Source organism: Emydura macquarii, unplaced genomic scaffold (genome assembly GCF_026122565.2).
Source record: "Emydura macquarii macquarii isolate MOO-44397 ecotype Brisbane River unplaced genomic scaffold, CSIRO-AGI_Emac_v2 contig_3287, whole genome shotgun sequence".
Taxonomy (NCBI): domain Eukaryota; kingdom Metazoa; phylum Chordata; order Testudines; family Chelidae; genus Emydura; species Emydura macquarii.
In genome coordinates this window covers 665,366-787,261 of record NW_027133424.1, presented here as the reverse complement: position 1 = coordinate 787,261, position 121,896 = coordinate 665,366, and the positions used below count along the sequence as shown (strand labels likewise).

The 121,896-nt window shown below is 52.4% G+C and overlaps 3 protein-coding genes across 5 annotated transcripts; 1 reads left to right on the top strand and 2 right to left on the bottom strand.

The window, feature by feature from the left end:
- Positions 1–555: 555 nt before the first annotated feature.
- CUNH1orf226 (chromosome unknown C1orf226 homolog) lies at positions 556–22,377 on the bottom strand. Its single transcript, XM_067532579.1, has 3 exons — positions 22,266–22,377; positions 5,973–6,288; positions 556–5,067 (listed from the first exon to the last, which is right to left on the bottom strand). The coding sequence occupies exons 2-3, from the start codon at positions 6,275–6,277 to the stop codon at positions 4,566–4,568; spliced, it is 807 nt and encodes a 268-aa protein (XP_067388680.1). The 5' UTR covers positions 6,278–6,288; positions 22,266–22,377; the 3' UTR covers positions 556–4,565.
- Positions 8,043–9,982, top strand: SPATA46 (spermatogenesis associated 46). The gene is made up of 2 exons (XM_067532520.1): positions 8,043–8,148; positions 9,357–9,982. Exons 1-2 carry the CDS (start codon positions 8,043–8,045, stop codon positions 9,980–9,982), a joined length of 732 nt encoding a protein of 243 aa, XP_067388621.1.
- Positions 18,882–98,882, bottom strand: NOS1AP (nitric oxide synthase 1 adaptor protein). 3 transcript variants are annotated; one of them, XM_067532576.1, is made up of 10 exons: positions 98,691–98,882; positions 63,656–63,727; positions 37,491–37,583; positions 35,610–35,683; positions 33,809–33,917; positions 30,458–30,587; positions 29,246–29,409; positions 25,442–25,609; positions 23,797–23,962; positions 18,882–23,084 (listed from the first exon to the last, which is right to left on the bottom strand). In XM_067532576.1, the coding sequence occupies exons 1-10, from the start codon at positions 98,793–98,795 to the stop codon at positions 22,690–22,692; spliced, it is 1,476 nt and encodes a 491-aa protein (XP_067388677.1). In that variant the 5' UTR covers positions 98,796–98,882; the 3' UTR covers positions 18,882–22,689. The 3 variants fall into 3 exon arrangements, with proteins under 3 accessions (XP_067388677.1, XP_067388678.1, XP_067388679.1); XM_067532577.1 differs by having other exon boundaries at positions 35,610–35,668; XM_067532578.1 differs by lacking the exon at positions 18,882–23,084 and adding an exon at positions 23,141–23,305.
- Between the last annotated feature and the right edge of the window lie 23,014 nt (positions 98,883–121,896).

Below are 121,896 nucleotides of genomic sequence, written 5' to 3'. Positions count from 1 at the left end.
TAAACATTTACATCTTATTTCCCGTCTGAATTTGTCTAGCTTCAACTTCCAGCCACTGGATTGTGTTAGACTTTGTCTGCTAGACTGGAGAGCCCGTTATCAAATCTTTGTCCCCCAGATAGGTACTTACAGCCTGTGATCAAGTCACCCCTTCTTCTTCTCTTTGTTAAGCTAAACAGATAGAGCTCTTTGAGTCCCTCACTCGAAGGCAGGTTTTCTCTCCTTTAATCATTGTTGTGGCTCTTCTCTGAGCCCTCTCCAATTTATCACCATCCTTCTTGAATTGTGGGCACCAGACCGGGACAGAGGATTCCAGCAGTGATTGCAGCAGTGCCAAATACAGAGTAAAATCACCTCTCTGCCCCTACTCGACATTCCCCTGTTCACGCATCCCAGGATCACATAAGCTCTTCTGGCCAGGTCACACGGTGCACTCTGCATAGTGTTGTGTCAAACAGCCATTGGTCAAAGCGCAGGAGGGCCCTGTTAGTGTGCGGCAGGCTAGCATGGGGCAGATGTGCAGCCCGGTTTACTGGGCACTCACTCTCACTATAGACAAGCCCCAAGCGTCCCAGAGCGCCGCAGTGTGCGGAGCTGCCTCTCTCCAGGCCTGCTCTGAGGCAGTTGAGGCAGAGCTGCAGCGGGCTGGCTCCACACTAAGGCAAACCATCTTGTGGTGTAAGATGCCATCTCCGACTACGTTAATGGTCCCTGCCTGGAGTCCAGAGATCCCTGGTGCAAGAGTCCCTTCTAAGGCACGTCTTCACTGCAGAGTTAGTCCAGGCTTTTACCTGGGGGTTGACCCTAACTCCCCCTCCGTCTGCACACAAACCCTCTGACCTGGGTCACGTGGTGCTTTCAACCTAAGCTCGCTGGCCCTGGAACTCAGGTGCCACTTTTCCTTGGGCTGGTCACCTGTCCACTTTGCAGTGAGGGCACAGACTAAACCACCTGAGGCCTAACAGTCCTCCAAAGCCTTCCCACAATTCCTCTGTACGCCCAGAAGCCCAGAGACGTCCTCCCACAATTCACTAGGGCAGAATCATACAGCAGCTCAGCTTAGTGCAGAAGAAAGAACCCAGGGATGTGCCCTCAGAAGCCCAAGTGACTTCAACACAGCCGGGGAAGCGCAGAACTGCTGAGCACAGAGTAACTCGGGCAGGGCTTTGCTGTGTGGCTGCTCACACCTGGGCTAGGCTGATCCGGGGGCTTGAGCTCAGGTCCTGAGCACCCAGGCTAGCTGCAGTGAATACCCACCCTGAACACGGGGCTCAAATCTGGCTGCAAGTTGCCCCTGGATTCAGGGGCTTACAGGTGGGTTGAACTGAAGCGGGGTAGTTTGCCCTGAGCTGTGTGCTGAGAGAGGCAATTGCTGAGCTCTCGCGCTAGGGGAAGGTGACAAAGGTGCAACGTGAAAATCTGGAATTGTCCTGAGATGTTGGTTGTGAGCTCCCTGCCGCAGCAAGTGACATCATGGGCTAGCCGCAGCGACAGAGCCGCCCTGACAGAGCGAGGTCCATGACAAACACTCACTGCACACCTAGAGTGCCTTGCAATGCCCAGTGCTTCATAGGCATTGATGAATTTAGCCACAGCAGGGCTTGTGAGGCCACTGAGGTTAGGAGACATGGCCAAGGTCACACAGGGAACCAAGAGGTTTGAATCCTGACTGCCCACCCCCAGGCTTCCCCTACGAGACCACACACCTTTCCACAGTGCCATTTAACCGGCAATGAGAAGAGCTTCAGTAGTTGATGCTTCACAGTTATTCTGTTCCCTGGCCACAGGTGCAAACCAGCCTCTGGTCCTGCCACCTGCTCTGCTGTTCCTGTCACTGAAATGTGTCAGCCATCCCAGTCAGCTTGGTCAGTCAAATCCAGCTTCCTTCCCGCCGCCTGGACCGAAGCAGCACCCCCAGTCATGCGTCTGGAGAGAACAGCACAGACACATGGTACTAACCGGGGCAAACACGGCGGGCAGCTGAGGCATTTCAGACAGCCACTGCATCCAACTGCTGTCTAATCGACGCTTGCCAACATGCACAGGCTGCGCCCAGATTCCATACAATGCAGCAGCAGCTTCACCTTCAGCATGGAGCTGTTTGTCCCATCATGCGCCGGTTCCACGGATGGCGTGCACCATGCAGGGGCCTGTGATCTCTCAGGTGCGCCTCCATATTAAACAGGAGGGTGGCTGCAGGGTGCATTGTACAAGGCAGGGAGCAGCTGGCCTTTCCTCCAGCTCGCAGCCCAACCTCTGCATTGCTCAATGAGGTATATTCTGTTTCCAGGATTCCTACAGCTCTGTCCATAGCTTTTCCAGACCCATCCAGGCTGAACTGCAGAACCAGTTACTTCGTCGGTGCAAAACCACCAGCACTTCAGCAAAGAGGCAGGGCCGGCAGGTTAATCTGCCAGCCACGGGAACTGTCCTGCCATGGCTCCTGCCCAGCGGAGCCAGACCAATCCCAGAGGCACAGCGTGCAGGGCTGGAGAGGAGACCAACATGACAGCAGTGATCCCTGCCCCACACTGTGCTCAACCCCCAAAAGATGGCTGGGAAACGCAAGGAGAAAACAAAAGGCCAGGGTACTGCTGGATTTGCTGACCCTGGTGATGGCAGCTGGGATGGGGATGAGGTTTGGGTCTTGGGTCTTAGCTGTTCCCTGGCCACATGGACTCTGCAGCCCAAGGCTCTGCTGTATTCCCTTGGACAATCTGGATTCCACCCAAGAAACAAAGCTGGCAACCATCAGCCTGATCTTCCTGGGGGAGGGAAACGCTCTGCTCCTGACGCACATGCAGTCCTGGCACATGCGGGCTGCACCCTGGTGTGTCCTAGCATCGGCAAGAGGGACATAGCGCCAACTGGGCATGGTGGAAATATGAAGACAGATGGTCCCAGGGTGGGGGTGTGCATAAGTGGAGGGAAGCTCCTGTCCCAGGGCTGCAAGCCCCACGCTGCGAGGCCCAGGAAGCAGGAATGGGAGGCAGCTGGGCATCAGAGACCCTCTCCAATCAGCGGGAAGAGCAGGGATCCGGAAGCTGCGCTGCCTACGTTTGTACTGGCTGTGCATCAGCAGGCTGGCTTGGTCTTCTGGGATTGGGAACTCCCCGGAGCAGTGAATGATTGCCTCTGAACCTGCCCAGAGTCTGTTTCCTAGGGATGAAGAGTTCCTTTCCTCGAGGGGCTCATGTTCGCCGCCTGGGATGTGTACCCCCAGTCTCAGACGTACTGGTTTCCACCATTCAGAGCCGGCAGCTTCCTAAAACACAGAGCTCTCAAGCCAGCAATAACTCTGTGTGCTCAGCTCCCAGACTCCAGCATGACCTGCCATCACTGGGGGCTGCCAGGCGCACGTGGGGAACTCACACTCCTCAGCTGGAAAGGACCCAGCCCAGTCAGCTCCCCGGCAACCAGCTTCCAAGATTGCCCCCCCACCCCCCAATGCTCCCCGCTGGTTCCAGCTCCAGGCAGCATGCCAGAGAGGGTACTGGCCACAGCCCCACGTCCCCTCAGAATCAGGGGCGCTGCTGTGAGGGACTAAGGCACTTGAGGACTTTAAGGAAGGGCTGTGGGTGTGTGTGTAGACGGAGCGGGTGGTGGGCCCCTTGGTTTGGCAGAGCAGAGAAAAATGGGAGAGTACAGCCTGCTCGCACCTTCCTGCTTGGCGCTGCACAGGGCAGGGGGCTTCTGGCAGGAAAGCAGGAAGGGAGATCGCACGCGCCAGGCCTGGGATCCACATACAGCACAGGCCAGAGACATCAGATCTTTGACACATGCTGGGACAGGGATGGAGACTCCCCCCTGGCTGCAGTGGGGCTAGTCTGCCCCTGTGGCGGCCAGTGGGGTGAGCTGACACAGGCACCAGGCGTGTTGTGCTGAGTGAGTACAGGCAGCAGGGAGACACCATGTCTGCAGGCTGTGCCTCAGGGCCATGGCCTGCAAGACGCATGAACCAGCAAGTCATTTCCCTTGTGCCAGTCCCCAGCAAAGCCCTGCCTCTGCTCCAGACAGGGGGTGGCCCGGAGGGACTGGAGCAGCACGAGGGAGCACTCTGCAGTAGGCAGCCTGTGTGCAAGGGGTGGCCTGGCACCCCCCCGTCCCCTGAGAGACCAGGTCCAGCATCACATCTGTCAGAGGGCAGCAAGAATGTCAGCCTGCCTGCCCCGTGCCACAAGTCCCAGGGCTGCTTGTGAGACAGGCACAGGGGACAGGAGGGTGGCAGGGCGGGATGGGAGGTGCAGGGCACGGCTGGAGAGAACGGGAGTCCTGAGCTGGCCTGGCCTTGGTGCACGGCCTGCGCTAGGGTCTGGGGTGGAATGCCTTCCTGGGGAGGGCAGTCAGAGCTGTGTGGGGTGCCTCCAGGCTCACCCCCATGCACTGCCACTGCCTGTGGGGCCAAGTGGGAGGGGCCAGGCTTCTCTCGGAGCCCCCTGGACAGGAGTCACTGCTGCCCCCCACAGAGCGCGGTCAGCCTGTCCCCCCCACCTCCAGGCCCGCGGGGCACAGAGCAGCAGAGGGGGAGGGGAGTGACTGACCCCTTGGGCAGGGGCCAGGGCCGGCTACTCAAAGGATAGGAGGTCAGGGTGGGGCCCGCCGTTTTCCAGGCTGGGGGGCTGTGCCGCAGGCTGGCTGTCGCCCTCGGACGGCTGGCCCTCCAGCAGGAAGCTGGCAGGTGCAAGGCTGAGCCGGAGGTTGGGTTTTAGGCAGGGCGGGGAGGTTGCCCGCCTGTCAGCAGCTCTGAGTTTGCCCTCCAGGTTCTCCTCGTGGATGAGATCAGGCGCTGAGAGGGCCCTGCCACAGGCAGGCCCCTGCCCGTTCTGCCCTGCTATGCCAGGGGCACCCAGCTGGGCACGGCCCTCGGGCTGAGACCCGTCCCAAGCCACTTGCCACCGCTCCGCCAGGGCAGCCGGGCAGGGGCACTCGGTGCTGCACTCCGGGCTGCTCACAGCCGGCTGGGAGGAGATCAGCATGTCCAGAGGAGTCTTTAGGGCCCGGGGCGTGCGCTTCTTGGCTGCCGGGGGAGGCGGTTCGAGCCGGGGAAAGGCTTCCAGCAGCACAGGCCTGCAAGCACAAGGGATGCTTGGTGAGCAACAGACAGAGCACCGGACACGGCACTGAGAGCTGCCCCGCGCCGCTCCCTCCAGCCCGGGAGCCCCTGGGCTCTCCTGCTCCCAGGGTGGAGCCAGCGTGATGGGGCTAAGGAATCCCTGTGGTAGAAAGTGCCACGGGGCCCAGGACTTGGCGGTTCACTTCACTGCTCGGCCACAGATTCCTTGTGCGAGCTTGGGAAAGCCACTCTGTGCCTCAGTTTCCCACCTGTCGGATGGGGACAATCAAAGCCCGTGTGGCGCTGCAGTAAAGGCTCTGACAGCAGAGCCTGCCAGTGTGGAAATAATTTGCTACATCTAATCATTTCTAGGGCTGCTTTTACTTGTCGCAGCCACCCACTGCTTCACATCCCTCCCTGCCAGCCATGGGATGCGTCCATCCCCACTGCTGGCCCTAGAGAGGGGCACAGCCCTCCCTTCCTGCTGGAGAGCTGGGGCGTTGATGTGGGGCCAGTCTGGGTTTGTGGGAAAGGGGCTAAAGCAACCCTGGGCTGGGGGCTGCTGCTGGGCTGCAAGGCAGGACTGCGGCGGCTTTCCTCGGCAAGCTCTGCCCACTGCAGCAGTTCCACTCCTGGGACATTTCAAGGTGCCCCCAGGCTGGGCCGAGAGCAGGAAGGACTGTCCTTGCAGGCCAGCTGGGGGATGGCCCTGGGGGAAATTGGAGTGGGAAGGGCAGGGCACGCAAAAGGGGGGAAGAGGTGGCACAGGAGAGGGCTGGGAGAGGTTTCCCAGCAACCCAGGGGACCGCTGCCTTGGCCCCATGTTGGAGCAGCACCCCCTGCATCTTCTCGCCCAGCGGGGGCCGTTCCAGCTGGGGCCCAGCATGCAGCCACCCCCAATGCCCGAGGAGAGACTCACCTGGCGCCGTGGGCCAGGTCCCCCTGGAGGGTGTGCGTCCCGCCTGGTAGCTCAGCCCCCACGCTGGCATTGACCTCTGTCACCCCCACCTCTCCCAGGCCGGCGAGCTCCTTTCTGCGCAGGAAGTCGTTGACCTTGGCTCCGACGGCCTTGCTCAGGTTCTTGAGGTGCTGGCTGCTCCCTGCCCGCAGTCCTGGCTCAGCCGCTGGGGACGGGGCCGCCCGGGAGGTGCCCTGCGAGGCTCTGGAGAGGGGCCGGCTGGGCTGCAGCGTGGGCGTGGGGGCTGTGTTGGAATTCTCAAACATGCTTTGATCAACTGGAAGAGAAGAGAAGAGTGGAGGGGTTGGCGGAGCCGTGGGCGCAGGGGACTGGCACATGCAGGCTTCCCAGCAAAACGGGACTTTTGCCAGACAGAGCAGTGCCTTGCTCTGGGCTCAAACGCATCTGCCCCAGACAGGGCAGGGCAGAGTCTAATATCACTGACAGCCACTGCCCCCTAGCCAGGATTCTGCACCCCTCACTATGGCCCAGGCCTCCCCACTCAGCAGCAAGCCCCAGGTCCAAGCGGCTGGCCCTGCCCAGGTTATCATCCCCAGTGCCACCGGGAGGATTGAACCACCCGACTGGCACGGGCCAGGCAAAGACAAGGGCAGTTGTTCTCCTGGTACCGGCGCAGGCACGATGGGGACGGGTGGCACACGCAGGCGCAGGGAGCTTGGTTCTTCGGCATAGCAGATCCCCAGGCGGGTTACGCGTGGGCCTGGAGAGGCCTGAGACCAATGACACTAGGCAAGAGGGTGGCTGTCCCGTGCCAGGCAGCGCTGGCTGGCGCCATGGGCAGCAGAGAGCTTACAGCGTCCCCTGTGGCAGCGAGAACCCCCCTCGCCCACCACTGCCATGTGCCAGGGCCAGTGTGGTTCTTGGCTCTTCTCCAACTCCCTCAGTCCCTGCCCCAGGGCGCTGCCTTGACAGGCATGGTGGCATCCGGTGAGGTGTCACCCCGTTTTGGCGGCACCGAGAGGTGGATGTTTCCTGAATGCTCTCCCACTCCCTCAGCTGGGCCCTGGCTGCAGGCTAGCTTTCCCACGGAAGGTGCTTGGACTGGGGAAACACAGGGAGGTTGAGGGGCTGATGGCGCATGTCAGCTTGGCCATGTGAGGGGGAAGGACTCCCACCGCTGCGGAACAGCACTTGGGGGCAGGGTGGCCTCTCCTTCACTTGCCAGGCTGAGAGCAGGGCCACTCAGGGGGCTGAGCCAGCCTTTGGCTGCTGCGGCAGCTGCTGGGGGCGCAACCCTTTCGCAAATCTGGCTGTTGGCTCAGATGCCGCCGTCCGGATTCAGCAGCCGGGCTTTGGGCCCTCATTTTTCCAACACTTGGCTGCAGCCTGTAAAGGGAGACCCCGCAGCTCCCTCAGCCGAATAGAGGTAAACCCCAGGGGAGCTGGCAGTGCCCACAAGCAGCTGAGAAAACAAGCAAATCTCTCTTCTCAGGAGGGCATGCAAAGCCAGAGGGAGGGTCCTGGTGACAGAGGATGGCAGGTGGCCTTTGGAAAGAGCTGCCCAATGGACTGCGAGTGCGCGGGGTAATCCAAGCGCTTGACTGCTAACACATGCTCCGAAACGAAAGGAGCTGCAGAAGTCAATGGCAAGGGATGGTATGTGTGCAGGAGTGAGGTGTGCATGGGGCAGAGCGAACGGGAGTCCCGCTTAGGACACAGGCAGGGCGGGCGCCACGAGACAGGAACAGGCCCGTCTCCAGACGCGGGTGCTACAGATACCTCGGGGCAGCAGTTATCCCTCCTGGGCCTTGGTGTGCACCAGCAAAGGCACCAGGACATACAGAGAGCAAAGTCCCAGGAACAGCTGCTACAAATCCTTTTAAAACCCATTCCAGACGCAGGCCGTGACACCCATTCCTCTCCTCCAGTCCCTGGGAGGGGGGGAGAGGAGGAACCTGCTGTTTGTGATGTCAGCGGCTGATGTCACAATGCTAGCCCATGGGCAATCCAGCCACAGGCTTTCCCTAGCCCCACAAACCCCCCAGCTCCTTGCAGCAGTTGCAAGAGGGCATGGAGAACTTCTCCCTGCTGACGATTTCTGGGCCACGGCTGCCCAGCTGCACCATGAAAAGCGTACGTGATTTGCCACCCCCCAGCGGCACACTCAGCCGGCCAGGTAACGGCACCACAGTGAGACCCCGGAGCCAGCCTCGCAGGGCATGGAAGAGAACGACAACGTTCTGCACTTCTCCAGCCCCTTCACCACCGGCTCCAGGGCACTTCACCGGCAGCATCCCAGGACAGTCCCATGAGGTGGAGGAGGGGTACGATCCCTCCTGTCCAAGTGGGGAAACTGAAGCACGCAGACATGGATGATTTCTTCAGATGTTAGAACCCAGGGGCCTGATTTCCCGTGACTCACAGTACGCACAAGACCATGCGAGCTGTGGGCCCCAGCACCTCTGCAATGAGGGGCCAGATGTCCCAAACAGGGCCTGCAAAACCAGAGGCCACTTCTGAAAATTGTGGCCTAAGTGAGGTGGGCAAGGTCTCACAGTGAGTCAGTAGCAGAGGGCAGGAGCTGAGCCAGCTCTGAGCCTGGTCCTGGGGCGCACACGCCTCCTTTCTGAGGCAAAACACGGACAACCAGGCCAGGCGGGAGAAGTCAGGAAACCTGTGTGTGCCTTCCCGCACAGCTAGGCATTGGCTGGGGACCTGGGGCAAGGCATGGCCCTGCTCTGGGCCTCATTTCCCCAGCTGTAAAATAGGGGGACAGCCCAGGGCAGTTGCCGTTCAGCCTGGGAGCCACAGAAACCTCCTTGCCCCGGGGGCTTTTCTGACCCAACTGCAGGTGGTGCCTGAGCCAGGCCTCAGTGCCTGTCACCATCACCCCGCTCGGGATCAGGGCTGCCCTCTGAATGGTCATGGCATGGTGGGAATGGCCAGGACTTGCCGCGTGGGTAGGGAAAGGAAAGGCCTGACCATTCTCTGTGGGGCCTGTACCCTATGGCACCCCCTGCTCCCCAGGGGCCCTGCAGGCAGAGGCACCCCCTGCTCTCCAGAGGCCTGCACCCCATGGCAAGTGGGGCAGAGGGGTCAGGAGCAGAGTGCCAGGCCACTGCCAATAACCTGGCAAGGCCGATGCACACAATGTGCCTCCTGCTGGGTGGGGGAAGGGCACGGGCCCCCCCAATGGAGACCTCTCTTCCCAGTGGTGAACACTGACCCACGCGCTGCTGGAGGGGGATGGAGGCTGCAAGGGGGAGGCAAGGAGGGCCCAGACCTTGGCATCCCTGCCCGTCCCACACCTGGGACGAGGCCCGGGGCCAGGCTCTGGGCTGCAGCAGGGGCCCAGGGGCTCATCCCAGCTTCTTCTCTTGGCAGCTTGTGTCCCCTGCGACGTGCAGAGCGGGGAGCCCCTGAGGCACAGCTGCACCATCTACCGGCCCTGGTTTTCCCCCTACAGCTACTTCGTGTGCACGCACAAGGCCAGCCCGCCAGAGCCCTGCAGCCTCCCAGACACGCTGGCGGCCAGCGCCAGGGACGCCGGACGGCATGACGAGCTCCCAGAGAGCATCTGCTCCTCCTCGTGCTCCCTGGAACAGGCTCGGCCACCCGAGGGCGCCAGGAGAGCCAGCCCCGGCCCGGAGACCAGGGACTGCATCACGTCCCGAGACATCCTCCTGGCGGCCCAGCAGCAGCCAGCGCTGCACAATGGCTACAAGTGCGTGGCCTGCTGCCGCGTCTTCCCCACCCTGCACTCCCTCAAGACCCACATCAAGTGCGGCTCCAAGGAGGGCTTCAGCTGCCAGGTGTATTACTACAAGCTCAAAGCCCTGTGGGCCAAGGAAGGCCCGGTCTGGCCCAGCGACCGGCTGCCTTCACCCACCGCAGAACACCCAAGTGAGCAGAGCCGCCTGGCTGATGAGCAGCCCCCAGCCGTTGCTGCCAGGGGCCAGCGCGGTGCCCCACGCGCCCTATGGCCGAACTCCAATAAAGCAGATAAATAGGGGCAGGCAGTGCGTCTCTGAGGAGCGCCCGCGGCAAGAAGGGGCCCGGGGGCTGCATCCCACATGGAGACAGCAGCTCTGGCCCCCCTCTGGGATGCGACTGGGCGAGTCGCCACCTTTCCCTGCCAGATCACAGCCTCCCCTCCCCAGCAGTGTGACCCCGAAGGAGCCGGCAACCTTCCATGGCCCCTCCGACCCCCCACTACCCCTCCCTGATGCCGTGAGCCTCGCCCTGGCCCCAGCAGGCTGAATCCCTCTCTGGCTTAGCTTCCCTGCCTCCCCGACGGGGCGAGTCCCTTCCCGGCCCTGCAGCCCCCTTCATAGAATCATAGAAGATTAGAACTGGAAGCGACCTCAGGAGGAATCTAGTCCAACCCCCTGCTCAAAGCAGGGCCAACCTCAGCTAAATCATCCCAGCCAGGGCTTTGCCAAACCGCAGCTTAAAAACCTCTACGGATGGAGATTCCACCACCTCCCTAGGTAACACATTCCAGTGCTTCACCACCCTCCCAGTGACAAACTTTTTCCTAATATCCAACCTAGACCTGCCCCACTGCAACTTGAGACCATTGCTCCTTGTTCTGTCATCTACTACCATACTACAGCCTAGTTCCATCTTCCCTGGAACCCCTTTCAGGTAGTTAAAGGCTGCTATCAAATCCCTCCTCATTCTTCTCTTTTGCAGACTGAACCAGTCTAGTTCCCTTAGCCTCTCCTCATAAGTCTTGTGCTCCATCCCCCTAATCATTTTCGTTGCCCTCCGCTGGACTCTCTCCAACTTCTCCACATCCTTTTTGTAGTGTGGGGCCCAAAACTGGACACCATACTCCAAATGCAGCCTCACCAATGACAAACAGAGGGGAATAATCACTTCCCTCTATCCGCCGGCAATGCTCCTACTAATGCAGCCCAATATGCTGTTAGCCTTCTTGGCAACCACTGTTGACTCATATCCTGCTTCTTATCCACTGTAACCCCCAGGTCCTTTTCTGCAGAACTGCTGCCTAGCCCGTCAGTCCCCAGTCTGTAGCTGTGCATGGGATTCTTCCGTCCTAAGTGGAGGACTCTGCACTTTTCTTTGTTGAACCTCATCAGATTTCTTTTGACCCAACCCTCCAGTTTGTCTAGGTCACTCTGTATTCTGTCCCTACCCTCTAGTGTATCTACCACTCCCCCTAGCTTAGTGTTATATGCAAACTTGCTGAGGGTACAATCCATCCCATCCTCCAGATCATTAATGAAGATGTTGAACAAAACCGGCCCCTGGGGCAGGCCGCTTGTGACCAGCTGCCAGCTAGACATCGAGCCATTGATCACTACTCATTGAGCCCGATGATCTAGCCAGTTCTCTATCCATTTTATAGTCCATTCATCCAACCCATACTTCTTTAACTTGCTTTTCCACCGCTTTTCCCACATCCACAGAGCCAGTCATCTCTTCATAGAAGGCAATCAGGTTGGTCAGGCATGACTTTCCCTTGGTAAATCCATGCTGACTGTTCCTGATCACCTTCCTTTCCTTCAAGTGCCTCAAAATGGATTCCCTGAGGACCTGCTTCATGATTTTTCCGGGGACTGAGGTGAGGCTGATTGGTCTGTAGTTCCCTGCATCCTTCTTCCTTTTTTTGAAGATGGGCACTATATTTGCCTTTTTCCAATCATCCGGGGCCTACCCCATTTGCCATGAGCTTTCAAAGATAACGGCCCATTGCTCTGCAATCACATCAGCCAACTCCCTCAGCACCATCGGATGCACTGCATCCGACCCCATGGTCTTGTGCACGTCCAGCCTTTCTAAATAGTCCTAACCCTGTTCCTTCAGCACCGCGGGCTGCTTACCCTCTCCCCATTCTGTGCTGCCCAGTGCAGTAGTCTGGGAGCTGACCTTGCCTGTGAAGACATAGGCAAAAAAACCCTCCTTTACTATCTGCAACTCCAATTGTGCTTTTGCCTTCCTGATTTTACTCCTGCACGTTCGAGCAGTATTTTTATACTCCTCCCTAGTCATGTCAATGCTTCCACTTCTTGTAAGCTTCTTTTTTGTGTTTAAGCTCCCTGAAGATTTCTCTGTGAAGCCAAGCTGGTCGTCTGCCATATTTGCTATTCTTGCTGCACATCGGGATGGTTTGTTCCTGCGCCCTGAATAAGGTTTCTTTAAAATGCAGCCACCTCTCTTGGATTCCTTTCCCCCTCATATTAGCCTCCCAGGAGATTCTGCCCATCAGCTCCCTGAGGGAGTCAAAGTCTGCTTTTCTGAAGTTCAGGGCCCATATCCTGCTGTTCTCCTTTCTTCCTTTTGTCAGGATCCTGAACTCAACCATCTCATGGTCTCTGCTGCCCAGGTTACCACCCACTTCTACTTCCCCTGCCAAATCTTCCTTGTTTGTGAGCAGCAGGTCACGAACAGCATGGCCCATAGTTGGTTGCTCCAGCACTTGCACCAGGAAGTTGTCCCCAGCACTTTCCAAAAACTTCCTGGATTGTCTGTGCTCGGCTGTGTTGCTCTCCCAGCAGATGTCAGGGTGATTGAAGTCCCTCATGAGAACCAGGCCCCGTGATCTGGAAACTTCCGTTAGTTGTCTGAAGAAAGCCTCGTCTGCCTCATCCTCCTGGTTTGGTGTCCATAGCAGATGCCCACCACAACATCACCCTTGTTGCTCTCGCCTCTAACCTTAACCCAGAGACTCTCAACAGGCTTTTCTCCAGTTTCATGCTGGAGCTCAGAGCTGTCATACTGCTCTCTTACATACAGTGCAACTCCTTCACCTTTTCTGCCCTGCCTGTCCTTCCTGACCAGTTTATACCCATCCATGGCAGTGCTCCAGTCCTGTGAGTTACCCAACCAAGTCTCGGTTATTCCAATCACATCATAGTCCCTTGAATGTACCAGGACTTCCAATTCCTCCTGCTTGTTTCCCAGACCTCTTGCGTTCATGGACAGGCACCTAAGCTAACTAGCCGATTGCCCGATCTTCTCAGTGCACATCTGGAGGCCTCCCCTGTTGCACCCTCCTCCTTGTGCTTCCTCCCGGTGTCCCACTTACCTCCAGGTTTAGATCCCCATCCCCCCGGCAAACCTAGTTTAAAGCCCTCCTCGCTAGGTTAGCCAGCCTGTCTGGGAAGATGCTCCTCCCTCTTCATTAGGTGGATCCCGTCTCTTCCTAGCAATTCTTCTTCCTGGAACAACATCCTATGGTTGAAGAAACCAAAGCCCTCTCTCTGACACCACCTACGTAACCATGCATTTACTGCTGCAACGCGACGGTCCCTGCCTGGGCCTTTTCCTTCAACAGGGAGGATGGACGAGAAGACACTTGTGCCTCAGACTCCTTTATCCTTCTTCCCAGAGCCACATAGTCTGCAGGTCATTCTTGGCAGTGTCACTGATGCCCATGTGGAGAGGCAGGAAGTGGTAGTGGTCTGAGGGCTTGATGAGTCTTGGCAAACTCTCCGTCACATCCTGAATCCTAGCTCCAGGCAAGCAGCACACATCTCGAGTTTCCTGGTTGGGACGGCAGATGGATGACTCCGTGCCCCTTAGGAGGGAGTCCCTGATCATCACTACCCATCTCCTCCTCTTGGGAGTGGGGGTCGTGGAACCCCTCAGCCCTAGGACAATGCATCCTGTGCCTTCCGATCAATGGGCCTCCTTCTCATCCGTCCCCTCAGATGACTCTTCCAAGCCATTCTCCACAGTTGTACCTGTGCAATGAGCCTGAAACTGGTCGCTTACCTCTATCTGCTGCCTGACGGAGTGAGCCCTTCCCCGGCCCCGCAGCCCCCCGTCCAACAGGGCGAGTCCCTGCCTGGCCCTGCAGCCCCTCCCCAAGGAGGTGAGTCCCTTCTTGGCCCCGCACCCCCCCCACGCTAGCCCAGTGTCTCCCGCACATCCTGACACAGAGCCAGCCCCTGGGGCCACACTCCAATCACCCGCTCTAAGCGGTCTCTCTGTACCCTTTGTGCTCCCCAGACCCCTGGTGTAGATCCCCACGTATCCCCCCAGCCCATGTCCCATCAGCAGGGGGGCTGAGAAGCAGTGTCTGCCTGCTCCTCGGGGCTGCTGGTTCCAGCCCACCGGACGGGCGAGCGCTCTCCCCAGCCTTCGCTCTTGCCCAGCAGCCAAGGCAGGGGGTCTCTACAGCTGAGCTGCTGTGCGCTGGACTGACCCCACAGGGTATCTTTGGGGAAGGAGTGTGTCCCCAGAACTAGCCCATGGGGGAAGGGATTTCCAAAAACCAAGCTGTGCGTCCAAAGGACCCTTACGTTGACTGCAAGGAACGGAAAGTCTTCAGCCAAAATCTAGGTTGCTTCCCAAACACAAGACCAAATAGCCTCTCCCTACAGGTCACCCAGACGGTGAGGGCAGAAAGGCAGTGCCAGGATAGGCTAGGTGAATGGAAAGGTCAAGACGTCATTCAAGCCACGCTGTGATTCTTTAGCAAGTGGGACGGATGGGTTTAGAGAGGAAAAACCAACATCCTGCAGGTGCTTCCATGCACCATCCCAGCTGCTGCCTGGTCTTAGGCTGGCCGGGCTTCCCAAGGAGCCCCAGGAAGGGCGTGGGTCAGAGACACACTGGGAGCCCTGCTTTCATTCCTCACTTCTGCAAGGGAGATTCACAGTGACTGATGGCTGGGGCGGCTCTGAACATCACAGCCCTCACAGCCATCACGGTCAGCGAGGAGCAGGACGCAGATGGCTTTGTGTCTTTTGCTTTGGAAAGAAAATATTCACTATTTTATAGAAAATTGCTATTTCCCACATCGGTTTACAGGCCAAGAGACGCGTTGCTCTACAGAAGGGGAGTGGCCGCACTGGTGACTCAGGGCCGGGCAGGGTGGCGTGGCTGATGAGCTTGGGCAGGGACAAGCAGCCAGCCGCACATTCCCAGACACCACCGATCCCAGCTATGTGCTACGGGAACAACGGCAGGCTATGGAGCCAGCAACGGGAGCTCCTGGCTGGATCTGCCATTTGGCGGGGTCAGCTCCTTTGGCCATCGGGGGTTTGCTGTCACTCCTGTCCTGTGGCTAGGATGGGGCAGATGCGGCGGCTCCATATCACTCTAGACCCTAGCCAGCGGCTGCACGGACTAGGAGTGAACACCACAACCTGGCTGAACAGTGACAATGAGCACATCTGCAGGGGCCCCAGCACCCCTGGGGAGCCTTGCTAGGCTGATGGTCAGCCCCCCCCCCCCCCGGATTGAACAAGGACTCCAGGGCTAAAAGCACAGATTCAGAGATTCCACAGCCAGAGGAACCTTTGTGACCATCTAGCCTGACCTCCTGTCCCCCAGCTCATTCCCAGAGCAGCTCCTGTACGAAAAAAACCCACATGATTTAAAAATTGCCCGTGATGGAGAATTCACAAGGACCCTCGGTAAGTTGCTCCAATGGTTAACGGCTCTCACTGTACAAAGCTTCGCCTTGCTTCCGAGCTTCCAGCCATTGGATCACGTTGGACCTTCCTCTGCTAGACTGAAGAGCCCATTAACAAACATTTGTTCCCCATTTTGATACTTACAGACTATGATCAAGTCACCCCTTCGCCCCCCCTTTGTAAAACAGATCGAGCTCCTTGAGTCTCTCTCTATCAGGCATGAGTTTTCTATCCTTCAGTCATTCTCGTGGCTCTTCTCTGAACCCTCTCCAATTTAGCAACATCCTTCCTGAATTGCGGGCCCCAGACCAGGAGATGGGATTCCACCAATGCCAAATACAGAGGTCAAATCACCTCTATACTTGTACTCAAGATTCCCTGTTCACACATCCCAGGATCACATTAGCCTTTTTCGCCATGGTGTTGCACTGGGAGCTCACATTCAGCTCATTATCCACCATGACTCCCCAATCTTTTTCAGAATCCCTTCTTCCCAGGATAGAGTGCCCCCTCCTGTAAGCATGGCTGACATTCTTTGTTCCCAGCTGTCCACATTTCCATTTAGCCATATTATAACGCGTATTGACTGCGTGCGCCCAGCCTACCAAGCAATCCAGATCGCTCTGTATCAGTGACCTGCCCTCTTCGTTATTTACCACTCCCCCAATTCTTGTGTCATCTGCGAACTTTATCAGTGATGATTTTATGTTTTCTCCCAGGTCACTAATGAAAATATTAAATAGCATCAGGCCAAGAACTGATCCCTGCAAGACCCCACTAGAAACCTGATCATTGAAGATTCCCCATCTGCAGTTACATTTGAGACTGATCAGTTAGCCAGCTTTTAATCCATTTGATGTGGGCCACATTCATTTTATATCTTCCTAGTTTTTGTAACCAAAATGTTGTGCAGCCCCAAGACCCCTCACGGGAGTCTAAGCACATCACATCAATACTGTTCCCTTCCGCAACCAAACTTGTATGCTCCTCTAAAACAGATCAAGTTCATTTGACAGGATCTATTTCCCCCGCAGCCACGTTGATGGGCATTAATCACATTACCCTCCTTTATTAATCGAGTCTCGGATCAGCCACGCCACTATCTTGACAGGCCTCGATTCGGACTGACAGGCCGGTAATGACCCGGGTTGCCCCGTTTACCCTTTTTAAATATTGGCAGAATATTAGCCTATCATGAGCTGCTCCAGCCCCCCTAGCTGGGGCTCTGGCTGGCTTCCAGCCTCTGTGATTGGCACAGAGGGGGATGTGTGGGTCACCCCATTGAACGGTGAGAGCACCAGTGCCAGCCTGCACCAGGGTCAGTACGGAGCCCCACGTGCTGTGAGACTGTGCCAGGACCTGCAGGGCAGGTTGGTACACACAGCAATGTATGTTCAACCCAGCGTTCTCTCGGCAGAGGAGGGCATCAGGCTGGGACGCTGCCCTGTGGCCCACCCCACCCCAAAGAGGTTAGTGACTGGTCAGTGGAACTGGGCTGAAGGCATGGGGCCAAACCTGCTCTGCCTAAGGTCTGCTGGGAGACTTGCCTGAGGAAGGAGAGCAGAATCAAGCCCAGTTACCTCCCTTCTGTGACCTAGGCCCTGGCACAATGTCCATGGGACCCAGATCTCGCTCAGGGTCCATGCAGCACCCGGCACGATGGGGCCAGATGGCACTCCGTGGGGCTGTACCAGACAGGAGGGGAACCCGGGGCTCTCTCCCACAGCCCAACAGTGGCTGATGTCAGTAGCAAGCAGACGAGTGGACAGAGAGAAACTGCTTCCCTGTGGCACGGAACGGGGATCCTACAAACGTTTCATTATCACTGCTCTTGACTGTGTGTATCCCATATCCTGCAGACACCCAGATGAGACTGGGGCCCAATTGTTCTGGCTGTTCCACCAACCCTGACCGCAATCAGGGCCCCAATTATGCTGGGAGTTGCACGGATCCTAATGGAGATTGGAGCCCTAGTGGGATGGGCGTTGCACAGACCCCGAGCAAGATCTGGGCCCCATCTGTTGTACAAAAACACAGTGAGACACACTACTTGCCCCGAAGAGACTTGATTCATTGCATTCTGACTGAGCGGGGCTGGGAGGCTGCCATCACTCAGTCAGTATGAGAGGGGTCTGCATCTGCAGTGAAGCCTGTACCAAAAGCCACCTCTGTGGCTGGCAGTGTCCCAGGGATTGGCTGATCTCTGGGTGCAGGGGTCACTGCCTCGAAGGGGCTGACCGCTAGTTACAGCCCCTGGGGTATAGCTGGCTCCTGCTTCGGGCCCCAGTCTGGGAGGTGGAAGAAGTGAGACAGACAGAGAGAGCAGAGACGACAGAAAGGCTGGAGAAATAGAAAGATTTATTTAGCAAAGGCAATAGACCAACACCATCATCAAGGGTTAAGTGCACTTACATTGACAGACTGGCTTCCCAGATCCACTGAACACAGGTTAGTAACACAGCAGATGGAGGAAAGGAAAGGACAAAAAAATAGATCGATCCCAATCCTGTGTGAGGCTGGAGAGGAGACTGAGAGGCAGCATGGAGTTGGGAGGAGGGGAAATGACACCTCCAGGGCGCAGCACCTGCCCCAGGTTGCCTGTGAGATGCACACAGGGCCTTCCAGCGCAGCAACACCCCTTCACATTGCATCACACCACTGGCCAGTGGCTACTGGCCCGTCCAAGGTGGCCACCAAGAGGAAGGGCTGCTCTTTGAAACAGCAGCAGCCATCCCATCCCCACCCCAGCCCCCATCCTGAGCGACAGCAGACCCTGGGATGAGGAAGAGGGACAAGGATGAGTTGGAAGCTGGCCAAGGGATCCAGCTGCCTGCCCGCCCACAGGCACTTCATCCTAGCGTGGTGTGTCCCAGTGCCCTGGCTCCAGAGACACGCCCAAGGGCACGTGTCTTTCCCCCCGCGACAGCCGTTCCCACTGCCGCCTGGCTTGGTGCAGAGCAGCTCTGACCCGGGGTACAGGACTGGTCTTGCCACAAGCAACAGGGAGGGTGAGAGCCTCACAATAACGTCCATCCGTCCTGCCTCCCGCTGCAGCTCTCTGCCCCTCCCTCTCTGCGTCAGCCTGGCCAGACCTGACTCCTGCCTATGCATCAAGCCATGCGCCTTACTCCTCTTCTCTGCCCCTCAGAACCCCGACTGCACCCTGCAAAGCTCCCTTTCCAGTCCCTCCGTAGGTCCCAGGGAGCCCCCTCGGCTCCCCCCCATCCTGTCTTCATCCCCCTGTACTGCTCTCTCGGCCGCCCTCCTCTTCCTTTTCCCAGCTGCGTCTGTCCCCACCTTATCTCTACCTGTGCACCAGCCTCAGCCCCAGCCTCCCGGCCCCTTCCTGCCAGTGCCCACCTGCCCCTTCCAGACCTGCATCTCAGTGCGCTCAGCCAGTGCTGACAAGGCAGTTAGGTGGATTGCGGCCCCCCAGCCTCCCCACCTGCCGGGAGCCCATCAGCCCAGTACCCCCCTACACTGACCCCACAGGCCAGTGGCTCCCAGGCCAGCTCTCAGGTGCTGTCCATGCCCCCTGGGCCAGAGACAGCGGCTCTCAGCAGGACGCTGGCTCCACAGCAGGTGCCAGCGGATGCTGCCACTTGCAGGTGGCACTGGGGGCAGGCTCTGACAGAAGGTGCAGGCAAGAAGGAGAGAGATCAGAGGAGGGAGGGGAGCGTAGGGGGAAGAGAGAGGAAGAATCAGTTCCTGACCCCCATGTCCTTAGGGGAGCAGAGGGGAATGGCTGCTCCTGCCCCAGTGCCACCTGGGTTCTTGGTCCCGGGAGGTGCCGGGGACTGCAGCAACGGACCGCAGCGACCCACCCTCTCGGGAACAGGCAGGGAGAAGCCGCTGGACCAACAGGAGCGATGGGGCCCCAGGAGACTCACCCTGCAGCGGGCACTCCGGCGGAGTATCGCTGGGGCAGGCAGTCGGATAGCAGGGTCCCAGCCCTGATCGGTGGAGCCAGCTGGCTGAGGAGATGGTTTTTCACCAGGATGCAGGCGTGGAGTCCAAGGAACAGCCCTTCCCATCACATATAGGGACTGTTTGCTCTTACCAGCCAGGCCACCTCACCCCAGCCTGGCACATCTCTTTATGCTCAGACTCAGTGATTTTAAGGTTGGAAGGGACCAATATGATCATCTAGTCTGACCTCCTCCTGCACAACGTTCCCACTGCCCCGGCCTGTCTAAATGAGGGCACCTGGCCCAATCTGAGCCCTGGCGAGGCCACAGAACCTCACCCACTCAAAAAACCCTCCCTGGTGCATGGGCTTGTTTCCTCGTGCATTAGTTTAACCCAAACGCTGAGCCTCGCTGCAGGTGCCAGTAGGCAATCGGGCAGCTCGCGACTGGAATTTCATGACCATCTGGAGCTTATTTAGAAGCTTTTTTGGGAGATGCCCCCTTGCATCCCCCGACTTTAATTATCTGCACATTCAAGGCATCGTTCAATGTCAAAATAATGCGCAGAAGTTGGGTTAACAAAAGCCAACTAATTATTGTAATCAGGAAACGGGACCTCAAAACAACCCCACCAAAACACTCCTTCCAGTGAGGAAGCACTCCAAAAATCTAAGGACCACATTCCCAAAGGTTATCCCAAACTGTCCTCACAGTAGCTACCAGCACATTGATCTGCATGCACATAATCTCAGTTACTTGCAAATGCATCCCCTCACAAGTGCAAAAATCTGTTTTGCAAGGGCATCTTTTTGCATAAACAAAAATCCATATTTGCAAGCACATTTGTGTGCACAGAGTTGCTAGCTCTCACAATCTGAGTTGTAAAGCCCCAGCTCCTGGAGGCATATGATGGCATGAGAACCTCAACTTTCATTTACCAAAAAAAAAAAAGAAAGCCAATTTCTAGCCCTTGTGGTTGTGGAGAAAAGCCTGAAAACAGGAGCCAAGACTGCAGAAACCTGCATGACTTATCACAGATTTTCTTTGAGCACTTGGAGGCAGAATCCTTTGAGATTTTGGCCCCATCTATCCTGCTGCTGATACAAGTCCAAACGGCCAGTTAGATCCACTCAAATGGACCCAGAACCACTCCAGGAAACCTTACCACAGCCTTACCAGGGCAGCTGGATGACAATGGGTGCCCTTCCTTAGCTCCTGGCTTCCACCCATCCGTGCAGCTCCCATGGCCGGCTGCACTAGGGCGCCATGTGTTGGCCATAGAGACTGGCAGGCCGGCCCTCAGCTAAAGGCCCCTGCACCCAGCCAGTAGCTACTGGGTGAGCTACTCGACAGTAGAATGGTCCAGGGACCCCTCAGGACCTGGGAGTGGAGCCAAGTGTTCCCAGCCACAAGAGAAGCCGGAGCGTCGGGGCCACACGGACCCCAGAACAAGCACAGCTTTGCGCAGAGACTGCTCTGCCTAGCCAGTCCAATGTTAATGCAACCCCATGGGGAGGCAAACCAACACCGCCACGCCAGCAACCCCGAGAGCAAAGCCTTCTCTGCAGCAGGGAGCCTGCCGGGCGGCACATCCTGTGGAGTTTACCAGATGCCTTGAAAACAAACAGGGAGCTAGTAAAGCAGTAGGAAGTGTGGCCCCGCTGTTGGAGAACCAAAACAGCCCATCTGCCCAAAACATGAAGCAAACCCTGGGAACTAGCCTGCCGGGACAGCACGGACTACACGCGATTGAAGCTCCCTGAACTCATGGACTTTCCTGTCTTCATCACTGCGTTAATGTCAGGTTTTGCATTTCATTTCCCTGCTTTTGTTGAAGGAAAAAGCAAATAAAAAGCCGCTCGCCCTGCCGAGCTCCCAGCATCCCTGCTGCCTTGCTCCAGTCGTGCACTCGTAAGGAGCTGGCAACGAGGAAAGCATGAGTGGGCAGCATCTGCAGACGACACAGAGGCACTGAGGTTAGTCTGCGAGCCCTGGCCGAGCTAGGGGAAAGGTGGGGCCACAGCAAGGAAAGCATCTCGACGAACACAAGGTAAAGCACACTGGGAACTGATTCCAGCCCATCGGGGGCTGAGACGCACCAGAACCATTCAGCTTTGACCCGGGCACGACCGTGGGCAGCGAGCGAACAAGCAGCAGAGCTCAGGACAGTTCTCAGACAGTAGGCGGCACGAGACTGGGCTGGAGACTACCACCAAAAACAGGGTGCCAGCGTGAGCAAGGCTTGCCCGGTGAGCAGGGCACCTGCCTGGTTGACTCGGGATCAGTTCTCTGCCCAGACTGCCTGGGTGACCCTGGCCAAGTCACTTGGGCTCTGTGCATCATGCCCATCCGTGCAGTGGGGAACAGCCCTGCCTGGCTCCCAGGGGTGTGTGACAGCTGTGCGATGCACCACTGCCAGCAGCAGGGGGTGCAGTTCAGAGAGCGAGGAACTGTTATACAAATCAGGGGCATTCCTTTCCCTGCAGTACCAAGGTCAGGTCTGGTCCCCAGGAATCGAGGGGGGCACAGAGGCAAGTGCCCCAATGCCAAGAGGCCCCGAAAGGCTCCAGATGAGGAGAGACGGAAAAGAGGAAAGGAGTGGCTGCTCATTGAAATCAACAGCTCGACTCCATGGGGAGCTGTGTGAACCCATGCTGAGCACCTGTGCCCACCCCACCCTGACACGGCTCTGTTTGGAGAGGGGATGTGACTGGGGCATGTCGAAGACTGAATGGCACAAGGTGATGGGTCGGGAGCGCCGTCTTGGCGTCAGAACCAGAGGACGTTCACTGACCATGAAGGGCAATGCAGCTAACACTGACCAAGGGAAATGCTCCATTTGGACACAGAATGGGCAATAAACCTGTGGAACTCCTTGCCATAGGGTGTTACAGGGCCAAGAGCTTAGTGGGACTCAGAAAAGCAATATAGATTGACATGGCTGATGAAAGTACCCCCAGTTCCATTACAGAGGAGAAAGTTTTCCCACGGACCTACAGCCACACATCCCCGTGTCAGGCAGCCTGCAAGCTACCCTCGGTTTGCTGACCAGGCCTATCGACAGCAGGCAGAGCAGAAGCCGTGCCAGTGTGGCAGAGCCGTGGGGCAGCGCGGACGTGCCTGCACATCAAGGGGGGATGTCCGCCCGGCTCCTGTGTGCTCTGCGGCTGTGCAGGGCGGGTGGGGGCACTTGCTCACTCAGTCTCCTCTCTACCACAGCATGGCTGGGGCGCACCCTGGCAGCTCTGAGTGGTGTGGGCAGCAGGGTGCGGAGCCCTGGCTTCGTCCTGTCACAACGATGGAGAGGGAGCTTTTACCGCGTCCCCAAGCCTACAGCGCCGAGCCGAGCCGAGCCTTGGTCTCCAGCAGCAGCTTCCCTCCCTGTCTCGGGCTGGAGACAGCCGCCCTTCCGCCCCCCTACACAGCGATCTCATCTTGCAGGCTGTCGCCCAGGCCCTGTGTGTGCCGCACGTTGAGCAGGAGCGGCGGCTCCTCCTGGGCCCACGAGTCGTGCTCCTCGCTCTCGTCCGTGTTGGACTCGTACTCCGAGGCGATGCCCGACTCGCGGAACTTGATGAGCTCCAGGCTGCCCAGGAGCGGCTCCGCCGGCGGCGCGGCGCCAGATGGGAAGCGGAAGTACTCCAGCTTCACCAGGCAGTCACTCCTACCTATGGGGCTGCCCAGGGTGGGGGCGGGGCCGTGGCCCAGCAGCGGCAAGTGGAGGTCCTCTGGCTTTGGGGTGGTGGGGTCACACAGCACCGGCAGGGCGTTGGAGCGGAAGGTGATCTCCAGCAGACTGTCCTGGGAGCCCACTGGAAGAGAAGAGGGAGGGCTGAGCGGGCACGGCCAAGGCATCACTGACTCCTCACGCAGGCCAACAGATGGCCACCAGGCCTGGCCTAGGTCTGAACCGTGGCCAGGAGCCCAGACAGCCGTGCTGAAGTGATGGGGCGGGGAGGGATGGTGGGGGGTTCCTGCAGCATAGCAATACCCAGGGCAGAGCATCCAAGGAGCTGGATGGGTGGGGATCTAGCTGAACAAACAGCAAGAGGGAAAAGCATGGCCACCCCCGAAAGATACACCCCCAGCCCCCACATGCCCACCACACACAAACAGCCCCGCACCCCCTCCATGTGCCCATGACCCTGCCCAGATAACACTGCTAACCCCACCCCTGAGCGCATACAGAGGAGCTGAGGGGCAGTACATGCAGAAATCCTCTCTCCCTGGGGATCCTTGGGCTGGCACCAGGAAATGTGGGGCAGCCTCTTGCATGCCACTATCCCCTGGAGTGCAAAGGGGCAGGGCTGTCTGCCCACCATGGGTCTCACTCACACATACACCGGGGGATCTTGGCAGCCAAGAGAGATGGGGCATTGGCCCCGGGGAACCGGGCTGAGATGTGCACATGGCATGCCCACCCCGGCCACGGGCATGGCTCTGCGGCAATCCCTTTGGATGGCAGGGCTGGGGGTCAGGGCACGGGCACAGTGCCAGAGGGAGGGCGGTGGAAGGAGCTCTTACTGGTGTTGTCTCCTGACAGCTTCAGCTCCAGCTCCTGCACCTGCCTGACCAGCAGCGAGATGTGCTGGAGCATGTCCTTGTTCTGCAGCAGCAGCTGGTGCACGCGTGCCTGAGCCTCCAGCCGAGCGGCTGCCTCCGCAGCCAGCTGGTCCTTCAGCAAGTGAACCTGAGGGACAGAGACGGAGACACTGCACGTGGGTGCACGCCAGGGAAGGCCCAAGCCTGCTCTCCAGGCAGAAACCACCCACCGAGCGACTGAGCGAGACCACCGCTAGCCCTGCGTACAAGCAGTTGCCAGTGGTCAATTCCACAGTGCTCGCTGGTGGGTACCAGCCCGTGCAGGAGGGCAGGCTGCGGGGTGGGAACAGCCCCTCCTGCTGTCACCTCTTGGATGGTATGGATCAGCCGTCACCCGCACTGACTGTGGCTACGCCAGCAGAAGCCCATCATTAAACAGAGGTGGTCTCTGTGTGCAGGCGGGCGGGGAAGTGAGGAGTTTTTAGGCAGACGGTTCGGTTTTCTTTAACCCCATGGAATTAAGACACTGAAAAGCAATTCTTGTTCCTCTTGACATTCTCCTACTATTTCTATCGCTAAAATCCACTTCCCTTCTCTTGCCATCAGGACAGCTTGCACACAGCTGGCTGAGATCCTGAAGCCCCCAGCTGGCATCGCGCAGGGCGGTGGGCACTGGCGGCAGAACTGGCTATGCCCCGTGACCCCAGCTGGATGCTGCCCTCCGCTGGGGGAATTCTCGGCTGCACAGCTGGGCCCAGATTGCCACTTGGCACCGCCTGCGTGAGGCAGAGTGGCTAGAAGAGGGGAAGCTATGCCCAAGAGGGGAGTGATGCCTGTGATTCACTGGCACCAGCTCCTGCAGCACCTGGGTCCCCTCCCCTGAGCCCAGAATGGCCATGGCAGCAAAGATGCAGTGCACTGCGGAACTGTCAGCCTGGCACGGCCCGTCCTCACCCAGCCCTGAAGCCCCGAAGGGCCGTCTGGCCATGTGCAGAGACAGCTGGGTGTGTCACCGCGCTGTGAAGCACTCAGGGCAGCGGGTCTCCCTGGGGCACTGGCCCCTCCTGCTTGTCTCACACTCTCAAAGTTCATTATCTGCCCCCACCTGGGTCAGCACCACTGCCCACATGTGCCCGCTGCCTTTGCCAGAGTCCCCGCAGGCCTTGCTCCTCAAGGACCCTCCAGAGGGACAGGGCTGGTCACAGACATGCAGGGTGGATGGAGGAAGCTTTGCCAAGCCCACTTGGCCAAGATTCCTCTTCGTAACCCACTGGCCCTTTTCCCAGTGCATGGTAGTCAAAGGAACATGCAGGCAGGGCACAGAGACCAAGACCCGGCTACGGTTGGGAATGCAAATGGAACGGGGGAGGGGCGTTGCCTGACGGCAGGCATGGGCAGAGTGAACTCAGCATGATTGGCAGTCGAAGCAGGGAGCGGAGGGACTATCGGCACGTACTCAGAGCCGAGCTCCGTGGCTTTGCCTCCACAGCAGCCCGGCTGCCTCTCACGCCAACCCCTCCACACCGCCCCAGATGCATGGGCTTAGTGCCCGCCCAGCCCCAGCCTCGGCGCGCCCCTGCACTCCGGGCTCTAACAGCCACCCTGGCAGCAACAAGGAAAGGAGAACCTGGGCCACAGCCACTTGTGTCTGCTGCGTCTGTTGCTGCAGAAGCTGCTGGAGAAGCTGCAGCTGGTGGTGAGCAGAGAGGGGGATCCCCAGGTCAGGAAGCTGGGCGGAGGAGGGGAGCAACAGCTTGGGCGATGCAGTCAGGATATTCTCGGGGTGGAGGGAGTCCTGCAAAGAACAGAGAAAAGCAAAGCCTGACCCACAGCGTGGTGCCCCTCTGCACGCTGACAGATGCTTCAGTATCTCCACAATAGGCCGGGCATGGCTGAGTGAGACCCCTGCGTGCTGGGCTGGCCAGCATCTCGTTTCCCGCCCCTGTCTGTCTGTATCTGTCTCTTGTCCAACACTTGGATTGTCGGCTCTCTGGGGCAGGGACCATAGCCCTGATCCTCGTGGGTATGTAGGCTGTGCGTAACACTGATCAATAAAACCTGCAAGACCAGCGGGACACCTTATCACAACCCTTACACTTAGCGTTCACACGGCAAACCATCGTGCAGATGTAGCCCAATGCTCCTAATCCCGCTGTGCTGCGAACTGAGGATCTAACCCCCGTCACACGACTGGCTGCAGTGCCAGCTAGGCACCGAAGGACCTGTCCCCTCTTGCAGCGCCACGTGTTGGCACACAAAGGCCTGGCCGGGCCAGGAGGAGGCTGGCACCCTGTAACAGATGGTGACACCTAGGTGCCTGCTCTCTCACCCTGCCTGCAAGGCACCGGCCTGGGCCAGGCTCTGCGGCTCAGGCTGACTTTGCTTTGCTCCAGCAGGACCCTGCTGCCCAAAGGAAGCAACGCCCACTGAACAGCCACTCAGCCTGGGGAGCTGCCTGTAGCACCAAGCTCTCAGCCTGGGGCACCTGTGTGCACAGAGCCAGTGGCCTCCAACACATGCTCCAAAACCAGGGCCAGAGGGCGACCCCTGCCCCGACATCTGTGGTGGGTGGGAGTCGGAAGGACTGTGCCGGGAGGGGGTCTCTGCTCCATGGCCTTGCCATAGCTGCTGGCAGGTGCCAGGGGTGGGGGCAGGAAGCCGCTCCCCACGTGAGCCCTGCTCAGCATCCGTTTCTACACCTCCCCGGGCTTCCTGCACAGCCAGGGAGGCCAGACACTGCCTTTTCTGAACAAATGGAAACAGACTGCGACATATTCACGAGCATCCAGGAGATGGGGCTTTACGAAACACACCAAATAACGAGAAACTTGTGATCAAATGGGAAGGGCTGGCACCTAGGAAGACACATCTCAGGGCTATGTATAACACCGCCACATCTTGGTCGTGGGCAGCCGGGATCAAACCAGGGCCCTCTGGCACTTAATGCAGGAGCCTCTTTTGCCTGAGCTAAGACACCACCCACGGAGCCCAGGCTGTAGGGAGCTCAGCAGTCTCTAGCACAGTGGTTCCCCACCAGAAGCACATGCACCCCTGGGGCCACGCTGAGGTCTTCTGGGATACGTCATCTCATACAGATCAGTGTTTCTCAGCTGGGGGTGACGACCCCGGTAGGGGTGCAGGACAGGGCGAGGGCAAGGCCAGCATTAGGGGTGGCAGCCACGCCACGGGGGCCCCATGATGCTAAGTTGTGTGTGTCAGCACCGGGCGGTGGAAGGCGTGAGCTCCAGGGGCCAGTACTGTGGAAAGGCTGAGACCACTGTTCTAGCTGGCCTAGGTGCCCAGAGAGGGGGCAGAGCCCCACACTGCGCGGGCATGGGGCAGCCCCTGGATTCTGCGTACCAGCCCCACACCACACTGCTGGCTCTGCCGGCTGCTCTGGCACTTTGGGCAGCACCCTTGGCCCCCAGGAGCCAGGCAGATCCTACCTCCCTGTGGTGCCAGCAATGGCACAGGGGCCATTGGCTTTGCTCACTCCCTTCATCGGCCCCACTCCGTGCGCCTGAGTCCCGCGGGCTGACTGGGAAAGACATGGGCCCCTGGACTGCAGCAGGGAACTGGGAACCGGGACTTCTGACTTCTATTCCCAGCGCTGCTACCAACTTGTCCCATGAGCCATGGGCCGCTCCATGACTCAGTTTCCCCACACGACAGTGGGTGCTCCCATACCTGGGGTGGGGGTTTGTGCGACTGAATGGGGGCCATGTTGTAAAGTGCTATGTGAGCTCATAGGAGAGGGGCGAGGGAGGGAAATGCGTGTCAGCCCAGGGAGCCCCCTGGGTCTCTGAACCCCACTAGCAAGGCGGTGCTATCGTCAAGGGAGTCTCAGTCCTGATAGACCCTGGCCGAGGCCTGGGCAGAGTGGAGGAGGCAGGACAGACATGCAGTGCCATGGCCCAGGCGGGTTAGCGGCAGAGCTGCCCGGTTGCGGTGGCGGCTCCGTGGCACTTGGAGTCTCTGCGGGGCAAGTGGAAGCCGACCTCCTTCCCAAACAGCTGAGACCCAGGCTGTGCTGTGGGCCCAGCCAAGGGGGAGTCTGGAAATGAATGTGTAGCCCCAGAACATGAACCTGCCAACAGGAGCCAGTCAGACCCATCGCGGAGGCAGGGAGCATCAGGAAGGAGACCGTTGGGGGGAAAGGAGCTGGGGGCCTCGTGTGTGTGTGTGGGGGGGGGGGGGGCAGTTTCAGCACTGGGGATCTGGGTACCAGCCTGCTCCTTCCAGTAACACGTGAAATGAGTTTGTTGGCCTCAGATTAATTAATTCCCATTTGTTCTTAGCAAAAATTCCTCACGATACAGATTCTATCCCTCCCTCCATCCTCACCCACACCCATCAGTTCATCTGTCTTCACATCCCTCCATCCGTCCTCACACACACCCATCTGTCCATCCATCCCCACATGCATCCGTCCGTCCGTCCTCTCACACACTCATCCATCTGGCCATCCTGTGAGTGTTGGAGGCATCGTGCTCAATGTCTGTGTGGCCCTGGAGGATGTGCTGAGCATCACAATCACATAGCTGGTGGGACGGCCCTAGCCAAGGGCCGGGCTGTCTCCCCCTTTCTAGATTCAGCCCCAGCAGATGCCCAGCAGATGCCCCGGCTGCACTGCGAGCTAGTCACCTCTGGCATGGGGCTCCTGCCGCTTCCCTTGGGAATCCAACCTCACTGAGTTGCTAGGACATGCCACGGGCAAAGGGAGCGAGGGGGTGACCCGGTGACGACCTCGTGGCTGGACGGCAGCTGTGCAGGGTCTGGGGAGGGGCTGAGCGCGGGAGGACACGGGGGGAGAATGGGATAAGGGGGAGCCAGTGACTAGGAGCTTCTTTTATTGCCGGGGGGCTAACTGAGGGAGTGGCAGGGTTCCTGCCCCATGGGGAAGTAGAGTCAGTGAAGGGCCATGGCCATGAACTGTGCAGCTCGTCTGCAGGGCAGCTCCTCCGGGAAGGGGCATTCCTTGCTTTGTGGGGTCTGGCCACTCCTCGGCTTCTTTTTGGCAACGCCTGGGCAGAGCAGTGACTCTGCCAGCTGCCGTCACAAAGACACGTCCTGCTGAACCAGATTCGGCCCATGCTGGTGGATCCCATCTCGGCCATCCAAACACCCCACAGGCTGTGCTAGCCCCACAGCAAGACATGAGTCTGTCTCCTCCCCGCCATGGAGGGGCAGCGTGCCAACACATCGGTCCCTGGGACAGTGGCGACACCCATGTGTGTCACGGGAGGAGTGTGGGGAGCTCTGGGGCGGCTGTGTGGGGACGGCAGGGCACCCCTGGGCACAGACCCATGTCTCGCTTGGACATGCTCTCCTGACGCCACCCTGTCTGCGGGGGCTTGGGGCCTGGACTAGGTCTCCCAGGGCTGCCATTGGGGGCACAGTTGCTCTTGGCTGGGGCAAGCGCCTGGTGTACCTTGATGTCCAGATAGGGCCCCGAGTCCTTCCCTATGGCGTCGAGGTCTGTCACCCCCCGGCTGAACTCCAGCACGTTGCTGCCTCGCAGAGGGATCTCCACCGCGTCAATGTCGGTCTCCTCCGTGGGGGCGGCTGCCTTCTCAGCTCGGGGCGGGTGGCAGGCTGGGAAGGGATGGCAATGTAAGATGGGACAACATAACTGCCCCAACACAGCTCGTCAGGGGGAGGTAATGCCGGCGTGGCTAGCAGGTAAGGCCCATTCATCTCTGTGGGGGAAGCACCTGTACATCATCCTGGCAGGGAAAGCCTGACCCCCAGGAGGCTCACTGGGGCCCGGTGGATGTCTGCCCCGGCCTCTCTCACACACACACCATGGCAGTTCCCTGGACTGTGCCCGCTGTCTCCCTGGCCCCTTCTCGGCACAGTGCGTGCTGGGGGGTCTCTCTGCTCGGTGCCCCCCTGGAGCACGTGGTTACCACGTGTCCCATTCAGTTGGCCTCCAGCTGAGAGTGAGACAGTCTCTCTGAGGGGGCCGTTTCCAGGTCCCCGGCTGCCCCCAGGGCGGCATTGACTTACACTGATGTCTAGGGTCACATGCGAACTGTTGCAAAAACTTAAGTGAGCTGTTAATAAATCTGCACAAGCTGCTGGAGCCGGGGGTGCCCAGCTGTGTCGGAGGGACACAGAACATCAACACGCCCCTTGTGGGGAAGGTGCTGCAGAGCAACTGAGCCAAGCTGCGTCCCGAGAGCCTCTCCCTGGAGTAGGAAGGGGTCAGCTCAGTGACTGCAATAGAAAACAGCAGCTCCTTGTGCCCAGGCAGCCTGTCTCTGGCTTCCTGCTGATGGGCAACGTGCCCCCAGGCGTGCGCTGTCAGTCACCGCGGTGCGGCCCAGGCACACAGGGTTAACAGGGGAAGGAATGGGCAGAGACAGGGAAACACTCATATATAGCCTGTATAGCCTCTGTGGAACTCCCCATAGCCAGCCTCTCTCGTCCCCAAGCTGCAGCATCTGGCACAGCTGGTCAATAATGCGGGATCCCCTGACATACCAGGCACCGGCATGCTGTTCCTGGGGGACCATGACATCCCTCCGCAAAGCGCTGTGTCCCCACCCCCAGTCCATGCATAAACGGAGGGGCCCCCGGCACCAGGGTATCTCAGGCATCCCGCGCACAGATCCTTCCCCCAGCTGTGGCTGCTGCGTACCTGGGCCACCCAAGTCGTCGCTGTCGCCGTCCTCTTGCCCGTCTGCATCCTGCTGGGTGTGCTGCAGGCTCAGCTTGTGGCAGACCTCGAAGGCCTGCCCCACGGTGCGGACGATGCGCATGGCCTGGCTCTGGGTGGAGGAAAGTGGAGAGCTATGACGACAGACACAGGGACCCACACACCAAAGAGCTGCCGCACAGGAGGCTTGGCCACACACGGAGCCGGGGGCCAAAACCCCCCAGGAGCTGAGCTGGGCCCGGGGCTCTGCAAGGGACAGTGTCCCAAGCACCTGTCATGTGGGCTGGCTTGGCGGGGGTGGGGGGCGTTTACTGTATTGTGTAACATTAATATGTCAAAATCATAACGATTCATGTAAGATCTTGCCATCTCAGGTGCCGTTAGAAAGGATGTAATGCGCTGAGAAAGATGGCAATATTTATGTTCATGTGTTATATCTGTAATGGAAGTCATGGACATATTGATGTACCGGAGTTTCAAACTATGCTGTATAAGACATACCCCAGACAGAGAGGCGGGCAGGACAATAGTCCGCTTAATAGCCCATCAAAACCTTTACAGAGGCAAAGGGCCCAGGAAGAAACTGAAGGCATACCAGGGCCCCCCAGGGTACAGACCCATGTCTCGCTTGGACATGCTCTCCTGACGCCAGTAAAGAGTATAGAGTTTAAAGAACTGATCTCTTTACTGGACCTAATGGATGATTTGGGAGCCAGGAACTGGAATGCAGTAAAATGGGCTGTGTGCATTTGTATACTGGCTTCTGTGGGGATTCAGAAGTGCAGTCTGTGGCTCGTTGGGAGTGCTGGGAGAATCTGCACTCCGTTTACAGCCTGCCCTGACCATGGCATTATCAGTTGGCTACTCTGGGCACGGGTTTTGGATCAGAACCTCACGCTATTCCAAATTTTGATATTGAGAGTGTTAAAGATTAAAGTCAGTTAAGATGAGCGATTCACAATCAGGTAAAGCAAGCAAGCAGCAAGCCGTGAGAGAGAAACAGCGTCTACAATATGAGGAGGAACTCAAAAGGCTGAGACTAGAATCTGAGGCAAGAATTGTCAGATTCCAAAAAATAGATGAAATGAGAGAAAAAGCTCATCAAGAATGGATGAAAAAAGCCAGAATCCAACTCCAGATCCTGGAAAAGCAGAAACTGTATCCTTCTGGAAGCCCAGCTCCTCTTAACAGAGATTGGGAAAAAATCTTGCCAGTTTACAGCGGTTTTGATATGTTTGATGCTGATATGGTAAATATATATTGTCATGCTAGGTAGATGGGGGGTGGGGGAGAGCATTTGTTATATTGTTTGACATCAGTATGTCAAAATCATAATAATCCATGTGATACACGCCATGTCAGGTATTGTTAGAAAGGTTATAATATGCTAAGTCAGATGATGATACTTATGTTCATGTGTAATATGTGAAATGGAAGCTATAGATATATTTGAGATATCTGTATTTCAAATCGTGCTGCCTGGGCAACACCCCAGATAGGATGGTGGCAGAACAACAGCCTGCTTAATGGCCGATTAAGACACTCATGGATACAAGGGGCCCAGGAAGCAACTGAAGGCATACCTGAAGAGTTACCAGGATTGGCCCATGTGACTCTGGACTCCATTTTAGTTCTTGTAATATTCCACAAGACTGCATGGTCAGGGACAGAGGCTATATAAGGCCAAGCCACAGAAACCATTTTGTCTTTGTTCCTGTTCAGCTTCAGGTAGCAACTTACCTCTGGATCAGCTCATCTACAACTGAACTGAAGCTGTGAAACAAAGGACTGAGACCCACCCAGATATTGGGTGCACACCAGAGGAACTATACAAGCCTGCAACTCCACAATTCTTCTAAAAACCTGATGTATATGGACTTTCAATCATTTGTATGTATTTGATTGCTCTAATCCTTTAACATTTCTCTTATGGTTTATTTCTTTCTTTTTACAATAAACCTTTAGTTTTAGTTACTAAAGGATTGGCTGGCAGCGTGGTATTTTGGGTAAGATCCAAACTTATATTGATCTGGTGCTGTGGCTGACCCCTTGGGGTCAGAGGGAACCTTTTTAGTAAAAAGCATAGAGTTTAAATAACTGGTCTCCTTACTGGACCTACTGGCTGATTTGGGAGCCAGGAACTGGAATGCAGTAAAGGGGGCTGTGTGCATTTGTATACCGGCTTCTGTGGGGATTCAGAAGTGCAGTTTGTGGCTGGTTGGGAAGCCTGACTTCAGTGTCACCCACCAGTGCTGGGAAAATCTGCTCTCCTTTTACAGCCTGCCCTGACCTTGGCATTTTCAATTGGCTGCCCTGGGCACGGGACGGGTCACATCACCTTCCAGTCCGTCTCAAGGGGGGCTCCAATCTATCTTGGGTCGCCTGGGCTCCATGGTCTGTAAGGCCCTGACCCAGCGAGGCTCTTACTTTAAGATGCGAGTGCTGCCGGCAGAGGACCTGCATCGGAGTTAGCAACAGCGGGTGCTTTCCGTCCCAAAGGCCCAGGGCAGACCCAGCCTCTGTGCCCCGCTGCCAGGCTCTGCCCTGCCCCCAGCTCAGCTCCAGTCTCCACCTGCATCGGGCCTACCACGGCATTTGTCCTGCTTTGGCCCCGCGGCGGCGACCTGCCCAGCGCTCAGCCCCTCCATCCGTAACAGCTCCGCGGGGGGAGCACTAGATCTCATATGTCCTGGTGCAGCCCCCCCCAGCACCGTCTCTCCTTTGCTGCCTACCTCTCTGGGCGAGGGGAGATGAGAGGTGGTGGCCCCAGCGCTCTGAGAACAGCAGGCCAGGACAGCATGGTCCTGCCCGAAGGGGTCCCCCAGGCTGGTCAGAGCCGAGCCCTTCGAGGCCTGGGGAATGGCAGCTCCCTGGAGCAGAGCCCGTGCATTGCTGCTCCTGTGCCATGGAGACACTCTCCACCCTGTCAGTCAGCTGGCGTCTGCACCCCTGCTCATTGCACGGGGAGAGAGGCAGTGACGAGTTGGGAGGCAGTGCCAACAACACCCCACTGCTGGGAGAGGACCCAGCGTGGGACCCCCTGGCCATGCCCAGGACAGGGTAGGACAGTGCCTAGCCCGCTCCTGGCCCACCAAGCAGGGGGAAGCGGCTGAGCGTGCGGGCAGGGGGCTGATCCCCACAGGCACAGCACCCACGGCCCCACCTTGCCACAGCCTCCCAGTGCGGGAGGGAGAATCCGGTAGCTCCAGGGTGTCCGAGAAGCAGCCATTCACTGGCACCTACCCTGGGGCAAGGACAGCACTGCCTAGGCAGGGTGCGTTTGAGTCAAACCCCCAGCACCCTCCCAGAGACCAGGCACCCCCCAGCTGATACCTTCTTCTTGGACTTGAAGACGTTGCACCTGAAGACGTTGCTGGAGCCGTCTCTGGCAATGTAGCTGAAAATCTTCAGATCCTGGGAGTCGTGGGACACGTAGAAAATCCTGCAGGGGAATAAGGGAGGGCAGCGTCCGCAATGCAAGCCCCGGCTGTGGTGCTCAGTGGCCCGGTAAGGCCTCACACATGCTGCGTGTCTGGCAGGCACCAGGAGATGCTTGCAGTGACGGATGGTGATGGTGAGCACAGCCCCGCCGCCTCCCACTCCTGGGCTGCCCCACTGCCCCATCAGCACCAGCACCGCGCTGGGACTGGCCGACAGCTCGGCCCATGTCAGCGGCCCTCGGGCCTGCAGCACCCTCCAGCCCAGCCCTGCCACTGCAGCTCCAGCGATGTGGAGCAGTGGGAAGGAAGACCCTGGGCCCATCCCCCATGCTGGTCAGAGGGTGGTTTGGGGCAGGTGACTTTTAGGAGCTCCCCACAGCAGCTGCCTACGAATGCTGGGCAGGCCAGAGGCTAGCGGTGACGTGCAGAGCCCGTGCTGACCCCACAGAGCCCGGAGCTCTGTCCTTCCCCCTGCCATGGGCAGCAGGTGCTGGCATAACAGGAGCCCAGTGTCCCAGCCACAAAGCCCAGCTGGTGTGAGGCCTACGGGGGCCCAGAGCACTCCACTCCCCTGCCCCAGGTGTGGAGAGGCACCGGCGGGCGCCTCTAATCCCTGCTCAGCGAGCGGGGATCCCTCTCCACCAGGCTCATCACAGTGACTCCCGGGCCTGGCTCCGATCTGGCTGCCTGTCCGGGGCAGGCCTTGGGGGGCCTCCTTCCCTAGTGGGGCAGAGCGGTGGGCCAGCCCCAGGGTGCAGACCCGTCTCGGCGCGTGCCCCCACTCGCTCTGCCCTGCAAAGAAACCCCCGCAGCAATGGCTCTCAGAGCCCAGGTCAACTGACTGCAGAGTGCGCTGCAGGGCTCTGGAACCCTGCCCTGGCCGGGCATCTGCACCCGGCTCCAGCCCGAGCCCAGCACCTACGTGGCTGTTGTTAGCCTGGCGGCTGGAGCCAACAGCCGGGCTCCGAGACGCGCGGCCGCGAGTCCTTCGTGGCAGCATAGCTGGACCACCTGGTCTGGCCTGAGACGAGAAGGATCTTGTTGAACATCAGCTGGACCATTTGCGCCCCCCCTCCCCCTTGGCTCTCTGCTGGCCAGCCCCGCTTGAGGGCAGGATCCCATCGAGCCCCAGGGTCAGAGCCCTCCGGACTGGCCACCTGGGAGGGCAGGCATAGCCCAGGAGTGCCTGGCACGGCGCTGTCAGGCTGCGCTGCGGGAGGCACTAGGAGGGTGCAGTGGGAGAGCGGCAACAGAGACCCTCCCTGGGGTTCCCAGGGCATTGCCCCTCATGGCTCCACGCTGACAGTGCTGTGGGCAGAGGATGTGGCCATGTGTCTTTCGCCAGGAGCTGTGCAGTTCAACCAGTGCAAATGGAGAACTGGGCCCTGCCAGCTGGCGAGGCCCGTCTCCTCCTGCAGCACCACAAGGCCCAACACAGCCGTGTGAATGCAGAGCAGTCGGGCACTGCTCACAAAGGCCAGTGCAAACTCCAGGCACCCCGATGGGACAGGGGAGGCTGTGCTGGGAAGGCATCTCTGCTGGAGAAACTGCACCTAAAATCCCAGCACCTGCACTGCAGATCATCCTCCTCCAGGTTCTCTGTACGGGACCCAGGGGGCTGCACGTCAGAGCTTGCACTGGCTGGGCTGCGTCATAGCTCAGGGGAGCTCCAGGCCACCCTGAGGTGCTCTTACCTGTAGATGGGATCCTGCATCACCAGCATTTTGCTCTCGTCCCAGGTCCACTCTTTTTTCTGCAATGAAGGAAGCTGTAGATGAGCAAGTTAGATGCTGTCCCTGGAGCTCGCTCATCAGCACAGACGCAGTACGGGGAGACCCGCCCAGGAAGGGCCCCCAGGGGCATCAGGACAATCACAGCCCTTCCTTCCTCCCTGTCTCCACGGGCTGCCTGTGCGGCTCCATGGCCCACGCTTTCTGCTGGGCTGGGGCCTTCTGGAAGAACCATCTCCTCTCTCCAGCCCCCCATGTGCACACCCAAGTCCCTGCTCTCCGCACACCATCTCTACCCTGGGCACTGCATTCCCCAAGAGACAAGGGTTTCCAGAGACATCACCTCCGCCTCTCCCGCCCTGCCTGAGTGCTCGCAGATAACGCACCCGGGTGCAGAACCCGCTGCTGTCAGCCTGCAAGACAGGCAGCAGGGAGTCAGGCCCAAAGCACACTGGCACCAACAGACCTCAGTCTCAGGCTTGCATCGAAAATCAGTTGATGTCTAGAATTAAATCCCACAGAGCGGCAGGTAGGGACAGAGACACGGGGTCCGTGAGATAACAGCAAGGGAAGAAGACAGGTGCTGGAGCTGTTTTCCCCATGTCCCAGATCGCTGGCGTTACAGGAATGGACGGGTGATTCAGCCACGCGAGGGCAGGGTTGTGGCACTGGGCCAAAGGTGAGTCGGCTTCTCTTCATCCCAAGCACTAACTGTGGCTTGACACAGAGCGGGCAAGGCCGTGGGAATCAGCTACAGCCCAGGTCACCCAATCCTTGTCCCCAGTTGCGGACGGCCCTCTAAATCCTGTCCTCCATCCGCTTCTGATCGTCATGACCCCTTCTGTACAGCGCTTGGCCTGGATCCAGTCCCACCATGCCCTGTGCATCGCTCCGGTCCTCCTCTGCAGTTGCCTTCCCTCCAGGTCTGCCCCTCTGACTTGGCGGGCAGGCGCCCAGTGAGCTGTGGGCCTCCCTTGGGCCGGCCCGTGCGCCGAGGCACTGATAGCTCAGAGAGGCAAATCAAGGCTGGCGAGGGCACTTCTGCGCTTATCGACCCGACCAGCGGATAGCGCGGCAGAGAGCTGGATGCTGTGCTGGCTCCCACAGACAGCTCTGCTGATGCGCCGCGGTCCTGCCCCACCCCCAGCTATTCCAGCCCTGGAATCCACACATACAACTTGGGCCATGCCCCTTAGCTGCCACACCCAGTGCCCCTGCCGGGCCAACCCTGGGCTCCCCACCCGACTGCTGAACCCCTCAATCCCCACCCACAGCAGCTCCTGCAGCCCTGGGCCTTTCCACACGCAGCGCGGCCCCGCAGCTGCCCGCCACACTGCCAGGGGCCTGGACTGTTGTTCTCCGTGGGGCAGACCCCCTGGTGTGCCAGGTGCTTTCCAAATCCGCCTGGACAAGAGACTCCCCGGAGGCCAGGCCGGGCATCTCACGTATCGCCCACAGCTCCTCGTGTCGCCACCCCTGCATTGAAACAGCTGGGGACTGGAGCCAGGCCTGGAGTAGGAGCAAGGAGTTACCCGCACAGATCAGCAGGGGCCCCCGGCCCAACGGCCAGCTCCCTGCTAAGCCTCTGTGAATAGGCCCTTTCCACACACAGGAGCAGCTGCCAGAACTCTGCACCCGGCTGCAGAGGACAACTCCCTCACCCCGCTGCCCCAGCACAAGGCCAGCTGGCAGGGCCTACCCTGGCGCCCGCGACAGCCACAGCCCCATGCGCACTAAGGGGCTGCTGGGGACAGAGGAGCCCAGACGTGCCCCTGCAGCTAGAGGGGATCCTGCCACACAGGCAGTGCCAGCTCAGAAGGGGGCAGGGGGGCCTCAGCTGCTCACCTTCTGCTTCTTCTTCAGCAGGACCTTCACCCCGTCCACTGACACCAGGAGACTCACTTTCTTTTTCTTTATGTTCTTGGCTTTGAACTCATACTGGGAAGCAAAGGAAAAGCCAGTTAAACTCCTGCACTGTCTCTGCGGGCGCCCACCCAGTGGCCTGGTGTCTGCCCACAGCACGCAAGAGCCGGCACTGGGCAGTGGGGTGGAGGGCAAAGGGGCGAAGGAAGGTTCTTGTACGCACGTGTGCACACAGTCCCCTGTGCACATGGAGAACACACACATTCTAGTGCACAAGCAGCAGCAGTCTCACTCTCCTTCTCTCGTTCTCCTCTCACACACACAACACAAATGAGAGGGACACACTGATACACAATATGCCGTAGCAGCTGGGACCCACAATGCCACTCCGCCAGTATCCCATTCCCAGCGCAGCCCGTATGGGAAACTCAAGGAAGGAGAGCCCCGGCTGGCTGCAGTGTGGTGACACGTTTCGTGGGAGATGGGACCTTATATTCATCATCCATTTTTACTGCAAATCTTCAGCGAAACAAGGACCTGAACAAAGATGCCAGCAAGTCACTCAGGAACCGGGGTGCTAACCCACCCCACACACCCCCTCCCAGGGCTAGTCCATATCCAATGCTCCCCTATCCCCCCCCCCCCCCCAACTGCTTTTCAAACTGCTGGCCAGGAATCACTAGCCGCCCCAGGAGCATTTGCTGTCTTCTGCCCCAGGCGCCTGGAGGCAAAGGGAGATACACAAAGCACATCCCCGACTCACATCTTCGCAGGGCAGCTGCTGAGCTGAGTGCGAGGATGGTGTTTGAGCACCAAGGGGGCAGAGGTGGATCTGTGCAACGGCCAATGGGGGGGGCGGGTTCATGGACTGGGGCTCCATGGGATGATCTCTAGGAAGACGTGGTGCATCCTATGGCACGGTGTGGGAACCCTGGTACATTGGCCTCCGCAATGGAAATCACAGCCTGACTCCAACAAACTGACATGCCTTAAACTGAGGGGCAGCAGCCCTGTCCTTCCAGTGCATGCCAGAGGACACGGTGTGCTGCGTGCTGGCTGAGTGCAGAAGAAGGCAGCGAAGTATGGCATAAAGGACAGGGGTTCATTGCTCATGCCCCCTCCCTCCCCACACACACACTCCACGTGAGCTGGGCAGCACAGCCACCCTTACATGCTGTCCCCATTGCAGGGGCACACCGGGGAAATGGAATTTGGTGCACCGTGTGAGTCAGAACCAATCCCCCTGCAAGGAGAAAAGGTCCGGATCAAAGAGTGTTGGTTAGTCACCCATGCAAATCCCAGCCCCGCTTCAAAGACTGTGCCCTTAGCCGTGTGCCCTGGTGCACTGACTTCAGCGGCTTGCACTTGGCTCCTGCTCCAGCCTGTAATGTCATGATAACAGCCCCCAAGCCACTTAACGCCCACTGATGGTGACACGAGATGCAGACGAATCAGAGAGAACAGCAACTGCAGTGCAGTAAGAACCACAGCTCTGAAGCCTTCCCACTGCCTCCCGCCAGCCCCGCTCCATGGGGACAGACAGGGGAGACTGGAGCGAAGGAACAAACGCTGGGCAAGCCCACAGGCTGATCACCACTGACACGCCTCACCCCATTCTGCAGGGGAGGGGTGGTCAGACCCGATCCCTGGCCTCTCTGCTAAGATGGTCAACAAAGGGGCCAGCTGGGGCAGATCTGCAAAAGACACTGAGACCCCGAGCCCCAAAGCCCCCAAAGTCATCTTGTGCTCCGCTGGACGCAAAACTGTCTCTTTGATGTCAGTGAGTTCCAGGGAGCATTTGACGTGAATGGGGAACAGATGAGACCAGATTGTCTCTGCATGGCTGGGGTCTAAGGAGGAGCCCTTGTGATTTGTGCTGGGGAGGTCTAAACAAAGAGCTGAAAGAGGGCAAGGCCAGGAGCCAATCATCGAGATACAGAAACATGAGTAGGCTGTAACACCTGACCTGGGCCACTACGATGGAGAATGTTTTATTGAAGACTCTGGGAGCAGTGACTATCCCAAAGGGGGTGCGCTCTATATTGGAAATGATAGGTGCCCTCCATGAATCTTAGGAAGCATCTGTGTGCAGAGTGACTATCAAAGTGAAAGTAAGTGTCCTTCATATCAAAAGCTGTAAACCACATCCTTTTATCTGAGGACGGAATTATCGCTGCCAGTGTGACTGTAAGACATTTGAGCTTGTGGATGAAATGATTGAGGAGCCGAAGATCGGTTTCCACCCACCATTCTTCTTGGGGATTGGGAGGTAAGTTAAGTAAAATCCTGTTCCCTGATATTCTGGAAGAAAGTGTGTAATGCTCCCTGTTGGGTGAGAATATTGTTGTGAGACTGATCCCCCAAGGGGGATGGGGAGTGGGGTTTTGGAGGAGGTAGCATGACAAACTCAATAGTACAGCCATGGTGGAAGATAATCAATGCCCACCTGTCTGCTGTTATTGCACTCCAACGTGGGAAAAGAATGCTACATGAACTCCAATGGTGGTAGGGGGGTCATGAGGTGGTAGGTCTAGTGGTTAGCAGTTCTTGAGCTTGTCTCAAAAATACCTCTAAACTGGAGGTTGGGTTTGTGAGGTTGAAGCCTGCAAGAGAGGCCCAGGAAGGAGAGACATTTGCATCTTTTGACATTTCCTTGGGGGCTCATAAGGTCTCTGTGGATAAAGCTGAGGAGACCTGTATCGTTGTGTGGATGAATGTCGGTGGAATTTTCTCCATAGGGTGAGTGTGCAGATGCCCAACAAATGAAGAGTGGCCCTGGAGTCTTTTAGTGCATGTAGTGCCTCCTCTGTCTTCTGGTTAAAAAGATGGGATTCATCGAAAGGGAGGGCCCTCAGTGGTGTTTTGGACCTCCTCAGGAAAACCAGAAGAGCAGAGCCAGGACTCTCTATGCATGACTATCACTGTAGCCATGGCTCCAGAGGCGCTTCTACTGCAGATTGAAGGGCGGTTCTGGACACTAACTCCCTGTCTTCAACAAGTGCTTGAAAACGAGCACGATCTTCTTGTGGAAGGTTATCAGCAAACTCCTCGAAATTGTTGTAATTCAGGAAATCATATTTGGCTCCCCATGCCTGCTAGTTTGTGATCCTGCATTGCAGGCTGGAAGATGAGAACACTTTACAATCCACTAGATTGGGGGTGCTGCTGTTTTGATCTTTCTGCAGCAGCCTGAACTACAAGGAGGGTGTAAAAAAAGAAATTCGGAGCCTTTGGCTGGAACATTTTTCTGCTCCTTTGCCGATTAACAAAGCTACCCCCAATGCTATTCTCGCCAGCGCCGAGAGGTGACGGATATCCAGAAGCCTGTGTTGGGAATCTTGGATCTCTTCTAAAATGATCTGGAGTTCCCTCGTGACTCTCCTTAACAGCTCCTGGAATTGCCTGAAGTCATCTGGCAGGGAAGGTGGTGATGCAGCTACCGCCTCATCAGAATATAAGAGGGGAACCTTGACGGTTCTGGCAGAACTGCTGGAACTGGGCTAAAAAGTTCTTCCACCACTGAGTCTGTCTGTCTGTCTGTCTGGTGTAAGGGTCCCTCAAGGAGGAAGCAGGTGACGGTTCCCTTGCAGATTGGGTGTGTTCTGAGGGTACTGTGCCCAGACTCCCCAATAGGTTGGATCTGATGAAGACTGTGGGGGTCCCCAGCCCACGGCATACACTGCCAGAGGCTCCATGGTGGCTAGAGCAAAGTTGCCATCAATAAAGTAGGTTCTGCGGTGTATAAGGGTGGTGAGCTAAAGATGGTTCTTCTCCCTATTCCGAGTGGTAAGAGGAGGAGAAGGCAGTTCCCATTTCTAAAGGCATTATCCTTGGAGTTGGTAGAAGAGCGTAGAATATCAGTGTGGAGTGACCCCTTATTGGGGATGGAGATACAATCTTTCTAGAGGTAGAAGGGCCCAATGGAGGGGGTGACTCCAGAGCCAGGAAGGCAAAGACCTCCTGGGGAGAAGGTACAGCTCCAGATATTTCTGGAGTGAGAGGCACTCTCTCCTGTCTGGCCATGGGAACTGGCACTGGGGTCTTACCCCACAAGGCTCGGGACCCTCCCGCACTGGGAACTGGGTGTGGCGGTACCGGCAGATCGGCGCCCGAACCACTAGGTCCCATTGTTTGTGAGTCTTTTTCTCATGCCTGTGGGACTTAGACCATGCTTCATCCCCTTGCGCCAAGCTGGTGGAAGGAGCATCTATCTTCTTTGATTTGGAGGAAGACTTCATTCTATGCTTCTGAGTGTACTTCTTTGCCTACGGACTAGGCCTCCCGCATAGGGTCCATGGGGGTGGTTCTGCTGACATGGGAGTAATGACACAATAGCAGGAGGCATGTTCCTCGCTGAATCAGGCTGATGTACAGGAGGGGCGGGATTCCCTGAGGGTCTATGGCTAGCTCCATGAGATATTTCCAGAGGCGAAGTGCCCGACTTTTCCGGTGTGGCTGGGGAAGAACTGACAAATATGGCACCGTGCAGTGATGTGAGCTTCTCCAAGGCAATAGAAGGAGCGTTGGTGGTTGCTGCTGACCGAGAAGGACCGTGGACAGGAGGCACAGTTTGAAGCCCGGAGTCCTTGGCACAGTTTGCTACCTGCATGAGGAACAAGGGGTGTGTGTGTGAAGACCCCCAGTCTATCTAAAACAACTGAAGCTAGTAACTCTTAAAATCTTCTAAAAACTAAAAAGGAAATAAAATCCTGTAAAAACGGTTTAAAAACTACGTGCGACCATCATTTCCAGAAGTGCATCAGGGGCGAGGACACAAAGTTCTGACTGCGACCACGTGGTGTTGCGAAGGAACTGAAGTCGCAGTCGGTCCGCCCTGCCCTTATCACCTCGGACAGATGCACCAGGTGAGCTAGGTGCGTGCGCAGACCAACGGACGGTACTTTCAAATTCTCCGACTTGGATGCATACTGTGCATGCATTGCCCTCAGCAGAGTACACTAGGGACTCACTCGAAGAAGAACTTAATTTTAAATAGGTTTATTTTAAAAAACAAACCTGCATTTAATTTACATTTTTAAATTATCAGATATTTTTAAAAGATTTTTTTTTTAAATCAATTTTTATTCCTCCTGTTTTCCCAGCTCCTTGTAGCAATCATGTTTTCCAGTCCCCATGGAGGGGTCTCTTGTACAAGAGCACACTGATCTCTCATCTTTTATTTCTGAGCAACTGTTTCGCCTTGTACCTAGGACTCCCCTGGGCAGAGCACAAGAATCCTCCCCCACCCACACACTCCTTAGGCAGTAAGAGTCCAGCTGGAGTCACATTTAAGACCTTTCACCTTCATGTCCAGCTACCAACCCTTTCAGATCCCCAAATCCTAACGCTGTACTGGAAACTCCATGCAAGAGAAATGTGAGTTAACCCTGAAAAGTGACTGCTCGCATAATTACCTTGGACATTCTCACACCTGTCAGAGCAAGGCCATGAGACACTCCTGCCGAAGCCTTTAAATCACTTTCAAGTCATTGCTGCTGGCTGAGCAAGAGCCATGTAAGTTTATATGTTGGTTGATCTGCAGTGCATTGTACAAGTTAAGGAATTGCATAGTGCTAGGACCTGCCTTTCTGATTCACTGCTTTTAAAGGGCAATGATACAAGTCGAGTTCAGATTCCTACATGGTGGGGCCCTACATCTCCTGCCATGGGCTCTGCAGAGTGCTGATTAATTTGGGCTTCTTCTGCAGGAGAGGTAATATTTATGGTAGGCAAACAGCGGCCAGAGATGTTCTAGGTTCATTTGGTCCTGCTGTGATGCAGGACCTGGACTCGACGACTTCTCGAGGTCCCTTCCAGCCTGACATTTCTATGGTTCTTGGGGTCATTGAGATTTTATTTCGCTTGGGGGCCCAAGTGACCACTAGCTCACAGAAGCGGTGACTCCAGGGCAGTGTTAGTGCCGCACCGGGTGTAGGTTACCAGGAGACAATGGGTATGAAGCTCTCCAAAGAGGCTCAGCAGAGTGCCATAGCCAAGGATGCCCTAATGCTGAAGTGACTCGTACCCAGGGTTCAGCGTTTCCAGGTCACTGTGCTCTGCACTGCTGTCGCAGGGGCCAAAACCTTGGGGCTGTGACAAATCTCCAGCAAAACCTGCTGTGGGTAATGTGGGCCATGTTCTTCAAGGAGTTCACCAGCCCGGGTTGCCAAGCTCCCCCATAAGCCTGGCCCCTCATTTAGTGGCCTAAGTGGGAGCTGAGCTGTCTTGCAAATGTGGGTTGCAATGTTTTGAAAGCCGTCCAGTCCTGCAGCTCATCAGCACAATCCCTCTGCTGGGCGCTAGGGATGCATGTGCAAAGCATGGAAGCAAAGATCTAGCCAAGGCAATACGAATAAGCCCCATGCGCCATGGGACTTGCTAATGAAACACTAACCGTAATTTAATGGCAAATAAACCAGGAAGAGAGTTAAATAAAAAGGCAGTTCAGACTGGCAGGCTGTTCCCTTGTTTGTCATGCCAAGTGCAGCTGGTGTGGAAGCAGAAGGGTTCTCAGACACTAGCTGATGCAGCTGGGGAGATGGCCCCAGCGGGTTTTAGTCTCAGAGATGTTTTGGTTTGATTCCGTTGCACTTGGCATCTAGGAAGGCAGCAAAATGCTGAGAGTCAGTTCCCTCGTACAGTCAGGATTTGCTTCTGCAGAGCAAACAACGGCTCTCTACCTCTCCAGCAGTCTATGGCGGCAGGACACGACCTTCTTTTGAACTGTTCCCGTGTGTAATACCTCGGGGACCCAATGGACACGTCGTACAGGTGATTGCACGTAGGACTGGGGAGCCTCCATAGCTATGTGGATTGGGGCAATAGAAATGAGCGGGAGGGAACCGGGCTGGGTGTGGGTATGTCACCAAGCTAGTAGTTTCCTGCTCCTGCTTTCATTTGAAAATTCATAGCTACAAGGATGAGCTGAGGCCTTGGAAACCTGCCTCCCGGTGAGAGAGTGAAGGAGCTCAGCCTCTTTACCGATCCATTCAAGAAGAGGTTCCGTGATGATTTGATCACAGTCATCCTGCTCGGGGGAAGGAGATGGGGGGGTGGAGATTTCTGAGAGCAGAGGGCTCTTTGATCTAGCAGACAAAGGCAGAACGAGGTGCAACGGCTGGAAGCCAAAAGTCAGACTAATTCAAGCTAGAAATAAGGACACACGTCTCACAGGGAGGGTGATACACCACTGGAATTTATCGTGGTGAATGGGCTGTGCTGTCATCTGGAGTTTTTAAATCAAGGCTGGATGTCTTTCAAAAAGATCTGCTCTAGCTCAGTCAGAAGTGATGGGCTGGATGCAGGAATCGGTGGGGGAAATTCTATGGCCTGCGTGACACAGGAGGTTGGACAAAATGATACAATGATCCCACCTGGCCGTAACATCTCTGCAGGAGGGTGTTGACATTCAAACTGCTAACCAAAGAAGATGCGAGAGAGGAGAGACTGGTATTCTGGAGAGCAGCTAACTGAATGGGACTAGTATCTCAGTTGGGCAGCACACATGAGTGGGACTTGGCACAGGGCATCACTTGCTATTTCCCAATCTAACTCTGGGATGCTGGCACCTGCAGAAGCACATTCCCCTGGGTCAAGCCCCCACTGAGTGATGTGGCCGGGAGGCCCTGGTCCCTGTGCCCAGTTCAAATAGTGGAGTAAAAAACCATCTTCCCCCACTACGAGGAGCTCTCTGTTCTGGGACCAGTTCCTTACTGCAGCAGTGCTGACTGGGGGTCAGTGTTCTGTTGAAAAGGTACCAGTTTGGGTCTTCCCAGCCAGGAACCCAGCCTGTCCTGTCCACCATCCAACACAGCAGCAGTAGGGCAAGGAGTGACACCGCTGCTTTGCAGTAACAAGCTCTGCTCACCCCCTCCCAGGGCAGCACATTGCTTTTCCAGGGCAGCTTGTCCTGGTGGCAGCTGCTAGAGTCTGAGATGTTTCTGTGGTCCACAGGTGCCACAGGAGATCTGGGTGCTAGGAAGAGAAGCTGGGACATGAGTCTGTGACAGCCGATGGCCCAGCAGAGGACAGCAAAACAGAGTGAGGGCCGGGCCAGGCCACACCTGTGCAGAGAGGGCGTCTGAGTCAGTGGCTCATACCAGCCACACCCTGCTGGTGGGCCAGAGAGATGCCAGCCAAGCACTGTCCTGGGCAAAGAGGCAGAGATGCCTCCACTAATGCCGGGCCCATGCCAGTGCCAGCGGAAAGCAAGCCCGGGGCTGGCCACGTGGGACTCTTGCACCCCTGGTTCTGGATGCGTGGGAGCAAACCCAGCAAAATCAGCCTCGGCTAGTCCAGAGATGAGACAACTTTGTTCAGGCTCCATGCAGACAATGCAGATGCAGTTATCATAGCAACTGTTGCTGCCACTCTTCTTCCTCTTTAGCTCCCCAGGGCGGTATTTGCAGGAGAATCCCAAAGGAGGGACACGGAGGGACAGACTCGAGAAAGGAGGACAGTCAGGGGGCGGGGGAGAGAACAGCATGCAGGCACTCGTCTGCCCCCCACTCTTCCTGCTCTGAACAACGCCCAGGGAAGTGCCCGTGACTGTAGGACACCAGCAGTGTCAGAAGGGGGTAATGTGGGCCCAGGGGCAGCTGCCCCCTCCCTCCCCCAGTTGGTGAAGGACAGATCAGAGAACGGCTCAGACAGCAGGAGTGGCGGGGCAAATTCCAGGCAGGACCGAGCCATGGAGCTCAGCGGCCTCGAATTCTGCAGCCACCGCACCTGCCCCATGGTGGCAGAGCTGGGCTCCCAACGCTGACCAGTCCTTAAAAAAGGGCTACCGGCCCTTATTGTTGCAAAGAAAAGATGCCCCAGGCAGGATGGCTGTAAATGGAGGCTGCGCTCTCTCTCCCCGGGCCTGAGGCAGACCGAACCAACAGCTCGCAGAGGTGTGAACTGTTCCGTTCATCTCGACAAGCCCTTAACGCCGACACTGGGGCTTACTTTGTAGTGAAAGCGGGGCCAGGGCTGAAGCCTTTTTTTTTTTTTTTTTTTTTCATCACTTTTCATCACTGACGGGAACATCCAGCTAGCAGCGCAGTCTCTGTGCGATTCTGGAGACCGGAGGGAAGCATCTCCCACAGCCAGCAGCACCACGGCAGATGCCGGAAACTGCAATCTGCCTGCCTTGCCTCCGTGTGAGACCCTGGGCAGCCGCAGTGCCAGAAGGAGTGCCAGAATCACACAGCAGCACACGCCAGTTGCTTTCTGGTCACCGCTAACCAGCTTCTCACCGTGGAGTCAATAAAAATGCAAACTAGGGGTGGGATTGGTCCAGCCACTCCCAGTGGCATTTTGCTCTGGTTGTCAGTGGGAGCAGAGTTTGCTGAGTGCTTTGGGAAACCCCAGCTAACTGGACTGGGCTCCCGTCTGCTCCAGGGTTTGCACCCTGTGGTTTTACAGGTTCGGTTACATTGCAGGCCCAGCCCCCGCACTAACAGTACCACCCACTAGTTTGGGGTCCCCACACTGTGACATGTGTACCCCAGGGAACCTCTGTGGGGGGGGACGCAGGAGAAATTGTGCAATGGTGGATTTTGCTGACTGATTACTTTATTGATTGCACTTTCATAACAGGCCACTCAGGCAAAGCTTGAAAACTCTGTGGGAATCTGCTATATAAACTATGGCAGTTAATTTACTCCAAGTTGTACCACTGAGCAAGCAGAGATGCTGGCATACAGAGCCCTATGGTCACTACACAACGGATGGAGGGGAAGGTAGAATTTCTTCCTGATCCCTATGGCAATCAGCTGATACGGTGAAGCACGATGACTGAGTATGCTGATTTTAGTATGCACTGGAATAACCACATGCTAGTTTGGGACATAAAATGAGGCAGCCTGTTACAGCCTGGGGCAGTGGAGCCGGGTGTGATACTGAAATGCACCCATCTCTCACACCATCTGGTGCTGTTCTTAAAACTCCAACTCCTGGAGTCAGTGGAGATTCTCCTGCAGTCACCTTTCATTTTATGAAAAGTCAGCTTTTAGCCCTCCTGATTGCAGAGGAAAGCTTGAAAATGTACCGTGTGTGACCCTAAAGGCTCCAATCTGAGAAGGTCAAATACACAGAACTGAAAAGGCAAGATTTCTTTTTAAAACTTGTGATTTTTAAACCAATCTCATGACTTTCAGAAGCAGAAAGTCTGAAATTTCTGAATACCTGGTGTTGATGATACCACAGAAAAGCAGGACCGTATCAACTGTGGTCTAAAACTGCACCTTAAATTCAACAGAATATAACTTCACCAAAATATTAGCAAAAAAAAAAAAAGTGTGTGGGGGGGGGGGAGGGGGGAGCGCGGTGGCGCAAAATCAAGGAAGAAAAATCCAATTGATTTGTTCCCAGGGCCACGACCCGATGGATGACATCTTTGCCATCTCGGGGGGGGAAGCTCCCACTAGCCAGGAGAACTAGTTAAAATCTTTGATCGAAGGTTTATATGAAGAATTTAATTATTTCAAACTCAAACTTCTCGGTTTAAAGAAGAGTTAAGGCTGTCTCAGGGCTTGACTATGGAGGCACAGCGCCACTGGAGCATGTCAGCGTAGACACGATGTATGCCGATGGGATGGGTTAGGTCAGATGGATTTTTCACACCCCTGAGCAACATAGCTGGGTCGACCTAACTTTTTAGAGTAGACCAGGCCTCAGTGACAAAAGTATACCTACCTATCTGAGCACTTACAAAATCCAAGCATTTAAAAGCAAGGAAATGATTAGTTAAGGGTACCATATAGCTAACACCACCCATGCAATAAATACATTATTCATACAAAGTAGAAAGAAATGTATATTTAATCAAAACACAAGAGTCTTAACTCTGACTCATGGATTGGTCATGATTATTTTTTAATGTATTATTTGAGTTTAGGGTTTAAATATTTTTCTTTAAAGGGAAACTTATGTGTGAAATATTCTCACTTGATACATATATCAACTGACAGCACAAAATTCTGGTAAGGATAGAGTTACATATGTAGTTTAATAGAGAAAGTGTATATATTTATAGTAAAATTATATCTGCATTTGGGACCAAAAAGTATGTGGCAAAAGTATGCAGAACGGACCAAATCCAGCCTGCAGCTGGAAAAGGAGATTAGGAATGAAAACTCCATCGTTAAGATTCCAATAAAACCTTCTGCCAGCTTACTAGCTTGGGAGATGAACAAACAATATATGAGAAAGGAAATAAAGGGGATAAACTTTTGACTAGGAAACCGTTGTCTCTTTTGCTCTTCACATAACAAAACAGTCTGTAGAAATCACAGGTGCACAACTGCACGCACGCACACACAAATATATCATTGCTCTGACTGGGTTTTGGTAGCTTCTAAACCTTGTAACATGGCAAACACCACTAGAGGGCTCTCCAACTATTTAAAGGGACACTATCTTACTCTCTCACACTACAGAAATTTAAAGCAATGCAACCTGGTTTTATCAACCCCCACATTAGGAAAGCAGAGGTAAATAGTTATCCATTCCAAAGAAGTCGGAGATATTTTTTCAACCTGTTCTAGAAATCAGAATGGATTACCCAGCATTAGTAAAAAAAAATAAAAAAAAAAAATCCCACATTATTTAAATAGAGCGAACCACTCCGTGTTTCCATTAGCCTTAGATATTCTTGCACAATCCCAAATCTGATCAGCCACAGATGGTATGAAAAATAGCAAAGCTCTAGGCCTTGAAAGATTCCTGCTTAAATGTTTAATGCTATTCTAAGAACCTTCCCTCAGTACTCTCCTAGATAGATGTACTAGAGAGAAATACCAGTCGTAGGCTCTGACAATGAATAGTTCTAGACCTGATCATTATAGGATGCTTCTCATGCAAGCCATTCTCTGTATTAATAAGCTCAGGGGTAAGAACCCTTGTCAAGGAATTGGGCCCTGCTTCAGCAAAGCCTTTCAGCACATATTTCAAATTAAGCACAAATGTAAATACTCTCCTGTATCAGGACCTGCATGCACCTGATGTACTCCACACCCAACTCCTCCATCGCTGATAGAGGAAATTGATGGCTTTGGCCAGCTTCTCTAGCTTTCAATGCCAACTATGTTAAATCAGAAACATTAGGGGTCCATCTAACTGTGCCATTTGGACAAGAACTGAGTGAAAATTTCCGAATTTCATGGCCGCAAAATGTAGTAAAGTATTTAGGGGTGCAAATCTCAAATAATCTGGAACAGCTACAGAATTTAAATCCGACACACACACCCCTTTCCCTCACATACACACACATGTACCACACCCCATACATCATATTTAAGAAAACTCGGGAAAATAATACAAAATGTTGGCTGGGAAGCATCTCCCCAAATTTTATTGATATTGAGCTCAATGAAATACAGATTACACTAATGGATTTTATACGGAAAAAGGAACACCATTCGGGAAATGTCTTGATGTTATTTAGACACAAAGACAAGGAGGGTATGATGGTTGTACCAGACAGAGGGGTGTCACTGCGTACATCAATTTCACTGATCACAAAGAAACCCACCTATGCAGAGGAATGAACATCCCAGGTAGAATGTCCCAGACACATCTGGCCATGTGGTGAAGTAAAACCAATGGATGCTAAGATCTATATTGCTTCACCCGCGCCCAGATCAGCACAACTTTAACATTTTTCAATGAATCAATGAATCATCCAGTACATCTAGCTTTTTCCCACTTCCCAGGACACCATACAGGGAAATTCAGACTTTAAGCCAAACCCAAGATGAGGTCATTTTGAGATATAGGAGGACATGGGTCTGAAGAGATTCTCCCAGCTCTGTGAGAAGATGCTGTATCTCTGTGATGAATTAAACTTTGTTATAAAACGAGAGCTGAAGGTGTGTTTAATTTGTATTTGCAGGCCAGGCCCCCGCACAACTCAGGATTTAAAAAAAAAGCAGCTATGCTGGAAGCCACAACCTGGTACTTTCAGTTATGGGAACTGTAGGAGAAAGAAAATAATCTGTGAAAACACAGAGCACAATAACACAACCAATTCTCCATCTCAGGGAACGTCTATGAAAAATTGGCAAGACCCTAAAAGAGAGAGCCCTGGAGGAAAAGCAAGCAATAGGAGCGTCATGGCTTCCACTGGCTGCACAACACAAGGAAACTACTCCAAAATTACACGCTAGTGGTAACTCACAGCAGGGAGAGAGAAATGCCTCCACTGACCGTGAGCAGTCAGGGGCCTTTCTCACTTGGTAGGATGCCCAGTCATTCTGGGACATTGGTTTAAAATCAGGGAGCAGAATCAATGCATGCTACCCGCTGTCACTTCTTTGGGCAAATACAGTCGAGGACAGCTATCAAAATAACCTTCTGGAGACACCCAGAAAGCCAGGAGCAGGAAGAGAAAACACTTCCTACCTCACGATTTAGTATTCTCAGGGTTGGGAGAAGCAATGGCGAGGCTGACCCCTCAGACAGAACCAGACACCTTCCATCATGATAGTGCAAGCAGATTTGCTGGATCTCAAGAGCAAATCTCATGTCAGTGTCTTCAGCTGGAGGCTATGAAGTGAGCATCTCACGGGGAGGACAGGAGAGCGCTGCTGGGGAAGGAAGGTGCAAACGCTCCCTCTGGGGAGAAGAGGCAGTGAACACGTCAGCTAGAGAAAAAAGTCTCCCCTTGCTCTCAGCAGCTTTAACACACCGAAGGGTGCAATGAGAAACCGACAGCCCCGCCCACCCTGGCTCAGGGGCCACGCCGCACGGAGAACACCCTGTGGCAGCGGGTCTGTTGGGCAAAGCTTTGGAAAGCCCCGGAGAGGATAAGCTAGCCCATAAACAAACAGCAGCCTGAGGGCACCCTCTTGGCTGACGCACAGGGGCCATCCAGAGCTAACAGCGAGAGCTAACGAGCCACGGCTCTCAGCAGGGGTGACGCCCCATATCCTCTGGGCATCGGGCACAGATGGGCCTCTCACAGACGCTAATTGGTGGGTTACCTAGGAATTTTACAGCTTCCTGGGCAGGGTGACTTGAAGAATCAGGCCAACCTCAACCATTCAGCCACAACCAAAGGCCACCTAGCCAGCTGCCACGGCGGAGCCTTCCCCTGCCCTGGGGGCGCTCACTTTGCTGGCAATTGGACAGACGCCTTCAGTGCAGACATGCGCACAGAGCAGGCTCCTGGCGATGGAGCTTGGAAGTGGCCGGGGGGGAGGGGGACGCGCAGGGCGCCACCAGGATGCCAGCCTGTGAGCATCTGGTTTCCAAGAGAATACACATCCTGTGCCTGACTTAGCAGGAAGCACCGTGTCTTCTGATCAGCAGCCCCTGCATGCTGGTCCTGATCTGCATCCTCTGGACGGCCTTAGCTGCCCGATTAGCGGAGACAAGACGTCAGGGCTCTGACATGCTGCAGGGGTAGGGGGTCTGCACTGGGCTCCCCTGCTGAGAGCTCAGCTCCTGCTGGCAGATTACTGAAGCGCGGCACGTCAATCACCCTCCCGGCAGACAGCGCTGTGCATTACTGGCTAATGCCGCTGAGCTGACAGACTCACACCAAGCCCTGCCACCCCTTACTGCTCACCCCCTCCCCCGCGCAGGGGGAAGGGAATTCCTTGCCACCACAGGGCCCCTTTCATTTTTATTTATATTTTCCTCCTGCCCCTGAGGCCAATTGGCAGTGAATCCTGGTGTGTCTCCATCCATTCGGACACACTTTGCCGCTTTCTGCGTTGGCGCTGGTTGCATCTCCCAGCACTGCTACTCTCCTAGGTAATCTCTTCTCGGGCACATGTAATCTTCCCTTGCTGGCTGCGCCTCGCTCCCCACCTCTGAGCCATCCAGCTATTTGAGCCAGGGGCTTTTCCACCCCAGCCAGAGCTCCCCACCAAGCACAGGCAGGGACTGGCCCAGGCGACGCTGACTAAGAGGCAGCCAAGGAAACCTGCCTCCCACCTGGCCTCATTAGCCGTGGCAGAGACTTCCCATTACTCTTTTACTGTCCATTGTGCTCCAGAGTACGGCTCCAGGCCATGAATGAGGGAGACAGAGCATCCCAGGACATCAGCAGCACAACGCAGACCAAGCTGGGCAATGGAACTGAGCCACGAACACAGGTCCTAGCAGCACCGTGATGTTGGGAGGCTGCAGATCACAGCCCAGATCTGTCTCTAACTCCCCCTAACTCCCAGAAAACCATCTTTTCTTTCTCCCCAATCCTTATTCTAGAGCTCTGACATTCCCAGGGTTGGCTGGACAGCTGTGTCCCCTCAATTCTCCAGCCTTTTACACTGCTTCGCTGTGAGAGCAAGCACCCCTGGTCAGCCCACACTCAGCCTCCCGCGTGTAAGTCATGCCCAGCTGTGCTGTGTCACTGCTATAGCAGCCACTCATGCATTACAGTGCAGATTCGAGTGGGCACCCAAAACCCCACGTCCAGGAGATGAGGAACTGGATCGTACACAGATCTCAGCCATGCCTGCAGCTTACGAGATGAAGCTGGCATGAAGAAATGAAGCCATATGTCCCAGAAGCCTGAGGCAATTCCTCCCCGTTGTGACAGGAGGAGTCCTTGGGTGGAAAGAAATGGCCAATGTGAGCTGGAACTGGGCCTGAGGGAGGAAAGTGTTAGCTTCTGTCCGGTCCAAGGCGGCTCCCCATCAACACTGTCCCTGGGTACAAGTCATCACTGATGAGCAATCCTAGTGCAGGGAAGGTGGATTGGATCACGGCCACACCAGGCAGCACATGGTCCTTGGGCCAGCATCTCAGCCACTGCTTAAACGCCTGATCTCCCCAGGAAAGCCGCCACCACCACTGCTATGCACTTTGTGAACACGTGACGTTGCCGACAGACCCAAATTCAGGACAGTAAACTGGCAGCAAGAGTGACTGATGAGAATCATAGGACATGAGGGTTGGAAGGGACCTCAGGAGGTCATCCAGTCCAAACCTCTGCTCAAAGCAAGACCAACCCAACTAAATCATCCCAGCCAGGGCTTTGTCAAGCCAGGCCTTAAAACCTCTAAAGATGGAGATTCCACCACTTCCCTAGATAACTCATTCCAGTGCTTCACCACCCTCCTAGCGAAAAAGGTTTTCCTAAGATCCAACCTAGACCTGCCGCACATCAACTTCAGACCGTTGCTCCTTCTTCTGTCATCTGCCATCTCTGAGAACAGTCTAGCTCCATCCTCCCTGGACCCCCCCCCTTCAGATAATTAAAGGCTGCTATCAAATCCCCCCTCATTCTTCTCTTCTGCAGACTAAACAAGCCTAGTTCCCTCAGCCTCTCCTCATAAGTCTTGTGCTCCAGCCCCCTCATCATTTTTGTTGCCCTCCGCTGGACTCTCTCCAACTTGTCCACATCCTTTTTTGTAGATGATTTTTCGAGGGATTGAGGTGAGGCTGACCAGTCTGTAGTTCCCTGGATCCTCCTCCTTCCCTTTTTTGAAGATGGGCACTATATTTGCCTTTGTCCAATCATGAGGGACCTCCCCCAGTTGCCACGAGTTTTCAAAGACAATAGCCAATGGCTCTGAAATCACATCAGCTAACTCCCTCAGCACCCTCGTATGCATTGCATTCGGCCCCATGGACTTGTGTATGTCCAATTTCTAAATGGTCCTGAACCTGTTCCTTCAGCACTGAGGGTTTTCCCCTCCCCCCCAGTTCTGTGCTGCCCAGTGCACTAGTCTGGGAGTTGACCTTGTCTGTGAAGACAGAGGCAAAAAAGGCATTGAGTCCCTCAGCTTTCTCCACATCCTCTGTCACTAGATTGCCTCCCCCATTCTGTAAGGGGCCCACACTTTCCCTAATCTTCCTCTTGTTGGTAACAAACCTGTAGAAACCCTTCTTGTTCCCTTTCACTTCCCTTGCTAGCTGCAACTCCAATTGCGCTTTGGCCTTCCTGATTTCATTCCTGCATGTTCGAGCAATATTTTTACACTCCTCCCTAGTCATCTGACCAAGCTGCCACTTCTTGTAAGCTTTTTGTGTGTGTTTAAGCTCACCAAATACTTCTTTGTGAAGCCAAGCTGGGCGCCTATCATATTTGCTATTCTTTCTGCACATTGGGATGGTTTGTTCCTGCACTCTCCATAAGGTTTCTTTTAAAATGCAGCCAGCTCTCTTGGATGCCTTTCCCCCTCACATTAGCCTCCCAGGGGATCCTGCCCATCAGCTCCCTGAGGGAGCTGCTTTCCTGAAGTCCAGGGCCCATATCCTGCTGTTCTCCTTTCTTCGTTTTGTCAGGATCCTGAACTGAACTCTCTCATAGTCACTGCTGCCTAGGTTGCCTTGCGGCAAGATACCTGCCACTCCCTCCGGTGAGCAAAGGTGCCACGGCTAGCAAGAATGGCAGGACAGGCCCCATACGCTGTGTGTAGCACAGGTGCACTGACAAGGCTGCTACTAACTTTTGAGACCAATGGAACCCCAGAGCCAGGCTCTTAAAATGCCTATGCCTGCCCTACAGCGCCTTATCCACCAAGGCCCCATTCCAGCGCATGCCAACTCAATGCTCCCGGAGTACAAAGGGCCGGAGAGTTTTCCACACAGCCTCCCAGGTACTGGTGCTCTGCAGGGCTAGGATGCAGCAAAACCCATGGCAGCAAGAGTGGCTCCTTCCCGGGGGCCTTGTCTCCACAGGGGCACGCGTCCCTGCTAACATGGGTGCTAGACACCGACAGAGGCTGCAGAGCTCAGCTGCTATGCCAGCCTCGCAGAGCTGATCTCTCCCTGTCTTCTAATTGCAGGAGTCCTCCTTCGCCCCTGCAATGCTCAGCTTGCCCAGCTTCCCACCCAACAGACCCTCGACTGGACACGGTGCTGGAACAGAACGAGGGCCCCTCAGTCCTGAACCGTATAACAGACTCCAAGTCCACTCTTTCTCACATCCATCCAATGATTACATGCTTCTCCCTGTTTAGACATCTGCTGCCCACCTCCCATTTCCCTGGCTGGCCACGTTGCTCCGCTATCCCACAGCCAGGGTACATGGGGCTAGCAGGCAGAGCAGCAGGCAGGAATCCCAGCAATCCCAGCTATGTGGTTTTCTCTTCTCTGCCTGCAGCGGGTCAGGTTCCTGCTGGAATGAAGGTCCTGGGGCATGGGAGCTGGAGATTGCTCATCAGCCCTGCTGGCTAGGACTCTGGATGGACCTTGACCCTGTCAAGCATATACCACACCCTCCCACCCCGGTCTCAGTCCCTCAATCTTGTGCCCTCCCCAGCCCTGCTCATCCCTAATGCCAGATACAAGCAAGGATTAGTCAGGGACTTTGCCGTGATCAGCCACGCACCTGGCAGACGGGGCAGCCCTCAGGCTCCTGTGACCTGGTCACGGGTGTGCAGCTGCTGGACACAGCAGGAGAGGACAGTGCTCCCCTGTGGCCGTGCTGCATCCTGAACTGGGAGCTGGTGTTATGGAAAGCCTTCCCCATTCTCCCCGGGCCATCTGGGGACAGCCGGTCTGCTGGAAGCTCCAAGGCCAGGAGAGGGGCCCTGCTGTGAGCAGGGGGTTGGACTAGATACCTCCTGGGGTCCCTTCCAACCCTCATCTAGGATTCTCTGACTGGCGCCCCTCTTTGATTCACTTCCCAGTGCCTGGAAACCTCCTTATTCCACAGGCCCCAACCTAACCTCTGGCAACTAGAAACCTTCCCCAGGTGCTATGGGGACAAGGGCCCCGCCCCCCAGCCCAGGGGCTCCCCCCACCTCCAGCTGTGCTTGTAACTAGGGCCCCAAGCGCTCACACCGATGGCTGCCCCCGGCAGGCTGCGCTCTCCTCTCCCTCCCCCACCCAAGCAGGGCAGTGAGGCAGACGCAGCAGATGGCTCCAGTACCCCATTCCCCTTGCTCCTCCCAGCCACCCGGCTCTTCTTGCCTGCAGCCAGCATCCTGGGCTGCATTTCCTCTCCTGGGGCCATCGACCTGTGCTCCCATTGGGTGTGATGAGGTCCCCCCTGCCTCCACTCAGGAACCTGCCCCAGTAACGTCACAGCAAAACCTTGGCAGACTGCAGGGCTCTGGTTAAACACAAGGCGAAGATAATCCTGCTACACCAAGACTCAGTGTAAAACAGATGCTGGAAACCAACGCCTCCAACTCAATGGCCTTCACTCTGGGTTCCTGCTTTCTGGGATTTACCTCCTGCCTCGTCTGCAACCCTTGGATGCTCCAGGTGTGACCCTGCCCACTGCTAGAGCCAGCAAGCAGAGCTAGTGAAACCCCTCACACAACCGCACTGGCTCAAGTGTGGACGGCTCCCTGCCTCACTCCAACATGCCCTGCTCACACAGAGCTCCCAGCCGCATTCAGCATGGCAAGGATCATCTCCTGGCTGCTGCCAGAGCAGAGCAGAACAGAGCCTGTTTTCCTGGGCGACCCATGGGCCTGGACCCTGCTGAGGATCATACACTCCTTCCCGGCCTCCTTTGGCATGTTACTCAGGGTCCGGGTGGCTTTGCCCACAGCCCTATTCGGGGCAGTCATCCAGCCTCCCTCTCTGCACCCAGGCTTTGAAGACACAGTGCCCATGTTTCCCAAGAATCCCACTGGAACATTACTCATACTTGTATGAGCACAGCGCAGCACATCTCACCTGTGGGGAGGACCCTACGTGTTCATTTCAGACCAAGTGTCAGAGGGCTGGCCCCAGAGCCCTGATGTTTTATAAATGAAACCACCCATATTGAAGCTCAGCTTACACGTGTGGTCCTCGGGTCCTCTCTGGAGCTCTCTGACTCACTGGTCCCCTTCCTAAAGGCACCACATTACAAGTCCCCCGGACTTCGAGCCCAGGTGCTGTGCTCGGCTATGGGGCATGGTCTCCCCAGAATAGCTACCGGCTCCTCTGGAGCCCATGCACAATAGTACCTGTCCTCACGAGTCTTTGTATTTCAGACCCTCCAGCTGCACCATAATTTTCCATACTGCCTTTGCTCACTGACAGGAGTCTTTGTCATTCTTTAATGCACAGCTCATCACTGCCCTCCTTTTTTAAAGGGACACAGTCAACTTGACATCTAGCCAGCTGCAAGCAGCCTCAGGCGTGACGCTGGCCCATGGAGTCCTCCTGCTAGCTTCTGTGGTTTTTACAATCACATTTTCCTATATTTTAAAATGTCTCTCTCCACTGTTGCTGTGTGCAAGACCCACAAAGAGCAGGGGGAGCTGACTGATCATACAGGGGAATCTGGGAAAAGGGCTATGTGTAATGTGCTGCTAAAGGAACAAACTAAACAAACTGAGAAAACCTAGATCAAATCTTTGCTTTCCCTGACCTCTGTCAGTGATTACTATCTGGAGGCTCACTTGTAGCAACCGAAAGTAAAAGCATCTCAGGTAGAACTGTGGTCTGTAAGCTGCAGATATCCCCTTAACATCTCACTTCTTTTCCTGGGCTGTACTAGAGCATAGGTACATGGCCCTTTCTTGCTTTAATGTCACACCTCTGAACTGAGGTGCCCCGGTTACGGCAGGCTGCACAAAGAACAGCAGATTCCCCCAGAACTGGTGGTTAACACTGTGGTTAGATTCACCAACCAGTCACACACACAGCGCTCCTGATCCACCACACTGGTTATCGAGAAGCTGAAAAAAAGAAATCACACAGCCCCCCTCTTCTCCCCCTTTACTGCATTCAACTCTCTGGCTTCCAATCAGCACACAGGCCCAGTAAAGTGAGAAGTTACTTAAAACTCTGTTCACTTTACAAAATGTCCTTCTGATCTCCACGGGGCCAGCCACATGGCCAAATCAATACTAGTTTGGATCTTACCCAAAATACCATGCTGCCAGCCAACTTTTTAGTATCTAAAACTAAAGATTTATTGTAAAAGAAAAGAACCAGAAGAGTTGTTAGACACATACATGCGACTTCCGAGTCCCTATATTAGATTCTGAGCAGTGCTGGTGAGTTTGCTGGCTTGTAAAGTCCCTCTGGGACACAGCCAAAGCTTGGAAGGGTCTGTCAGTCCTTTGTTCAAAGCTCTGGTTTGCAGAGAAGTTACTCCAGAGGCAAGAAGCAGGACTAAGACAAAATGGAGAAGATGCAGCTGCCTTTTTATATCCTTTGCCACGTGGCTTGTACATCCTTTGTCCCAAACACAAGATCGCAGCACATGAGCGTAGAGAAATATTTGGACTCCCCTGTCCACAGGCATGTCCCTACATGTCCTGCTGACTCACAGGTGCAGTCCCTGTCCATTCTCAATGGGTCCATTGTACAGCTGATTGCCCTTGATGGGCCATCAAGCAGGCTGGGTAGTGCCAATGCTGGGGGTGTCACACAGATGCACAGCACACGTTTGAGATATCAGCATACCACACACATTTATAGCTCACAGTACAGAGATGATAAATACACATAAACCAGCTTATCCTATTTAGCAAACCATAACTTTGCCACTGATCCCTTACATGGCACATCTGCTATAAGATTCATTGCAATTTTGTAACATTGATATCGATAGTATTATATATGGTCGCCCATATCCCACACAGCATCACAGCCCCTTTCAAAGGGGATCACTGTTACTATTTACTATGGTCTCAGTCTCTGGCTGATCTACACTTCAAAACTTCGCTCTTGGATGGCCAAACCTGTGCTCCAGTCCATTTATATTGTTCAAGGAGTATTTAAATTTATTCTTTTATGGTTGAGTCCTTTAAAATCTGTGCCCAAGCTGCCTTAGTGTCGGAGTGTCCTATAGCAGATGCATCAAGGTAATTTTTTCTTTGTTACCACAAACAAAAGTTAAAACGATGCTTGATTTCAGCATCCAAATCTCAGCCGATAATTATATCCTAGGTTATTTACCTGCTTAACTGGGCTTAACTCTGGGGAAAAAACTTTGGTTCTTGAGGGCTGCAATGATCACCAAGCATGTGAGTTTACAAAAATGGAAGAGTGAGATTATGGCCAGACGAGAACAGTGGTATTTGGGACCTGTCCGAGTTAGCAGCCAAAGAAAGACTGGCTTACTGCTGTAGAGAGCAATTCTCTGAATTCTAAGACATTTGGCCACCCCATTTCTAGCCATGTTTGGATTAAAATGTTGAGACTGCTCAAAGAATGCCAGACCTCTGTTCCACTAACCATACTGCTTTCCTGCGCCAGAGCCCTCCTTCCCTTTTCACACGTGTCTCCTCCTCTTTTATTACTGTAACCCTCACCCTAGCTGTAAGTCCTTTATCTTTTGTACTTTTCATTATCTGTTTCTTTAGTTCATTGATTTTCACAATCAAAAACCATCTGTGACCAACCCCACTTAACTATGTAGATTTCACTGTCTGTTTTAGGTTGGTGTGTGTGCTCCTTTCAGAACACTTTTCACGTGCGTATGTATGTGTCTGATTGCTTGGACCATTTACTAACTCTTTTCTCGTTCTTTGTGAGAAGTCATTTAGAAGGAAGGATAAAAGTCTCAGACAAGTACAGATATCTGTCCATGAACACATACCACTGCAGGATCTAAGAAGTTGTAACAGTCAATGCTGCACTAACTTACTAACTTGTAAGTTGTGGCTGGGTCAGGGTGTCAATTGTCAATGGAAACCTTCTTGAAGGAAGTCAGTCCTCCAACACTTTTGGCTCACTGAAGATGGAAACGTCAATGGAAAAGACCAAAGGCACTAAATTCTTCTTCTTTGCCCACACAAGCAGGCATCCTGGTCTTTTAGAGCATAAGAAGATGGCAGAGTCCTGCACTACACAAGGCATTTTTTGCTAGAGAGAGCGGCAGACCATCACCACAGGGTATTTACGCAAGACTGACCTGTGGGGTACAGAGGACTCCCCTGTTGTGCAACATTCTGGAAGGGGCTGTGTTTATCTGTCAGGTTTCCACAAGAAACTTCACTGTCTTGGTCCACAACAGATGGACTTCGGGACACTGAAATAATCGGAAGGAAGGAAGGAAGACAGACTTGAGGACTCATTGCAGGATTAATGCAGACAAATCAGAGGGATGGGCGACATCCAAGGCTAAGATTCTGTCACGGGTATTTTTTAGTAAAAGTCAGGGACAGGTGAGGGACAAAACAAAAATTCACAGAAGCCACAACCTGTCCCCAACTTTTACTAAAAATACCCGGGGGGGGAGGGGGGAGGGAGGGGGAACAGAGCTATCAGGGCTTGCAGCTGCTCCAGCCCCGGGGGGTTGACTCACCTCTGACCACTGCTCTGATGGGCAGGCTGGGGCTGGCAACGGGTCAGCAGTTCAGCGGCAGCTGCTCCAGCCCTATCCCAGAAGTCTCAGGGGTCCCAGAAAATCAGGGAATCTGTGACCTCTGGGCCCCAGTCGTATCCGCAGCGATATCTATTAGCTCTTTAAAAGCACAGCCCCAGCCCCTCTGTCGCTCTTCCAGGGGAGGTGGGCTCTTGTCTGCCTTCTCTTTGCTGATCAGCAGACAGGGGAAGTTTTAAATCTGTCCCCAGTGGGAGTGAATTCCAGTCTTGAATTGTTCTGGCCAGGCACTGCTGGCAACAGACAAAAAACCGGGGTACGAGGTTTAAGCTTTGCTTAGAACCGAACACGCCTGTGGAGTGCAAGGTGCCAACTCTGTTTTAACGAGAAGGGTTCTTGCCATGGGGCAGAGCTCCAGGGCAGTAAGAAGAGCCTGCTTGCTGTCTGTTGACAGAACACGTTCTCGGTAAAAACCACACACACTGAGATGGAAGGAATCGGCACATCCAGGGGAGATCGGGGGGAGGCCTCCTTCCCAGGTGTCTTCCCGGCCTGGGCATCTTGGCGCAGGCTGACAACAAGAGGGGTGGTTACGGCCAGCTGTGATTTTCCAGCATCAACATCTGTGAAGTGGTAAATGGCCTGAACTGCTCCAGCCCAACTCTGAGCACCACGTCCTACACAGGCCACTTGAAGAGATCCAGCCCTCTCTCTAACTAACCTGGCCTCAGTATTTACTACTTCATCAGTCTGTGTCAACTGCAAACATTTTATATTTTCTTTAAGATCCTTGAACTCCTCCAACCCAACTCTGAGCACCACGCACCACACAGGCCACTGGTGCAGGAGGCACCGAGCTTTTAGCTGGATGTGTCAGAATTAAACCAAAACATGCTTCCCCCACTGCCACACCCACACCCACACCCACCGCACTTTCAGATTCCAAGTAAGGCAGCAGAGCCACCATAAGGAAAGCTTCTCTCATGGCCATTCTAACTCAGCCAAAACTGAACATGAGACCTTTGCCCAATTCCCCTGGCCGAAGACGTTCGGGTAACCCAGGAGATGTCTGAACCTGTCCCTTGTCACTACCAACCTTGGGAGAATTGGAACTGCCTCAAAGTCCCAGTCGGGTCCCTAGAGACCCCACTGCTGTGTGTTCAGTGTGGATACAGTAGCTAGCACATTGCCTGTCACAGCTCAGGCATATTTCCACATCCATAGGCACAACTGCAAGCCCATGCCTTTTCTGTAGCTGAAACACTTATCCAGCAGTGCAGAAGCAACCAGCCTTCTCCTGTAAACCGCTCATTTCCCTTTTCTCCCTTGTAATAGGAAATTAGTCAAACGGCACTCAGCATTGCACATACCCAATACCCCGTATACAGCTTCAATAAGCTCACTCTCAGGTGCCCAACTTCTGCCCACATCTCTGTGTGTGCAGTACATACCCTTGTATACCATGAAGCTATGTTAATACACAGGCAGCACTCCATTCCTGTAATAGACCCCTGACTTATGACTGAGTTATCGAAGGCCTCAAATCATGGTTTAAAGACTTCAAGGCACAGAGAAATCCACCAGCAAGTGACCCATGCCCCATGCTGCAGAGGAAGGCGAAAAACCCCCAGGGCCTCTGCCAATCTGACTCGGCGGGAAATTCCTTACTGACCCCAAATCTGGTGATCAGTTAAACCCTGAGCATGTGGGCAAGACTCACTTGCCAGACACCCAAGAAAGAATTCTCTGTAGTAACTCAGAACCCACCCATCAAACATTCCTTCACAGGCCATTGAGCATATTTACCGCTAGTAGTCAAAGGTCAGTCAATAGCCAAACTAGGCTGTCCCATCAGACCATCTCCTCCATAAACTTACCAAGCTCAGTCTTGAAGCCAGCTAGGTTTCTTGCCCCCTACTGCTCCCCTTGAGAAGCTGTTCCAGAACTTCACTCCTCTGATGGTTAGAAACCTTCATCTAATTTCAAGTCTAAACTTCATGATGGCCAGTTTATATCCATTAGTTCTTGTGTCCACATTGGCGCTGAACTTAAATAACTCCTCTCCCTCCCTGATATTTATCCCTCTGATGTGTTTATAGAGAGCAATCATCTCTCCCCTCAGCCTTCTTTTGAGAAGGTTAAACAAGCTAAGCTCTTTGAGTCTCCTCTCATGAGGCATGTTTTCCTTTCCGCGGATCATCTTAGTAGCCCTTCTCTGCACCTGTTCCAGTTTGAATTCATCTTTCTAAAACATGGCAGTGTCATGACTGTAAGAGTCAATAACGCTCAACACCTTACTGCCACTGGCCAGCACGGTTAAAATTGATCCTCAGTGGTGAAGAAACCCCCATGTGCAATAAACTAGACAGGCAGATAGACAGGGATAACAGTAGGTACCCGGAACAGATCCACTGTTATTTTAGTGTCACCACTCCTCCCTGATAACGCAGTGGTGCAATAGCAGAACAACTCTGGAAATGTAAGAGGCTCAGCCATTGATGTTTGTTCCATGGGTATCCTTCTGCACAACACATGCCCTGCTTCATCCAAAAAGTTGCACATGCATCAGTCTGTGCTTCAAGAACCAAGGTAGACACAAGCTCTCCTTCCCTATCAGCCTTTAGCTCTGAGACAGTTGCAGCCACGTAAACCCCACCAAAACCAAGTCAAGACACTGGCACGTGGTAGGCTGTGGGTGCTTCAATACCAGCTACGAACCCACCAAGTAGCTACCGGCAGCAGGGTAAGAAAAAAAAACTATTTTCTGGAAGCCTTCAAACATCCAAGACAACACGGAGAAGGGCACGAAATCCAGAGTGACAACATGGGGAGTCAGAAAGAATGTCAAAAAAGCAGGGTTAAGAGAAACACCATTGATGCTTAGCCAAGAACAGAGGGTCCATCAGGCAGCCATGCCCTCTAGCACTCCGGCTTGGCTTTTAACCACACAGTGCACACATAAACATGACCCCCTTGCAACACTTACCCTGATTCTCCGCATTGCCGTCACAATCTCCACCCTGCTGTTTGGACGAGGCACATCTAGGCTTCCAATGTACTGGAAAAAAAGGGGGGAAAGGATTAGTTCATCTCCCATGTCAGTAAAAGAGCACAGAGGTGAGGGGACTTTTCCACCAATCAGATGGCATCTTCGCAGCTAATCCATCCCCCAGCCAATGCAGGACCATTTCTTTGTCTACATTTCAGCACTCTCTTCGGTCTATTTTAAGTGTCCTAGACACTGGCATGTCTTTCACTGGGAGACTGGTCCACAGTTTAATCCATCTATCAGGACATTTTTCATGAAATTCATCCTAAATTTTCCACGTCTTAATCTCACCCCATTATTTCTAGGCTGTTATCCTAAAAAAAACCATCTATTGGCCTGGTGTCTTCATTCCTCACTTATCTGCAGTTTATACCTTCTCCCTGCCATGCCAGGCATTTAGTCAAGCCACACATACGTTACCTTCCTAAGTCACAGATTTTAAGGCTAGAAGGGACCACTATGACAAATGAGCTTGCCCTCCTGCGTAACACAAGATAGACAATCCACCCAATGATTCCCTGCACCAAACCCATAAGTTCTGGCTGAGCCAGGGCAGATCTTTTGGAAAGACATCTAACCCTGACTTAAAGATTCCCAGTGTGGAGAGTCCCCATGTCCCTAGCTATGTTGCTCCAATGGTTAATTACCCTCGCTGTCACCCCTCCTGCCCTCCCCCCCCCCAAAAAAGAAAAGAAAGTGGTGTCTTATTTTGATTCTAAATGTGCCAAGCGTCAGCTTCCAGTCACAGTTATGCTTTTGCATGCTAGATGCAAGAGCCCTTTGCTCTCAGAAATATCCTCCTCACATAGGTACTTAGAGTAAATGATCAAGCCACCCCTTAAAACCTCCTTTGGATAAACCAGATTGAACTTCTTTAGTCTCTCACTTATTATAAGGCAGGTCTTCCAGACCTCAGATCATTCTTGTAGTTCTTTACTGAGCTCTTTCTAATTTTTCAACACTGTTTTTGAAGTGTGGGCACCAGACTTGGACTCAGTATCTGGTAACGGTATCATCTGTGCTTATACAGCTCAATATTCATCCACGCAGACAGCTAAGCATTGAGTAAGCCCTGTTAACCACAGCATACCACTGGGAGCTCATGTTCAGCTGCTTTCCATCACGACCTCTAGGTCTTTCAGAGTCCCCACTTTCCATGATGCAGTTCTCTCTCCGTAAGTAACCCATTTCTTTTTTGTTTTGTTCCTAGTTATTGTTCCTTGCAGATGGCAGTATTAAAACACATTACTTGATTGCATCCAGCTTATAAAGAGATCCAGCCCTCTCTCTAACTGACCTGGCCTCAGTATTTACTAACTTCATCAGTCTGTGTCACCTGCAAACTTTACCTGCAAACATTTTATATTTCTTTAAGATCATTGATCAAGACAGTGAATAGCATTATGTCAAGAACAGATCACTCCATCACTGCACTGGCTGAGGATTCCCCAGGTACAATTATGGCTTGATGTGATCTATCAGACTGCAGGGTTTTAATCGCTTTACTGTGTGCTAGTATAATGCTCATTTTTAGTCTTCTATTGCTCTTCTATGAACTCCTGTTTGCTGAGGAAAACTGAGGATGATATTCCAGGAATGGTCACACCAGAGGTGTATAAAGAATGAGCAGAAACTGTGCCCTCAGTAGCATGATCCCTATGAAAAGATTCCAGGATTGTCACGCGGAAGCCTAGACCATCAGTTGAGTCAGACCTGCATGTAGCTGAGAGCTCTGTGTGTTCAGAATCGCACCAGGTTCAATCCCCACCAGCCCTGGTGAGAACCAGATGGAACGTTGGAGTCCAAAGGTGCTATAGCAGCTGCAATGTGATCTTTGATCAGACAAGGAAGGAATTAGGGCTCCATGTGGTACCAAAGAGGTGTTTGCGCTTCCAGCCAGAGGCCAGCTCTGTGCACAGGCTTTGGTGAGCACGTGTAATAGCAGTATTGCTCACTGCAGCACAGAGCATGGAAACAAAAGCCTGCATTCTCATGTTCTTTACACACAGGATGTTACGAATTACACCCATGCAACAGAGCGAGCTTCCTGCTCCTAATGTAGCTATATCCAGTCCAAACACACAGCAGCTTCTTCACTGCCCCTGCGCAATGTAATCTTATTTACAGTTAAAGCTGGACAGAAAATTGGGAATTTTCCTAAGAAAAATTTAACAGGAAAAATTTCCTTTTAAAAAAAATTCCAGTTTCTCAAATGGAAAATTTTAAGAAATTAAAATCTCTTCTCCTAAAATGTTTTCATTAAAAAAAAAAAAAAAAAAAAAATTCTCCTGATTCTTTTAAAAATTTCAGAAAAAAATTTCAACTAACAGAAAATTCCGTGAAAAAAAAGTTAATTTTCTGTGAAACCCTATAAGCCCACAGAAAAAAGCTTTTCATGGGAAATTTTCCAACCATCTCTCCTTATAACTTGCTCTCCATAATCAACCAAGGAATTGCTGCTTTCCAGATATCCCTCTCCCATGGAGTTTTAGGTTGTATCCTCCAGTATTAACTAACTTGCATTTCCTGCCCACAGTCCAAGACTAATCTTATTCTCCATCCAGGTCTCTAGGCCCCCTGGTCCTATGTATCTGTCCGCAGTGTTTGCAAGCCCTCCCCTTTTGAGAAGATCTACAGATTTTGTTACCATGCTGTTTGCTCCTTTTACTCACTCCTGAAGATTTTAAGTAAAAGACATGGCACACATCCCTGTGGATATGTTTGCAAAACTCAATATATGCCTCTTCAGCATCACCCTTTGAGTATGGGCTCATATAAAGTTTCCAGTCCTCACAATAGCATCCAATATTTAGAACAGGATTTAATGAGACAATAAAATGCTTTAACACCCCCTAACTCTATTGCATCTACAGCTTTCCCAGTCACCTCCACATTTTGAGCACAGGCAACAAATAAAGCCACCGGTGGTGCTCAGACAGTTATTTTTTAGTAGATCCAATGTCCTACGTAGCTGGCGCCTCCGGCCCTTTCTTTGGACACCAGGCCAAGCTGCTGGACTTTGACTGCGCACACGCTTCACCACCAAAACACAGAAGAATGGGCATTTGCATGGCATGGGAAAACGGTCAGCATGTCAGCAGAATGGAGCACTGCATTCTGGGGCTGTGGCCTCCAGCGGTCAGGGCTCCGTGTCCCAGGACAGGACGGCCACACAGAACAAACACCTGACAAGAGAGGCCACTAAGTTGCCAGTGCAGCTGTCCTGTCTGCTATAGGCAGAGAGGTGCCCTCCATCTGAGGGTGTGGCACTGCTGCTCCCCTGACCCAGGCCCCCAACACTGCTCCGGGCCAGATCCACAGCGACTGCCCCAGCAAGCTCTCTGCACCCTTGCTAAATCAGACCAACCCCACTCAGCCAGTCCCGTGCCATAGCATCACTCTCCAGCCCCTTCCAAGCCTTGCTCTCCCTCAGTCAGCCCTTCGGCCATGCCACAGACACCTCTTCCCTCTCCACAGGGGGCCACTGTGTTAAGGTGGCACCCCCTGGATGCTTTGACCTCTGGCTCCAGGATGGCTGGTGCAGTCTTATGAGAGGAGACTCAAAGAGCTTAGCTTGTTTAACCTTCTCAAAAGAAGGCTGAGGGGAGAGATGATTGCTCTCTATAAACACATCAGAGGGATAAATACCAGGGAGGGAGAGGAGTTATTTAAGTTCAGCGCCAATGTGAACACAAGAACTAATGGATATAAACTGGCCATCATGAAGTTTAGACTTGAAATTAGATGAAGGTTTCTAACCATCAGAGGAGTGAAGTTCTGGAACAGCTTCTCAAGGGGAGCAGTAGGGGGCAAGAAACCTAGCTGGCTTCAAGACTGAGCTTGGTAAGTTTATGGAGGAGATGGTCTGATGGGACAGCCTAGTTTGGCTATTGACTGACCTTTGACTACTAGCGGTAAATATGCCCAATGGCCTGTGAAGGGATGTTTGATGGGTGGGTTCTGAGTTACTACAGAGAATTTTCTTGGGTGTCTGGCAAGTGAGTCTTGCCCACATGCTCAGGGTTTAACTGATCACCAGATTTGGGGTCAGTAAGGAATTTCCCGCCGAGTCAGATTGGCAGAGGCCCCGGGGGTTTTCGCCTTCCTCTGCAGCATGGGTCACTTGCTGGTGGATTTCTCTGTACCTTGAAGTCTTTAAACCATGATTTGAGGCCTTTGATAACTCAGTCATAGGTCAAGGGTCTATTACAGGAGTGGGTGGGTGAGGGTCTGTGGCCTGCGCTGTGCAGGAGGTCAGACTAGATGATCACAATGGTCCCTTCTGACCTTAGAGTCTAGGAGTTTCCCAGTCAAGCCACCTGGCAGTCTCTTACCATGCTGCTGTGTGGATCTAGCCGACTCCAGAATTCCCTACAGGGCTTGGTCACAGCGAGGAAGCCTCTCCCGGCAGCAGTCCTGCCGAATTAGAGGGCACAGGCCTTTGCCACAGGCAGCTAGATTCCATCCCAACCCTGGGGGCTCCACCCCCTTTCCTCATCCCACTAATGGGCTGGAGCTAGCCAGCCTCTGGCACTGGAGCACAAACAGGCGCCTCCTGCCCCATTTCCCTGGGAGGATTTAGCCTTTGCTTTAGGGATTGAGACAGATCAGAGGACTTTACCATCTCCACAAGAATCTGCCTTAGACTTTCCCAGCCTGGGTAACCCTTTCAAGGCCAGAGCCCCTGCCCCTTTAGCTAAGCAGTGGTGCTGTCCACGCCTTGCATCAAGTTAAGTTGCACATCTTTCCATGAATTGTGTAGCTTGCACCCTGGACACAGCTTGGTAGGTTTCTCCCAGGGAGCTCTGATGGGGGTACATCATTTTCAGGAAGCACCCTGCAGCCCTGCACTGCTTTGGTGGGTTCCCCTGCCCCAATCTGTTGTAAAGATCCAGGCAGATTTCTTTTGAAAAAATTATACAACAGAGGCATTGGTTTGTAGCCTGCACAGCCCTACTTCGCTGGTTCCTGGGCAGCTGGCAGCCTGAAATGGCTGGTGGGTTAGAATCGATGGGGTGCACGGTGCATCCACAAGCAACACCCCTTCCCCTCTCTCCTCCCTCCACACACATTCACACCTCTGAGAAGGAGCTTACAATTTATTGCTATAGCAACTTTCATCCTGGAGGATCCTAAAATACTACATAAACCATCAGAACACCTTGAGTCAGCAGTGAATTGCAGCCATCTTTGGGGGTGCAACTTGTCAGCTGGCATGCGTGCTGTCTGTATGTGTTCTGTGTGTGTGCCGTCCCAGCTCCGCACAGATAGCTGGCTCAGCAGAGCTTGACAGAACTGACCAGAAAGACCACAGACTTGTGTCAGTGGTGAAGGCACTTGGCCAGGTTTGTCGCAGACAAAGCACAGTACTAAGGCCCGACAGACTCTCCAGGTACACTAATAATCTGTGCCCACCACAATGGACTCCGCTCAGGCAGCCCCGGGAGTCTCTGCTGCCCCCTTGGCTGAGCAGAAGTGCCCCTCCTATGATTTCTCTTTTATACATTGACACAAACAAGTTACGTATTACTCTCCTGCCTTGTTGCCAGCGTGTTACTGACCCTATACCTTGTACCTGCTGGTTCGAACCATAAACATCTTCATCCATCATTCTGTCCTCCTGTCTGCGTCCTTCCTCGGGTCAGTGGGGTCCTGCACTGCACCACCCCATGGATTGTGTTTATGCCCTAGCTCTGTGCTGGGGTATACCAGTTCCAGCCTTCTGGTATGTCTGGATATGAACACCCAGTGCCTAGCACCTTTTAGGAGTGTCTGTGTTTAGCAATGCCAGCCCTGCTTTTGCCAAGTTCACATAAACAGCAGGCATTTGCTTTAGGACAGGACATAGCTTTGGTTCAGAGTCTGGCTTTTACTGATGTTGGTTCAGGCCTCAGACCCTGCACCAAGCCCCGTGCTCCAGGCTCTCGCTCTACTACACAGCATACCAGCTGCAGGGTGTCCAGGAACTTGGCCTGGGGGTCCTTTATGTCCTCCATCAGTAGATCAAAGTCCCTCACATTCACCATGGTCATTGGGGGAAAAAGGAAAGGAGGGATATGTGCCCTGTCCAGGGAGGAAGACACTGCTGTGTGGATTGGTGGCTCCATTGGTTCTGGTGATGGTGACAGTGCAGCATCTCGGGGTTCCTCAAAAACCAGGGAGGAGTCATATAGACCAGTGAAGGGCGGTGATGAGGTGGTGGCAGTGCCCCATGGTCACCATATGGGTCCCAAGGGTGCTAGCAGGTCCAAGCATATGGATCCACTGGACCACGATGGTACCGGAACCATGCATCGGTGGGAGGCCCATACGCTGGATGCATAGGGCAGGTGTTGCTGTTCCGGACTGTCAGAGCGTGCTGGTAAAAAGGTGGGCTCCTTTTCGGAAGATGGAGTCGAAAGCTTGGTCCGGAAATGGCGGTGCCATGGAAATGGCTGGAGCCAGGGCGGGGAAGCTCTGTGCAAAGAGGAGCGGTTCATCGGCTGATGATGGAGGGTGTACGGTTTCTGGTGATCCAGGACCCAGTGGGGAGCCGACATACAGCAGAAGCAACTCAGCCTTAGGTGTCAGTGGAGATGGGCGGGGTCAGGTGTGAGCGGCACCAGACATGGTGGTGTGGATGGTATCGAAGGTGGTGGCAGCAGTTCTGAAAGGGAAGCGGAGGATGACGCAGGTTGATCTCGTCAGTGTTTAGACTTGTGCTCCCTCTGTGACTTCTCTGGAGGAGGGGCAGCTGAGTTCTCTCCCCACCTGGCATGGCTCAGGGAGGCAATGCTGTGTTTCGAGGCACTCTCTCTTGGGGACCTGCCCTGGTGCCCATGTGTGTGCTTCTTACGAGCACGGTGCTGCTTCGACGGTGCCATGGTGGCGCCGGAGCTGAGGATGCAGCTCTGGATGGAGTCGGCGAAGCGCTCCTTGGCGGTGAGGCCAGCCGAGTGCACATAGCACTGCTTCCTCTATGCGGTGTTCGCAGAATCGGAGCTCTGGAGCCTCATGAGTCTGTGGTGGGGAGGAGCGACAGATGGAGCGGTGGGCAGCAACGGGGGTTCACCCAAACAACCGAGACAATGCTTGTGTTTGTTGCTCACAGAGAAGGAGTGCAGACACGGCGCACAGCTTTTAAAGCTGGCTTACCAGGCCATAGTCCCTTCTAAGCAGGTGGGATACCCTGCACGGGGTAAGCGGACAAGTACTATTAAATTCCTATTTCCAGCTACTAAAAGCGACGTTTAACCATGTACAACTATATACAATAATGATAAGAAAGCTACCCATATGGAGAAAGGAAGAGGATCCGACTCTGGCCATGCAGTGGTAAGAGGGAACTGGAGAGGTGTCGACCCGCGCAGCCTCATAAGCCCTCAGAGGCACCACGTGGCCGAAGCACGACACACACGCGGGTCGCCGAAACCTGCTACGAACAGCTTCAGCTCCAGCACGCACGTGCACCGTCTGGGATCCACACAAGGACCAGCACTCGAAGAACTTTAGTAACCCAAGAAATCAGGAGGTTAGTTTTGCACCATAGCCGAAAGCTGGCATGGACTTTTCTAAGAGTTCTTCCCAAACTGGAAGAAAATATTTGAAGATGGAGAACCCTGAATGTTCTGAAAAGGGGCAGAGACTGCTTCTTGTCCCTGAGAAGAATGGCTATGGTGGAATGCTGGTATCCGGACTATCATAGGCGAGAGGAAACAAAAGAACTTTGAGTAACATACAATGAACTTCTGACTCTCATCTGATTCACACAACTCCCCTCAACCCCTTTGTTACTATCCTGGATTTACAGGGATTAAGTTCCAAAGCCTATGAAGCATGTTACAATATTTCCTGGAATATGAATCATAATGCTGAAATGAAGCAACAGGACAACAGGGCAGGAAATGTGCAGCAATAACTCTTTCCCACTGACCGGCTTGGCCTCATGCCCTCACGGCACCTACAGCTAAGAATCTGTTTACCACCACACTTCAAATGCTCTGGCAGCCCTCACTGAAATTAGATTTTATTGTTAATTAAAATTAAAATTATCCTTCCACCAGGAACCATTCATCCATCCTACAACCTTGTGTCTAAAGCCAACAGATATAATCTGAGACACTAACAATTTACCTACATTAATTTTGTTCCAAAAGCTATTTAGAAAGGAGAATGTATGAATCACAGGTGTTTTATCAGCAGAGTGCATAGCAACAGTTCTAGCGCATTCCCATCCTCATTTCTATTGGATAATTTTCTCAAAAAGTTTGGCTTATTTAGGGTTTAGACTAAAACAGAGAGTTTTGTTTTTAAAATTTGACTGTGGCTAAGCATGGGGGCAGGGAGGTGAGAGACAGCTGGTCAGAAGACAGGGGTGTCAAATTCAAGAAGATTTTGGTTTTACAAATAAAAGTCAAAGTTTTCTGCAAAACTATTCACCTAACTGAACACCGGCTTTGACAGCCACTTTTGGATCAGCCCTATGCACCAGCAAGTGCACTTCAGCCATCCCAGAAATGTTTGCTTGACCTTCTGGAAGACAGATCAAGCACCTCAGTAATGTACCATTTGGCAGGCCTTAGATCATGGCTGTGACCTTTCATGTCCCAGTGAAAAGCCACTTCGATTTGCCAAGAGTGTGAGGGTTCAGAAGTGTACTGTGCATGCATGCGCACAAGTGTGTTATATAGTCAGGGAGTTTAACAAAGGGTTGTTTTATTGCTTACTCTTGGCACTGCAGGTGTGTGGTACGTAAGCCCTGTGGAATTTCTGGCTCAGTGCATGTTCTCTCAACACGCTCCGTACACATCCAAAGCTGAGGGGACACACACTGGGTGACCATGCAGGTGTGTGGAATGCATCTGAAGATGTGTTTGGAACAGGCAGGGCTCAGACATATGCAGTGAGGGCAGGAAGGGATGAGGCAGGGCTGCTCCAGGGTCCTGCATCATTCTTCACAATATGCGAAGGTGAGCAGATATGATCAAAGCTCAGATCTGGCACTGCAGGAAACTGCAGAAGCCCTTGCGTCACCAAGTACCCGCACCATGCAGCACAAACCCTTTCCATTTCTCTCTAGCAGCTAAAATAATGGGATCCCATCTGGTGGCACTACACTTTCTCTTTAAAAAACTCACCCCACACCCACCATAAATCTCCACACAAAACCTACACAAAGGAGAGCGCTCCAAATCAGGAACCACACAGGCAGGCTGAGCTCTGTGTCCTTGTGCATATGCATTGCAAAGCAGACCTGAACTACAAGGTCACACGCTGGTTTTTCTGCAGGGCTGGACGGAGAACGTCTCATTCACTGTGGTGTGCACTGAACACACACTGAATGTGAGGATATAAATAAATATCAAACAGCTGCTCCCTTTGCTGCACTCCACCCAGCTGTGCTTTAACAAGACAGGGATCCTGCAGAAAAACAGCACTATGTAACTAGCGACTGCATCGTAACACAAAATCAAGCAGGAAAATTTAGGATGAGCAGGGTTATTCTGGGCAGATCCCAACTCCCGAGTCTGAGTTTGAAGCCGTACCATCCTGAGGAGACTTTTCCTTTTGTGTGGAATCAGAACTTTTACCCATATAACCTTAACAGACCATTTACAGCCATTTTAAGGTTTAAATGTATTAACTGATGTATCCTTCATATATCCCTTTTCTCAAATGCTTACCTTAACTGATGGAAGTCAGTGGAGTTTTGTTTGCCTCCTTTCTTATGAGATCCAGGGAATGCCGCTAACATGCACAGGTCTGCGGATGAGGTTTGGGACCGCCTAGGTTCACAATTCCATCTTCTCTGTGTAACTGGATTAGATTGTGCTCCATGGCCAACTTTGCCTTTCATGCAGACGTCCCACAATTCCATAATGGCCAAACCCCATCTCCCACTCATCTGCCTAGTGCCACTGTGCCAACAGCCCACTGGCTGGGAACCAGTGGAAACAGGGGTGTGTGTTCCTAAGAGCCCTGCTGTAGCAACTGGCTACAGGTTCACTGGTCTGTAACACTGCACTGACACACTTACTACACTGCATGCTGCTCTCAAAGCATTTATCCATAACGAATGATGTGCGGTTTTCAATAACAGCCAGGGTCACTCTAGTCATTCACCCTGTTGTGAAATGTATGTACAAATAGCATGTAAGAAGGGTGGGTGTGTGCACATGTGCGTGTACATACACACCCACCCACTGAAAATATGGTTCTAAAAGTCTGAATCAAGACGAGCAGACAAATAGGTTTGTCAGACAACAGTTGCCTGTCTGCCTCAGTTCACATGTGACTCAAGGATTAAGACAACACAATGGAAGTACCATTTGCAGATGAAGTCAACAAGGAGTCAGCACACCAGAAAATAAACCCCAGAATGTCACCCCTACTCCGGGGACAAACAATGAACATTGTGGGGCATAAGGCAAAAGCAAAAGAACACCTCTATGTCCTGCACCTGAGGAAGGAGTCGGGCAGGGCAATCACATCCATGAAAACAGGATCTCAGCCAGGCTTGGCTGGAAATACTGCAAGATGACTGAGTGAAATAGGACTGCTTTAGACAAACGGTTCGCCTGTTAAAGTTAAGGTCAGTCTCTAAAAAGTGTGTATTGGTTTTGTATTTCCATTATTCTTACTGTATAACAGATCTTTGATAAATTAGGATTGTTTTCACTACAAATACATTTCAGCGCTGTGATGTTATATAGGAGCTGATCCTCAGTTGAATCAAACAAGCTGGTGTGTACACAGTCCCCTTGGGGATAGCTTACCTGATATTACTGAGAGTAGCTAGTGACAGGAAGTGGATATCACAAGGGAACGCTTCAAAAGGGTTCAAGGATAGGGGCTTGTGTATTAACCTGCAAAGCAAAGTGAGGGCTAGCATTGCCCTGAGGAGATTGTTTGGGACAATGGCAAATAGACATCCATGAATGCTATTATCAGATATCTCCCATGGCCGGGGATGGGGCACTAGGTGGGGAAGACTCTGAGTTACTACAGAGCATTCTCTCTCAGGTGTCAGGCTGAAGGGTCTTGCCCACATGCTCAGGGTCTAACTGATCACCATATTTGGGGTCAGGAAAGAATTTTCCCTCAGGTCAGATTGGCCAAGACCCTGGGGACTTTTCACCTTCCGCTGCAGCATGAGGCATGGGTCACCTGCAGGTTTAAACTAGTGTAAATGGTGGATTCACTGAAACCTGAATTTTTTAAACCATGGTTTGAGGAGTCAGTAACTCAGCCAGAGGTTAGGGGTCTATTATAGTGGGTGGGTGAAGTTCTGTGGCCTGCATTGTGCAGGAGGTCAGACAAGGTGAGCATGATGGTCCCTTCTGACCTTAAAGTCTATGAGTCTATGGGATGGGTGGCTAACAGGCTGGTAGCTTCAGGGAGCTGAGACCCAGTTAAGCACCAGCAAGTCTCTCTTTGTCGCTGGAGGCAGTGGGGTAATAAAATGATTCAGTCCTGACACCCTGAGAAAGCACCATAGAGGGGTCTACCTTGGAAGGTGGAATTCTTAATTTAAATCAAAGCAGCCAGAGTTCAGATAGCAAGTCAGGCAGCCAGCAAATGTTGAAGCTATTCCCTTTCAGTGCTAGAATTGCAGTCTAGCATTGTAAAACAGGACTGCAATATTAAACAAAGCCACTGGAGAAGAGGCCTTCTGCTTTTATACGTTTTTTCCCAATGGTTTAGTTTTGTTATCCGATCACTCCATCCCTCCCCGTCCTTTTAGATCTGCCAGAATCCAAGTCCTGGGGAGGTTAATGCAGTTGGTTCTTATGCACAGAAGCAGCTTGTGCTGCTTCTACACATATGATAGTATGACCTGTAGGGACACTGTCTGCCTTTCATCCTGACAGCAGTAGCAGATACAGATGTGGATTAGGGGCAGACAATGCCCTGAGGACTCACGTTTGGCTTTGGGAAGGGTCTTTACAATACTCCAATAGCCTCTCCTTTGGTTGACTGAATGCTGTGCTGGGCAAAGGCACAGAGCTCTTGCCCTGAGACCAGCATTCCCAGCCCACGTCGCTCAGATGGCCCTGCAGGGAGGCAGCCCTGCTAGAGCTTTATGTTCTCAGCAATGAGTCTCCATGAACTGGGACGGTACATAGCTGATGTGCTACTCCGACTGGAGAGAGATGTTCTCAAAGCCATGCCTGGGCTCTGCTAAAAGCTCTTACACCAGCTTCAGTCTCTCCTGTGCTTCCTGCACAGTCATGGTACAGAGCATGGAAGATCACTGCAGTGCACTCTGCCTGCTTCAGTACCAGGCTTCCACCTGTGGTGTATCACCAACTCCCCTCTGCTTCTGTCATAGGCCATCCCTGAGTTACAGCTGAGGATGCAGCCAGGGAACAGGGTGCCTAGCGATCACACCATCAGTAGTAGAGGATAAAAGCCCTGTCCAAGCCTTAGATCTAGCAGGAGACTATCACTCTTTTCAGAGCCATCTGAACTGGTCTCTCAGCCAGGCAGGAAAAGAGTGTCCTGACTGCAGATGGGCGGTGACAAAGATCAGGCCATAAGACCAATTCGCGCAGGACCTGCTATAGGAGCTGAACCTGCAACTACCTGGGACAGTCCCACGGTAGCTGTGGAAGCAGGGCTCATTTAGAACTACTGCCATTGGCGTGACCGTAATGTCACCAGCTGCAGATTATCTGGTTGACTGCAAAGCTACCACTGGCACCAGAATGGCACAGCACAGCCCAGCAGCGTGAGCTGTGCACCAGAAATCGTAAAGCTTGACCCCATGCCCGAATCCCAGTGCACCACAGACACAACCAGAGTTAGTCTTGGAGCCGGAGGCCTCCTCCCCTTCAGAGCGGATGTGAGCAGTACCGCCTCACCACCGCCCATTCCATCCCACCTTGCCTCAAGCTGAGTTGAATCCCAAACTGGAGACCACAACACCAAGATAGGTCAGCAGGGTCTTCCAATCAGAGCTACAGCTAGACATGGGATACTGGGTCTTCCCCTTAATCAAATCCTGGGTGACAGATATCTGTTAACCACCAACACTGCGTTAACCAGCATGGACCAAAGAGGAGGGGTCCTTGCTCACAGACACCCTGGCATCCTGGGAACTGACCTACAGTGAAGCCAGCAGCATCCCCTCCCTGCAGTCCTACCTAGGCCTCTTCCTCTGCCCCCATGTTCCCCTGCTCACTTGCACAAGGACCAAAGAACCCCAGCCCTTGAAACCACGCCTCACTCTGGGCATTCAAATCCCAGGATACAGCTGTGTTCTCCTACCCGAGCTGAATGGACTACAAAGGTCTTCCACGCCCAGTAAATCTACCCTTCCAATGACCCACACAAATCGCTGTTATCCCTCGCTAACTGTACAGCTCCCACCCAAACCCACCTCTCACTACTTGCACCCAGAACCCAGCAGAGGCAGATGCTTCTCCAAGAGGGCGAGTTTCAATAGTGTACATAGGGCTAGCCCAGAACACCTGCACACAATCACGTTAGAACTTCGAAAATAAAAAGAGGTTATATCTTTTGCCCTTCATAAACTCCAGCGGCTGAACTAAGTTTCCCAAGTTATTTTTTAAACAAAAAGGTCTTTAGGACAGACGACAAAAATGGGAATTTCATCTCGGAAAAAGAATGTTTCAGAAAGTTTTGAGTTTTCTGAAAACAGAAGGTCATAACGGAAAGTGTTCTGTGACCACTTCTATTGCCTCTACCAGCCAGCCGGAGCTACAACAATGCGGGTGTTAAATAGGCTTATAAATGGGGTTTAATATGTGTTTTAAAATGTGTTTAATATGTGTATTTATATATAATAATAATATATGTGTGTTTATATATAATATATGTGTGTTAATATATGTGTTTTAAAATGTGTGTTTAATAGGCTTATAATGTTACCTCTTATTGGTCGATGGCATCCCATCATAAGAAAGGACAAGAGAAATGCATGAGAACTGACTCTTCCTGGCCCCTTCAGGCTGCCACAGAGTAACACTAACCAAACAGCAACAAGGTTAGATTGAAACTGAAATTTACTTGCCAAGACAGTTGTTGGGGTGGGCTGAGGAATCACCTATATATACTAGTAATTTGCACTTGATAACACACACCCCAACCCACCCACACAGCTGCTCCTGTTCTTTGCTTCCCTAAGTTTAATGCTGGCCACAATGAATCTAAAAACTAGGAGGTGTGGCAGCACAGAGGCGGCAAGTGGTGTGGAAAACACTAGCAAAAGGACTGTGGTGAGGAGCCAGAATGTGGTTGGGGTAGAAAGCAGAGGTCTGGGAACATCATGAGCAGCAGAAAAATAAACTTAGGCTTCTTGTTTTTAAATCTGATCTCCCGCCCCTGAAACTGGATGTGGATGTCCCAAAGCAGGATCTGCACATACAAAGCAATAGTCTGTCTAGCGGTTGAAACGCGGGGCTGCAAGTCAGGACTCTCAGGTTCTATTCCCAGCTCTGATTTGTTCAAGTTCATGCTGAGTGATTGACACTTTCCTCCCCATCTGTAACATGGAAAAATTCACACATTCTAAGGTCAGAAGGGAGCATTGTGATCATCTAGTCTGACTTCCTACATAGCACAGGCCAGAGAACTACCCAAAATAATTATTTTAGACAAATATCTGTATCTTTTAGAACAGATCTTTTAGACAAATATCCACTCTTGATTTAAATATTGCCAGTGATGGAGAATCCACCACAACCCTTGGGAAATTATTCCAAAGGTTAACTATTCTCACTATGTACACCTTATTTCTGGTCTGAATTGGTCTAGCTTCACCTTCCAGCCATTGGATCGTGTTACATCTTTGTCTGCTAGACTGGAAAGCCCGTTATTTAATATTTATTCCGCACGTAGGTATGTTTAGATGTGACAAAGTCACTCCTTAACCTTCTCTTTACGCTAAATAGATGGAGCTCTTTGAGTCTATCACTCCAAGGCAGGTTTTCTATCCTTTAATCATTCTTGTGGCTCTTCTCTGAATCCTTCCCAAGTTCATCAACATCCTTCTTGAACTGCGGACACCAGACCTGGACACGGGATTCCAGCAGCAGTCGCATCAGTGACAAATACAGAGGTCAAATCACCTCTTCGCTCCTACTCCAGATTTCCCCGTTGATGCATCCCAGGATTGCATTAGATCTTCTGGCCACAATATCACACTAGCAGCTGATGATCCACCAAGATACCCAAATTTTTTTTCAGTCACTGCTTCGCAGGACAGAATCCTCCGTCCCATAAGCATGGCTGACATTCTTTTTTGTTCCTCGTGAGATAATATTAATTGACCCCACAGGGTGCTTGAGATATAACCCTAGTGTTTGTAAAGCACTTGGGATCCACGGCAGGTAGGTGAGGCTGCATTTAGAATACTGTGTCCAGTTTTGGGCCCCCCACTACAAAAAGGATGTGGACAAGTTGGAGAGAGTACAGCGGAGGGCAACAAAAATGATTAGGGGGCTGGAGCACAGGACTTATGAAGAGAGGCTGAGGGAACTGGTCTTGTTTAGTCTGCAAAAGAGAAGAATGAGGGGGGATTTGATAGCGGCCTTTAACTACCTGAAAGGCGGTCCCAGGGAGGATGGGGCTAGGCTGTTCTTGATGGTAGCAGATGACAGAACAAGGAGCAACAGTCTCAAGTTGCGGGGTGTGTGTGTGTGTGTGTGTGTGTGTGTGTGTGTGTGTGTGTGTGTGTGTGTGTGTGTGTGTGTGTGTGTCTAGGTTGGACATTAGGAAAAAGTTTTTCACTAGGAGGGTGGTGAGGCACTGGAATGGGTTACCTAGGGAGGTGGTGGAATCTCCATCTTTAGAGGTTTTTAAGCTGAGGCTTGACAAAGCCCTGGCTGGGATGATATAGCTGAGGTTAGTCCTGCTTTGAGCAGGGGGTTGGACTAGATGACCTCCTGAGGTCCCTTCCAACTCTAATATTCTGTGATTCTATGATCGTTGCTCCAGATCATGCATGAAATTCCATATCCTAGGCACAGGTAAACTGGGATGTAGGCTTAGCTGGTCCCATCACGGAAAGTGCAGAATTCACTCAGATGGTGCAGGACCGGAGAGCTAGATTACAGGATGTGAGGCCCCTGCCCTCTGACAGTCATGAACCTTGGCCTGGGGCTTTGGAGTTCCCAAAAATACCTTGTTGCTTTCATTTAAACAGTTGTGACAAAAATGGACTCAACAAGCTCACAGTGACCCAGATCCTCTGCTGGCAGAACTGCAGTAGGGTCCTGCCGGCCCAGGAGCACTAGGTCTCTGTGAGCAATGTGCGCACAGGGTTGGAGCGGTCGACTTCAGGGGACTGGGTGGAAGGAGAGCTGCGAAGAAGCTGGGACTCGGCAGGAGAGGGCTGGGAGAGAAGGAGAAGGGGAGCAGCTCTGACAAAGTCAGGAACACAAAGGTCCATGTGTAAGAGGTTTGACAAGGTGAAAATGAACCAGCACAGAACCAGCCCTGCCCAAAGCCTGGAACCTTATGTGCACAGCACACAGAGAAGGCTCAAGATGCAGCTTGCCAACATCTGGGCTTTTAGTAATTATCACCTTCAAACCCACAGCCCCATTTCAGGGCACACTGTCTGGCCAAGCTGGGAAGGAACAGGCAGCAAGAGCTGAGCAGCAGCATGCCTTTCATGCACCGTAAACGAAACAACCCCTCGGGGTGACGCCTCAGCTCCACATGAGTCCACCCCAGTTTGGTCAGAGCAGCCCCATGGCTGCGGCAAGGCAGGCAGGCACCCAGGTGCTGCGAGGCAGAGGAGGCTGGATGAGCTCCAGTTGGCAGTCTTCCTAGTCCCTTTCTTCAGCATCACTCCTCATGTTCATCTGCCCAGGCAGCAGCTCTCACTGGACAATGCTGAGGCATTCAAGTAGCACCCCAGCTCCCCACGCCTACTCTACCTCCAGCACACTAAGGGCAGGTCCGTGCCCACCCAAGGCTCCTGGAGCATGGCACCTGCTGCCAGGCAGCATGGACCCCAGGCTTTGAAAGTTAATCCCCACCCAGGAGCGCGGCACAGAGGCCAGGCTCTATGCCTGCTCGCTGTGCCAGTCAGAGAAGGCTCTGGACGTGCCAGCAGAAAGTTTTGGGGCAGTCTGGCATGGCAGGACTCTGCACACACAGCTTTGCCAATAATGCTCAATCCTGACCCAAAGCCACACCTGCTACTGCAGTCCTGTTCTTCTCCACAGGCAGCAATGCAGCCGCACTAGACAGCAACCAGGGCTGCGGCCGTGCCCACTAGTCACATTGAGTTGGTGATCTGCGCTGACGAGCAAAGCCATGTTAATGGGTTTATCTGCACAGCACCAAGCACGTTCAAGCACTCCAGGTAGGTCCCCAGCAGCAACATTCTCTTCATAGACCTTGCCTGGCTCAGCCCTCCCTGCATCCCAATTAGAAGGAGCTTCCACATGAATGGGTCATGGAGGCGGGTCTTTTCTGTCATTAGGCGCTCTGGCAATGCTACAAAGGCAGCTGTCACTGCAATCCCAGGAGCTACTGCGGGCTCCGTTACCCAGAGACACAGACAAGCAATTGCAAACCACCAATTCTGCAGGGTGTATTTGCTCCCCCCACTCACTGCTGACATCACCACTGTGCTAGCATAACGGCCTGGAGGGGACAGCAATGGGCAGTGAGTGGGTGGGCCAGCTCTTACAGCCTGGCTCTAGAGGCCTATTAGGCCCAGTCATAAGTGCCAGAGAAGCAGCGGCGCAGTAGCAGCAGCAACTACTAAGAACAGACAACACAGCACCTAGCCCCAGTGATAGACGGCTGCCAATTACTCTCATACACGTCTAAAGCACAACGCCTTTGTGCTGTTCCACAGGGCGAGCCAGGCCCAGAGAAGCCTCTGGACACTACTATTTGGGTAGATTTGCTGGGGACCTCCAGAAGCAGCATGGACTGGCCACCTCTTTGCTAATCACTGGGACTTCAAGTTGCCCAAAATGTTTCCATTTTCCCCTCAAAAAAAGAAAAAAAACCACCAACTTCAAAAGACCGGGTTTTTTGCAAATGACTTTCAAAATGTTTCTTTATTTTCAGGAAATCATTACTGAAAGAGTTATCGGAATGTTTCATTTCCCAAAACCAGATATTTTTGGTAAATGCAATTTCGCTGTAAGCTATTTCCAGAAAAAATTCCTGCAAAAGGGAAACAACTTCCAAATTCTTTGTAAAAATTGTTTTTTTCACTTTTCAGGCATCAGAACCTGCTCATCAGCCCTGAGGTGGACATGGAGCAGTACAGCATGAGCCCAATGGCATGTCAATCTGGACCGGCCAAACCAGAGACGCTCTACACATCTGCCAGTAAGACAGGGTGTGCAGCGGTCAGACCTGGAACATTTTACATTTCCTGGAGGTGGTCTGCCCATCCAGGCTTCAGCTCAGTGGAACGCCCTGGCAGAAGAGCAGCTGTGAAGCAGCAATCAAGAAGTTACAGGAAGGAGTAATCCTGAGAGGAAAAGAACACAGAGCTTGCGGCCTCAATGGGAGCCTGCTGGTCATCTCCAAACAAGCCTGTCCACCTGATCTCAGCCATGGGATTTAGTTAAACAATTGTGCCCATTGAAACGTGCAATTGCCTCTCCCTGGCCATTAATTCTAACGTGCATCTCTGTAGAGCCCTTTGCCCTGTCAAGCACTACGCTGCCGTTAGCGATAAGGAGCTCTTGCCCGCCACTGACTACCCACCAGGGCAGCGGAGAGCTACAGCCAACCAGCACCTTCTGCCCAACAGCCAGCAGAGAAATGCTGGCCATGGAAACAAGCTCAGGGCCTTCCCGTTGCCAGTGCCACACTGGGAGAGGTCAGGTGCCACACAGAGCCATTGTATGTCATCTGAACATAAGTCTAGGGGCTGGACGCACAAGGGCTTTGCAAAGCTGGGTTCTGTCCAAGCTCCCAGTAATTCCATGGAGTCAATCATAGATGTGACGCCCAAGCCCAGTGTTTTCAAAAGAGTCCAAGGATGTGCAAGGGCCACTCCAGGTGTTCAGACACTAGTTAAGACAGGCAAGGCTTAGCCAGGATGCACAGTCCAGTCCCCCAATAGCTGCTCTGTCTCCGGACCACATGTTTCCTCTGTGTCAGGCTGCAACAATTCCTGTTTCCCGAACAACCAGCAGGAAGCCCCAGTGGCTCTGCTGGGACCCTCTCGACTCCCCTGCAGCTCCACTGGTCTGTAGGGCAGGTGTGCTGTGCCCAGGGGAACTCGTGCCACACACTTCCATGCGTGGGGGAGGAGGGAGAGTCTATTCCTGCAGTTTTGGGGCTCCCTGACGTAACGGGATCGGTAAATAGCTTCTCTGGCCTCCCTCTTAACACATCATGTTGCCAGAGCCTGCAGTTTTACAGTGTCCACATCCCTTCGGCAAGTCCTCTGTTTCCCTCATTGCTCCCCTCCGCCCGTGACCGTGTCGTGGTTGCTACCCCGCTCTTCCCAACTACTCTGCAACTCAAGGAAGGAGGCTGGTTCTCCAAGATGCTGTCTGCTCTTTGATAACCACATGGGGCCAGGATTGCAGGTTTGAGTCACCTACAAAGCAGCACAGCATCCCTGAGCCCCATGCTTGGGCACTGACTCAGAACAAACCCCGAAGAGAGAGCCCCCTGTTCTAAACACAAGCCTTTTCTGCCATCCCAGGGGCTCTCCCAGCTGCGGGGGTGGGAGGCCAGACTCCACTCTGCTTAGCTTGGGGGACCTGACAGAATCAGGCTGAGTGCTCAGATGTGAGGCCATCAGGATTTCCTCTGGTGCAAGCTGGGAAGCTGCTGAGTGAGTAGCAGCAGGCAGGGGGGATGTTTCTCATTTCTGCTCCATCAGCCTAATGATCTGATTCCACTGGGATTACCAGAAGATCCCATGGGGCAGAGCAAGAGCCAAGGAAGGGAGGGAAGGAGTTGAACTCAGTGCCTTGCCACCAGGTCACTGCAGGCTGATGGTATGATGGGGTAAGTCTGTGGCTGTTGCTGCCCTGAGCCCCAGAGCTGTGCTGCAGGAAGAGGTACACTGCTTCCAACAGGAGCCATGCAACTGCACTGCCCGGAAATAGAGCAGGGGGGCTCCATCCCACACAGATCCCCCTCCCACATGCTGGGGTCTGCACAACACACTTAGGCTCCAGCCCTCTGCATTTGTGTGTTTCTCTCGCCCCCCCCCTGCCCCCCCCCTGCTCTTCCTCTGGGACTAGCTTCCCAGTGGCAGTGATTGTTTAAAGTGGAGGGAGAGAGGGGAAGTAGAGTCCGATCAGACCCTGCGGCAGGCGCATGGTCAGAACTCCAAGGAATAGGAAGTCAGCTAGCTGAATGGTATGGAAATGTCCTTTGCTTTCCAGCCTGGCCCAGCCATGGAGCTGCAGTGGGCCTCCGGGCTCAGCTGGAAGTTGAAAGCTCTGCTGCCCTCCCCCAGATGGTGTGAAGGGCATATTCAGCTTTGCATGGACTGTGTGACCCGTCCCGTGCCCAGGGCAGCCAACTGATAATGCCAAGGTCAGGGCAGGCTGCAAACTGAGAACAGATTCTCCCAACACTGGTGGGTGACACTGAAGTCAGACTTCCCAATCAGCCACAAACTGCACTTCTGAATCCCCACAGAAGCCAGTATACAAATACACACAGCTCCCTTTACTGCATTTCAGCTCCTGGCTCCCAAATCAGCACTAGGTCCAGTAAAGAGACCAGTTATTTAAACTCTATGCTCTTTACTAAAAAGGTTTCCTCTGACCCCAAGGGGTCAGACACAGTACCAGATCAATATAAGTTTGGATCTTACCTAGAATACCACACTGCCAGCCAATCCTTTAGTAACTAAAACTAAAGGTTTTTTATAAAAAGAAAGAAATAAACCATAAGAGAAATGTTAAAGGATTAGAGCAATCAGATACATACAAATGATTGAAAGTCCATATATATCAGGTTTCTAGAAGAATTGTGGAGTTGCAGGCTTGTATAGTTCCTCTGATATACATCCAGTAACTGGATGGGTCTCAGTCCTTTGTTCTCAGCTTCAGTTGCAGATGACTTGATTCAGAGGTAGATAGGTGTTTGAAGCTGTGTCCCGACTGAAAGACTGGTGACTGAAGACAAAACGGATTCCCAAGGCCTCTGCCTTATATACCCTCTGGCCCTGGCCATGCGGTTTGTAGAGTTTTACAGGAACTAAAATGGAGTCCAGAGCCACATGGGCCAGTCCTGGTGCCTCATCAGGCATGCTGCTCGTGGAATTTTACAGGAACCAAAATGGAGTCCAGAGCCACATGGGCCAGTCCTGGTGCCTCATCAGGCATGCTGCTCGTGGAATTTTACAGGAACCAAAATGGAGTCCAGAGTCACAGGGGCAAGTCCTGGTGCCTCACCAGGTATATCTCCGGCTTCTCCCCTTGGGCCCCTTGCACCTGGGAACGTCTTAATGGGCCATTAAGCAGGCTATTGTTCTGCAGCCCTCCCGTCTGAGTCATTACTCAGACAACACCATTTGAAATACAGATATATCAAATATATCTATAACTTCCATTTCACACATCACACACGAACATCAGTATTATCATCTTACTTGGCATATTATAACCTTCCTAACAGTACCTGACACGGCATCTCTCACATGAATTAATATGATTTTGATATATTGATGTCAAACAATATAACAAATGCCCCCCTCCCCCCCCATCTACCCAGCATGACAGACTGTATAACCAAGGGGGGTAGCTTCCATAGGGCACTAGGTCTGAGCAGCTCAGCCCTATGGAAGCTATGGGAATAGCCCCTAACTTCAGACCGCTCCACCTGCAGTCACCACAGTATGAAGTAATTGCCACAACTAGCATTTGGGGCAGCGGGAGATTCAAGAAATGAGGCCCAAAGCAGAAAGATTTAGGGGTCCCTCTGTATCATAACATGCAATAGTCAACAGGCCACGACTAAAAACACCACCAAGGAATGGCCCAGGTTACAGGGGAAGCGCTCTGCAGCCACAAAATGGCCTGGGTACAGCTACAATCCTAACTCAGCCTCTGCATAAGCATTATGGATTGAAGGGCTCTTCGTTACATGGCTACATGTTATTTCACACATATCCTACATCTCCCCTTAGATCCACACAGGTAGCATTTGTTGCAGAGACAGGAAGATGGCTGAGGGATGATGTCATGATGTTTGTTAATGACTCTATATTAGGGTATCTCATTTTCCAAAAAAAAAAAATCCACCTCTGTGCACCTCCAGCACAGGATAGAGGGTGGTCTTGGTCACATGCTACTTGCCAAGTTCCATTAGACTGCTCTATAGTACCCATGTTAAAAAAGGGGGGTGTCTTACAATGGATGCAGAGTTCGCTTTAGGAGCCCTCGCTTGCACGATCACACAAGGAGAAATTCACCATCTACAGGCACCCGCTGTGAGAACTGGGGAGACATCAGAGGCTCAAATGGCCACAATATGCAGGTGACATACAGGCCTATCTATCCTTCCCATCCAGTGACACCACCACAAGCTGGCCTAAAACTTGGCCAGGTCAGCTCCTGTATGAAGAACAGCTAGCTGGGATTAGAGGTGATGAGGGGTGTCAGAGGAAAGCACTTGGAGCAGCTTGTGGCCATGGCACAATTGCTGAGTTAAGGCAGTCACACCTGGACAAGCCAGTCTGCAGTTTAGAATGATCCCAGACTCCTCCATAGCAGCATCCATGGACAACACGCTCGGTCATCTCCGGTTGGCTAGGAGAGCATGTCCCATCCTGGCTGGCCTCAGGAATACAGGCCTATCTGGGCTACAACACTGCAATATACCTGGACATGAAACCATCACACCTTAGGAAACTCCAACTAGCATTGCGTCTCCTCGGCAACACAAGCTGCCCTGAGCACACCACACTGCCCTCCAAGTCTTCCACCTGCCTTCTCGAATACAAATAATACTGGTTTTTAAATCTACACTCTGCTTTCCTCTTGGGAGTGGAAGGGAGAAGAAGAAAAAAGAACCAGAAGTGGCAGAGACTCCCTAGGTCACTATGTCTCACTATACACAGGGATAGGCATGGTACAAGAGCCCGAAGAAACTCAGGGAGACAAAGGCTTCCCTGAGTTTAGTGAGAGTTTAATATGTGTTCATTGGACTGTAACAGTCACAGTCTGGAGGGTAACTCTCTAACCAACCCCTTCTGACTCCAGCTTCAGGGCTGAGCCCAGAGGTGGGGAAAAGCAGAGACACCTACAAAGGGGCAGGGGAGGGGCACACGTTAGAGCAGGACATGTCTATGCACTTCTCTGTACCAGGATGTGGCAGCTCCAAGGTTTCTGCATTATATGTTGATTAGTGCTGAAGCATGAGGCCTGCACTAGGTATAACAGCACTCTCCCCACAGCTGAGACAGCAGTTAGCTCTTCATTATAAGCCTGATTTTTCAACCCCACCCACCCCCTTCCCTGCATCCTCTCCAGAAATAATCCAGTTTTCTGGACATAGGTTGTGCCTGATGCGTCTCCTCCCAGGCCAGGGTTTTCCTGGGGGGAGACAGTTCTAATTTATACTATGCTTTTTGGGCTCGCAGTCTGTAATGGCTTGAGCTGGTGTTCCATAGGATTCCTGGAGTAGACATTCCGTTCTTTGGGCAGATTAATGAGGGCTAAGAGATAACAAGTTGTTCTAAGAGAACATGGAGAAATGCTTGGTATTTCTGTATGTTTGTAACCTGGCCTCCTTCTGACCCCAGCCAGGAGATGGGGGCGGGATGTGCAGAGAGAAATGGAGTGGGGCATAGGAGGGACAGGAGCAGCACTCTTAGATAGCAGAGGGATATAGGGGTGGCAGGACACTTGCAAGGCATGGCGAGGAGCAAGAAGTGTCCCTGGAATGGGGCCCAGGAGAAGACAGCAGGGAAGCTGGGTGCAGGATAGTGGGGCATGCATAAAAGGGGTGAGCATGTCACCTGGGGAGACAGAGAGCTTAATGTGTCCCAGACAAAAAAAACCCTCCGTCTCCTCCATTGCCCCCATAGACCACGCATAGTGTTCCACGTTTTCAGTTTTTATTTGTAAAAAAAAAATCCAGGATTTTTTCAGTGTTTATTTTCCAAACATTAAAACCAAGATGAAATCAGGTTTAAAAAAAATTGGGGAAAAGTGTGCTGGGGGGAGGAAAGGGGAAGAGAAACAAAGATTTTGTAATATACACAATTCACTACAGTATAATTGAAATGTTTTTTAATGTACAAAGATATATTTTGTCTCAGACTCAGTTTTTTTTCCAGAAATCCTGGTTTGCATACGCTTGCATAACTTTCTTCAAAGTATCCTCATTCTTGTTGAGCCTCTTGCTATCTCGGAGGTAGTCCACTTTGAAAATATGCACTCAGTATCAACAGATTCAAGGGGTACACTCAAAGCTCACCATGCCACTTCGCTGGGGTTGAAAGTGTGTCTTGATGACTGTTCCAAAAAGTCAGCACATCGTTTTGCATGGTCAGGGCTGGGAAGTGGCTGTAAGTATAGTAAATTCAACTTTCAGATTTGAAATTTCTTCTTTAGTGGCAAATGGTTGAAGCAAGCACTCTGGCATAACGACTGTAGTCTGCTGCAAAATTCACCTGGAGAAAGGAGTGCAACACCTGGGTGACTTTCCAGAAAGAATCTTCAGCAGCAAACACTTAGGGGTTCAGATTATGGGCCACGGTCATCTCCCGTTTCTCGCTGACATTCTTTTGAATGCTTTTTTGGTTCTCGTGTTCCGGGGTTGGAAGGATGTCCAGGAACAGCTGGGTTTTCTCACCGTATGTTTCTCCTGCAGCTTTTGTGCTCAGTTCAGCTGAGATTTTGGTTGTCAGGATTTGCTAAATGTCTGTATTGGCAAACATGTTGGCAGCTGTCGGAGAAAAATCCAGTGTTTTCTGCGTGTCACGCAGCGATTCCAAATTTTCAACAATGAACATTTCCTTGGTGTGCAGAATCTGGCGGCCGTTTTGGTTATTGGCCAGTGTCTTCAGAGTTGCTGCTTTAGAACCAACAAACTGAGGATGTTCTAGGAGACGCATTAGCACAGTCCACGTTATTTACATGACAGGCAGCGAAGTGCCATGTCAGTGGATGAGCTTGTACAACAGGGGTAGGTAATCGGCACTTGGCTCTGCACTTGTCCTGGCTTGTAAAACAATGTCTTCAACTTGTTCGCATGCTAGAAAATGGCTGCAAATCTAACTATGCAAAATTCCACCTCTTTCGTTTCTTCTGTAGCAGTAGCTGCTGACAACGCAATGTTAATTAAATGAGTAGGACAGTAATACATAGCAGCTCCAATTTCTGATTGAGTTTAAACTCCTGTGCAAACTTAGCCATGTAGGAAGCAGAATCTGTGGTAGTTGTGGCCACATTTTCCCAAGTTAGTTGGTACATCTCAAACGTGTCAGCTATTGCTGCGTCGACAAAACAGCTGTCAACAAAAGGGATGAAATTCGCTTTGAAATCAAAAAACAAAAACAAAACGCCAAAAATTGGATGGTCCAAAGCATCAGGAAAATTAAAAAAAAAAAAAAAAAAAAATCAGACTAGACACCACATCTCCATCAATTCGTTCCATCACTTTAGATACTAAAGCATCGTTATTTTCTTTCAGATACTTATGAGTGATGTTGTCTGCATTAGGAAGGGTTTCTGCTGCTGGACAGTATTGTTGCACGAAGTCCCCAATAGGCACCTCTTCAATTTAACAGTGGTTGTACAGTGAAACAAAGAGCACGCACAGATTCACTGACGTCATCATGCTGTGCCCTTTCTTTCATTAAAGTCCTGGTGGAAGCTCCTGATGCTGGCTGCTTATCCCAAAGCTCACTTTCTTCTTTAAGCTTCCTGTGTGGCTTGCTTGCAGCATGCTGAGCTCAGTGCTGCAGGATTTGCAACGCAACGCATCCTCTTCAGGTCCATCTTTATTAAGCACTGATTTTCTTGTTGGTATTCAGGCATAGATTTGCATCTTCACCCCGTTCACCTTATCTACCTGTAAACCCCAAGGTTCCTGGGGCTCTGTGTGCTGGTAGCTCAGGGAGAGGCACTGTCCCTGGTAGGAAGGGGGAGCCAAGGGCAGTCTCAGAGTATGCTGGGCAACCCAGAGGGAGAGGGGAGATACACTACGCAGAACAACAGAGGCTCCAATGGGCTAGGGAAAGGATTGCAGGTCTGCCTGCTTGGAGGAGTGGGCAGAGACAAATGACAGGGAAAGCCCGGGAAGAAGAGCTAGCTTGACCCATAGGAAATGAGATGCCCTCCCCTGGGAACCCTGGAGGGGGCAGAAGCCATTTTAGAGTAGTCAGGAGCCAGTCACAGAAAGGACAGGATGGGCTGTGTAGGGATCCAGAAGAAACTAGGCCCGTCCATCCAATCCTGTAAGGAGATTGGCACTGAAGGAGGTGACCGGGGGGTACAGGGGACGTCACATATCTATCGGTGGAGGATTGATTGTTTAAATTCAGCACTACGCTGAAGGGATGCAAAGAAATAGGCGGGCAGCGTCTCCTTGTGAGCCAATCATAGTATGATATTAAGGTCGTCTGATTTTCCAACCTCCCCCGTGTGCGCGTTCTGAAGCAGTTCCACAGTGTAAACCACAATCTCAGAGCTGCAGGACACAACAGTCGCGCAAATCTTTGAGTTTAACAAAAGTAAGTACCTAAAAAAAAATACTGAGTGTAAACGGGTGTAAAAATCAGTGAAAACTGAATTCCATGCCTCCCAAGACCCGCTCCCTTTAGCAGGAGGGAGCTATGTCTGGGGCTGCGGGGGAAGATGGGGATGTAAGCCCCACTTAAACCCTGGGGTGGCTTTAAAAATTATTTAACTGGAGACATGTAGCCAAAGAAGCTTGCTAGCTAAAGATCCACGGCTGAAAGCATCCAGCTGATACCTGTGTTCAATAACTCTGAAAGCCCCAAGTGACAGGCAGACCTGCTCACTGCCAGACAGGGATGCTGCCACCTTGTCATGTGATTCCCCCACCCAGCTGACGCCACCCTCACAAATCCAACATCTTTGGGACAGGGACCATGATTTTTTTCTGTGTTTGCACAGCACCTAGCACAACAGGGTCTTGGTCCAGGGCACTAGAACTCCTATGCACTACAGCCACACAATAAATAGCAATCTCTAAATACATTCCTGTTCTTATCCAAGGAGTCATCACCACCATTTGCCTGGTCATCTGGGGGGCCTGACTTGGCATGCATTTTGCCAGTTGTATGGCTGCTTCTCAGCCAGGCATCTCCTTTCCTGCCAGTAGGAAGCCTCTACCCCTCTCTTGGTGGCAGCGCTGAAGCCTGCAATTCTGTCTGCAGAACACACTGGCAGTACCAGGTTCCCTCCCACAACAGCCCACACCAAAACACGGGCCATCAAACACCAACAGCCTTCAGTCCCTAAAAACTGATCAGCCCATAACCAGGCTAGGAGGGCTGATTCTTCAGCTCTGATGGTAAAGGATGATGCTTTTCCATCCAGAGATTGTAGGTTCAGAATCCACAGATGTCCCAAACAGGGGAGCTATTATATTTGGCCATGTGCCTGTAACCACTAGACCATAAAATGCTCCCAGAGTCAGGAAGAGAAATCAAGAACCCGGACCCCAGTGCTTCCCTGCTGTTACAGTCACTGGTGTAATCCACTTGGCATCATCCCTACTGAGTCTCCCCCATATGGGCTGGCCGGGTAGAGGATAAAAGCATGCTTTCTCCCCCCAGCTACTGCTATGGCTAGGAGTATAAGAGGTCTGCGCTATGGATCTAAAGGTGGTGGGTTCAAATTCTGATAATAACCCACGTGAGAATGAAATAATCACATCTATGTATAAAAGTTAGCAGAGGGGCCTTGGAGTTATTACTGCAAACCACTGATTTAGAAGGGATCTCTTTTACTATTGAATGTTCACTATTTAGTTAATGATATGGCATGTTGAGAGGAGCATGGGAGGGGGATGTTTTGCCACTACCAGCAGCATGGGCAGAAAGTGGAGAAACCCTGCCTGTGTCAGCTCCAGGGAGGTCAGAACTTGATTCAATAAACGTATCTTTCCAGACAGTAGCCTCATTCCTAAAGATGTCTGAGATACAGGTACCTGTAGGTGGGCTCGATGCCTCAAGGCACAGAATTTTTTGCCAAGGGGTGACCAGTTAAAAACAAGCCCAGCTCAGCAGGGTTAACAGTTGTTCCCATCTAAAGAATGTCTGATGGCCCCATATAAGATGAGTTCGGTGGATATCAGTTCCCACGTCGCAAACCGAACATTGTACTTTGCACTAGACAGTAATAGACAGTCCCTGCCCTAAACACCTGGCAACATTTGTACAACAAACTCCCAACCCAAGATGGGGTCAGAGCTCCTGCAGCAAGAGGGAAAACTGCCTTACTATAAATTGGGGGATAGGGTCGCAGCATTGCAAGTGTCACACACACATTAAGGATGGACAGAGGAGTTCAAAAATATCAGAGGCCAGACCAAAAACATGACGAGCTTTTTTTTTTCTCCTCTCTCTTAAATCTGATGGTATTTTTGGAACTTGACATGATTCTCAAATGACTGGGGTTAACAACACTAAGGATCAGTCTGTGGTTCCTGGATTTCGTTCTGCAACAGCACAGTATTAAAAGGTAAAGAGTGAAGTTAACAAGCAAGCGTTTGATTCTCTAGTCTAGAGGAACTGTGGGAGCTGGAAAGAGGAAGAAGCAAGAGAAAAGGCACTGTTACTCTTTAAACATCCATTTATTTATTTAACAAGATATCTTTAAGCGAGTAGGGAATCAGCACCAGCTCCCCCATAACAAAGTGCAGCTCAGGGCTCTTTTATCTCAAGACTTCAGCAGATTTAAGAGGTCTGGCCTTTGATTTCATGCTAAGAATGCAAACCACAGCTTCAGAAGTTTTCCATTCGGAGGTTTTCCCTAGAGCTGACATTTCGGCTTCCCATCAGCCTGATCAAGACAAATTCAGATGTGCTAACCATTGTGATGCTAGGAGACGTGGCCAGTGAAAACATATCAAAAGGTGTGAAATGTATTATTGTCCTGGAGAAGATGAAGCATGATTCTCCAGCGATTGGATTGATCTCCAGAAAATGAATGAGCATAATCCCTGGAGGGTACTTAACTCTAGTTTGACTTCTGAGCACCAGACCACATGGTTGCAAGCAGCTTCAGTAGATGCAAGGAACTCAAATTAAACCTCTTCAGTTCTGTCCTGACTGCACCACATTCTTTCCAACACTGCAGTTTGCTTTGGAGCTGATGTACCAGTCATATGTAATTTGTATTGTCAGTTTCTCTCTCCCTCCTCCCCCAGCCTTTGTGTAGGTTTTTGGGGAGGGAGCAGCAAGTCATTACAATCAGTGGATCAATCTGTGGGTGCTTTGAGAACAGAACAATAGTGAGAGGCTGAAAGGTAGTAGGCAGGCACTCTCACCCTTGTGTCCATGCAACTCAGTCCTGACCTGCAGCACACCTGCTGATATTCCAGCTGGCTCCCTCGCTGCACAGTTTTTCCTATCAGTGGCAGCAGGTGTCAAGAATAAGTGGTGGGGCTACAGCTGGCAGCTAGAGACCCCAGCCCCTAAAAAATCGTTTGACACCTCCCCCATCGTTTCTGATCTCCCAAATAAGATCAACCAGCCAATGAATTTGAGACTCTTCCCCTTCCCCCAACAGTTCCTGTGCTGTAACTCTCACCACTGCTCCCCTATTCCTTCTGACAACTAGCACCAGCAGCTCCTGTCCCCCAGGCCATCCGCTGCCTCCTCACAATCACTGGCCAGCTGGCTCCTTGCTCCCTCCACCTTTGCTTCCTTGTTTGGGCCCTGGTGCTGCTCTGGGGATGGGGGCAACCACTGCACCGGTCTGAAAGAGCTAAGCAGCACTGCTAACGAAAGGCAAGGTGGGACTCAGCCCCATGAGCTGGTCAATTCCCGCAGCCAGAGCTGCCAACAGCACAGGGGGTGACTGCAGCACCCCTGCTGGTCCAGCTGTGGGGCCCGCAGCAGACCCATCAATCAGACCATGCAGACCATGTCTCCACAAAGGAGACAAATGGGGACTTGGATGAGCCAAAAAAAACTGGTTGTCAGTGGTGACCTAAGGCTGGGTTTCAAAACCCCCAGCTAGGCCCTCGCTAGGCTCGCTCAGGCAGAGCTCACTGATCAGCATTAAGTATTGGGGGGTAACAAGGTACAAGAGCTGGCAGCTATCGATTATGCCAAGTAAGAGCTGTATCTTTATATAAATGCTGTCTGCGGGCAGCTGCAGATAGCGCAGGTCTGAGTGTAAAAAAAAAATTAAAAAAAAATCAAACAGACTCAGGCCTGCGCTCACCTCCTACACACGGCCCCAAGCAAGCTGGCTAAGAATTCTAATCTGTAGAAGCACAGACAGCCATTCCTGCTCTCCTAGGGGCTGTAAACCACTGATCCTGACCACTGGCAGTTATTAACCACCCCAGGACACTTCTCAGAAAAAGAGGCCTGTTAACCCTGCCATCCAGGCTGAACTCCTACACGTATAATTACATTCCACCACGCTAATACTCCCCCTGCAGCTCTATTCAGAGATATTCTTCACTTCCCATCTCACCACTCCCGGGCAGAAAAGCAACTGCAAAACACCTGCTGCTTTCCCCTCAGAGGTGGATGAGCCAGCTGTAATTAAGTGCTTTGGGATCCTTCAGGATAAGAGTTAGAGGAGCACAAGTACTTAATTAATCTCTGCCAATCTAATAAGAGGATGGAGAAATGCAGAACACAGAAGGCTCAGGCAATATGGTAGTAGGAGTTTCTTGAGCGGCACACAAATTCAGGAAGACAAGGTCAAATGGATGCTCCTTAGCGTAAATGCAAACCACAGTAGATAAAATACTTCAAGGAAAGAGAAGCAAAGGAGAATACCTGTAGAGAGCAAGGTTAACATGCACCACTCTGGACAGACAGACAGGTTGATGACAAGGAGAAACTGATTAGACAGACAGCTGGGGCAGAGTAAGTGGAGAAATCCAGAGACTGAACCAAAAGAACACTGGCTGACCCAGTATTATGCTCTGCATCACCCTGCCCAGGAGACGGATGACTCAGTTCCTGCTCCCAGGCTGACACACCCCAGGTCAACAGGGACGTTTGGAGAAGGCATAACACTCAGAAGGGCAGGAGCTTAGAGCAGAAGAGTCTCTGCTGCCTTTTGTGGGAGAAAGAACAGGATGTTGGATGGGGGAGTAAGGTAACAATCAGCACACTTGGTCTTGGAGTGGGGGAAAAGAAAAGCGAATTCAGTTCCTGGGCAATTCTTCTGGACCATGATCAGCAATCTCCAGAGCACAGTTGAGGAGCACATTAGAGGTTGGCTTCAATACCAATTCTTTGGTTCTATGAGTTGGCACCCCCGAGCAGTGTCCTCGGTCAGCCAATTGCCCGGCCCCGAGCCAGGCTGCTGGGTAACTGTGCTGTGTGACATGACCAGCAGGGCAGAAACTTGCCTCTAAAAGAGGCTCACACAACTTCAGCTGCAGAAGTCTTGAGAGTTCTCATCCCATCACCCTCCCTGTCCCTCTGCAAGCTAGCTCCCCACAACTGCCAATACAAGTGGAGTGTCATGGAAGCCCATAAATCAAAAATGACTTCAGATAGGATGTTCCCCCAAAGCAGCCTTGGATGCTGCATCTGTTGTCAGCATGACAGCTCTGTCCATCATACTGAATTGAGACGTAGGCAACATTTCATACATTTGCCTTTCAAACCCACAACCAGCTATGCCATTATGCCACCTGCTCATGATTAGGGTCAGCGGTCATGGGGGTGGGCTTACCAAATTTATCTTCACCTGGGAGGGGATCACCAGTGTTGAGACTGTGTGAAACCCTGACCAAACTCTGCCAAGAGACTGAAAAGTATCCAACACAGAGATATCTTTTGCTGCCAGATTCACTAACAAGAATGCTTCTGCATTTGTAGGAACAAACCCATGTCCCTCTGGGACGGATCTAGCATCCCTTCCCTCCCACACTGCACCACAAAATGCACCACCCCATGGATCTGCCAAACAATAAATGTTTGAGCCTTCAGAGAAAGGTGGTACAATGACAGCTAGGACAGCAGTGCACGATGGAGGCAAGGATCTTATCACCAGTATCAAGGAGTCCCAACCAGAAAGGCTCCCACAGTTCCCCACACTGTCTATTGCCAGTGCCCCCTCTCCCAGGGTGGGGCCTATGGAAAGACCCAGCTATCCTCTGGGCTCTCCAGTGGCCACAGAGAAGGTGCCTCACCAAAGAGAATACGGGGTGGGGAAGGGGGACTAAAGCACTCCTCTGCTTCCAATCACAAGGGCCCTGCCCCTTCCAAAAAGAGGTCTAACAGCTCCCGCTCTGCCCAGAGGGAAGAGTGAGTGAAAGGCAGAGGGGCTTTCCCAGGATCAGACTAAGGCAATTCGGTGCGCCAGATACACCACAACACAGGTTCCCCCATATCATAGGAGTGTGGTGACTATGCCTTAATCCAGTCCTGAGCACACAACTTCAGTGTCTCAGGAGCCCACAGGACATCACTACTAGTTACAGTGACTTTAGCTCTGGGAGCGATGCAGCTGGACTTTGGGGGTGGGTGAGAGCAGGGCAGAGAGGGCAGGGTAATTTTTTTTTTTTTTTTAAATTTAAAGACAAGACAGGGAAAGATTTTTTTAAAAGTGTTTTAAAAATGGAGAGTAGAAAAAAGTTTAAAATCAATAAAACTAAGCAAAGGAAGAAGTTAATAACAAAGGGAATAGGCAGGGTATTAATTCAGTAGTAAATAAAGTATTTTAAAAATGGGAAACAATGTAAGGCAGAGAATCAAACTGAATCACACTTCCTAAATTGTGCAGGAGGCAACCTGTCTAACCACATGATCTGATCACGTTTACCCTCAGCCTCTCTCCTATTTTTAAATCCACTTATGTCTTGTATTTGAAATGAGACTGCAAGACTGTTAGAATCTGAGCTTTGGGAAAGGGACTGGAAGCACAATTTGCTAAATCACTGAGTGACATAGGAGCCTAAACTCCAAAGCAGAGAGCATAAAGTGATGTGTGAAAAAAGGACTAAAACTATTGTAACCACATTGCTGTGACCCAATTGTGAACTTTTATCTGGAGAACAGGCTTAAGTTTTAGTTCCATGCCTAAGAAGGCTGTAGCAGAGATTTAATAAATCCAGAAGAGGACAATGAAGGTAGCTAGATCAGGGTAGGTATAAGTTAAAAATTGCCACAGGTTGCTCAGTATGGAAGAGAGAGTGGAAATGGGACCAAGATGCTCAAAGCTATGAAGTGCCATGGGGTTGCCAGCTCTTGAGCGAAGCTGGTCAGTAGCACTTAGATGGAGGCAGGTATGGGTGCAGCAGGAAGCACCCTGCTCTGAGTCACAATGGAACAAACGCTTCCAGCACAAGTTAGTGGGAAACTACTGTCCTGTCCTCAGCAGTGAAATTTAGATGAGAGAGACAGCAAAGATCCTGATCGCTTGTGAAATCGCGTGTTATCATTTTCACTCAGCTGTTCTGGTAACATTTGAGTCCAGGCAGTCACATTCTGCCTTCTGGAGAATCCACCTTGCAGCTCCAGATGGATACAGTATGCTTTCTTCTGTATCTCATTGAATAGCTGCCATGTTCTACCCCAGAGGTGGAAGGAACAATTCCTGCATAGATGGGTTAAGTTTGCAAGGCACTTTGAAACTTTGAGAAGAAAAAATACTGTGTAAATGCATTATGTTTTTAAAACGGTCAGTTCTTTCCATGATGGGGGAGGCCCGTGTCACTTGAAAGTGAGGGCCAGCCAATGAAGAAGATATAAAAATTCTTTATGCAGAACAGACAACCTGAGGAAAGCACTGCTGCAAGAAGCCACTGAGGCAAAAAGCAAGGCTGAAATGATGATAATCTTTCATCCTCTTCCAACATTGTATAAAATTATACAATTGGCCAGATACGTTATTGAGCATTGGAGAAGTTCATTTTCCACTGGAAAAAATTCAGAGCAAGCACTGACCATTTGATGCTGAAACAGCATCCAAAACTAAACGGACCAATGGTCTAAACAGGGGCAGCAAAACGTCTTTCCATGGTCATTGCCCAATTCAGCTGCTACTTTGCATGTATTCCAAACCAAACCCAGACCACACAGGTGTTCTGAGCCAACAGATTAATAAGAAAGCAGAATATTCACACACTTCAGTATCTATGGACAAGGACAAAGAGAAGTTCAAGAAATGAAAAGGAGCGAGAACACAGCATCTGGTCGAAGCAGCAATAGAACAAGATTGAGCAAAAGACATTTAAACCATGTGCGGGGAGACCAGCTAAACCTAAGGTGTGAGTTAGACTGAGGAATAAACTCCCCAGAGAGGTGGTGGAAGCCTCTCCTGCCTGCTTGAGTCATTTAAAAAACAGACTAGGTATAGCATGGACAGAGAACGGCGGCTCGCAGGGGAGCTAAGTGTCTGCCTCGCGGCTGGCCGCTGGGGCTCGAGGGTTCTGCCCAGCCAGAAGCGGGTGTCGGGCTCAGGAAGTTCGGCCCCCGGTTCTGCAGCAGCCCGTCCTGACCCAGCCCAGAAGGTGGGGGGCGCTGAGCTTAGCTCCGCACAGACCGCTGTTCTCGAACGCCCTGGGCCGGGTCATGGAAGTGGCGGGTCACCCAGGGAGCAAAGCAAGCCCTCGGCCGGGCCGGGCAGGGAGGAAGCGCGGGCGGAGGGAGACCTGCCTGCCTGCCGGAAAGGGCCGCCCACGGCTGCGGGGCAGGGCAGCCGCACCCCGCCGTCACCTGAGCGCGGCTCCCGGCCCCGCCTGGGGAGAGACGGGGCACGGGGCCAGGAACGGGCATTTCCCAGGCAAAGTCCGGCACCAGCAACAGCCTGCCCGGGGGTGCCCCAGAGACAGACACACAGACAGACAGACACAGTCCCCCCCCGCCCGGGATAAGCGGGGTGCCCCCCGCACGCACCTTGGCTGCGAAACACACGCCGCGCTGGAAGGCCTCCTCGCTGTGCAGCGGCAGGCGCAGGTCGTGCCTGTCCTCCACCAGGCTGTAGCGGGACTTGCCGGGCATGGTGGCGTCGGCTGGGCTGGGCTCCCCAACCAGTGCAGCCTAGGCGCCCCGTGCCGTGCCGTGCCGTGCCCGGCCCCCCGCGCGCTCCACTCCAGTCCAGTCTCCCACCCCCGGCGGGAGGGGCGGGGCGGCCGCAGCCCCCGCCCCAGGATGGGCCGGCAGCCAGTGTCCGGCGGGGGAAGGGACGCAGGGCGGGCCAGAGCGGAGCGAAGCGGAGCATGCGCAGTGCCAGCCCGCGTGGATCCGGACCCGATCGCCATGGGCTAGGGGGCGGGGGAGAGGCCGTTGCCGGAGTGGCCGGGAAGCCCCTCCCCCCTCGGGACCGCGTCATTGGTGTTGCTGGGGTGCCGGTTGCCATGGCAATGGGCCCCGGGGTACCAAAGCTGGTACTGGCCGGGCCGGGCCGGCTGGTTCCGCTCCTGGGGGGCGGCCGGGGCCGGGCGCTGCGCGGTGCTGCCAGCCCGGGGCTCGCTCTGCGGGGACAGTGCCCGGGGGTGACCGGCCCGCCTCCCTGAAACCGGCGTGAGGGGGGGGGCATCGACCCGCCTCCCCTCAGTACTTGGCCCAGCGGCCAGGGTGCACTTTTGGGGGGGCTGGGCCTGCTGGGCTCCCCGTGGGCTGCCCACAGAGCCCCCGCGCAGCGAGTCCGGTTGTGAAGCGGTGACACTCTCTGCAGGCATTCATACTGCCCTCCACACCTGGGCTGCGATTGGGCCAGCCTCAGGCGCAGGCAGGCAGGGTTTTTTAGTCCGTCCTTTCTCCACACCCCTCAGCTCTTCAGGGGGCACCTTGACATCTGCCCTGGGCAACAAAAGGCCTAGGGCCAGCCATGGCTACAAAATTGCTTCAACCTAAAGCTGTGATTCCACTATGATGGCATGACTCCAGGAGCTGGAGCTCTAGGTATGGGCCTATAGTGCCTCTGCTTTAATCTGGCCCTGTCATTCCTTTAACCATACCTTTGTTCTGCCCCTCTGTTCTCTCTCACACCAGGCACCCTGTCTATACTGAGATTTGACGGCAGTCGACCGCAAAAAACTTGTGTAACTCCCATCAACTTCTCTGCTTCTCTTCTGCGTGCCATCTTCACTGCCCTGCGCCAACGCAGCACTATGCCACTTGAGAAGGTGATCTTAATACGTTGATTTCTGGATCGACTGAGCAGGTCTTCACTGACCGCTCAGTCGATCCAGAGAAGTCAATATGAGGGCGGCGACTTTGCCACCATCAGTGTAGCTATAGCCTTAGCTTTATGGCCACTTCCACCCACTTGCTGAAGATGCTTTGGACAGTGTTGGCAACTCATGATTTTATCACATCTCCTCTAGTCCAGGAGTGGTATCATTGTGAGAGAATCTCAGCTTTCATTTAAAAAAGGTTAGTTTCTAGCCTGAGGGGTTGCAGAAGACGTTAGAAAACATGACCTGAGTGAATCCTTCAGGGTCAGAAAGCAGCAGGCAAATAAAAAGAACCCCACATCTATTTTTTTTTTTACATCTCTTGATTTTTAAGTGAGTCTCATGATTTTTGGGTCCTAACTCCTGCTTTGGAACTCTTGATTCTGGCAGTACCATCTATCTGGACAGACGCATCAACCTCTCCCTTTCAGTCACCCAAACAGTCAATTTCTCTTGTGAAAGCTTTTGACAATTCTGGCTAAACAACTATGATAACAGCTATTGTACATATTTATATCCTCCCAACCAGCTACACAAACACTGGTACACTTGATAGACTACTTCGAACCATGCCCATTTATAGCCCTAGTGTGAATGACCTTGGTGAAGGGATAATATACCCATTTACAGCTAATATATTAATAAGATACCGCAGTACATATTGTCATGCATCTCCCAGTACATGGACAACTTCATTCATGTGGTTTTACAGAAAATAGGTCTTGTCACATTAACTTGGTATCATTTATGATGAAATTTCAAGTTTGGTAAGATAACTGTGTTGACTAAATATATTTTGACTTCTGCAAGGCGTTGACTTAGTACTGTACAATACGTTAATTAAAAAATTAACATCATGCAAACTCAATGTGGCACATGTTAGATGAGTTGCAATTTATAGATCTCAAAACATAACTGAATGGGGTGTCATCATCCAGTTGAGGCATTTCTAATGAGGTCTTACAGACTAGATGACCCTTGCAGTCCATTCTAACCCTATAACTCTAGGGTCTGTTCTTGGATGAAGGCTAGTTAATACATTTATCAATGATCTGGAAGAAAATATGAAAAGTTGCTGATAAAATTTGTAGATGACACAGAGAAGTGAATAATGATAAAAACAGCTCAGTTATCCAGAGTAATCTGGATGCTTTGGTAAACTGTGTTCATTCAAACAGCACATATTTTAGTAAAGCCAAATACAAGGTCAGGCATTGAGGAATCAAGAATGCTGGTCATGCTTACAGGTTGCAAGACTCTACCCTGGAAAGCAGTGAAAGTTTTCCACCATGAACCCTAACTGCAAAAGAACTCCCAGCATTATGCTGTAGCTGAGAGCACAAATGTAGTCATTTGCGTGTATAAGAAGCAGATTATCAAGAAGAACTTGAAGAGAGGAAGGTGAGTGATCAGGAGCAGTCAACATGGTTTCACCAAGGGCAAGTCATGCCTGACCAACTTGATTGCCTTCTATGAAGAGGTGACTGGCTCTGTGAATGCGGGGAAAGTGGTGGATGTGATATACCTTGACTTTAGCAAAGTTTTTGATACGGTCTCCCACAGTATTCTTATCAACAAGTTAAAGAAGTATGAGTTGGATGAATGGACTATAAATTGGACAAAGAGCTGGCTAGATCATTGGGCTCAATGGGTAGTGATCAATGGCTTGATGTCTAGCTGACAGCCGGTCACAAGCGGAGTGCCCCAGGGGTCGGTCCTGGGGCTGGTTGTGTTCAACATCTTCATTAATGATCTGGAGGATGGGGTAGATTGCACCCTCAGCAAGTTTGCAGATGACACAAAGGTAGGGGGAGTGGTAGATACCCTGGAAGGTAAGGATAGGATACAGAGTGACCTAGACAAATTGGAGGATTGGGCCAAAAGAAATCTGATGAGGTTCAGCAAGGACAAGTGCAGAGTCCTGCACTTAGGACAGAAGAATCCCATGCTCAGCTACAGACTGGGGACCAATGGGCTAGGCAGCTATTCTGCAGAAAAGGACCTGGGGGTTACAGTGGATAAGAAGCTGGATATGAGTCAGCAGTGCCCTGGTTGCCAAGAAGGCTAATAGCATATTGGGCTGCATTAGTAGGAGCATTGCCAGCTGATGGAGGGAAGTGATTATTTCCCTCTATTCGGCATTGGTGAGGCCACATTTGGAGTATTTTGTCCAGTTTTGGGCCCCCCACTACAAAAAGGATGTGGACAAGCTGGAGAGAGTCCAGCAGAGGCAACAAAAATTATCAGAAGGCTGGAGCACAAGACTTATGAGGAGAAGCTGAGGGAACTAGGCTTGCTTAGTCTGCAAAATAGAAGAATGAGGTATGATTTGATAGCAGCCTTCAATTACCTGAAAGGGGGTTCCAGGGAGGATGGAGATAGGCTGTTCTCAATGGTAGTAGATGACAGAACAAGGAGCAATGGTCTCAAGTTGCAGTGGGGGAGGTCTAGGTTGGATATTAGGAAAACGTTTTTCACTTTTTTCACTTGTTGCTGGCTGCTTAAAGTGTCTGTAGCATCTCCAATGAGTCTTTCCCAGGCCATCATGCCCCTAAATCTCTCTAAAAATCATACATTTCCCATTGGTGCCTCATTGGAACACCTTACATATTATATTTGGATACCCCATGTACCAGTAAAAAAACCTTTTTTTTTAAATGTTCCAGGAGTGCAGTTTTATAAATAGCTTGAATGCTGCTTAGCATGATATTGTCTTCTCAAGTACCATGCTGCATTTTGACAAATTGGAGAATTGGTCTGAAATCAGCAAGATACAGACAAGTGAAAAGTCCTTCACTTACAAAGAAAAAATCCAATGGACAGCTACAAAATGGAGAATAATTGGCTAGGACGATAGGTGATAGTACTGCTGAAAAAAATCTGGGGCATAGCAGATCACAAATTGAATATGAGTCAACAGTGTAATGCTGGGGTGTGTTAACAGCAGGGTCACACATAAGACATGTACATTTGCATTTGTCCTTATTGAATTTCATCCTATTTACTTCAGACCATTTCTCCAATTTGTCCTGATCCTTTTGAATTTTAATTCTATGCTCCAAAGCACTTGCAACCCCTCCCAGCTGGGTACCATCCTCAAACTTTATAAGTGTACTCTCTGTGCCAGTAGTTCTCAACCTTTCCAGACTATTGTACCCCTTTCAGGAGTCTGATTTGTCGTGTGCCCCCAACTTCCATCTCATTGAAAAATGACTTGCTTACAAAATCAGACATAAAAAACCAAAAGTGTCACAGCACACTATTACTGAAAAATTGCGTACTTTCTTATTTTTACCATATAATTATAAAATGGAATATAAATATTGTACTTACATTTCAGTGTGATACTTGAGCCCGTTTTTACTTGTGAGCCATGTCATTCTGGGAGGCAAGAGCAACAATTACGTTTTTCTCCACATTGAGTCTATTCCTACTCTGTGTCTTTATGGCAGTCATAGCAGAAAATGAAACTTCACAAAGATATGTTGACCCAAAAGGTAACAAAACATCCAAAGTATGGCCCCCAGGGTTAATGTTTCTGTGCTGAACACCAGAACTGGGTTAGTGTGGAGTCATTAAACTTCATTTGTAGACCACAGTCTGAGGACAGCTCAAGAAGATTTTCTTGCTGACTTGCAGAGTGGTTACTACTGCTAATATCTGACAAAATGAATGGGTGTCTTACCCAGTGGAGTTCAGCTGAGTTGTGTTCAATGTTGGGGGAAATATGATTTGAACTCAGATGTCAAGTGGGCCAAATGATCTACTGTTATTTCTTTAATTTTGCTCTGCTCAATTTCTGCTGTGCAGACGTCAGTGATATACGCATGAAGCCGTGGAAAAAAGGTAACGTCTTTGTCTCCACATTTGGACTTCCAGAATTCAGTTATCTTGATAAAAGCATTTATTTTGTCACAGAGATTCAGAAATGCTAGTATCACGGCCTTGCAGGGACAAATTTAGATTGGTAAGCTTGCTAAATAGATTTGCGAGGTAAGCAAGTTGAGCTAACCATACAATGTTGTCAAACACAGAGGCAAGAGGGGATGAATGATCAGAAAGAAACATGTGAACTGTGTGTAATTCAAACAGTCTGTCTAGCACTTTCCCTCTTGAAAGCCAGTGAACCTCCGTGTGAAGCAACAGTTGCTGATGTTCTGAGCCCATCTCTTCGCAAACAATGCAAAACTGTCAAGCATTGAATGGCCTGGACTTGATAAATTTGACAATTTTGACAGATTCATTTAAAACTTCATGCATCTCAGAACTCATCTTTTTTGGAGCAAGTGCCTGTTTGTGTATGATACAGTGCACTCATTGCAAGGAAGGATTTTCTTTCCCCATCCTAGCTACAAGTCCATTCACTCTCCCGGTCAGTGCAGATTAATTTGCATAAATTCCAACCCAAATCATGTTCAGAAAATAAAAAAGTCAATTAGTTTAAAAATGTCCTCTCTGGTTGAGTTTCCATTTATACTTTTTCAAAAAAGTATGTGCTCATTGATATCGGTGGTTCCAGGATCTGGAATGTAAAGCAATCAGCTGAGCTTCTACACTAATACCTTGGACTCATCAAGCGGAAGGGGCAAATGTTTTTGCCATTTTAAGTTTCTCTACAAGTTGAGAGTCAATATCCTGACATGTCTTCAAATCTATAACACATACAACACATGGTAAGGGTACTTTCTTGAAAGTATCAGCTGCTTTTTTATCAACCATGTGTTCTGCAAGCGCCACAGCGGCAGGCAGAATCAGATCTTCTGCAACTGTGCACGGTGTCTTTGATTTTACTACAAGAAGGGAGACGGTGTATGACACTGTTAGTGCTTTTGTAGAAATAGTTGAAGCTTTTTTCATTTGAAGCTGGCAAGTCTGGAACTCAGAAAGCTTTCTTTCAAAAAATTCTACTGGCTTACTCGCATACACAGGGTGTTTCAACTTCAAATGTCAACACAAATGCGCCAGCTTCACACTGTTATTTGATAGAGTTTCTTGGCAAAGAAAACACCAAGCATCAGATGGATCGCTATTTGCAGATGTGAATCCAAAAGCAATATATTCCTCGCAGAACCGACAATGTTTTTTTTTTTCAGTCATTTTCAATTTTTAGAGCTTTAACTGTCACCACTTCTGCTGCTTCCAGTTCTTCATTTTAAATATATACCCATTTCCACCTGACACCTTCAACCTCTGCAATGTGCTTGTGAAACACCTGTCTAATACCCGCATAGGCTGGCTATGTTACCATATATAATATAGTACATTGTTCAAATGTTGCAGTTGTGTATAGAATATTCTTGTATTATTACAGGGCAGGGTTTCTCACCTTGGGGTCATGAGTGCCATGGGGTCATAGAGTCGCTGAGAGCTGGAGCCCCAGGCACAGGATTCAAAGCCAGGAGCCCCAAGCCCACAGCGGCAGCTCTGAAGCCGGGAGCTCTGAGCCCTAGGGAGGTGGCGTGGAAGTCGGGCACCCAGAGACCCCAGGAAGCAGCACAGAAGCTGGGCACCCAGAGCCCCTGTTGGTAGGGCTAACAGTCCAAGCCCTGGGATAAACTTACGTACCTCCTAGCAGATCTCTGCATATCTCATTGAGAACCACTGTTCTATGCCATTATCTAAATCACTGATGAAGATATTGAACAGAACTGGACCCAGAACTGATCCCTGCGGGACCCCACTCAATATGCCCTTCCAACTTGACTGTGAACCACTGATAACTACTCTCTCGGAATGGTTCTCCAATCAGTTATGCACTCACCTTATAGTAGCTCCATCTAGGTTTTATTTCCCTAGTATGTTTACGAGAAGGTCATACTAGACAGTATCAAAAGCCTTACTAAAGTCAAGATATACCACATCTGCCGCTTCCGCCCATCCACAAGGCTTGCTACCCTGTCAAAGAAAGCTATTAGGTTGGTTTGACATGATTTGTTCTTGATAAATCCATGCTGACTGTTTCTTATCACCTTCTTCTAGGTGTTTGCAGATTGATTGCTTAATTATTTACTCTATTATATTTCCGGGTACTGAAGTTAAGCTATAGCCTATAGTAGTCTATAGCCTCCAGCCCTTAGGCAGGGCGAGGCCGATACGCAGACTGTAGTCTCCAACCCCCAGGTGGGGTGAGACAGGTAAGCAGTCTGTAGCCTCTGGCCCTTAGGCAGGGCGAGGCAGACAAGCAGTCTGTGGTTTCCAACCCCCAGCACAATGGGGCTACGCCACTCACTAGTTGAGGGTTTGATTACTCCCAAGCGCAACATGGCCCGGACCTCCTCCTCCATGGCTGCCTGTAGGTGCCAGGGAGGTGACTGCATGCCCATCCGCACAACCTCACCAGAGCGAGTTTCAATGACGTGATATACCTGGGTGGTCTTTCCGGGGATCGCGGTGAAGGTGGTGGTGAAGGTCTCGACCAGGTGCCTGGCCTGTCGCCTCTGGGCGTCGGTTAGTCTGCTACCGAGTTGAGGTTTTCCTAGCTCCTCTTGCTCGGGTATCTGTGGGCCCAGTTCTGGATCCAGGGGGTGAGGGTTAATCAGTAGCCCCTCTCACTCCCACCAGGGTTTTAACAGGTTGACGTGGTAGACCTGTTTCTTTTTCCTTCGGTTGGGCTGGCGGATCTCATAGTTCACAGGGCCCATGGACGGAAGGACCTCATAGGGTCCCTGCCATTTGGCCAGTAACTTGGACTCCGCCGAGGATAGTAGTACCAGGACTCGATCTCTGGGTTCGAAGGAGCGGGCCCGTGCCCCCTTGTTGTATGTTTGAGCCTGGGTTTTCTGGGCGGCCTGGAGGTTTTCCAGGGCCAACATCTCGGACTGGTGAAGGTGTTCCTGGAGATCGAGGATGTACTGGAGCATCCCCTTAGTTGGTGACAGGGTCTCCTCCCAGTGTTCCTTCAGTAGGTCCAGGATCCCCCTGGGTTGGCAGCCATATAACAGTTCAAAGGGGGAAGACTGAGTGGAGGCCTGGGGCACTTCCCGGATGGCCAGGAGCAAAGGTGGGATGAATAGGTCCCACCGCCGCAGGTCCTCAGGGGGGAGCTTCCTGAGCATGTGCTTCAGGGTACGATTAAAACGTTCCACTGGGCCATCGGTCTGAGGATGGTAGACCGAGGTCCGGAGCTTCTGGACCCCAAGAATGGCACAGACCTCCCGAAGTAGCTGGGAGGTGAAATTCATCCCCTGGTCCATCAGCAGCTCCCGGGGTAGCCCCACCCGAGTGAACACCTTGACCAAATCGCCCACCACGGTGCGGGCAGTAGCATTTTTCAGGGGAATGGCCTCCGGGAAGCACATGGCGTAGTCTACCAGGACCAGGAGGTATTGGAATCCGGCCACGCTTCTCTCTAAGGGGCCAATCAAGTTGATGGCCACCTCTCCAAGGGGGTCCCAATCAAGGGGAGGGGCACAAGGGGGGCCCGTGGAACTCCTGTCGTGGCCACTCGCTGGCATTCAGGTCTGGAGGCACAATAGTCCCGGACCTTGCGGTGCATGCCTGGCCAATAAAACCAGGTGAAGACCCGGGCGAGCATTTTATCTATGCCTAAGTGTTCTGCGGCTGGAATGTCGTGGGCCAGCTTCATCATGGCTTTACAGTGGAGCCGTGGCACCACGAGCTGGGCGCGGGGTTTCTGAGTCCGGGTGTCTCGCTCCAGTTGGTAGAGCCTGTCCTGCTGTAACTCAAACCGCAACCACTGGGCCGCCCATTGGGGATCAGTTACCACCCCATCTACGGTGGACAGTGGCTCGTAGGCCCGGCCTACCTCGAAGTCCTCCCTCTGGTTGCAGCTAAAGTCAGCCCCGGGGTCTTCCGAGGGCAGTGGGTCATCCTCCGTTGGCGGCATCTCTCCCCCTGGTGTTCCCCTCTCTCCATGATGGGGTTGGGCTGGTCCTCCCCTTCCGACAAGTCCGGGTACTCTGGGGTTCTCGCCCCCGTGGGTCCTGTCTCTGGGTCCTCAGGGTTGCTCGCTCACTGGAGGACGCCAGCAAAGTCGGGCCAATCCTGGCCTAGGATCACGGGGTATGGCAGCCAGGGCGCCAGACCCACGGATAGCAAGCGGGTCACTGGCCTAATGGTCAGGGGGACCGCCAAGGTCGGATAGAATCGAAGGTCCCCATGGATACATTGAAGACCGACCTGGCCCAGGGTCTTCCCGTCCTCGGGGACCAACCCCTGTAGGATGAGGGTCTGGCCACATCCGGAGTCTTCTAGAGCCTCGAACCGTCGCCTGGCTAGGCCAACCATGATTGTTGTTTTGGGGCCAGACGGGCCCCAGGCCCGCCCTTCTCCAGCGTAAACCATGCCATAGGTACAATTTATGGTCAGACACTGAAGGCGCAGCTGCCCCAGTTGGCCACAGGTGAAGCATGGGCCCGGGCCCTCGGGTCCCTCCCGGGGTCCGCCTTCATGGCTGTGTTCAGGGGTTGTGCTTCTCTGGTGGGTCCATGGACCGTTCTGATCGGAGGCCGGCGGTGGCCCGGCTCCAGATTCCGGGGATGTTGGGTACTTGGTCCGGGCGGGTGCGACACGGCTCCCGCAGGTCCTGTTCGCCCAGATGTGGGGGTCGTGGGCCCGTCGGGCCTCTCCACGACTAGGAAGTCCTCCATCAGGTGCACGACCCCCGCCAGAGTGGTGGGATGGTGTTGCATCACCCAGGTCCTCCCCTGGGCAAGCAAGATTTGCAAAAACTGTTCAAGCACCACTTGCTCCGCCACCGCGGCTGTGGTGTTTTGCTCCGGCTGGAGCCAGCGCCAGCCGGTGTCCCGAAGTTCCTGGGCCATGGCCCGGGGACAGGTCCCGGGGGGGGGGTAGGTTTTCTCCTGAAACCGGTGCTGGAATGTCTCAGGGTTAATGTCCAGGGCATCTAGTATCGCGGCCTTCACAGTGGTATAGTCCTGGGCCTCCTCATTGCCCAGGGCCCGATAGTCTGCCTGGGGGGCCCCCGTCAAATACGGGACCAGGAGGAGAGCCCACTGGTCAGGATCCCACCCTGCGGCGGTTGCCACTCACTCAAACGTGACCAGGAACTCTTCGGGGTCATCGGCTGGTCCCAGTTTGGTAAGGCATGGCTGGGGCCAGGCTGCGGGCGGGGCCTGGCCCAGGGTTTCTCCTGGGCCCGTAAGTGCCGGTCCCGTGCAGACACCCAACTGTTGCACATACTGCCGCTGCAGCTCCTGCTGCTGGGCCCCCAGGTCCTGGATTAGTTGCTGCTGCTGGGTTCCCAAAGTCTGTAGTAACTGCTGCTGCTGTTGCAGCTGGGCCACTGGCTGCTGTTGTTGGGCTTCCGCCCACCATTTTATAAACTTATCAACCTCCATCGTCAGACAAGTCGGCATCCAAATTCCGATGGAGCGTCTGCAATCCCCCTATGCATCAGGGGGTGCTTCTGTCTGCATTCTCTACCACAGGTAGGCCAGTGGTCCTGTCCGGTCTGGGTGTTGTGGCCTTCCTTGGGCCCAGGCTCCGAGGAAGGCCACAGCGCCTTCCTACAAGAGGATTAATTCAGTGCCTGTGCATCAGTCTTAGCCCTGGCCCCCGGGCAGGGCGGGCAGACAAGTAGACTGTAGCCTCCGGCCCTTCAGCAGGGCGAGGCCAGTACGCAGTCTGTAGTCTCCAACCCCCAGGTGGGGTGAGACAGGTAAGCAGTCTGTAGCTTCTGGCCCTTAGGCAGGGTAAGGCAGACAAGCAGCCTGTGGTCTCTAACCCCCAGGTGGGGTGAGATAGGGAAGCAGTGGATCTGCTGTCTGTAGCGGCAGGGGAGAACACTTACTCCCAGGGTGGCTAGAGAAGGGGAAAGGGGGACACAGGCCCACCCGTCTCCACTGCGTCCCAGCCCAGGGCCCTATCGAGTCAGTGGGGCTCCCACCACAACATGCTGATGAGGGTCTTGCCCCTGACTCAGCTACTTGCTATGGCTGTTCCTGGGCCACTTCCTCCCCTGGTCCCCAGGTACCTGTGTCCTCCATGTCCTCGGGGTCGCTCGAGTACATGGCACGTGGCAGGCTCACCAGTCCCTCTTCATCGACCAGTGGCAAGTCAGGAAGCTCCTCTGTGGAGGGCAGCTCCTCCAGGTCACAAGGTTCCTGGGGTTCCTCAGCATCGGGCAACTCCTCCAGGTCACAGGACTCTGGGGGTTCGGTGTCAGGCAGCTCCTCCAGGTCCGGGTCAGCCTCAGAGGGTATCTCCCACCCAGGAGTCTCGGGGGGCTCAGTCCAGTCCCAGGGGCTTGGTAGCCTGGTCCAGTCACTGGGGCCAGGAGGCCCTACCCAGTCCCTGGGGCTTGGTAAATCAGGCCGTTTTAGGTGCCTCTGCTCTGGGAGGCGGTTGCTCGGGGCGGCTGCCTGGCTGGGGTCAGGCCTATGCTGCAGCCGGTGGGATGGCACGTCTGCCTCCGGTAGCAACCTGTCTCCTACCGAGCTGCGGGGCCTGCCTCTTATACTTCCTTTCCCTGCGGAAGCTCCACCCTTCTGTTGCCGGACAGACTGGCCTGCTGGTCTAGTTCCTGTCCAGCCTGGACGTTGCGGTCCTTCCTTGGGCCCAGACTCCGAGGAAGGCCACAGCACCTTCCTACATACTCTTTTGTACACTTTTCCAGTGTGCTTATCAATTTTGCTCCTCCCAGTGTATCCAGCAGATCCTCTATTCTGGGTGAGGGGTAAGGATTAGGTTGTTGATAACATTTAGCTTCCTATAATCCACAGAAACCCTCATGGTTTTGTCCTTTTTGGGCACCATCACAATAGGAGATGCCCAGGGTCTTTTGGGCTTGGTAATTATTCTCATTCCCAACATGTTTTCTACCTCCTCCTGAATCTATCTCTGCAAGCTCTGCTAGGAGCTGAGTGGGGACCTGTCGTTTGAATAGAGTGTATTATCTTACTAGTGAACCCTGGCTTCTTTGCTTTCTGTAACCATATCAGTTTAAGGGACAGACATAGTCTCCTCATCAGCACAACGTATCATACTCACATGTATCTCCCTTTCAGGGGAAGCCTTCATTCTGTTAACATGCACTGTTTGTACAACTTCTTTGCCATGGGGTTTCCTCACATCTTAGGTAACATCATTAGCTCTTTCTATTACTTCAAAGGGTCCATTCCAAAGTCTTGCATTTTATTCTTTCTCACAGGATCTAGCACTAGCCCCATATCCCCTATTTCAAATGCCATTTCCTCAGCATGTCTATCATACCATGCCTTCTGAGCTTCCTGGCTTTCCTTTAGGTTTTGCTGAACCAAACTCAGTACATTCTTGGGGTACACTACTGTACACATACAACTGATATGGCAGCAGAACCTTCCAGTCATTCTGGCTTCTATCCACATACATTTTTAGCCTAGATTTCAAGGTTCCATTGCACCTTTCTGCCAGACCATTGGTTTGTGGATGGTAAGGAGCAGCTTTTAGGTGCTTCACACATTTCCCATAACTGCTTAAAAACAATGGACATAAAATTAGACCCATGGTCTGACAATATTTCTCTGGGAAAACCCACTATGGTAAAAATAGCAAACAATGCTGTTGCCACTGTCTCTGCCTCAATATTAGACAATGCTACAGCTTTGGGATACCTGGTGGCAAAAATCTACCAACACAAGAATATGCTTCTTCTCATCCCGTTCCTAGAAGATTTAGGGCGTGGTCCCACACTATCCACAGACATTCTGGTAAACACCTCCCCACCAATGGGTAGAGGCTGGAGGAGCACCTTACTAGGTCCCTTTAACCCTTTGCGCTTCTGACACAAATCACAACTCCTGCAATAATCTCTCACTGTTCAAAAAAGATGAGGTCAGTAGAAATTTTGCTTCAGTCTGTCACATATTCTGTCTTCAGCCAGATGTCCTGCAAACAGACCATCATGAGCTAACTTCAGTAAGTCACTTTGATACCCCTCAGGTATCACAAGCTGTTTGCAAACCCCACTTTGAGGATGCTTTCTCCCCGCAGGAGAGAACAAAAAACCACTTTGCATGAAAAATCTGTCCCCTCCTTTCACAACTGGGATGTGATTCTGAGCATCATTCCTGGCTCTTTCTAATGAAACATCATTTTGCTGAGCCATGATGAATTCCTTGTGTTTCATTCAACTTCAGAACCATCTCTGACACCTCAGACAAATTCTCAACCAGCATAGGCTGAGAGTTCTCTCTGTCTGCTCACAGCCTCCCTGACTGTCACCAATCAGGATATCTGCTTCACAGAACTGTACTTCCCTTGAGATCTGGTTATAACATTAACTTGATTAGACATATCTATTATGTCATTCCCAACCAAAACATCAGCCGGAATTAAATCCCAGACACCAACCAACATCTCACCTTTAAATCCTTCCCACTCTAGGTGGATTTTGGCCACTGACAGCTTTATAGAGTACTCAGCAAGAGTTACTATGTTACACTTTTACCTGGTAGCACACCTTCTGGCTTCACAAGATGTTGGTTGACTAAAGTAATGTCAGAGTCTGTGTCTTGCCACACCCTACGTTCAACTCCATTGATCTTTGCACCCTTTATTAATTTCTCACTTCCCTTCTATGCCTCAGTCCTAATGTAATTTTTAAATTCAACTCCTTCCCCCATATCACCTGAGATTAATGAGGTAACATTAATATCTGCAGTGACTGCATTTGGACTCAAGATGGCCATTTTGGGGTTTATTTGGTCAGCCCTTGTGGTCAGAGACATTGGATTAGCATTCATCATGGTATCTGGTGGTGCTGGTTTCGGGGTGTTTCTCAGATTAGTACAATCTGGCTTTATATGGCCGGACACATCACAGAGGTGGCACATAACTTGTTTCCCTTTAGGGCAAGAGTTTTTTTGTTCTTGCCTCCCATCAGCTTTCTTACTAAAGTTGTGGTTAGGTTGATTTTTAAATCCTTCACTCCTTTTAAACTGGGGTGAATAGTGGCTATTTTCCATGGGGCTTACATCCTTCTCAAACCCTATTTTATATATAAGCATCAGCAATTTCTGCAACCTTTAAAACTGACTCAGCTGCAGATGGCAGCTTTAATATCTTCAGAAGCAATTTTTAACAATTGTTCCATAGTGATTAAGTCCAGAAGACTATCAAAATTCTCATAAGCTTTTGCTCCCACAACCCACTTTTCAACAAAACTCATTAATTTAAAAAAATGTTTAAAAGTACAGTCATTAGACATTTTAACATTTCTAAATTATAACCTGTAAGATTCAGAAGTGGCCTTGAATTGTTTTAACACAGAATCTTTAAACTTTATGTAATCCAAAGCCTCTTCTTGTCTTAATTCATTAAATATCTCTCTGACTTTTCCAGTCAACCCAGTTAGCAGTACAGGTATATGCTGTTCATCTGGGACCTTGTGAAGACTGCACAGATGTTCAAAGGTAGTCAAAAATTCTTCTATGTCATCAGTATCTTTGTAAATGGGACAAATCCTTTCCCAGTTTTTGCTGTTGTGGAAGGGAGATGGAGTTTCAGGGTGTGGCCCTGACTCTTTTGCTATTCCAAGACTTGGAGTGGAAATCTGGCAGTTTTTTGTTCAGCTTCCAACTGCAGCATTCTTCTTTGGCAAGCATCTGTTTGGATTTCAGCCTCTGCTAGATGTCTTTGGTAAGCTTGCTTGGCTCTCTCTTCAGCGTCTCTTTCCATTTCAGCTGTCTTTTGCTTTTCCTGCCATCGAAGATCTGCCAGTTTTTGTTCATGTTCAAACTGTTGCTTGTTTTGCATTGCTAGCATCCTCATTGCTTCTGCTGCATCTGGGACAGGTGAGGGCAGAGCCCCTACTTTCTGGTCATTGTCCATGAGCAAATCTCTCATTTCTTTGATCTGAGATGTCCCCTTTAAGGGTTAATTTTCTTTCTTTACATAATTGTTTAAGAAGCTTTGAGTCATAATCCACATATGACTGTGATTCACTCATTGGCAGTACTCTTCAACCACCAAATTTCAAGTTTGAATAGTGTGGGGTTTCTGATCCAAAGCTTAATTGACCTGGTTCTGTGGATCCTACCAAAGCTATGCCAAATGTCACCATACCTTAGTGGGTCATAGCCGAAGATGCCAGATTCAGGACAAACTGCTGACAAATGGGGCAGAGTCACCCCAGACTGCTGGTTTTTCTATCATTAGATATATCAAGCCAGTAACAAAAGTAAACTCCTGTCTCACTACACTGGTTAACAAGAAGTAAAAAATGCAGTCTCCTTAGGCATTCCAGCCCTTTATTTTACCAGCCAAACACTAGACTTTATGGTGAGTGCTTATTAAAAAACAATTTCATCCAACAAAGGGTCTTTCTGATCTCAAAAGACCAGTCACATAACCAGGTTTATAACTCAGATCTTACCCAATAATCACGCTCCTGCCAATCCTTTAGTAACTAAAATCTAAATGTTTATTCATAAGAGAAAAGAAAAGAGTTAAAATGGATAAGGAAATCAGACACATACAAGGGATTGCAAAGTTCTCATATCAGGGGTTTGAAGCAGTGATGGGATAACATCTAGGTTGCAAAATTCTGCCTGGAAATTACCCAAACAGTTTTGGGGTCATCAGTCCTTGTTTAGAGCTTCCTTGTTAGAAATCCAGCCCAGAGAAATGAAGCAGGAAATGAAGACAACATGGAGAGGTTTCCGATGTTTTTTATATCTTCTGCCATGTGGATGGACTTTTACTGTCCTAAACAAAGCCTCCAACACAGTTTATGGAAAATTACAGGCACAAGATGGAGTCCAAGGTCATACGAGCAAGTCACAGCCCTTACATGGCTTGTTGACTCACAGGGGCGAGCCACTGGCCACTTAGAGGCAAAGGCGTCTGCAGGAAGAGCCATCTGGGTGCAATGAGTTTCTTCTATGGCCTTGTAGCTGGGAGGGGTGGTCCCCCTCGGAGAAGACCCAGAGGGGGAGCCAGACCCACCCTGGCTGATAGAGCCCCAAAGGAAAAACCCTGACTGGAAGCAGGTGGGCAGGCCCAGGCCTTTAAAAGCCCCAGGGACACCACCTGACCGGAAGCGGGGGGGGGGCAGAGCCAGGCCTTTAAAGCCCAGGCCTGCAAGCCCAGTCAAGGGAGGATAGCTAAGGGAGAAGGATGCTTCTCCTCCTGGGCTGCTAGTTAAGGCCAGGCTAGAGACCCACACTGAAAGGGTGTGGCCAGCCTTCCCCATGGCCTGGGAGCCGGAGGAGGCCCCACCTGAGACACCCGCGGCCTGGGAGCCAGAGGAGGGCTGACCCGAGCAGTACAGGCCCTGGGACCCGGAGAACCTACTGGCCCTGCCCGCAGCCTGGGGGCTGGAGGACCTGGACGAGCTGCCCTCCGAGGACGAACCCATGGAGCTGCCAGAGCTGCCACCCATGGATGAGGAGAGCCTCATTGGACTACCACGCCCCAGCGACCCAAAGGAGGCAGGTACTGGAGGTTTTGGGGAGGAAGAAGCCCAGGGACAGCCACAAGCTCGTGGCTGAGTTCAGGGCAACCCGGGCGGCATGTTGCGGCAGGAGCCCCGCCGACCCTGTGGCAAGCGCCTTTTGCCACTGAAAGGGCCCTGGGCTGGGACACAGTGGAGATGGGTGGGCCTGCGTCCCCCTCCCCCCCTTCCCTAGCAGCCCTGAGAGAGCCTCACCCTCCATACCGCTCCAGAGAGCTTCCTGCTTACCTGGCCAGCCTTGCCTCAGGGCTGGGCGACAGATTGTTTGCCCGGAAAAGGGGCTTGAAACAGCTCCCAGTAGGAGAGAGCCGGGAGGGGTGGTCCCCCTCTGAGAAGGACCCAGAGGGAGGGGCCTGAACGCTGCCCCCTGCTTCCAAGGGCACATCCACAGGGCTATTGTGAGAATCAATTGCTTTGGATGGGACATCAGCCCAAAGAGGTCTGGTTTCAATGTAGATTTTACCTGGTGGGTATTACCCCAGGAACAGACACATTTGAAATACAAGTATATACAGGTATATCAATATTCATAACTTTAGATCCAAAGATTATACATGCTTATAAACATGATAATCATATTTGATAGATAATAACTTTTCCATCGATACCTTACATAACACACTGTGTACAAGATCTGTTGCAATTGTATAACAGTGGTAGCAACAATGATATACATGGTCATATTTCAATCAGACAGCATCACAGGGGGAAAACCGGCAAGGCAGTTAGTCGGGATACCCCCAAAATTAACCCACTCACTTTATGTACAAAGGATGTATGAGGATCTTCATGCCATTGTCAGCAGCCCAGTACAGAGAAGTAAAGCCCAGCTGCAGCTGGCAGCATTTTCAAGGGACAATTTTCAGGGTGCCATCACTGAAGGGCTGCATGTGCATTCTGGGAGCCTTAGCACGCATATTAGCATTTTCCAAACTTCATCTGTTCCCCAAAACCCACACAGGAGGGAGAGGCCAGAGGCTCAGTATTATTGTCCCCCATTTTACAGAGGAGGTGACTAAAATAGAAAGATTGAGCAACACGACCAGGGGCTACTGCGGGGTCCAGTGACTCAGCTGGGAGCAGAAAACAGGAATCCCTTGTTCTCTGTCTGTGCTCAGCCCACTTAATGACCCATCTGGCTTTCTGAGCCCTTAGGTCACACTCAGTGTGTGGAAGAGCGGCCTGCAGTGGCCAAAGCTGGCACTGCAGCAGCTCACCCCACGCTCCCCAACGGGCTGTGCTCAGGCTGAAATCCAGCCTTGCCCTGGATTTGCATGAACCCGAATCACTGTTGGTTTTCCTAGCATAGCCAAGGCCCCCAGGTGGCACATGCCTGGCCCTTCCAGCTCGCTGCAGGGCAGATAGCAAAACCCACCATTCCTCCTGGAGAAATTTGGCCTTATACTCAGCCCTTTTGTTTAGGGTGAGAAGCTTTTTCTCCCCAGGAGTCAGTTCTGCAAAGCTCCAGCAGGGCTGCTCTGAAGTGATGTAACTGCTCGGATTGTTTATTTTTAACCCCATATGTACACACCTAGGGCCTGATGCTGCCTGTCTGTCCTGCACAGAGCCCCAGACTGGTCTGTTGCACACACATGAGCGTATCAAGATGTCCCCGTCCAGAGGGGAGTTATTAAGAAGCAGCCCTGAAGGAAGCACAAGGATGTTCTGGAAGGATTGCTCCATAAAAGAGAAGACTTTGTAGCAGCTGGATGCAGCAAGCTTGACCACAGTAACATTCCATGTCAGCCCATGTCACCCCAAGAGTCAGACTAGGGTGACCAGATGTCCCCATTTTATAGGGACAGTCCTGATATTCGGGGCTTTGTCTTATACAGGCACCTATTGCCCCCCACCTCCTGTCTTGATTTTTCTTACTTGCTCTCCGGTCACCTACGTCAGACACGTCTGGCTAACCAGGGCTCAATCAGCCAGCGTTTTTGGCAGAGATGTATCTCCTGCTGGGCTCAGCTTTGGAAACTTGTGTGATACATCATCGCCACCTACTGGGAACTGAACCAAATGCAGCACAGAAAATAATTCAAAATCCACTCCTGAGAATAGCTGTCTCTCCACCAGCCCTCCACGCTGGCCTCTAGCCCTTGGCCCAGGGTTCTTAGCCCTGTGTCTGCTGACCCTTTCCCCACACTCCAACCCAGCTCCTGCAGCCTTGCATTCCCCAGCGCTCTGCCTGGGAACTAGGGAGTCTCGCTGGGTTGCACTAGCACAGCTCACGTGGCTGCCTGCTCTGCTGAGTGTCTCCCTGGCCTCCAACAAGCAGACCCTTCCCCAGCTCCCTCACCCTGCAGTGAAGCTGGGCCCAGCTCCCCACGCCATATGTCACATATGTCGGGCCACGATGGAGCGGCAGGTGGGCCAAACTGGAGTGAGTAGTGCCGTGTGGAGCGGTGCTATAACCTGTATGCCAGGTTGCCCAGGACAGGAGCTGCCAATGTGGAATGAATGTGGGGCAGGCTTGCTCTCCATCACCCCTGTCCCCCAGGGCTGCCCCTCCACACCCCACTGGGGGAAGTGGGTATTTGCATAGGCCAGGGTCAGTGATGGGCTAATCTGGCCCTGGATGTGGTGACCTATCTAGGACCTTCCCATGATCACTGGTGGGTCAGGAAATACTGTGGTGGGGGATGCTTTCCCTCCGATGCTACTAAACTGAGGTGTCAGGGGAGCACTAGGAGCACTGTGCTTCTGGAGGTGCTGTACCTTGGATCAGAGGTGAACAGCGGGGAAGGGCAAGTTACACTCATGGACATTGACAGTGGCATTTTTTGCAAGCATGGGAGTGATTGCCCCAGTCACGTGGCCAAACCGCAGCCCTGGACAGCGAGGTTCTGCTTCCCTAAGCCCCACTGCTGTTTCCTGTGGGGGAGCTGGCACCCTACTCAGCAAAGCACTTGATTGCTGGATATGCAGAACAGCAGTTGTATTTCAGGCTGGTGAAAATGATCCAGACAGAGAGACTTGCAGTCCAAACTGGCCAGCCTCACTCCCAGGAGTAATCCATAGAGATCGATGCAAATATTCTGCTGGCTGAGGACATTCGGGCCCGTGAGAACCAGCAGCCGCTTCTCAAGAAGATGTGGGAGATGGTGCACCAGGAGATCCAGGCCATGCTAGATCGAGGGGCCATGGAGGAGTTGCACAGCGAGTAGAGAAGCCCCATTGTGCTTGTACTCACACAGGACGGGTCAATGATGCCATATTGTGTCAATTCTCATAGGGTGAATACCGCTTCGAAATTTGACGTGTTCCCCATGGCAAGATTAAAAAAGCTACCGGAAAGACTCAGGTAGCCGAGTACTGACGTGGTATTGGCAGATTCCTGTGACACCAAGTCTGAAGAGAAGAACGCCTTCTCCACGCCACTGGCATTATAGCAATTTAGGACCAGGCCCTTTGGTCATGGTGCAGCTGCCACCTTTCAGCAGCTGGTCGAGAGCTGCCTACGTCAATGATATTGTCATCTACAATGAAGGCTGGGCCAGATGTCACAGCAGTACTAAAAGCTCTTAAGGAGGCAGGATTGACAGCCACCCAGGAAGTCACGTAACTGGGGTATACATTAAGAGGGGGACTAGCGGACTGTCCCACCTCATCCACAAGAAGCAAGTTCGCTGGTTCTTGGGATTCATAGGGTATTATTGGCGATTCATCCCAAACTTCACTACCATTGCTACCCCTTTGCTGGACCTGGTAAAAGATTCGGTGTTCCAAAAGATTTGTGATTGGACAACAAGCTGCGAAAAGGCATTTAGAGCCCGGAAAGGCCAGTTGAGGTAGGAACCAGTTCTGTTCCATCTGGCCTTGCTGAGGCCATTTATTCAGCAGCAGACACATTGGAGCAGTGCTGTCCCAAATATTCAGAAGCAAAGAGTATCCCCTTCTCTTCTCCGCAGAAAGCTGTTCCCAAGGGAGGGTGCATACTGGTGGTAAAATGGGCTGTTGCTGCCCTGTGACATCTCTTAGGGGAGCAGCTCTTCTACCTGGTGACTGACCATGCACCTCTCTGGTGGCTGACCTCCATGAAAGCTCATAACCTGTGCATCCTGCTCATACGGCTCACATTCCATGCCTTTGCTCATCTTTATCGCTCTCCGCTCGATCTTTTCCATTTTCTCCACAACCTTTCTATATGTTGGTGACTAAAATTGGACACAGTATTCCAGCCAAGGCCTACCCAGCACTGAGCAGAGCAGTACTATCACCTCCCGTGATTTGCATGCTATGCCTCTGTTAATGTCACCCAAAATTGCATTTAATTTTTTTGCAACAGCATCTAATTGCTGACTTGTGTTGAGGCAGTGATCCACCACAACTCCCAGATGCTTCTCAGCAGTGCTGCTACCAAGCCAGTTATCCCCCATTCTACATCTGTGCTTTTGGTTTTTCTTCCCCAAGTGTAGCACCTTACACTTGCCTTAGCTGAGTTTCATTTTGTTGTCTATAGCCCAGTTCTCCAATTTATCAAGATCCCTAGTTTTGTGTTGTCTGCAAACTTGATCAGTCTGCTCTCTATTCCTACATCTGGGTCATTGATAAGGATGTTCAGTGAAGGAGCATAGAGGTAGGAAGTAGCCCAGGGGCAGACTTAGACCCTCAGCAGGGAGGAGTCTGCTGGTGCTATTTCCCACAGGCCCTGGGCTGGAACCGGCAGTAGAAGGGGGGCCAGGTCCCCCCCATGCCCCACTTTAGGGCAAAGGCCCAGATGCAATAGGGAGGCCTAAACACTCCCAGCCTGGAGTCAGGAATTAGGGTCCACTATGCCCCTGAGAGAGAGACTGAGGGTGGAGACTGGGTGAGCTCTGAGCATCCTTCCCATAATGGACTGTTACCAGCTGTCAAACAGCCCCTCCACTTCCCCAACAAGAATGATGTAAGAACACAGGAATGCCTTTCACAGCAGCCCAATGGGCCATCCAGTGCAAAACCCTGTCTGCCCGACCCGTTGAGACGCTGAATCCCCTTGACAGATCCTGACTGGCTCATTCCCTGAAGCAGGAGAATGTATGTGCCTTCTGCATTTCTCTCCTAGCCATATTTTCCATATAAGCCTTTTCTGAGAACACATGAGGCCATTGCAGACTGTGGCATTGAGTTCCACAGGTTAATTATGTGCAGTGTGAAAAAGCATTTCCTTTGATACCTTGTAAACATGCTGCCCTTCAGCTTCATCCCCCACCCCTTTGTCCTTGCTGCAGAGGTGGGGAAACAGACAGGTCCTGTCTCCCTTCTCTCCACCATATGTTATTCTGTGTCCCTTTACCATGTCCCCGTTCACCTGGCTCCTCCCTCAGGCAGCCATGCCAGTCATGTCAGCCTCTCTCCACACTGACGTCTTTCCAGGCTGCTGCTGTTCTGCTCGTGGGCTTGGTGCAGGAACAGCTGGGGGGGATAAGGGGGAGGCAGAAGTGTCTTCGAGCCCCCTTCGTGTTCCCTGTATTCTCAGGGAAGCCAGGAGCCAGCGCACGGTTGCTCTCCCTGTGGCCTGTGGCCATGTAAGGAGTGGGAGGAAGCTGAGCCCTGTTTAGGTTCCCTTTGTCTTGCCCCTGCAGGAACCGCTTTTCCTCTGCGTAGCCTTGAACGGCACCCCGGAGTGTATGTTATTGCGGCTGTCTGGCTTGAGGCATCTATTGCCTTCGGCAGTGCTCCCTTCCCCAGTGCTGAGACCCCAGCACGGCACCTCTTGGACCAACCAGCGCTGCCCGTTGCCATGGGGCCTGCTGACTCCCTCTTCTGCGGGAAGCCTTGGCCCCTGGTGCTGGTGGCAGAGGTGGGGCAGGGCCTCAGGTGGCAGGGTAGGGCATCCCCCGGCAAACCAAAAGTCAGGACATAGAGTTCCCTCCCTGCTCAGGCTGGGCAAATGCACGCGTGACACAGACTGCAAACGGCCAGAAACAGACCCGAGATGTACACATGCCAATGGGGGCAGGGGGTTCCTAGTTCTTCCTGCTGTGGACTTTGCCAGTCCCTTGCAGACCCCTCACTTGCCCAGGCTCTCCTGGAGCTCCCCTCAGTTTTAAGGCTAGCCTACTACTACCAAGTTAGGTGGGCTTTACCACATCACCCAGGGCTGTGAAAAATGTCGCTCTGCGCAACATTGCCAAGCCGAGCTAAGCGTCGGGGCAGACAATGCGAGGTTGCTGGAAGAATTCGGCCAGTGGCCTAGCTGTGGCCTCTTGGAGAGGTTCCTGCTGTACCAGAAGAAGCTGCTCTGTTGCTAGAGCAAGTATCTATTCAACCATGTTACATGCTGCAGCTGCTCTGCTCGAGCACTGCTAGTGTAGACATACCCTTCCTTCCCATCCTCCTGCAGCAGCCCCAGGGACCCTCCCACCCACCAGCTCCAAAGGCACCCATGTCCCCAGCCCACAGCCAACTCCATTTCCCCCACTCTGGTCCCTGTCAGCTCTGGCAGCCCCCATTGCCCCCTCCAGTCCCATCTCCTCCTCTAGCTGCTGCCCATGTTTCCAGGCCCCTGTGACCGTGTGACGGA

Excerpts from the sequence above, each read along its gene's own strand:
- CUNH1orf226 (XM_067532579.1), bottom strand. The coding sequence starts at position 6,277 with ATGTTTGAGAATTCCAACACAGCCCCCACGCCCACGCTGCAGCCCAGC. Across the intron at positions 5,068-5,972 it reads GACCTGGCCCACGGCGCCAG|GCCTGTGCTGCTGGAAGCCT; the intron begins GTGAGTCTCTCC and ends TTGTGCTTGCAG.
- SPATA46 (XM_067532520.1), top strand. The coding sequence starts at position 8,043 with ATGGAGAACTTCTCCCTGCTGACGATTTCTGGGCCACGGCTGCCCAGC. Across the intron at positions 8,149-9,356 it reads CGGCACACTCAGCCGGCCAG|CTTGTGTCCCCTGCGACGTG; the intron begins GTAACGGCACCA and ends TTCTCTTGGCAG.
- NOS1AP (XM_067532576.1), bottom strand. The coding sequence starts at position 98,795 with ATGCCCGGCAAGTCCCGCTACAGCCTGGTGGAGGACAGGCACGACCTG. Across the intron at positions 35,684-37,490 it reads TGCTGAAGAAGAAGCAGAAG|CTTCCTTCATTGCAGAAAAA; the intron begins GTGAGCAGCTGA and ends GCTCATCTACAG. Across the intron at positions 25,610-29,245 it reads GGCCCTATCTGGACATCAAG|GACTCCCTCCACCCCGAGAA; the intron begins GTACACCAGGCG and ends TGTTCTTTGCAG.